The sequence below is a fragment of the Nuphar pumila genome, chromosome 7 (assembly GCF_984573655.1).
Source record: "Nuphar pumila chromosome 7, dmNupPumi1.hap1.1, whole genome shotgun sequence".
Classification (NCBI taxonomy): Eukaryota; Viridiplantae; Streptophyta; class Magnoliopsida; order Nymphaeales; family Nymphaeaceae; genus Nuphar; species Nuphar pumila.
The window spans coordinates 98,179,836-98,324,014 of NC_143255.1; the positions used below are offsets into that span (position 1 = coordinate 98,179,836).

Below are 144,179 nucleotides of genomic sequence, written 5' to 3' on the forward strand. Positions count from 1 at the left end.
GAATGACACATGGCGCAGGATGGATAGGGTGACACATGGCATATAAATGGGATGACATGTGGCGGCTTCTGAAGGTAGCCCCACACTAACACTTGGCGTGGAAATGGGAGGAGAGAGAAAGGACAAGTGGCACCAATCCGGGGGACAAGGCTCCTATATTTTTGGGTTTTTCAAAATTCAATTTTTCAAAAGGAAAGCTTGTGTGACACCACCTCAGTGTGGGTCCCACATTGCTTCTTTATTGAAATAAGGATAAAACCACAACTTCTTTTTGAAATTTTCATAAAATCTGGACTAATGGGCAAAACAGGAATTTTGGAAAGAGTTGGCCCTTGTAGGGCGATTTTGTAAAAGGAAGATATTTGAAATTTGTCAAAAGGGCAAAATCTGAGGTGAAGTGACTGAAATCCACATTAAGAACTATCCAGATCGTTTTCCTGAGAAAAAAATATTTTGACATTCAGAGTCCTGGGGGTAAAATGAGAAGAATTGATAATTTTGAAGACCCAGGGTTTTGAAATCAATTTTGAGAAGAGTTGAAATTCTAATCTTGATTGAAAATTTTAAAATCAAGAGTTCTGGACCTCGAAATGACATGCTTTGCAATGCAGTAATTTGAAATGCTCGTGCAATGATATGCAATGTCATGTCTTATGCAATGTAACCTTGAACCAAGACTCTGGAGATGTCTGTCTCCTGTCAAGAGTAAAATCTTGAACATCTGAGATAAAAATAGAGAAAATTTGAGAGTTGCAGATGAAATTTAGACTTTTGCAAGGTCCGGGCTCAGAAAATGACCATTTTGCCCTCCAGCGATTTCAGAGGCTGGATGATGATGCTTGGTGGAAATGTTTGAGGAGGTGAGTGAAAATTTGGGGTGTTTACAGATGCCCCTCTTCGCTACTAAGCCGGCTCATGGCCGAGCTTAGTGGCAAAGAAAAACACACCAAATTTGGGCTATATATATAAAAATGCCCCAGTTAGAAGGATCTGACTGGTTATGGAGAAATTAGCCCGAGGAAGATGGTAGATATGAAATGGAGAATGAAGAGGAAAGATTTGCTCTATGAGAGCGAAGTTCAGGTTTATGCCCTTGACCTGGATGGGACAAAAATACCTCGCATGGAACGAAGCTCAGGTTTTGACCCTTGACCTGATTGGGGAATGGAATATCTCATCGAAATGAGACTCAGGTTTGTACCCTTAACCTGATCGGGCGGAAGACGAAATACCTCTTTGATTGAGGCTCAGGTTTGTACCCTTATCCTGATCGGGCGGAAGACGAAATACCTCTTTGAGTGAGGCTCAGGTTTATACCCTTATCCTGATCGGGCGGAAAATGAAATACCTCTTTGGATGAGGCTCAGGTTTGTACCCTTATCCTGATCGGGCGGAAAATGAAATACCTCTTTGGATGAGGCTCAGGTTTGTACCCTTATCCTGATCGGGCGGAAAATGAAATACCTCTTTGGATGGAGGCTCAGGTTTGTACCCTTAACCTGATCGGGCGGAAAATGAAATACCTCTTTGATTGAGGCTCAGGTTTGTACCCTTATCCTGATCGGGCGAAAAATGGAATACCTCTTTGATTGAGGTTCAGGTTTGTACCCTTATCCTGATCGGGCGGAAAATGGATGGAATCCTCGAAGGAAGAGACCATGATGGAACCTTCGGATCTTGCACAATAAATCCGATAGGGTTTTTCGCAAAAGGAAGGAGAATGGGGTCCCTAAAGCTTGAAAAGGGATTGATTTTGGGCGTCTCATTGCTGAGACTAAAATCAGCTTTTGAAATTGCCTTTTGCTGGAATTGGTGGCTTAACCTCAAGCCGAAATGGGACTGTCTATGGTGGGACAGTGGGGACACAGGGAAGTGTGCAATCTGAGAGTTCATGCTCTCAAAGAAGGGAAAGAATCAAGTCCTTAGGAGGGATTTAAAATTGGTGTCAGGATGCATCGAAAGTGGACATCAAGCTCTCACTTTGCGTCAAGATAGCTAGAAAATATTGTCAAAATGTTGGAAATTTTGCTGTTGATTCAAAATATTTGAAAATGTTGCACATTTTTACAAAGATATTCCTTCTTTTCTACCTAAAGCATTACCTCCAAACAAGGTTCACTTTGTAGAATCGAGACTTGAAATCCAAATTGCTCGCAATTGACCTTCTTCAAGGAAGCTATCAATTTCCTTGATATGAGCAGGAAAGAGAATTTGATATTACGAAAGCAGTTGATGAAAGAGTATTGATAATAGAATTTCACAAATTTAAAGATGATTCTTGATAAATTTGGCAGTTTGATATCCTGAGGGCTTCTCTCTTGATAATCTTTCTGCACTCTTTTGGCTCTCTGGGTTTTTGCTACATTCTCCTTTATTTTGGAGATGTTCTGACTCTTTCTCTCTTTCTTTTTCCTCTCTTTCTCTCTTTTGGGAAGGGTACGTCACAAACTCCTTCAACTTGAAGATGTTTCGATCCTTCTTGGCTGATAGGTTTGGAGATCTTTGGATGACAGCTGAAATTAAATATCTTTTAGGGATTGTCGAGAGGGGTTCATCGCATCTGCCTTCATCTTGACAGTGCTTTGGACCTTCCCTGGAAGGATCCGTCACAAACTCCGTCATCTTGGAGATGTTTCGAATCTTCTTTGGCCCCGGGGGTCTACTCGCCTAATTCGCCTTCATCTTGACGACAGGTGAGAGATCCCTTTTGCGGATATTTAATTGTAGCTTAGGTGATTCTGAGGAATCAGGGTTTGGGTGAATTCTCTCTTTTCTAGCACTCAGGATATTTCCACTGTCTCGTCCTTACAAGAATAGCCTTTAACGATGCGCCATTGACTGCGATCAATATCGATCATCTACGGCTTTTCAATAACCTTGAATCTTCTTTTCTGGCCATATCGAGGATTTATCCTTCATCCTTTTGGTTGGCCAATAGAAAGAATTTGAATTTTGAATCCCTTTTTGCAAAAGCTTCGCTCTTTTGGAAGTAATGCTGAAGGTAAACTGATTAGTGCAATAAAGATCCTGAAATCAACAAATAATTTGACAAATTGACAAAATTTTCTTGAAATCCTTGGTGAAAATGAGTATTTAAAATCCGGCTCAACACATCCGTGACGAAAATTCTCCTCTCTTTTTCCCCAAAAAGAGAGACTCAGGCTTAGCCCTTACCTGAATGGGAAATGGGAAATACTCCTCTCTTCCCTAAAGAGGAGGTGTTTGCAAAACGAACTTTCGAAGAGAAATTGGGCTTTCGTCAAAGCTCCCTAATATTAGGCTTCTCTTATGGAAAGGGGGCCGATAATAGTGAGGTCTGAAAATTGGGCCATGAAAGGAACGAGTCCATCACACTCTCCCTGCAAAGAGGGTCTTTCATGACGAAAAATGGCCTAGTATGAAATTGGGGGGTCACAAGAAAAGCGAGTCTCCGTCGAGCCTCTCCCTTAAAAAGGGTTTCTTGTGTGAAATTGGAAATTGTTTTGCAAACGGTTCACAAAGACGCGAGTCCCTTCAAACTCTCCCTGAAAAGGGGCTAAGTGAACGAGTTGGATAGCATGTGAAAAGAACGAGCTCCCTCGTGCTCTCCCTAGAAAGGGTCTCTCGCAAGAGAAAATGATTTGAAATTGGATATTGAGATTGATTGACCCAAAGGTCGAAATTAGAAATTGGAAAATTGGTTGTTGAGAATTGAATGACCCAAAGGTCGAAATTGGATGACCTGACGGTCGAAATTGAGAATTGATTTGACCAAAAGGTCGAAATTGAGAATTGGTTGATCGAAAGGTCGAAATTGTGTGACCCGAAGGTCGAAATTGAGAATTGATTTGACCAGAAGTCGAAATTTGGAAATTGATTGACCCGAAGGTCGAAAATTGGAAGTTGGTTGACCCGCAGGTCGAGAATTGGAAATTGATTGACCCGAAGGTCGAGAATTGGAAATTGATTGACCCGAAGGTCGAGAATTGGAAATTGGTAATTGAAATTGAGAATTGGAAATTGGTAATTGAAATTGAGAATTGGAAATTGGTAATTGAAATTGAGAATTGGAAATTGGTAATTGAAATTGAGAATTGAAAATCGGGTGACCCAGAGGTCGAAATTTAGAGAATTACCTGATTTGAGGATTTAAATTAAAATTTGGAGGGCAAAATATCAAATTTGAGCAATTGATAGACCCTGAGGTTAAAATGACTTGGATCATCAAAGGAGAATGATGAGCTCGAGTCAGAGCTCGAATAAGATACAGAGATCATGAGTCAGAACCCGGATCAACAGAAGAAAATGGAAGGCTCGAATCAGAGCTCAAATAAGATAATGAGATCACGAGTCGGAACCTGGATTAATAAAAAAAATGAAGAGCTCGTATCTGAGCTCGAATGGATAAAGAGATCTCGAGTCGGAACCCGGATCAACAAATAAAAATGAAGAGTTCGAGTCAAGGCTCGAATAAAGTAGAGAGATCACGAGTCAGAACCTGGATCAACAAAGGCAAATAAAGAAATCGAGTCAAGGCTCGAATAAAGTAGAGAGATCACGAGTCGGAACCCGGATCAACAAATGAAAATGATTTGAATAAAAACCCGAGTCGGAACTCGGTTTTCCAAAAATCGAAAATGTGCCAGCTTGAATGCTGGATTTTGAAATAAAACCAGTTCGAGTGCTGGGTTTTGGTTCAGTATTGGTGATGATCTTTGGATCATTAGGAATTGTGATGGGACGGTTTGTTGAGATCCCAATACCGACCGGATTGTTATTAATGCAATTGAATGCAAATGAATATAAGTTGCTGAATGCATAAGTGCATGAAATGAGGAATTTGTTTATCCTGCCTGTATATAGAACAAAATTTTAAAATGCCCCAGTGTAACTGGGAAAGAAAGTTGGATCATTATTTGAAGAAAACAGGAAGGATTACAAGAGAAGGATAAATGTTTCAAGTATAAAACTTTTTCAAGTGTCGAGCATTAATAGGATCTGGCAATTCTACTCCATCGGCATTGATGAGCCGATATGAGTTGCGGGGTAATGCTTCTTTGACAACATAGGGACCTTCCCAATTTGGCGACCATTTGCCGTCAGGACGATGCTTGAGGTAAGTTGTGGATCGAAGTACTAAATCATTGACTTTGAATCTTCTTTCGATGATAGATTTCGCATATTGCCTGGCTACTCTCTGGCGATAGGATTGAGCATGCTCTGCTGCTTTTAGCCTTCTCTCGTCGAGTAAGTCTAGCTGCACTAGTCGCTGCTGCTGGTATTGATCAAGAGGTAATTGCAGAAGTGAAGCAAATTTCAAAGCGGGCTTTTGAACATGTAGCGGCAATACTACTTCTGTTCCATAGACCAGTTCTGATGGAGTAGCATTCGTTGGCGTACGAATGGTGGTCCGATAGGCCCATAGTGCATCATGGATCTTCTCATGCCAATCACGACCTGTTTCCACAGTTCGCTCCAAAATACGAATTAAAATCTTGTTGGTGGCCTCTGCCTGACCATTCCCTTGAGGATAATATGGAGCGGAAAAATGGTGATAGATCTTGAATTTTGAGCAGAATGTCTTCATCTTTTCATTCTTGAAATGACTGCCGTTGTCTGACACAATGTCATGTGGGATGCCGAAACGGCAAATGATGTTCTTGTGAATAAAAGAGACCATATGTCGGCCTTCTATTGTGCGAAGAGTGATGGCTTCTACCCACTTAGTGAAATATTCTGTTGCGGCAAGGAAGTATTTGTGGCCATTTGAAGCTGAAGGAGTGATGGGACCTACGACATCGAAGGCCCACATGGAGAACGGCCATGGAGAAACAACGGATTGTAAATAAGTTGCTGGAGCATGGATGGAAGGTGCATGTATCTGACATTGTACACATTTCTTCACATAATGATAACAGTCTTGTTGCATAGTCTTCCAATAGTACCCTGCTCTTATGATTTGCTTGACAAGGGTTTGGTAGCCGACGTGGCCGCCACAAATGCCTTCATGTGCTTCTCGCACGACTTCTTTGGCTTCGTCTTCATCTAAACATCTGGAATACTCTGAACTGAATCCACGACGATAGAGGACATTGGCCAAAATGAAGTATCGAGTAGACATACGCTGGATTGCTCGTTGCTCTTTCTTTGAGAGTTCTAGAGGAAATTCGCCAGTTTCTATGAAAGTTTTGATGTTGTAATACCAAGGCTTCTTCCTTTGCTCAGCCTGGTTTACCTGTTCCGCTGGAATGAAGGCAGGTTGGTCAAGTCTGCCAATTTCAAAAGAGCGACAAGATTCTCCATTCTTGAACGCCATAATGGAGCCTAAACTGGCTAGGCTATCAGCCACTTGATTAAAATCTCTCTTGATATGGAAGAGCTGGAATTCTTCAAACTTGCTGATAAGAGCTGAAACAATTTTCTGATAGGGAAATAGCTTCTGATCTTTGACCTGCCATTCAGCTCGAACTTGATTGACAACAAGTAATGAGTCGCCCTAGGCATGCACTCTCTTGACATTGAAGTCTAGTAGAATCCTTAGACCTTGAATCAGGGCTTCGTATTCAGCCATGTTGTGAGTGCATTGAAAGTCTAGCTTGAGAGAAAATGGAATCATTTCCTTTTCTGGAGTGATTAATAAAATTCCAATGCCTATTCCAGCCATATTCTTTGAACCATCGAAAAATAAATTCCAGACTGGAAATTGCTGGGTATTGCAAATTTGCTCATCAGGGAAGTCATCTTCGGCTTTCACTTCTTCGGCCAGGGGAAAATCCGCCAATTGATCTGCAATTGCTTGGCCTTTGATTGATTGCTGCGAGACATATTCTAAGTCATACTGCATCAGTAAGACTTGCCATTTTGCGTCTCGTCCGCTGAGGAAAGACTGTTCTAAGATATACTTGAGAGGATTGAGTTTGGACAAAATTTTGACCTCTGATGCCAACAGGTAGTGTCTTAGCTTCTGACACATCCATACCAGAGCTAGGCAGGTCTTCTCTATTTGAGAGTATCTCTTTTCATAATCTATGAAAGTCTTGCTCACGTAATAAATGGCGTGTTCTATCAGGCTGCCTTCTTTGTATTGCGCCAAGAATCCGCCGCATGCGACTTGATTGACTGAGATGTATAACAAAAGAGGTTTTCCCAATTCTGGCGGCTTTAGGATGGGAGGATTAAGAAGATACTTCTTGATTCGATCGAACGATTGCTGGCACTCTGGTCCCCATTCGAACTTAACTCCTTTTCTGAGTAAGTGGTTGAAGGGCTCACATCTCATCGCCAAATTGGAAATGAATGGCCGGATTGACTGCATACGTCCTTGAAGGCTACGCAGTTCTTTGAGATTCTTCGGGGGTGGCATATCAATAATAGCCTTTGCTTTGGCTGGGTCAACTTCAATTCCCTTTTTGCTGACCAGAAAACCCAACAGTTTGCCTGATTCGACTCCAAAGACACACTTTTGCGGGTTAAGCCTTAACTTGTAAAGAATAAGTCTTTTAAAGACTTGATCAAGTGCTTCGAGGTGATCTTCTTCCTCTTTAGATTTCACGAGAATATCATCAACATACGCATCCATGATTTTGCGCATCTGATCGTGAAAGATGACAGCCATTGCCCGTTGATACGTTGCTCCAGCATTCTTGAGCCCAAAAGGCATAACTGTATAGCAGAAAGTGCCCCAAGGCATAGTGAAGGAAGTTTTTGATTGGTCGCGGGCGGCCAACTTAATCTGATTGTAGCCGGAATATCCGTCCATGAAAGAGAACATGGCATGTCCTGCCGTGCTATCGACTAGAAGATCGATGCTTGGAAGTGGATAGTCATCCTTCAGAGTTGCCTTATTGAGGTCTCTGAAGTCTATGCAGATCCTTACTTTGCCACTTTTCTTTGGGACTACGATGATATTGGCTAACCAATCTGGGTAGTCAATAGCTCGAATAAATCCTGCTTTGAGCAGATCTTCAAGTCCTTCCTTGACTTGTTGTTCTATTCTGGGATCCATTTTTCTCAGCTTCTGCTTGACTGGCTTAGCATCCGGCTTCAAGACGAGTCGGTGTTCGACCAATTTGGGGTCTAAGCCCGGCATGTCTTCATATGTCCATGCGAACACTTCTTCATGCCGCTTGAGAAAATCTGTAAGTCTTTTCTTTTCTTCCGAATTCAGACTGGTTCCGATCTGGAGAATTTTGGGATCTTCCTCTGAACCGATATTGACACCTTCAGTTGGATCTTGTACTAGAGGAGATGGTTCGTCCTGCTTCTGAACTGCGGCGAACTCCGGTAATTCCTAAAGAGACTGATCATATTCTGCACAATCATCAGACTGCTTTGCACTCTTGTCATTTCCGGTGCTTGCTTTGATTCTGTGAATTGCTGTCGACTTTTGAGAGGCCTTGGGATTGAGAACGAGCTTCTTGATTGTCCGAGAGGTCATTCTGAAATTTTGGATAAGAAATCTGGTTCAAAAAAATCGGCCTACAGTAAGACAAGCAATCATTTGAAGGGAACCATGCATAAAATGGCATTGAATGATAAAATGATGAGATAGACAGAAAGGGAGTAGATGGCATCCGGATAGACAAAGAAACTTGGAATTTTATTGACTGAATTAATCAGTGACATTGGTAAAATGAGACATTTATTTGGAAAAGAATAGAAAGAAAGTAACAAATGGTCTTCATTGTGCCCCTTTGACAAAAACAGTCTTCCTTGATGAGCTTCCTCCGGAGAACCCCAATCCTGCCCTGTGGGGACGATGTTTCTGGATCATTGGATCGATGCGACCATCTTCATTCTTGCCGAGTCCCTTGAAGGGTTGATAGCCATGCTTCAGGAGTAAATCAAATCCCTTTCTTGACTTCATGAATTGAGGAAACAAGGGATGATCCTTAATGGTGCTGTAGTCGATTCGACCTCCAACCTTGAAAAATTGAGGACCTTTCCATCGTGTCGTGGCTACTGTGTGCAGAAATGACTCTAATGGTGCCTGAAGTATTTCTCGATTCTCCCCGAGATTGATCTCTTCACTCTCCCTGATGCTGGGAATATCTGCATTGAATGATGGCCGGGGAATCATGGGCTGCGAGAGCCTTTCTTCTGGGTCTTTTCCCAGTATTGTGGTTATCATTCCACCCTTTGACCACTTCACACATTGATGGAGGGTGGAAGGCACTGCATTAGCATTGTGAATCCACGTCCTACCGAGCAGCAAGTTGTAGGTTGGTGGTACATTAACCACATGGAAAAGGACGGAGTGCACCGAATAGTTGATAAATACTTCCAGAAATATCTTGCCCTTGGCCGTTTGACCATGATTGTCAAACCCATAGATAGTGATGGGATCTGGAATGTATTCCTCGTCCTTGATCCCTAATGCCTTTGCGGTCATTTCGGGACATATGTTGAGGCTACTGCCTCCATCGACCAACACATGGGGAACCGTCATTCCTCTGACTCGAACGACAATGTACAAGGCATTATTATGAAAGGAATGAGGCTTTGGAAGGTCCTCATCCGAAAAAGTGATTGGTGCATTGGTCATGGCGGAGTTCACAATCTGTGCCATGTCTTCAGGAGTAGTGCTGGGCTTAACTTTGATTTTTCTGAGTAAATCCTCCAGTACTTGCTGGTGCTTGCTAGAATTCTTGGCCAAGTCAAGGATGGAGACATTGGATAGAGCGGTCAGAGGCTTTTGACTTGAATTCTCCAGCCTAGGTTTGACACTTTGCTTGAAGAAGGCAGGAGTTCCCTTTGACTTGGGAACTGTCTTCACAGGTGCTTCCGTAACTTTCATTTTATCGAATGCTGAAATTAAGTCCATCTTCTTAGAATCTGGAGCTGCTTGTCGTAGTACCAACACCTGATGTTGAACTTGGAGATCTTGCGCAGAACATGGCTTGATATGTTCATGCGGTAGAAAGGGTTGTGCAGACACTACTGCTGTGGTGTGCGAAGGGAAGGGGTGGTTGAGAATGCCCATTTTCTCTTCTTCTTCTCCTTCTACCAATAGATTCTTTTCAATGAGATCTTGTACGATATTTTTGAGAACAAAACAGTTCTCGGTGTTGTGTCCCATTGTCCTGTGGAACTTGCAGAATTGATCTTTCCATTTCCCCATGGGCACAGGGGGATCGGCCAATCTGGGCAATTTGACCATCTCTTTTGATAGCATGTACTCGAGCACGTCCTCGAGTGATTGGTCAAGGGGAGTAAACTTTCTGTCGTAGCTCCATCCTTCATGTTTAGCTTTCTCGCGCAGCTTCGGCCCTTGATCCTGCTGAGGAGGCTTGCTGAACTGAGGAGCAGGCTTTGCTTTCTGATCTTTGTGGTTCGAACTGCCTGAGCTGTAGCAGTAATCTTTCTTCTGCCCTTTGTGCTGATTTCGGCCTTTGCTGTTGTTGTTGGCAGAATAAGTGAAGTGAGCTTTCTTCTTCTGCTCACCATGGGAGTTGTTCTTGGAAAAGGTGAAGCCTTCATAGACTCCATTTTCCACACTTAGCTCGAGCCATTCGGCTCGTTCAGTCAGCTCAATGAAGGTCCTGGATGGCGCTGTGGAGATTAATCCTCTTAACGGCTGCGAGAAATTGTTGAGGATTAAGGACAATGCATGCCTTTCCGAGATAGGATCTCTCATCTTATTACAGGCTGATCTCCACCTGTGAATGAAGTCCCGTGCTTTTTCATTCTCGTTCTGTCTCAAATTGCAGAGATGACTTAATGTAGGCAGCGCTTCTGTGTTGAACAAGAAGCGTTCAATGAATAGATTTACAACTTTGTCGAACTCCTTGAGCTCGATGGGGTTGATATGCTCAGCATACCACTTGGCTGCAACTCCTTCCAAGCTGCGGGGGAAGCATAGAAACAATGCTCGGTTATCCTTTCTGAACCTCGAGCATTCTGCGAAGAAGGTGGCGAGATGAGCTTTTGGGTCGCCAGAACCATCGAATTTGATGAATTTTCGGGGGAGATTTTCCAGATCATCATCCCCTTCTAAGCCGTCATAGAAGTCCTCACTGGTGAAGACTTTCTTGCCCTTGTTGCGGGCTTACAGATCTTTGACAACTCGGGCCATTTCTTTAAATTGCGCTTGCAAAGGCTCTTCTTTATCTCTGCTCTTTGATCTGCGGCTTTTACTTTGGCCCCGCTTCTGAAATGCCGGAGGCACCTCATATTCTTCATCTGTATCTTCAGTGGAATCTGATTCATCTGAAATCTCTTCTGGCTGGATCTGTTTCTTGGGAGCCTTCTTACCCCTGCGACCATGGAACTTTTCTCTGAATGGATTCCTTTCTAAGCTGGTCCCGGGCTGCTCATTCATCATTTTGTTCATCATTTTTCTGAACATGGCATACATTTGAGGGTCTATACCATCGTCTTCTTGCTACTGCTCTCGACTCTTCTCAGATCGAGGGGAACTCATCTCTTCTTCCGAGGCTGACGAGTACTGTGATGCCGTGGTTCTTTTGCCTGATCTTGTCTCAACCATCAAATGATATGGATGCTCTCTGCAGGGCAAAGACCTGATTAGATTATAAGGGAATTAGCTTTTGGAAGAAATATTTGCTGAAAATATGGTAGACAATTTGGAAAAGATGTCCCATTACTAGGGACTGAGTCATCATGGGAATCACGACAATTGTGTTGTCATTACTTCTGCAAAAGAAATAAACAACGAAAATATGCCTTGTTACCTAGGCGAGGTCGTCAAACCACAATGGAAGGAAATAGAATTTTATTAAAATGAGAAGAATAAGATTTTATTGATCTTGACAAAGAGGTGGGGGACAAACAATTTGCCACCATTCACGATAGTCGGCAGACACTCTAGGACCTGGAAAGATTTTGAGAGAGACAAAGGAATCCCAGCCGTAGCGGGCAGAATGATATGCCCCGGACCATTGTGCGGAAGTGAGATCAAACTCTGCCATAACTCCTGATAACAGTCGGGCTTCGACATACTGCTGCCTCTGGGAGAACTGTCGAACACATCTCTCTGATTGGTAGTAAGTGCAGAAGAATGGTCCCAGCAACTTGAACCGCTTGCCATAAGCGTACGTATATCTGGGAGGAGATTTTTGCCGATCAAAATAGTCCCAAACAACGTCATCCTCTTGAATGTTGTTGATCATAGACCGGTACTGCGCCACTGGAAGGAGTTCTTGACCATTGTATCTGAAAGAGCTTGCTCGGGCTGGCACGTGTTGGAAAAACCAGGACTGAAGTGCGTAGATGCATCCTTCAACTAAAATGGACTCTCCAAGTGAGAATCGAGTCAGACCTCGATAAAGGAAGGCGAGCGCTGCCATGGCTATGGAGAGGCGATTGGTTTGCCGACTTCCCCATCTTCTCATAAGTTGGATTATCCTGATGTCCATGTAGTTCTGTCCATCTGGGAAAAGGGACAGTCCTATAGTGCATAGAACCATTGCATTCTGAATCTTTTCTTTGGCTGTTCTTGATAGCGAGCTGACTTCGACGAAGGTCCCGTACTGGCGGTACAACTCAAGTAGGTCAACATATTCATCTCCTTCTAACTGGATCAGGGGCCAAGATCGGCGGCCTGTCATACGAGCTAAGGAGTCTCGGGGGTCCAAACCCTTGACATTGATAAGGAATTGATGCTCTAAGGGGTCTCCTGGTTGACCGGCTGGTTCTGGCAACCCCATGATTTCTGAAAATTCATCCATTAAAACAGTCATTTCTCCCCACGGGAACCAGAAGGTACACGTTCGAGGATTTCATCGCTCCGCCATTGCATGGATCAGGTTGCCATTGATGGTCTGCTTTTCGACTGCTGATGCCAGCTCTAATCCGCACTTGCTCAAATGGTCCGGGAACATTCGGGAAAAGCTCTTTAGCCAGGAATAATACCACCGGGGAATGAAAGTTCCGGTGCTAAGGGCTCGATGTTCAGGACGACCTTGTCGCACCTCGAAAGAGATGTGACCTTCAGGAAAGATAGGATCGACTTGACTGGATGCCATCAAACTGAAAGCAGAGAAAGACTCAGAATGAGACTTAGGAAAATGTGAGAAATTTTGAAAAATTTTGCAGGCAGGATAAAAATGCAGCTAGAAATTCGAGATCCAGTAGAAAGGAAGAAGGAAAAATCACCTGGAGTTTTGAAAGAAATTGGATATTTGGGAAAATCTTCCAGGGTTTTAGAAAACATCTTGTGGAAAATAAGGATGTTTTGAAAAAGGCCTAATGAGTTAAAAAAAAAACATTGGGAAATATAAAGAATGGAGAAAATCATACATACAATCACATCATGCACAAACATTTATGCACATTCAGCATTCCCTAAAAGGCTGACTCTAGATGCATCAATTTTGAAAACAGCTGTAGGACCTAAATCCTAACTCTAGGTTCAGATCATCTTTGTCCAATCCAGTTACGCCGATATACCCGAATCGAAATCCGAGGTACGTGGCATAGAATTTCAACTTCGGTTCTAAGGTAAGGTTTTCCAACATCCTTGAGCGCCTACCAATATACTTCGGACTGTGGCCCGCGGTACGTGGTAGGGGGGTGTTAACCCAAATAGTTGGCCCAGTTGTGGGGCTCTGTCCCAAACTATGGTTCTGGAAGAGAGCCCAGCAACGTGAAGACCGGGTAATGATAGGTAATTGAGGGTTTTGAAAAATGATCACATGCAAGAAATAGAGGGCTCTAAATCTTAGAGAGATAGACTTTTGAAAATCTTTGAAGAAGCATACATTGTTTGCATTCAGATCCTAAATTAAGGAGAGTTGTGTTTAGACCTAAGTCTATGTGAGCATGAAAATTTCTCCTCAATCTAGTCCTACCAAACCATGCCTAAGCTACATGCAGTCAATGTCAGTTAGGTCAGAATCTAGGCTCCTAGGCTCACATGATATTGAAAGTAAAAGAGCTGACATTTTGTGAACATAATTTTGATAATTAAACTAAGTCAAGCATAATTTAGGTCAGACAAGGACAAATTCCATCACGGTCGCCAAACCTGTTATCGTCGCGAAATTTTTCCCCCGTCTTTCCTTCCTTGAGGAAGAGAGAAAGAGGAAACGCTTTCGCGATTCAAACTTTGACCGGATTTTGGAAATTGTTTTGAAATACTCGCCTCCGTTTTGAAAATTGCGGGAAAATCCATGGGATGGGGCTCGACCTGTCGGTACGAGGTTCGACCGTTCCTGCCGCCTTTAACAGGGGTAATCGAACCAAGGACCAAAACTATGCTTGACTTAGTTAAATTATCAAAGTTATGTTCTATCCTAAATGCACAGAGAATTCAGGCATGTGCTATGAGATTTTGGAAAATGCAGCTTGGGAAAACATGATGTATGCTTGGAAAATATTTGGAGTTGAAAAGATTCTCTCAGGAAAAAGCTGAAAGTCAATTTCTCAGGAAACTCTGATGAAAAGACTTGAAATCTCGAGAAAGTTTATAAAGGGAAAATCATGAATGATTGGAAGTCCTGGGAAAATAGAAGTGATTCTTGAGAAAAGGGTGAACATTTGAAAAGGGAAACACTTCTTAGGAAAACTTGGACTTTGAGAATTTTCTTAGGAAAATGATGGAAATTCATTGGAAATCCCTTGTGAAAAAGGAAAATTGAAGCTTGGGAAATTGAAATCCTGAGAATCTTAATCTTGGAATATTTGGAAAATCGATTTTGACTTTGAAAAAGGTAAGACACTTCTCTTGAAAATCTTGGAAAAATGACTTTTTCCAGGGAAAACTGTGGAGAAACTTGTCTTTGGAAAACCGATTTTGAAAAATCCTTAGAATTTCTTGAGAAATCGATTTCTTGAGAATGAAGTTTTCTTGAGAAAATCTTGAGAAAATCAATGATTTCATGATGCAAATGACATGAGTGAATGAATGCACTTTGAGAAGATTTTCTGTGCATTAAGTCAAGATAAATCCTTCACCTATCCTGACTGTGGCCATGAATATGTTCAGAATTTAGTTGATTTGATGCACATGATTTTGAAAACTTTGGAAATATGATGTGCATTTTAAGATAGCCTAAGAGTGTAGGCTCAATGTGACTAGTAGAAAGATGATGGATCTGGGTCTCGTCCATATTCCGACTAGGGCCGTAAATATGTATCCCACCGAGTCCATCAACTCCCTAAGAGTTGGTGCACGTGCCATTCGTGAACATCCATAGTGCTTTTGAAATAAGATGTATGCATCACATAAGCAGGATATTTGCATAAATTCAAACTATATGACATGCATCCTAGTCTAAGCAGGAAATTAACTCTCTTATTCCAAAATTTACATTATTACATCACTAAATAAGGAAAGTAAAAGAAATTTGCAGACTTCAGCTCCTTCTTTTGAATGTCCCTGCCAAACTTGAAATAAGGTTAGCTCAAATATGTGGGTTTTTCCAAAATTTTCCAATAATATTATGAAATTATTGGATTTAATTGGATATAAACCCTATTCTCATGCTTCCTTGATATTTTGAAATGATGAAAATGCTAGAAATTCAGTGAAAAACAATGTGAAATTCGGAATTGAAGTTAAAATGACCAAAATACCCCTAAAATTAAAGTTACACCTTTAAAATCAGGGTTTTTTGAAGGAAAACTTGGTAAAATTGAGATTTTGAAGTTCAAATTGAATCAAATGATGATGAAATGCAGTAAGAGATATGATGACATGCTGCTAGACACATTAAGACTGTAAAATCAGAATTTGGTATTTTGCAATTTATCAAAAATAACGATTTTCGCTTGTTTTTCGCTTGGATCCGGGTCCTGCGGGACCCTGTTTTGATATTATGGCTAATCCGAACCTCAAATGGATTCCAAATTGCACCAAATTCGGTATGAAGCATTTACTTACTCTGATAAACAACCTAGAATGCTAAAAATCACAAAATGATATGATTTAAATGCTAAAATTCAAAGAAAGTCCTAAAATGATGGATTTTGCCTATGGATCCGAACCAAATGCAATGCTTAATATGCTAATTCAAGATTTACACCATGAAAACTTCTGATATTTTTCATACTGCTAAAAGACTCAAAATGGAACATTTTTGGTTTTTATAGCCTCGGGATTTGAGCCATGGTGAGTTCAATAACAGAGATTTAGTTCTGACATAGGTAAAAATCACACTAATCTGATGAAAAATGCTAAAGAAATACAAAAAGGCCATGGAAATTTATGAAATTAATCAGAGTTATGCAAGATACCTACATGAACAACTTTCATGTTTACGACTTCGGCATTTGATCAACGGAAACACAGATAAAAATATAACTATTTCTGCCTAAACTAACAGAACAGACAAATGTAGCAAAACAGGGGACTAACAAGAAAAATCCGCAGCAGGGGTCAACACTGTTTTAAAAATTACAGGATTTCAGATTCAAACAGAAGACATCTTGGACACCACTTTCACTTTTTACAGTTTTGGATTTGGAGCAACACACAAAGATAAACCATAGCTTTAAGTCGATCCAAGATCTCAGAGGACCAAATTAGGCTCTGACACGTGTCCCAAACTCTCGGATTTTTTTCAGACATACAAAAAATCAGGAAAATCTTTAAAAATCATATTAAAAACTAGATATTCTCCCGAGTTCATAACAGCTTTCGGATCGAAAATCAGATCTCCCATGAGGGATATCTCGATTTTACAAGTCGGCAAATGATTTTCAAAACGTATCCCGGGTAACAAAACCCAACTTGCCATTTTGAATGTTTACCACAGTAAACAAATTTAAATGCCTCCGAATTTTTGGCAAAATTTTAGGGACACCTAAGGGCGCATTCCCTGATTTTTTTGGGTTTTTTAATAAAAAAAAAATGCATGAAATGACGTGTGGACTGACTGACAAAAACAGAGACCTACTAAAAATAAGCAGAATTGAAATAAAGGCTAAATTAATCCTAATTAATTCATGAAATATGCTAAATGAATGAAATAAAATGCAAATTAAACCTAGCTAACTATATGAATGTTAAAAATCATCAAGGAAGCATAACAAAACATTTTTATATATGTCGTTTTATGAGAATAGCTCAATCCATCCCTCGGATGAGCTCTTTCTTCAAACGACTCCCGATTCGGATTATAGAATCACATCAAGGGGAAAAGAAGTGCACCTTGCTTCGTTACGCAGCGTAGGAGCTCTTGAAAGGGGCAGCTATCACGAGCTTCCTTCGTTCTTTGCTCCGGGCTTCGGATGGTCCACCAAAATCGAGCTCTGTTGGAATCGGATTGGCCACGGCACGAACTTTACTCCACCTTCTTCAATGCGCCAAAGGGGGCACGATTTCCAAGGTTCAAAATCAGATGTTAGGAAGGCTGGGTCGGATTTTCCAAGTTCACAAGAGCTAAAAAAAAATGATCTCCTTAGGCTGGGCGTGAACCCTTGTTTTTATAAATTTTCTGAAATTTTTTTGAAATTCAAACAGGCTGGATCTGAGCCCTCCATGTGGCGCCATCTCAGGGGGTGTCATCTGAGGGGTTTGAAATTCGAATTTGTCTTCTGCAGGGAGCCCTCAGGTGGCGCCACCTCAAAAGGCTATTTTGATTTTTTGAAAAAAATAAAAAAATGGAAATTTTGTGGGTGAGACACCTCAGCAGGGGGAATTTGGAATTTTTCAAAAGTTTGCTTGATTCTCTCTGCAGGGAACTCCCAGGAGGCGCCACCTCAGAGGGTGCTCTCTTGGAGTTTGAATTTCAAATTCACTTTTTGTAGGGAGTCTTCAGGTGGCGCCACCTCATGGTGGGCTACCTTTAAAAAATAAAATAAAAAATAAAAATGGAGCCAAGTGGATTCCTGGAATGGCGCCACCTCAAAAGGTGTCTGACACATGTCAGAAGGACAAAGCAATGGGCTCAGAGGGTGCCACCTCAGAGGAATTTGAATTCTACCTTTTCTGGAGAAAGGAGATCTGGACATGTGGCGGACAAGTGTCAGCTGTCTGGAGAGGCTTTCTCAAATGGCGCCACCTCAGGGGGAAGTTTGAAATTCAAATGGAGGTTGGCCTTGGAGGAATGGAGGGTGGACATGTGGCGCCACCTCAGGGTGGCTCCTACAATGCCATGTGGCAAGAGGGAGGAAAAGGAGGGAAAGGGACATGTGGCGCCATCTCAGGCCATCTGGAAAAATCAGAGCTCAGGATTTTTGCCACCTAGTGCCTTGTTTGAATTTTGAATGGTTTGCTTTTTCTGAAGAAAGCCAGAAGTGACATGTGTCTCCTACTTTTCTGAAAGAAGTAGGGAGAAGACATGTGTCATCTACTTTTTCTGAAAGAAGCAGAGAATGACACGTGGCAGAGGGGAGAGAAGGTGGGCCAAGCCATGTGGCGCCATCTCAGACAGGATGAAAAAGGTAGGAGTTCTTGATTTTCGCCACCTATGGGGATTTTTGAATATTTGAATTCTAGCTTTTCTGAAGAAAGCAGAAAATGACACATGGCACTTGCTTTTTCTGAGGAAATGAGAGCTTGCCATGTGTCCTCTGCAGAAGACACTCCAGATGGCGCCACCTCAGAGGAGACAAGCCTACCTTTTTTGTAGGAATTTAGGAGTGACACATGTCTCCTACTTTTCTGAGAAAAGTAGGGAGAGGACATGTGTCAGGCTACTTTTCTAGAAGGAAGGAGGGGTTGACACGTGTCCCCTTCAGGAGACACACTTCAAGTGGCGCCACCTCAGGGGAGACAAGCTCCACTTTTCTAGACAGGACAACCTATGACACTTGGCATCTCCTGGCAATCTTGGAATGACACATGGCGCAGGATGGATAGGGTGACACATGGCATATAAATGGGATGACATGTGGCGGCTTCTGAAGGTAGCCCCACACTAACACTTGGCGTGGAAATGGGAGGAGAGAGAAAGGACAAGTGGCACCAATCCGGGGGACAAGGCTCCTATATTTTTGGGTTTTTCAAAATTCAAATTTTCAAAAGGAAAGCTTGTGTGACACCACCTCAGTGTGGGTCCCACATTGCTTCTTTATTGAAATAAGGATAAAACCACAACTTCTTTTTGAAATTTTCATAAAATTTGGACTAATGGGCAAAACAGGAATTTTGGAAAGAGTTGGCCCTTGTAGGGCGATTTTGTAAAAGGAAGATATTTGAAATTTGTCAAAAGGGCAAAATCTGAGGTGAAGTGACTGAAATCCACATTAAGAACTATCCAGATCGTTTTCCTGAGAAAAAAATATTTTGACATTCAGAGTCCTGGGGGTAAAATGAGAAGAATTGATAATTTTGAAGACCCAGGGTTTTGAAATCAATTTTGAGAAGAGTTGAAATTCTAATCTTGATTGAAAATTTTAAAATCAAGAGTTCTGGACCTCGAAATGACATGCTTTGCAATGCAGTGATTTGAAATGCTCGTGCAATGATATGCAATGTCATGTCTTATGCAATGTAACCTTGAACCAAGACTCTGGAGATGTCTGTCTCCTGTCAGGAGTAAAATCTTGAACATCTGAGATAAAAATAGAGAAAATTTGAGAGTTGCAGATGAAATTTAGACTTTTGCAAGGTCCGGGCTCAGAAAATGACCATTTTGCCCTCCAACGATTTCAGAGGCTGGATGATGATGCTTGGTGGAAATGTTTGGAGAGGTGAGTGAAAATTTGGGGTGTTTACATATCCCTATCTTAGACAGATCAAATTTTTCTGATTGGAAAGAAATCGTGTTATTCACTTTGGGCTATATGGATTTAGATCTGACCCTTAGAATAGACGAACCTCCCGCTCTTAATGAGCAGAGCACAGCCGATCAGAAGGCTGTCTCTGAGAAGTGGGAGCGCTCGAATAGACTTAGTCTGTTGCTTTTGCAATCTCGGGTGGCTAAGAGCATTCGAGGCGCAATTCCTCACTGTAGGACTGTGAAGGAATTTCTGGGAGCCATTGAGGCTCAGTTCGTCACTTCTAATAAGGCAAGGGCCAGTACCCTCATGTCCAAATTAGTGTCTATGAAATATGCTGGTGACAGTCACATCCGACAACACATTTTGGAAATGAGGAATATTGCAACTCAACTGAATGACATGAAGTTTGCCATCTCTGACTCGTTTTTAGTCCATCTGATCTTAACCTCGTTACCTACTGAGTATGGACCCTTTAAAATCTCCTACAACACACATAATGATGAGTGGTCTTTTAATGACCTCTTGAGTAAGTGTGTTGAGGAAGAGGAGAGGTTGAAGGGTGAGAGGGTGCCAAGTGCACATATGGCCTCTCATAAGGATAAACAGAGGTTGAGGCCAAAGAAAAGCTCCTTAAAAAAGAAGAATTAGAAGAGAGCCACTGGGGAGAGTTCAAACTCTCAGCCGAAAGCCAAATCCCAGTTTGGTGGCCCTTCTATAAAGTGTTTCTTCTGCAAAAAGAAAGGGCATAAGAAGGTGGACTGTTTGAAGTTCAAGAAGTGGCTCGAAAATAAAGGTAATAAGTCATTCGTTTCTCATGAGTGCAATTTAATTCATGTTCCATTGCATAGTTGGTGGATTGATTCTGGTGCCACGGTGCACATTGCCAACTTTTTGCAGGCATTGCTAAACAAAAGGGAACCAACGGAGCATGAAAGAAGCATCTTCTCAGGAAATAAGATGCGTTCGCATGTCAAGAGCGTTGGGACCTGCAGAATTGTGTTGGAGTCGGAATTCATGTTGGATTTGGTCGATACATTTTATGTTCCATCTTATAGTCGGAGCCTAATTTCAATTTCAAAACTTGATAAGTTTGATTTTGTGTTTAAATTTGAAAAATCTGAACTTATTATTATGAAAAATTCAATGAATATAGGTTCTGCATATATGTGTGATGATTTGTATCGATTAAGAACCAAACTCCAAATTCAGGAATCTCACTCCATTGAGAACACAATGATTGACAATAAATGTGGTCTAAAGGATGATCAATCCTATTTGCTTTGGCATCGGAGATTAGGACATATCTCGAAAGAGAGAGTCCAAAGACTCGTGAAAGAAGGAATCCTTGGATCCCTTGATTTTACGGATATAGAGCCATGTGTTGACTGCATAAAGGCTAAGCAGTCTAACACATATAAGAAAGATGCCAAACGCAGCAATGGAAAGTTAGAAATAGTGCATACGGATGTCTGCGACCCTTTTTCACCGTGTTATACGGGTGAAAAGTATTTTGTCACCTTTATAGACGATTACTCACGGTATATGTATCTCTACTTATTATCTGAAAAATCAGAAGTCTTTCAGGTTTTTAAGGACTTCAAGAAAGAAGTAGAGAAACAAACCGGTGAAGTTATTAAGGTTGTCAGGTCAGATAGAGGTGGCGAATATTATGGTCGTTTCACTGAGATGGGACAAAAGGAAGGTCCATTAGCGCGGTTTCTAAAAGTGGAAGGCATTGTACCTCAGTATACCATGCCTGGTAGTGCTTACCAGAATGGTGTAGCTGAAATGAGAAACCGTACGCTTAAAGAAATGGTTCGAGCGATGTTGAATCACTCAAACCTTCCTTTAACCTTGTGGGGTGAAGCTCTTAGGACTGCAGTGCATATTCTGAATAAGGTTCCTACGAAGGCTGTTCAAAAGACTCCTTACGAGTTATGGACAGGTAGAAAACCTTCTTTGTCATATATGCACATATGGGGATGTCCAACAGAAGCTAAATTGTATAACCCACATATAAAAGCTTTTGATCCTAGGACAACTAGTGGTTTCTTCATTGGTTATCCAGAAAGATCGAAAGGCTTTAGGTTTTATTGTCCATCTCATACACCACAGATAGTGGAAACAGATAAAGCAAGATTTCTTGAAAATGGTTCTGTTGGAATAGATGCATCTCAAAATATTAATTTTGAGGAAATGCAGGATTCAGGTTTCTCACCTGCTAAGGATAATGACCTGACTTTCTCTATCATTGTTCCTTCGAGTAATGTAAGAGAAAGTCCAGTCAATGAACATCAATCCCAACTAGATCCGGTTGTTGATGAGGATATACAACAACAACAGGATACAAAGGTTCATTTTGACCCACCTGTAGCACCTGTATGGAGGTCCACCAGAATTAGGAAATCTGCTATCCATCCGGACTATGTGGTGTATTTACAAGAGTCAAATGATTTCATAGACATTGATGAAGATCCCTTCACATTTGCAGAAGCCATTGAAAGTGAAAGATCAACACATTGGATTAATGCCATGAAAGAAGAGTTTGACTCTATGGCAAAGAACCAAGTGTGGGATCTTGTACCTCGACCTGATGGAGTTAGACCTGTTGGTTGTAAATGGGTTTACAAAACCAAAACAGACTCTAAAGGTCATGTGGAGAGGTACAAGGCTAGGCTTGTTGCAAAAGGTTTCACACAGATAGAGGGCATTGATTATAATGAGACTTTTTCTCCTGTCTCAACTAAAGATTCATTAAGAATAATCATGGCCCTCGTAGCTCATTTTGATTTAGAGCTGCATCAGATGGATGTGAAAACCGCCTTCCTGAATGGGGATCTGGATAAGGAGGTATACATGCAACAACCTCCTGGTTTCAGTATAGATGACTCAAATAACTTAGTTTGCAAATTGAATAAGTCAATTTATGGACTTAAACAGGCCTCCCGCCAGTGGTATAAGAAGTTCAATCAGGTAATTATGAACTTTGGATTCACTGAAAACATTGTTGATCAGTGTATTTACATTAAGACTAGTGGGAGTAAGTTCATAATTTTGGTTTTATATGTTGATGATATTCTTCTTGCAACTGATGATTTGAGTCTTTTACATGAAACAAATTTTTTTTTCCTCATTTCGATATGAAAGACATGGGTGAGACCACTTATGTCCTTGGAATTGAGATCCGTCGTAACAGAACTAAAGGTGTCCTTGGCCTATCTCAGAAATCCTATATCCTTAAGGTTCTTAAAAGATATGGGATGGAGAATTGTTCTCCTAGTTCGGCACCTATAGTGAAAGGGGATAAATTGAGCTTGAAGGACTGTCCTCAGGATGATATTGCGAAGGCTCAGATGGATGCTGTCCCATATGCTTCAGCAGTTGGGAGTTTACAGTATGCGCAGACCTGCACTCGACCTGATATAGCATTTGCTGTGGGAATGCTTGGTAGATATCAGTCAAATCCAGGCATTGCGCACTGGAAGGCAGCGAAGAAGGTCATGCGTTATTTACAAGGAACGAAAGACTATATGTTGACCTACAGGAAAGCTGACCACCTAGAGGTCGTTGGATACTCTGATGCAGACTTAGGAGGGTGTATTGACAGTAGAAAATCCACTACTGGATACATTTTCCTTCTAGCGGGTGGTGCTGTCTCATGGAGAAGCGGAAAGCAGTCTACCACTGCTGCTCATACCATGGAGGCAGAATTTATTGCTCTATACGAGACTTCGTCACAGGCCATTTGGATAAGGAACTTCATTATGGGTCTTGGTATAGTGGACTCTATTGAGAGACCACTAAAGATCTTTTGTGATAATGAAGCAGCCGTGTCCTTTTCAAATAACAACAAGAGCTCAACATCGTGTCGACACATGGAATTAAAATATTTGTTGTTAAAGAAAGGACTGAGAATCATCTGGTATGTATTGATACAATTGGGACGAAGGAAATGACTGCGGATCCCCTTACTAAAGGGCTAGCACCAGGATTGTATTCCCAACATGTAAAGGGGATGGGTCTTTTTGATTTCTTCTGATGTATGACAATACATTATGTAATCACATTTATGATTATGTTTTGATTCTCTAAAGTTTTGTGTTATTGTTGATTTTGCATAAAGAATCTCTCATATGGGTTAGAGAGAATAGCAGAATAACAATATTAAAGGACCAATAGAATAGGTGAGAGACCAACCTATTCATAAAGGTAATTTCTTTACATGCCTAAGCACTGAAGGTGAATTGTAGTGTAGTACAAGAAAATATGACATTTCATAAAGGGGTGTTCATATCCTTGACTCATACGATTCATCCTTGTGATAAAGGGTGGCATGTGAACCCACATGAAGAATTAAATCGAGATAACGGTATACACCTCGATTTAGTACACTTTTGGTGTCAATGGGTCAAGTGGGAGAATGTTGGACATTATGGGTTACGGGTCCAACCCGCAGTCTGACCCGGTTTGACACCATGTTAGTGGGTCACGTAAGTGACTGGATGATGGAGGTAGTGGGTGGGAGTTACGTGAATGTGGAGAGACCACATTCACGTAACTGCCCAATTCTCCATTATATGAAGTGGTTTTGGGGTTACGAAAATGATGAGATTTCGTAACATTTCCATACCAAAATATTGTTCTGCATACAAGAGCAGCAGAACGGGTCCTGCTCACCGTCGACATTAGGCCTGGGCTCATTGTGGGCGTCGACCGGCTGAGGAGAACGCCGAATCACCTACACAATCAATGGCGAATCCAGGTATGCTCCCTGTCTATTTGTTTTCACTGGGTTTTCGCCCAACAAGGACATGATCACTGGGTGAGTGAGGGTTCCAAAGCACCCCACACGGCTGATTCAGCTAGAGAATTTCACGAGAGGCTTGGCTTAGGATTTCTTACCACCACCATCACCACCACCCCCTGGTGATGACAATCTGATAGAGCCTGAAAGCTCCACCACCCCCCCCCCTCCGCTCATTTTTTTCACATTTTCTGACTGTGTTTCTTATTCTACACAAACAAGCGAAAAGTTTTCTTTTTAGTAAACTTCTCATATAAAAAATCTTTTCCCATGAGAGTTTTTCTCGCTTTCTAAACGTGCCCTAAATAAAAAAGGTTGAGAATGGCAAGATTTGGCTCGTAAAAAAAAATCATAAAAAAAATCGTCCAAGCAAAACTGTTGAAATTGATATAGGAACAGAAAGAAAGTTGAGAGCAAACGAGTCATTTTGTTGCAAGGACTCTTTTAAGTCATATTTGCCTACATTATCCCACCACAAGAACACTAAAGAAAAACGACTCGCCACAATCGAAGTTTCAAACAGACGAGATTCCAATGCCTCCACCAATGTATCCAAACAATGGGGCTTTTATTATTTCCCAATAGTTGCAATCTTCCAAAGGGTGATCATAAAAAAAGAAGATAAAATAACACTTTTCATTATTGCCTTTTGTTCATCATAGAAACAGTGTAAGTACAATCTTCAGGGAGTAAAAATCACAGATGGTATTTTATTATCTAAAGGAGACTGCAAGGTAAGCGTGGTGTTGGTATAGCCTCAAGCTGCTTTGCCCTTGGTGCAGTCAAGCCAAAAAAGTCACTCATGTCTAGCTCACCAGCCTTCATTCTATCAGGCAGAGCCCAATTGAAAGAATGAGCCATCTGAGCCACTGCCAACTCTAGTGTATACAAACCAAGCTGCATCCCGGGGCAAGACCTGCGACCCAATCCGAAGGGAATCAGCTCAAAATGGCTCCCTTTGAAGTCAGGGACGCCTTCGCCGGCGAACTGGTCCGGCACAATCTTGTCGGTGTCGGTCCATGCTTTCTCATTCCGACCTATCGCATAGGCATTCACCACGACCCTGCACCTTGCAGGCACCCTGTACCCCAGTAGCTCTGTTTCTTCTACAGTTTCATGCATAAGAACAGGTATGGGGGGGTGTAGCCGCAGGGTCTCCTCGAGCACCCTCTTTAGATGCACCAACCTCTTCACATCACTCTCTTGCACTTGGCGTTCTAAGCCCACTTCCCTCCTGAGTTCATCTTGCACCTTCTGCATCTCCTTGGGGTTGTTCATTTAGTTCAGCCATGACCCACTCTATTGCAGAGGCAACTGTTTCTGTTCCACCAAACATCACATCCTGATACCAAAAGCACAAAACTGAATCAGGTGAGACACCATTGTTGTCCCTGATTATTATAACAATAGAATAGCAATACCCACAAAGAAAAACTCTCTTTTTTTTACAGACTTTTTATTCTGTTTGGTGGCCAAAGAAATAATCCAAGATCCTCATCTAATAAATTCAACCTTTTGTTGGTGTACATATCCAGCAGGGAATAAGAGTTTTAAGGCGGCAAATCTAGAGGTCTATTAAAGTTTTTTTTTGTCACCCAATATTAAACTCTCGATTGTCAATAAGAACATATTGTCAAAAAGCATAAAGTAACAATAAACTTTTGGATCAAGTTTAGCATATTTTATTTACTACTTCCATGCGTTAAAAGATTGACAATGACCTGATGTTTGGAGCTATTTTTAATCCATCCTTACCTTCCTGAATTGTAAGTGTTTTTTTACAATTTTAAATCTCGACCTACTAGAGATGATTAAATCTGCTAACATAATGTATAGGATGATGTTAAACACATCTGAATGGTTAGATCCAACATTTGGTGGCTAAATTCATAGCAGGCAAGCTCGTGTACCATTATACTTAAAAAGAGTTCAGAACCACATTCAATATGACCTGATCTCCTCTCTCTACACAGTGCTTCTCATGCTGGGCCCAGAAACCAAAAACATGACCCTGGGATGCAAAGTTCCTACTTCCTAGTCTACAAAGTTTACCACTACATACCAATGAAAAGGAATGATCTCTCCAATCTCTGTAAATAGCACAAGCCAACCGCCTCAGTTTTGCTTATTTTATATATATTTCCCCTTAGGCATTTGCTCAGATTTTAAAATTTCACAATAATGTGCAAAGGACAGAACAGGTGATTTTGCCAAATCACAGCTCGAACACGTTCTCACATCCTTACCGTCCATTGATTTCATGGCCGCCGTCCCTTGTGCAAGTGGTGAGACATCAAAAAAGCACTGAAGTCGACCATGGTGATGGTGGCGGTAGTGGGTTGCCACGATGGACGACGAACATGCCAAATTACTGACGATGGGTGATTTGGCGGATCACTTGATCTGCTGTCATCATTGTATTGTCGCGATGAGTATGACGTGGTTCTCACGAGAGGTTTAGTAATTAATCTTACTTTTAACTTGGTGTTTTAAACTTTTTTTTTTTTTTTTGATATTTACACAGAGAAAACACTCTAAGAACAGAGACTGCGTAACTGTCTTGACATCATAAAACTCCATGGGCTTACCTTTGCCCCCCACTGAGTTGTGTCATTTCAGGGTGATGCTTATGAGATTTGAATCTAAACCACCTGCCTAGCGGCCTAGGCTTCATCCCACTAGGCCAAACCCCTTTGAGACTGGTGATGGAGATGGTGTTGGGTTTCCTCTTGCAAGGCACAACAAAAGGGGGTGAAAAGAGTACCTGATGCTGTCATAGGTGAACCGATCCCGATGGAAGGCAGTGCCGTCCAGTGCAGGGAAAGCCGTTGGTGGCTGAAATAGGGTGAGCTTCGCTCCTCAACCGAACTGCAACCCTCCGATGAGCGCAGGCTCCTTCATTTGTTGGTGAGCAGGATCCCTCTTCCCTCTCTTTATGAAAAATGATCAAAAAAAGGTAATTTATGCCTTAACCCTTCTTCTGTGTTTTTCTCTTGATTTTCCTACATTAAAGGTCGCTCATGGATACTTTTTTGTAGCTGTAGCAAGGGAACTGTTAGTGTAACTGTTCCCTCCCTGATCTTCTGTATGTTTATCGAAAGGAATACAAAAAAAGGAAAGTTACCTTATTGTGGGTAACTGCCACGATGCGTAGCTTATCCCAACATTCTCTCACTTATTTTGAGGATAAACCAGCAAACTTTATGGTAATTGCTTGATGAATATATTGGCCTTTAAAAATCTATTCTACAGATCCTTAGTTAAATCTCTAATCCTTATGAGATTAACAACAACCACAATGAGAATCAATAAATTGTATGTGATCACTTTATTCATATGCATATGTCAAAAAGAGTTTAACAAGTCCATCCTCAATACATGTTCAGAATATAATCCCGGTGCTAGCCCTTTAGTAAGAGGATCAACAATCATCTCTTTGGTACCAATATTAACAATATGCACTAGATGATTCTTTGTTCTTTCTTTAACAACAAAATACTTCAGCTCCATATGCTTGCATGATGTAGTACTTTTGTTGTTGTTCAAAAAAGACACTGCAGCTTTATTAACACAGTAGACCTTCAGTGGCTTCTCGATGGAATCGACCACCTTTAACTGTGATATGAAGTTCTTCAACCATATGGCCTGCAAAGTAGTCTTGTACAATGCTATAAACTCTGCCTCCATGGTGTGAGCAACAATGGTTGTCTGCTTCCCACTCCTCCAAGAGATTGCTCCTCCAGCAAGTAACAAGACATACCCAGTAGTAGACTTTCTACTATCAAGGCATTCTCCTAAGTCCGCATCTGAGTAGCCAATGACCTCAACGTGATCAACTTTATAATATGTTAACATATAATCTTTTGTCCATTGCAAATACCGCAAGACTTTAAGCAACCTCACCCATATCTTTATATAAAAATATAATGCAAGAAACTGTTTTGTCTCTGAAAGTAACTTTATATCGTTGGTTGCCAGCAAAATATCATCCACATATAACATTAATATAATAAACTTACTCCCACTTTTCTTAAGGTATATACATTGATCAATAATATTTTTTGTAAACCCGAAAGTTACAATGACTTGAGAAAATTTAATATACCACTGTCGAGAGGCCTGTTTAAGTCCATATATTGATTTGTTAAGCCTGTAAACCAAACGTTCATTTTCACAGAATCCAAGACGTTGTTCCATGTATACTTCTTCATTTAGATCCCCGTTGAGGAACACTATTTTCACACCCATCTGATGTAGCTCTAAGTTATAATGAGCTACGAGAGCCAAAATTATCCTCATTGACTCCTAAGTTGAGACAAGAGAAAATGTCTCATTATAGTCAATGCCCTCCATCTAGGTGAACCCTTTAGAAACCAATCTTACATTATGTCTCTTTATGTTACCTTTGGTATCTTTTTTGGTCTTAAAGACCGATTTACACCCTACGGATTTTACTCACTTATGTAACTCGACAAGATTTCACACTTGATTCTTAGCCATAGAGTTCAACTATTCTTTTATGGCTTTTATCTAGTGCGAAGATTATTTACTTTCAACAACTTCCATAAAAATCAATGGGTCATCATCTATATCTATGAAATCATCAGGCTTCTGAAGGTACACTACATAATCATGATGTATGGCAATTTTTTAACTCTTGTGGATCTCTAAACAGGTCATTCTTCAGGTTCAGACTGAACCTGTTCATCATGTTCGTGCTCTTCTGCATTGTCCACAATAGGTTCACTTTGTATTTGTGCATCAACAACCGGGTGATCAACCACATCATCATTAGGGATAACAATGTGGTATCTTTCGGTATTTTTCTTAACAGGTAATGAAACTGAATCTTGTATTTCTTTAAAACCAAGATTTTGAAGTACACTTAATCCAACTAAACCATCTTCAAGGAATTTCACCTTATCCGTTTCAACAATTTATAGTGAATGAGATGGACAGTAAAACCTGTATTCTTTTGATCTATCTGGATAACCAATGAAATATCCACTGGTTGTTCTTAGATCAAAGGCTTTAATGTGGGGGTTATACAACTTAGCCTCCGTAGGACATCCTCATATGTGCATATAAGACAGTGATGGTTTTCTACCTGTCCACAACTCGTAGAGAGTTTTAGACGCAAATTTCGTAGAAACCTTATTCAAAATATGCATAGCAGTCCTTAAGGCTTCACCACACAACTTCATGAGAAGTGTTGAATAATTCAACATGGCCCTGACCATTTATTTAAGCGTACAATTTCTCCTTTCAGCTACACTATTCTGGTAGGCAGTACCAGGCATGGTATACTGAGGCACAATGCCTTCCTCTTTTAAAAATTGTGCTAATAGTCCTTCCCTTTGCCCCATCTCAGTAAACCTACCATAATATTCGCCACCTCTATCAGACCTGACTATTTTAATAACTTTATCGGTTTGTTTCTCTACTTCTTTCTTAAATTTATTAAACATCTAAAAAATATCAGATTTTTCGAAAATCAAGTAGAGATACATATACCGTGAATAGTCATCAATAAATGTGACAAAATATTTCTTGCCTATTTAACAAGGGGTAAACGGTCCACATACATCCGTATGAACTATCTCCAATATCTTACTACTACGTTTGGCACTCTCTTTATATGTATTTGTATGCTTAGCTCTTATGCAATCAACACATGGGTCATTATCGGTAAAATCTAGATATTTCAAGATTTCTTCATTTATGAGTCTTTTTATTCTCTTTTCAGAGATATGACCCAACCTTCGATGCTAAAGATATAGGATTTATCATTAATCATACTACATTTATTCCCAACCAATGCGTATTCAGAAGTTAAAGACTCCTGGGTTTGAATCCTCACATTCTATTTATACAAACCATCATAAACTGATGCAAAACCAATTTCAATAGAATTTATGTATATGAATAACTTGGAATTTTCAAATTTAAAGCAATATCCAAATCAATCCAATCTTGAAATTGAAATTAAGTTTATACTATATGATAGAACATAAAATGCACCATGAAGATCCAAATCTAGGCCTGTATCTAAAGTGATCCTGCAGGTCCCAACACCATTCACATGAGAACATATCTTGTTCCCTGAATAGATGCTCTTCTCATGCATTATTGGTTCCCTTCTATTCAGGAACAACTGTAGACAGTTGAAAATATGAATAGTAGCACCAGAGTCAATCCACCAACTATTTTCAAGAATTTGTAATAAATTATATTCATGAGAAACAAATGACATATTACCTTTCTTTTCCAACCACTTCTTATACTTTATGCAATCTGCCTTCCTGTATCCCTTCTTATTGTAAAAGAAGCACTTTATGGTAGTTAAGTCTGATTGCTTTCCTTGGGATGTCTTATCCTCTGCTGGCTTCTTCCTAGCATTTTTCTTGAATGCATTCTTCTTTGGTCCTACCTTAGAGCCATGAGAAGCCATATATGGACTTTGCACCTTCTTTCCTTTCAATTTCTCTTCCTCTTTAACACACTTAGACATAAGTTCATTGAATGTCCATTCATCATTATGTGTGTTGTAAGGGATTTTGAAAGGTCCATACTCCAAAGGTAAGGACGTCAGAATCAAATGCACTAGGAAAAAATCAGAAATGGCCAGCTTCATGTCATTCAGCTAAGATGCTATGTTCCTCATTTCCAAAATGTGTTGGCGAATATTACTCCCTCTAGAATATTTCATAGTTATAAGCTTTGACATTAGGGTACTGGCTCTGGCCTTATTTGAACTCACAAATTGTGCCTCAACAGTACTCAAAAATTCCCTCACTGTCCTGCATTGTGGGGTAGCACTGTGAATATTCTTAGCCACTTTAGATTACAAAAGCAACAGACTAAGATTATTTGAGTGCTCCCACCTCTTAAAAGTAATCTTTTGATCAACAGTACTTTGATCAGTCAGGACAGCAGGTTCATCTATCCTTAGGGTCAGATCTAAATCCATATACCCTAATGTAAATAGAATAATTTCTTTTCAATCACTAAAGTTAGATCCACCAAGAAAAGGTATAGAACTTGAGCCATCTAAAATCACAAAACTAAAATTGTATGACAAAAGACACATATCAAAAGAAAGCATATACGAGACAAGATTGATGGAAAAAGCAATAAATAAAAGGCCCTGAATATACTTATTTTCAGGCGAGTGTAGGGGGTCATCAGAGTCCTACTTTGGTAAGAGTTCTGATATGCGTAATCATTACGCCTACCAACTATAGTTGGTAAAATTGAAGCTCATGTGAAGCTAGACCATCAACACATGGTACCGTTGGATACACATGTGCAATGTATCTCAACACATTTGCCTCATTTTATCCGACCTAATTTCTAAACACGATAAAACTACCTTTGGGTAGTTTATCATTTCATGAATCTAAGTACAATAGTAATATTGGCTAAATCCATATGATAGTATAAAATTTTGACAACATACGTGTATTTAGTCACTTTGGTGACATTAATACACTAAGTCATCTAGCTATCCTTAATGCCAATGTTATACATTCATTTATGCATACATAATTACATATAAATGCATGAACAATAACAAAATTCAAGCTTAAATGGGTAAAACCCTAGGTCCATAAGTAGGAACTGGTCGGAAAGCATTCTGAACCGGTCTGAAACAGCCCTGAACCGGTTATCCAAGGGTTCAAACCGTTTCTGAACCTAATGAACTGGTGTCAAGTATGAACAAAAGTTTATAAAACCCTATAATCGTATGCCAAAATCCCTGTATCTTCTTATATTTATGAAAACAGGGTCTTAGCAGCTCAGAACCGGTGAGAAACTAGAAAGAACTGATAAAAAATGGCTCTCAACCGGTCCCAAAAGGGACTGAATCAGTCCCTGATCCGGTTCAGGCTAAATAGTGCTGGACCCTTACTGGATTTGGGTTTGATCCAATTATAACTTGATCCGGGTCAGACCCGATATTAACCGGATCCAGGTCAGACCCGATATTAATCGGATCCGAGTAAGACCCGGTGTTAACCGGATCTAGGTCAGATCCGGTACTAATCAGATCTGAGTCAGACCCCGTACTAACCGAATCTGGGTCAGACCCGATATTAACTAGATCCAGGTCAGACTCGATATTAACCGAATCCGGTACTAATCGGATCCGGGTAAGACCCGGTATTAACCAAATCTGGGTCAGACCCGATATTAACTAGATCCGGGTCTGACCCCAAAAATACTGGATTCGAGCCAGACCCAATACTTAACCGGATCTCAGTCCGACCCAGTTTTAATCAAATTCGGGTCTGACCCGATTTTAACCGAATCAGACCCATACCCGGACTCAATTCGGTTCCACCGATAAAGAAAAAATCAAAAAACAGAAACCCGAGGATTTTTATTTACAGAAATTGGTGAAACCGGAAAGGGGGTTTCACCCTTTCGGCTTGATGTGATCATCGCAAAATTTTTCCTCTTTCGGTTTTCTTTCTCTTCCTTTCCTTTTTCCTTTCCGATCTCTATTTCCTCATTTTTGAAGGAAGAAAATAAAAGATAGAAAAGAAGAGAGAAGAGAAAAGAAAAGAAAAAGAAAGAGGAACTCTTTTGCGAAGGTCTCACTTGACCTCGATTTGAAAATATTTAAGAAAATAACTTGCCTCCGTTTTGAAAATATTTGCGGAAAAATTGGGAGACGAGATTCGATCATCGGTACGAGGATCGACCATTCCTGGTGCCTTTACCAGGGGTAATCAAAGCAATGATTAAATTTTATGCCTTTTTGCTTTGCTAAAAGATTATCTAAGAATTTATTCTAAGTCTAAATGCACACAGAATCATGCTTGTGCAATGCAAGGATGTATGCTCTTTTGAAAAGAATGATTTTGAAAATCTGAGATTTTTTAAGTGAAAATGTGACGATAGAATGAAGAAATGATTCTTGAATAGTTGATTTTAACTTAGAGCTTTGAGAGATTTGAAGTTCTAAGTCTTTGAACTAATCAGAGTTTGGGAGGATAAATCTAGACTTTGAAAAGAATGGTTTTGAAGTTTTGAGATAAAAGGAAAAGAAAGGAAGTTTCAAAGTCAAAATTTGGACTCTGAATCTGGATTTAGGAGGGGAAATAAAGCTTGAAAATGGAGTTGAATTCTAGATTAGAAATATGAAATCAGAATGAGATTCGAGAACTCCAAATTGAGTTTGAAAAATAGAATTGGGTTTGATAGATCAATATGGGATATGAGAATTGGTTTTTGGATTTGAAGATAGAATTTTGAATCCAAAATCCGAATCCTAAAAATGGAATTGGATCCGAAGTCTAAGATCTAATGATGAAGTTGAATTCTGGATCCTAAATGGAATTGGATTCATGATCTGGAATCCAAGATGAAATTTGGATCTGAAGTCTGCGATCCAGGATGGAATTGAATTCTGGATCCTAAATGGAATTTGGATATGAAGTCTGAGATCCAAGATGAAATTGGACTCTGGATCCTATAATGGATTTTGGATCTGAAATCTGAGATCCAAGATGAAGTTAGATTCTAACTTTGGATTTAGATTTTGAAAGTCCAAATGGGACTTTTGAAGATGGGTCTGGGTTTTGAAAACCTAGATTGAATTTAAGAAGAGTCAAACTCTAAGATTTAGAATCAATCTCAAACTTTGATTTTGATTTTGAAGATAAGAAAATAAACTTGATTTTGAATCAGAAGATGAATCAGAAACTTCAAAGTTAATTTCGAAATTTTGAATTTTGATTTGGAAATTGAAGTTTTGAATATAACATGAATTAGAAATTTCAAAGTCAATTTAGACTTTGAAATCAAATTTTGAATCTTGAAAATGAGATAGAATTTGAATTTGAAATAGAAACTCGAAGAAAGATATTCAAAATCACTTGGGTTTTTGAAAAAGAATTTTGAAAATATGATGCAATTCTATCCTAAAATGATGAATGAATTTAAATAATTTTGAAATTGCATTTGAAAATGATATTTCATTCTTTGAATGAATGTAAATAAGATTGAGGATATAATACACCCTTGACTATGGTCATTGAATGTATTATATAATAATCATATTTAAATTCAAGCGAAGAATAAAATACATTTTTGGTGCTTTTATAGAGTTTAAAATAAAATTAACTCTCAATATATCCTGACTATGACCATTGATATATGTATTGAATTAATTTTAAACTAAACTCTGATAAAAGAGGAAAATATTTAAAGAAAATATGATGAATTTTGAAAAGGATCCAGTGTGGATCTAGTGTTATTTCATAAAAGATAAGAATCCTAAGCATTGCCCACATTTTGAGTATGGCCATCAATGTGAGTCATTCGCTTAGGATTAATTACCTCTCATTAGAATGATGCACGTGACATTCGTGTTTCCCATCCGTGAATTTTTGAGATAAAAGAGAGAAATGACATGAAACAAGCACTTCTAACAGATATACATGCTCCTACATTCTAATCTAAGCTGAAAATATAAATTTTGATATCTGGCTATTACAACATTGGGATTTAAAAATATCAGAAAAAATTTAATCTAAGAAAGAGGTTCAAGCTTTTCACATATTCCTACAAAACCCAAGTTAATCCCAGCAAAAATAAGTGTCATGTTGAGGAATATACAAGTATATGCTTAAAACTGAAAAAAAGAAAAGTACATAACAAATGTATGTCGTGTATTTATGATAATGAGAAATCATGACATAGTAAACTGTTAAGAAGAATGAAGATAAAACATACATACACAAAGTCCTAAGCAAACGGTAAGAATAGACATTAAATGGCATTTAATGAAAAGAACAAATGTATGATGTAGATATCACTATGGTAGGATATATCCCTAACCAACAAAACATAAGGTATTTAGTAACTAAAAAATGTGCATGCATTGCTTAATACATGAGCTGAAAAATATTCTGAGATTTTAAACATGTAAATGTATTATAAAGGTTGGAGGATTCAGTGTTTAGAGGCTACAGATATATTGTTAATATACAAGCTTGTTAGCAGATAGAAACCCCTAAAACTGGAAGATTTTCTGTCAGCAAAATGACCAAGAAAAAGATATACAACAATGAGTATATGCTGAAAGGTTGTTGCAGACTTATGAAAGATGCCCATTCGCAAGTGGGTGCAAAAATATAGGGATGCCTAAGTGAATGTACAACAGGGACTATGCAAGAAGGTGAGATAGTGCTATATAAGCTGTCATGATGAAAAGTACAGATGTTTGGCAGTAAAAGTCATGTACCGCAAGTGCAGGAAAACGCGAGTAACAGGGGTGAATAGATTGGTATGAAGGTTGGGAATGAACATGATTGCAGGTGTGCTGGAAATGTTGTAGCATGTGAAGCAGCATGGCGAGGTGACTACAACAGTGAGACACATGCAATAGGGTTGAGGCAACAAAGAAGGTGGCAGCGTAATGAAGTGATAGGTGAAATGGTGAATTGAATCAGATAAGTGATAAAGAACCTGGTGCTGGTAGTAAAGAATCTAAAATGATGCTACGGAAGTGAGGAGGTGAGATGGTGCATCTCAAATGGTGGATATGATATGCTGTAAACACAACACTAGCAGGATGTTGTGACCACTGGTGCCCCATGGCAAAATGTCATGAAGGGAAGGTGCTAACTATGCTGATGGTGGAAAGAAACTGAAATGAAAGAGGACATAAATACCACCAATGCTATTCCTCTATGCTGGAAATAGGGTACCAGTGTTGGGTGAAGAAGAGGGGAGGCGATAGTGACATCAATGTGACATATGATGATAGCATGATGTTAATGCTGCTGTGTGGGGTAGATGGGGTTGGATGTTATATGATGGAGATACGCAGAGAAAGTGAACAGTACAAGTTACAGTAAATGGGTGAAGCATGAAAGTGCTGGCTATGTTGCATGTGATCCCCTTTATATGGGAGGTATTGTGGCTGCTGACAGGTTGGGAAGTATGAGTTTGCAAAAGATGGATAACAATGAACATATGCAAGTGCTTGAAAAGCATCAATAAAAGAAAGTTATCCTATGCACAGGTTGGGAAGTGTGTTCTATAGGATCTTTGTGATTTCCTAAAATCATGACAATAGATCTTATAGAACACACTTGTTGCTAAAACAAAGGGATGCATGTACTTACACCAGACTAAGGAGACCTTGAACCAACATGAATAATGTTGCAGCTAAATCAACTAACTGTTTCAAAGTTATCAAGAGAAATGTCCTAAGATTAATATAAATTAAAATTTTCATAGCATTTCTAGGTCATGATATCAGTAATAAAAGAATGAGGATGATGATGCATGAAAAAGAAAAAATGATAGAATGCTGGAGATGGGTATTTAATGCAATATGAATATTGTAATCTGTAGGTGGAATTATACTGTAGTAATACAACAGGTGTGTGTTTGATGGTGGCATATTGGTGGAGCTGGAAATGTTAGCAGGTACATGTGCTGCAGGGGATGGTGTAACAGGGCTGTGATAAAAGGACTATACTAAAAAGGCTATAACATGTGTAAAAAAAAATGAGGTAGAATTGCTTACTACAGTACACCAGTTCGTGGAGAGTTTCCTTGCTAAGACGCTTGAAAATATTGCTTTTAATATCTTGTAAAGTTATTTGAGACTAGCAGTGCCAGTAGTGCATTATTGTGTGAAACAATGCAGGTACATAAAGTTATTGCCTGAGCTAATAAGATAAACGAGTGCAGAATGAATGCAACCACTGATATTGTTTGGTCCAAAACGAATCTCATAAGCTCAAACGCCACATTTTCTGGTGAATAACTTGCAACCCTTTCAGCAGAACTAAACAACACTTACGCAACATCCCCATCAAATGATTGTCAGAGTTTGCCAAATATCTCTAGAACATTATACACCACACATAGCTTAAGAGTACCTTGGCCCCGAATTATATGATATATTGTTACGACAATGAAGCTATACATGATACTTCAAGTACAAGGTTTTGATGATGAGCAAGTAGAATCAACTGCATTTCAGCTAAGGCTATGAAGAAATTGAAGAATTCGGTGAAGAATCCTTGAAGACTAGTGTGCAAATGTTTAATTCATTAAAAGTCTTAGATTCTTGTAAGAGCCTTACTTAGAGTGCATATTTAGGTTGCATTTCACCTTAAAAGTCTTTAGAAAAACTTTTCTAAAAGAAACTCTTTTGAAAATCTTTTTAGAAAACTCTTTTCTTAAATTTTCATGTTTATTAGTCGACCAATAGACTTATCAGTCGACTAATCCTTTCGCGCCATATTTTCTAAAAAGTCATTTTTGTCAAATTAGTCGACCGAAGGTTTTATCAGTGTACTGGACAGAATGTCTGTTTTCTGGAAAATTAGCAGCAGTCGACTAATGGTTTTATCAGTCGACTGAACAGAACATGTGTTTTCTGAAAATTTAGCAGCAGTCGACTAATGCTTTTTATCAGTCGACCGAACAGAATGTTTGTTTTTCAGAAGATTTTAGCAGCAGTCGACTAAAAGGTTTTTCAGTCTACTGATGATATTATCAGTCGACTAACTTTTCTCCAATCGACTAAGTTTCAAAAGTTCAGATTTTCAAATGGCTCGATTAACAGATCAGTCGACCGACGATAACTGTGAGTCTACTAATAACTAAGTATTAGTCGACTAACTGATGTTTCAGTCGACTAATTTTGCCGTTTTCCTGAAACTTCAAAAAAGCGTGTCTTTTTATTTTTCAAACATTTTGATTGTTCAAAATGGACAGTTTTGACACCCTTTCATACTCTCAACGTATGGAATCTTTTAACTATAAATATGAGTGCATTTTACACTAAAAAACAACAAGAATTCAATCGATTTGAATCATTTACTTCTTGCTTTTCACTCCTATTCATTCAAGTATTTGTTTTCTCACTCACGTGATATTTTCACTTCAGTTTTTCACTCAAATCACTTTGAGAGATAGTGAATTTGTGAGTAGAGTGTTTCAACAACCTCAAAAGCCAATTACATCTCATTTGCATTCAAAAGGAAGGCTCATAGGTTGTATTGTAAGTTGTTATTTCTTTTGTGTAAAAAGAAGGACTCCTTGGTGTAAAGGAGTTGTTTGCTTTCAGTAGGATTGTTACTGAAAGTGGGACCGGTTATGGTCTGTGTGATCTTGTAGTTTACAAGATTGATAGTGGAAAATCTCAAGCGGGTTTTGCTTGGGGACTGGATGTAGGTCAGGTTTGACCGAACCAGGATAAAATTTTGTGTTCTTTGTGTGTTTGCTTTGAGATTTGCAAAATCATTCAATATTCCGCAGAAATTTTTAAAAGCACTATTCACCCCCCCCCTCTAGTGCTCGTTGCCTCGATCCTAGTGCACTTTCATTTGGTATCAGAGCGCAGGTTTGCTATTACTTTGATTTGACCATCATCTAGCATGGCAACTACAACATCTCAGCACAAAGAAGGAAGTTTCTCTGTTCGTCCTCCTCTCTTCGACGGAACAAACTATGGATACTGGAAAGTAAGAATGACAATATTCCTGCAATCCATGGATCTCGATATCTGAAGAGTTGTTTCAGAAAAGTACCAAACTCCATCAACTGATTTCAGCCGATGGTCCGATGATGAAAAGAAGACTGCTTCACTTAATGCCAAGGCAATGAATGCCTTATATTGTGGCGTTGACAAGGTAGAGTTCAATCGCATCTCTCAATGCTCTACCGCTAATGAAATCTGGCATACTCTTCTCGTAACACACGAAGGTACGTCAAAGGTAAAGGAATCTAAAATTGCTTCTTTAGTTCATAAATTTGAATTGTTCAAAATGAAGCAAAATGAATCTATATCGGACATGGTAACTAGAATGACCGATATAACTAACACTTTGAAATCCCTTGGAAAAGAATATTCACAAGTGGATTTAGTCAAAAAAATTCTAAGGTGTTTAACTCCTGAATGGGAGAGAAAAACCACTGCTATTGAAGAAGCAAATGATCTCAATACTCTCACTCTTGAAGACTTAGTTGGTAACCTAATGGCATATGAGGTCCAACTTCAAGACAGACAAGAAGAAGAGCCTAAAAAGAAATCTCTTGCTTTTAAGGCTACTTCTGACTCAGAAGATTCTGAAGAAGATGAAGATGAAGATATTGCCCTCATCACAAGGCAATTCAGAAGATTCATCAAAAAGGGAAGATTTCAAAAAAAGGCAAAGAAAGCAGATTCTTCTATTCCCAATGAAGTAAAGTGCTTTAACTGCAAAAAGGCAGGACATATCAAGAAAGATTGTCCTCTTCTCAAATTCAAACCCAAGGACCAATTCAAGAAGAAAAAGGCATTTCAAGCCTGTTGGGATGATAGTGACTCCTCTTCCGATGATGAATCAAATGAAGAAGTCGCCAACATGTGTTTTGTAGCACAAGAAGATTCGGTAAGTCAATTTGACTATAATGAGTTATTTGAAGCATTTAATGATTTATATGCTAAATTTAAGAGTCTTAGTTCTAAAAATAAAGAGTTAAAAACTGAAAATTTAACTCTTGACTCTCAAAATAAAGTGTTACTTCAAGAAATAGAAGATCTCAAGAAGGAAAATTCTTGCCAAGCACTTGAGATAAAAGAAATTGGAGTTAGAACCAATCTCTTACAAAAGGAAATATCTAGTCTTAAAGAAAAGTCAAATGATCTTCTTTCTAGAGTGACCAAATTCACAAATGGTCAAGAGAATCTAGAAAAACTTTTTGGTTCTCAAAGATGCTCGGTTAATAAAACCGAATTGGGATATAGCTTCTTTGATACTCTAAATAGACCAAACTATGTGGTGAAAAATCAAAGACATTATTCTCAACCTTTTGTTCATAAAACTAAACTTTCTAGTTCTAATAGAAATGCATCTAGAAATGATTATTCTAGAAAGAATATTTATTATCAAAGGAAACCAAAATCCAAATGGATATGGGTTCCTAAGACTAACTCTCATGGACCCAAAAATAGAAAGGGGTCAAATGCTCTGTTTTCTGATTTTGTTGTAGGTACACAACATAAGGAGAAAATGGATATTGAACAGCGGCTGTTCCAAACATATGACTGGAAGGCCAGAGTTATTTTTCACCCTCCAAAATAAGGATGGAGGAACCGTCACCTTTGGTGACAATAACAAGGGAAAAGTGATAGGTATTGGTAATCCAAAATTTTCCTTGATAGAAAATGTTCTTTTAGTGGATGGTTTAATGCATAATTTAATATCTATTAGTCAATTATGTGATAAAGGTTTTCATGTTTCTTTTGAAAATGATTTATGCTTAATTTCTGATTTTCAATCTAAAAAGATCATTTTTAAAGGTAAAAGAAGAAACAATGTGTATGAACTATATCTAGATGAATTACCCTCTTTTAATGAAAAATGTCTTATTGTTTTAAATGAAATTCAATGGTTATGGCACAAGAGACTTGGACATGTTAACTTTAAAATTATTTCAAAATTATCCAAGAATGATCTTGTAAGAGGCCTACCTAGAATACCATATAAAAAGGATCACTTATGTGATGCTTGTCAAAGGGGTAAACAAATCAAGAGTTCTTTTAAAGCTAAAGATATAGTTTCAACAAAACGTCCTCTTGAACTTTTACATTTAGATCTATTTGGACCATCTAGAATTCAAAGTTTGAATGGTAGCAAGTATGCTTTTGTTATAGTAGATGATTATTCTCGGTTTACATGGGTGATTTTTCTAAAAAGCAAAAATGATGCTTTTTCAGAATTTTCTAAACTTTGTAGAAGAATTACAAATGAAAAATCTACATCTATTATTAAAATTCGTAGTGATCATGGTGGTGAATTTGAAAATGAATCTTTTCTAAAGTTTTGTGATTTACATGGTATATCTCTCAACTTTGCTTTTCCTAGAGCGGCTCCACAAAATGGAGTTGTTGAAAGAAAGAATAGAACTTTGCAAGAATGTGCTAAAACCATGCTTCAATATAAAAATTTACCAAAATATTTTTGGGCTGAAGCAATTAATACAGCATGTTATGTCTTAAATCGTGTTCTTATTCGACCAATTTTACATAAAACATGTTTTGAATTGTATTATGATCGTATACCAAAGATCTCATATTTCAAAATTTTTGGTAGTAAATGTTTCTTGTTAAATACCAAAGATAATCTTGATAAGTTTGATTCAAAATCAGATGAATCAATATTTCTTGGATATTCTTCTAGAAGTAAAACATATCGTATTTTCAATAAAAGAACATCTTGTATTGAAGAATCTCTACATGTTGCATTTGATGAGAATTGTGAGCGGGTTATTCCTCTAAGCGAAGAAGAAGAAGCAATACTTCAAGAAGAACCCTTGATAGAGAGTACTTCTCAAGAAAATATTCCTCTTCAACCAGTTTGGAAATAAGTTCCTAATCATCCACATGAACAAGTTATTGGTGAAATAAAGAGTGGTGTCCAAACTAGAAGGCAGTTAGAAAAATATATTGCAAATGTTGCTTTCATATCTAAATTAGAACCAAAGAATATCAATGAGGCATGTGATGATGAATTTTGGCTTTTAGCCATGTCTGAAGAACTTAACCAATTTACTAGGAATGATGTTTGGGATCTAGTTGATAGACCGAAGGATCGTCCAGTAATTGGAACAAGATGGGTCTTCCGAAATAAGCTGGATGAAAATGGTGAAGTCATTCATAACAAAGCAAGGCTAGTGGCACAAGGCTATAATCAAGAAGAAGACATAGATTTTGATGAAACCTATGCACCAGTGGCTCGATTAGAGTCAATTCGTATGATGCTTGCTTTTGCTAGTTACATGAACTTCAAGTTATATCAAATTGATGTTAAGAGTGCATTCTTAAATGGACACATCAATGAAGAAGTTTATGTAGAGCAACCTCCAGGCTTTTAAAATGAGAAATATCCAGAAAAGGTCTACAAATTGAAAAGAGCTCTGTATGGACTCAAACAAGCACCAAGAGCGTGGTATGAAAGACTACGAAATTTTCTAGAACAATCTGGTTTTTCCATTGGTCGGGTAGACTCCACTTTATTTATTAAACATTTTAATTCAGATATTCTTATTGTGAAAATTTATGTTGATGACATAATATTTGGTTCTACTAATGATTCTCTTTGTAAAGAATTTGCTAAGGCTATGCAGGAAGAGTTTGAAATGAGCTTGATGGGCGAATTAAACTACTTCCTTGGACTTCAAATAAAGCAAACTGAAGAAGGAATCTTCATCAATCAGGCTAAGTATACAAAAGAACTTCTCAAGAGATTTGGGATGGACTCATCGAAATCAAGAAGGAATCCTATGAGTATAACTACTTCTCTTGATAAAGATGAAAATGGTAAAAGTGTAGATACTAAGCTTTACTGAGGTATGATCGGATCTCTATTATACTTAACTGCTAGTCGACCTGATATTATGTTTAGTGTTTGTATGTGTGCAAGATTTCAAGCTTATCCAAAGGAATCTCATTTAACTGCAGTAAAACAAATTCTTCGTTATTTGAAAGATACTTCAGATTTCAGTTTGTTTTACCCAAAATCATCTTCCTTTGATTTAGTTTCATATAGTGATGCAGATTTTGCAGGAAGTAAATCTGATCGCAAGAGTACTAGTGGAACTTGTCATTTCTTGGGAAATCCCTTAGTCTCTTGGTTTAGTAAAAAGCAAAATTCAGTATCACTCTCAACAACTGAAGCTGAATATATAGCGGCTAGTTTAGCATGTTCACAAGTACTTTGGATGAAACAGACCTTAAAAGATTTTGGTTTGAATTACTCCACAACAACTATTTATTGTGATAACACTAGTGCTATAAATCTTTCGAAAAATCCTATTCAGCACTCAAGAACTAAGCATATTGAAGTCAGACATCATTTTTTAAGAGATCATGTGTTAAAAGGAGATATTTCGTTAAATTTTATTTTCACTAAAAACAATATGCTGATATCTTCACTAAACCTCTTAAAAATGAAGATTTTATGAGAATTAGGAGAGAACTAGGTATTTGCTCATTTTTGGATTTATAAAAATGTTGATTTTTGAACAAAATCTCAAAATCACACTATATTAGTCGACCGATAAAATTATAGTCGACTGGTGTTTTATATTTTGGAATGTATCGCATCATATTAGTTGACCGATATATTTCTAGTCGACTGATGATATTTTTAGAATAAGTCACACTTTTTAGTCGACCGATAAAGTTTTAGTCGACTAATTTTTTTAAAAAAAAAATTTTAAATGAAGGGACCCGACACCCCTTAGGTTTGTTTTAAAACCCGTTTTTTTAAAAGAGGCATTGTTTCACTTCGTACCTTTTCGTTTTTCTTAAAACAAAAACGAAACCCTTAAAAACGAAAACCCCTCTTTCTCTCTTGCCTCTCTCTCTTTCGAAAAACCCTCGGAGTGTCGTCCGACTCCATCATCGCCGGGATTTTCTTACCATAACAGGGAGAAGCCGGAATCTTCTGGCCGTGATATTGAAACGTCAGAATCCTCTTGCAGTGACTGGCGCATCTTCAAAACACGCCGGAACTCTCTTGCCATGTTTTAAAATAGAGATACGAGTTAAAAGTCTATTTTGCTTATGCTATTTTTGCCCTTACTCTTTTTGATTCTGACAAAGGGAGAGAAAAAGATAAAGATAGCATTACATTGAAATTGCAGGAGATCTTGAGAAAAAGATGATAGCAATTACATTACAGGAGATCTTGCATGAGAAATGCAAAATTAAGAGAAAAAGAAAGCTTTGAATGAATGTATTTCTAAATACATGAAGAAATGATGAATGCAAATGCAAACCAATCAATATGTGATATATGTGCTTTAAATGTGTTAACTTTTAATGTTTTGCAGCATATTGATAGGGGGAGTAAAATCTCCATCTATGCATCTAAATGCTTCATCTTTGATTAAGTTTGTCATCATAAAAAAGGGGGAGATTGTTACGACAATGAAGCCATACATGATACTTCAAGTACAAGGTTTTGATGATGAGCAAGTAGAATCAACTGCATTTCAGCTAAGGCTACGAAGAAATTGAAGAATTCGGTGAAGAATCCTTGAAGACTAGTGTGCAAATGTTTAATTCATTAAAAGCCTTAGATTCTTGTAAGAGCCTTACTTAGAGTGCATATTTAGGTTGCATTTCACCTTAAAAATCTTTAGAAAAACTTTTCTAAAAGAAACTCTTTTTAGAAAACTCTTTTCTTAAATTTTCATGTTTATTAGTCGACCAATAGACTTATCAGTCGACTAATCCTTTCGCGCCATATTTTCTAAAAAGTCATTTTTGTCAAATTAGTCGACCGAACGTTTTATCAGTCGACTGGACAGAATGTCTGTTTTCTGGAAAATTAGCAGCAGTCGACTAATGGTTTTATCAGTCGACTGAACAGAACATGTGTTTTCTGAAAATTTAGCAGCAGTCGACTAATGCTTTTTATCAGTCGACCGAACAGAATGTTTGTTTTTCAGAAGATTTTAGCAGCAGTCGACTAAAAGGTTTTTCAGTCTACTGATGATATTATAAGTCGACTAAGTTTCAAAAGTTCAGATTTTCAAACGGCTCGATTAACTAATCAGTCGACCGACGATAACTGTCAGTCTACTAATAACTAACTATTAGTCGACTAACTGATGTTTCAGTCGACTAATTTTGCCGTTTTCCTGAAACTTCAAAAAAGCGTGTCTTTTCATTTTTCAAACGTTTTGATCGTTCAAAATGGACAGTTTTGACACCCTTTCATACTCTCAACGTATAGAATCTTTTAACTATAAATATGAGTGCATTTTACACTAAAAAACAACAAGAATTCAATCGATTTGAATCATTTACTTCTTGCTTTTCACTCCTATTCATTCAAGTATTTATTTTCTCACTCACGTGATATTTTCACTTCAGTTTTTCACTCAAATCACTTTGAGAGATAGTGAATTTGTGAGTAGAGTGTTTCAACAACCTCAAAAGCCAATTACATCTCATTTGCATTCAAAAGGAAGGCTCATAGGTTGTATTGTAAGTTGTTATTTCTTTTGTGTAAAAAGAAGGACTCCTTGGTGTAAAGGAGTTGTTTGCTTTCAGTAGGATTGTTACTGAAAGTGGGACCGGTTATGGTCTGTGTGATCTTGTAGTTTACAAGGTTGATAGTGGAAAATCTCAAGCGGGTTTTGCATGGGGACTGGATGTAGGTCGGGTTTGACCGAACCAGGATAAAATCTTGTGTTCTTTGTGTGTTTGCTTTGAGATTTGCAAAATCATTCAATATTCCGCAGAAAATTTTAAAAGCACTATTCACCCCCCCTTGTTATCATCGCAAAATTTTTCCCCTCCCTTGCGAGAGAGAAATGAATTTCGCGAGTCAAACTCGACCAAAGTTTTGAAAATGGTTTTGAAAATTACTCGCCTCCGTTTTGAAAATTTGTGGAAAAATTCCGTGGAATGGGATCCGCCTGTCGATACGAGGTTCAACCGTTCCTGGCGCCTTTACCAGGGGTAATTGAACCAAGGATCAATTATGTGCTTTAACTCGACTCAAATAGCTAAATTATGCTCTATTTTTCCTAGAATGCACAAAGAATCAAGCTTGTGCTATGGAATTTTGAAAATAATGCAAGTTTGAGAAAATATGATGTTTGCTTTGGAAAATTGAAATGTGCTTGAAAATTGATTGAAAAAGTACTTGAAATTGGGATTCCTGGGAAAATCATTGAAGTTCATTGAAAATCAGAAATTGGATTGAAAATGAATTCTTAGGAAAATTTGAACTTTGGAAAATCGATTTTGAAATTTGGAATTGCTTTTCTGAGAAAATGGATTTGAGAATTCTTAAGAAATCTAAGAAATTCATTGGAAAATGACTTTTGAAATGACAAATGGATTCTCAAGAAACGGAGAAATCTGAGAAAATCGATCTTTTTGAAAACTTGAGACTTTGAAATCTGAGAATTTTAAAACATTGGAAAATCTTGGTTTGAACTTGGGAAATGCTTTGAAATCTCTTTTCAAAACTTAGGATTTTGAGAAAATTAGATCCTGAGAAAGACTTGGAAATTCTTGAGAAAGCTGAATTTTCTGAAATTGAAATTGGAAAATGAATTTGAGAATAATGCAATTTGAATAATATGAATGAATGAATATGAATTTGAAAAGGGAATTTCATTGAGGAATTGAGAAATCCTTTAGAAACTTTGAAAAATGCAGTGCATTTTTGAAGTTAGCCTAAGAGTGTAGGCTGAATGTGGCTGATATAAAGATCATAAATCTTGGTTTTCTTCGTATTCTGACTATGGCCATAAATACGAATCCCACCGAGTTTATAAACTCCATAAAAGCTTGTGCACGTGCCATTCGTGTAAACCATAGTGGATTTGAAATAAATGCACATGAATCATACATCAAATATTGAAATTTGCATAAATTAAACTATATGCAATGCAGCCCTATTCTAAACATAAAAGTAACTCTTATTCCAAATTATTACATTTGAGACTACATTGAATTGAAATAAAGAAAATAAAATCTAAGTCTTCTTCTTGAATGTTTCTGCAAAACTAGAAAACAAGGTTAGCACAAAAATGTAGGTTTTTCTGAATTTATCCGAAAATATGGGAAATTATCGGATATTATTCAGATATAAACCCAAAATCATACCCCCTTTGATATAAACATGATGAATAATGAATAAATTTCGAAAATAAACTTGAAAATTCGAAATTGGGGTCAAAATGACCAAAATACCCCTGATGACCTTGAAATCAGGGTTTTCTGAAAGATTTTTTGTAAATTTTGGAAATTTGAAAATCAAATGAAATAAATCAAACATAATATGATGAAATATGATGATATGCATGAAATTTTGGGAGAATTAGAAATTGAAATTTCGAAATTTAGGTCAAAATGACCAAAATACCCCCAATAACAAGACTATGGCCTTGAAACCAGGGTTTTCTGAAATAAATTTTGCAAAATTGAAAAATATGAAATGCAAAGGAGATTAAAATTAACCCTAATATGATTCTACATGCTTATGTACATGATAAAAACCCTAAAATGGCGAAAATATCATAAAATATCGAATTTAACCTGATTTTCGCTTGATTTTCGCTTCTGAATTTAAAGATAAACTAACACATGGAGCAAATGAACTTGGAATTAAACCAAATTTGGCATGGACACCTAAAATAACCCTAAAAATAGAATGGAGCTCGAAAATCTAATTTTTTTGTATTTTTAAATATGGAAATTCAAATAAAAACCCTAAATTTCATGATTTTTGCCTAAAATATTGATTCTAAAGGGGATTTAGGATATCAAACTTCCATAAAAATTTCCCAAATTTTATGGGATGACAGATGACAGTAAGGCAAAGATTTTTTCCTTTTACACTTTCTGGTTTTGACCTATGGTCGGAGCTGTACCACTCCGGCAAGTCGGATCGGAATCCGGCGACTCTAGTAAATGAAGGAAACAGACAGGTTTCGGTAGAAAATGTGGTAAAAATGGTAGACAGATGGGAAAATGGCTGCAATTGTGGGAAAATGTCCCTGACAAACAGAGGAAGATTTGATATTTTGACACTATTGGGATTCGGGTTACGGTTTGGAAAAGGCCATACTGTTATCAGAGACCTAAATCTCTGAGATTTCTGAACATTGGAATCTGTTAGACAGAAATAGAAAATCCGGGAAAAATACTGGAACAGATCTAAAAATTCCCAAATTTTGGGAAATGACAGGAAATTATGTTATGAACAACTTTCGTGTTGAAAGTTTTTGCAGAAGGGTTATATATTGGATGGACTTGGTGTATTAGGGTATGTCTGTACCCTGACACAGGAAAATCAAAATTTTCCCAGGGGTCTGGAAAATCCGATTTTTGACAGAGGTCAAAACTTATTGGAAAAAGCTCAAAATTTCCAGATCATTAGTAGATTCAATCATGAATCCACTGTGATTTTTGTAGAGCAATCCGAATCTTCCACAAGGGTGGTGTCGGAGGTTCTTTTCTGCTAAAGCAGAAATTGGAAATTCGGGAGGGTTCAAAAACCCGATCCAGTGTTTTATTTTTTTTTATGGGGTTATAAAACCCGAATTGACTCAGGATTTTGGCAAAATATTGGTAACTAGCATCTCTATTTAACATAAAAATTTCGGAATTTAAAGGTTAAAAATCATGCATGAAATAACAATTGTGAAGGATGCTTAGAACTAAACTTGCAAAATAACTATTGACAAATTGATAAAGCCAACTTAGATAAATGAAGTGAATGTAAGATATATAAAAATAAAAAAAAAAACTCTAACAAAATAAAAATAATCAGGGGATATCAACTATGCTATATTTTGGCTACTAACATGAGAGATTCGATCCATCTTCCGGATGGATCATCTCACGTACCTAGCATTGATATATAATATACATGCTTATAAAGGAAATTCAATGGGATTTTTAGAGAAAAATTAATAAAGTAGGAGGGATGCAGACTTACCTTGGATTAGCTGCAGTGTTTGGAGATGGCTAGGGGAGTTGAAGTAGGTGATTCGGAGGTGGCTGCTACTGTCACCAAAGGGAAAGCTTCACCAAAGCTGCTGGCTGGACCAAGAAGTGGCTGCAACGATGGGGCTGGAGCTTGAAGGGATGGAGGCTTCAAAGGGCCGCCGGCTGGAGCTTGAAAGAATGGAGGCTTCAAAGGGGAAGCTGCCTTGGAGAGCACAAAGGTTGAAGGTTGATGGTGGCTGTCAAAGCTGGTGGCTGTGTTGCTGCAATGAGAGAGAGAGAGAGAGAGAGAGAGAGAGAGAGAGAGATGGGTTAGGAGGCAGCCGTATGGCTTTTTTTCCTTCTTTTTTTTTTTGGTCTCTTTTAACTTAGGTCTTTATTCAGCCTCAACTTAGGGTTTTTAGGGGTTAATGAAAAGAGAGGGAAAGAGTGTACGTGAATGGGCTGGAGAAGGGAAAGGAAGGAAGGGAAGGGAAGAAGAAAAGAAAGGGAAGAAGAAGAAAAAGAAAGAAAAGGGAAAAAGAAAGGAAAGAAAGAAAAGGAGGGAAAAAGGAAAAGGGAAAGAAAAAAAATGAGAAAATGGAAAGTGGGGCTGGAGGCTTGGGTGACCACCTTGTGGGTCCCACCTCCTCTCTAAAAAAATAAAAATAAAAAAAAATAAAAATCAATAAAAACAAAAATAAACAAATAAAAAGAAGCATTTTTTTTATATAAAATAGAAAAGTAAATGAATGGGCCATCTCAGAGCGGGTCCAAATTCCACATTTGAAATTCATTTTGATGATTAGAGGGGTAAAATAGTCTTTTTAGAAAGTTTCTAGACGAAACGAGCTATTTTTGGCAGTTTTGAAAACGAGCTCGGATTTTGAAGTTCAATACCCCGTTGCGAAGCAAATCCAATGTAGAATTTAAAAATATAATTTTGAAAGAAATCCAGATTGTTTTTCTTGAGAAAATGCTTCCAAATCTATTTTTAGACAAAACGAGCTATTTTTGGTAGTTTTTGAAATGAGCTCGGATTTTGAAGTTCAATACCCCGTTGCGAAGCAAATCCAATGTAGAATTTAAAAATATAATTTTGAAAGAAATCCAGATTGTTTTTCTTGAGAAAATGCTTCCAAATCTATTTTTAGACAAAACGAGCTATTTTTGGTAGTTTTTGAAATGAGCTCGGATTTTGAAGTTCAATACCCCGTTGCGAAGCAAATCCAGTGTAAAATTTGAAAATTTGATTTTGAAAGAAATCCAGATTATTTTTCTTGAGAAAATATTTCCAAATTTAGACTCCTGGGGTGAAAATGTCAATTTTGGAAACCTGAGGTTTGAAATTGATTTCTGAAAACTTTTAAAACTCAATCTGGATTGAAATTTATAAAGCTGGAGTTCTGGACTTCGAAAATGAAATGAAATGTGATGAAATGTTATGAAATGCTGAGAAATGATATGAAATGATGAGAAATGACATGAAATGCTATGCAAAATGCTAACCCTGAATGAAGAATTTTGGATGTTAGACCCCGATTGACACTTGTACCACTTCAAAAAGTGTTAAAATTGACAAAATTTGCAAAAATGGTTGAAGAAATGATTTTCGAGCTCTGCCAAGCTAGAGTAACGTTGAAAATTAGGGTTTGAGCTGTATTCAACTGAAATGAACTGGATTGAGCTGGGTTTTAGAGTTTCAGAACTCAAATGAACTCAACAAACACTGACTCAACTGACCTTTCCAACTGAATTTTCAAGAAAAGCTGCCATTTTTAGAGAAATGGTATGGAATGGTCATTGGAATGAAGTGAATTACGAACCTGAACTGGGTTTGAGCTAAAACAAAAGTCAGTAATACTGAGATGAACTAAAATCAAGTCTCAAACACTAACTCAACTGACTGAACTCGGCTCAATTTCAGCTGAAAGATCTGAAATGGACTAAAATGGGCTCCTAGACACTTGGAAATGGTTTTGAACTGAAATTGGAGCACTTGAACTTCTGGTGAGCTCAAGTTAGACTTTGAGGAACATGACTGACTGGGAATGACTGACTTTGAGACAATTGGCTTGGATTCGAGTGAGAAATGAGCTCATTTTTGAAGAAATGATCTCATTTTGGCAGGAATGGTCAGAAATGAAAATGGTCTGTTCATTGTGAGCTCAGATGAGCTTGAGATGACTGATATTCTAACTGTCTTGAACTGACCAATGAGCTTGGTTGACTCCGACTGACTGGGGTCCGGGATGACCTAGGGGTAAAATGGTAATTTTCCTAATGAAAATGGGTAAAATGGTGCTTTTCTGAAACTGACTCGGGGTTTGACTCCTACACTGACCTAACAGGGTTGGCACTGAACAAGGAGGATTGTTTGAGAATGAGTGAGGAAAATTTGGGGTGTTTACAGATGCCCCTCTTTGCTACTAAGCCGGCTTGAAGACGAGCTTAGTGGCAAAGAAAAACACACCAAATTTGGGCTATAAAAATGCCCCAGTTAGAAGGATCTGACTGGATATGAAGAGATTTAGCCCTGATGAAAAATGGTAGATATGAAATGGAGAATGAAGAGGAAAGAATTTACTTCAAAAGAAGTGATATTCAGGTTTTGCCCTTAATCTGGATGGGACAGAAAATACCTCGTGTAGAAACGAAGCTCAGGTTTGACCCTTAACCTGACCGGGAAATGAAATACCTCATCAAAGGAGGCTCAGGTTTGTACCCTTATCCTGATTGGGCAGAAAATGAAATACCTCATCAAAGGAGGCTCAGGTTTATACCCTTATCCTGATTGGGCAGAAAATGAAATACCTCATCAAAGGAGGCTCAGGTTTGTACCCTTATCCTGATTGGGAAGAAAATGAAATACCTCATCAAAGGAGGCTCAGGTTTGTACCCTTATCCTGATTGGGCGAAAAATGAAATACCTCATCAAAGGAGGCTCAGGTTTGTACCCTTATCCTGATTGGGCGGAAAATGAAATACCTCATCAAAGGAGGCTCAGGTTTGTACCCTTATCCTGATTGGGCGGAAAATGAAATACCTCATTAAAGGAGGCTCAGGTTTGTACCCTTATCCTAATTGGGCGGAAAATGAAATACCTCATCAAAGGAGGCTCAGGTTTGTACCCTTATCCTGATTGGGCGAAAAATGAAATACCTCATCAAAGGAGGCTCAGGTTTGTACCCTTATCCTGATTGGGCGGAAAATGAAATACCTCATCAAAGGAGGCTCAGGTTTGTACCCTTATCCTGATTGGGTAGAAAATGAAATACCTCATCAAAGGAGGCTCAGGTTTGTACCCTTATCCTGATTGGGTAGAAAATGAAATACCTCATCAAAGGAGGCTCAGGTTTGTACCCTTATCCTGATTGGGTAGAAAATGAATGGAATCCTCGAAGGAAGAAACCATGATGGAACCTTCGGATTTCCGCACAATGAATCCGATAGGGGTTTTGCAAAAGGATGAAATTGGGGTCCCTAAAGCTTGAAAAGGGGTTTGATTTTGGGCGCCTCATTACTGAGACTAAATAACTTTTGAAATTGGTGACCTTTTGCGAGAAAATGATTGGTGGCTTAACCTCAAGCCGAAATTGGACTGTCTATGGTGGGACAGTGGGGACACAGGGAAGTGTGCGAATCTGAGAGCCCATGCGCTCAGATTATACCAAAGAAGGGAAGGAATCTTGACAACTCCCGTTATCAAGTCCTAAAAGGGATAACAACTGATGTCAGGATGTGCCAAAGATGAACCTCAAGCTCTCGCTTCACGCCAGGATAGCTAGAAAATATTGTCAAAATGTTGAAAATTGTTGTTGATTCAAAATAATTGAAAATGATGCACATTGTTTTGAAAGTATTCCCTCTTTTCTACCTGAAGTATTATCTCCGATTGGACTTAACTTCGTAAAATCAAGATTCGAATTCAAATTGCTTGCAATTGGCTTTCTTTCAAGGAAGCTATCAATTTCCCTGATATGAGCAGAAAAGAGAGTATTCTTGATATTGTGAGAGCAATTGGTGAAAGAATATTGATAATAGAATTTCACAAAATTAAAGAAGATTCTTTGGCAAATTTGGCAGTCTGATATCCTGGGATTCTTTTCTCATGATGATCTTTCTGCCCACTTTTTTTCTTTATTGGCAGAATTAGAGCTCTCTTGGGTTTTTGAAGATTACATCATCCTTCATTTTGGAGATGTCTTGACTTTTCTCTCTCTTTTTTTTTTTTTTTAGAAGGGTACGTCACAAACTCCTTCATCTCAGAGATGCTCCGATCCTTCTTTTTTCTCTCAGGGATTATATCGACGGTTATTGGCTCATTGGTTGGAAATCTCTTGATGATAGCAGAAATTAAATATCCTTTAGGGTTTGTCGGGAGGCTCATCGCAGTCGCCTTCATCTTGACGGTGCTCTGAACTTTCCCTGAAAGGATCCGTCACAAACTCCTTCATCTTGGAGATGATCCAAATCTTCTTTGGCCCCGGGGGTCTACTCGCCTAATTCGCCTTCATCTTGACGACAGTTGAGAGATCCATTTTGCAGATATTTAATTGCAGCTTTAGGTGATTGAGGAGATATAGAGATTGAATGGATTTTTCTGTATCACCCAAGATATTTCGACTGCTTTATTTTCCAAGAATGATCTTTAAAAATGTGCCATTGACTGCGATCAATACCAATCACTTATGGCTTTGCAACAATATTGAATTTCCTTTGCTGGCCATATCGGGGATTTATTCTTCATCCTTTTGGTTGGCCAATAGAAAGAATTTGAATTTTGAATCCTTCTTCGCGAAAGCTTTGTCCTTTCGAAAGTAATACTGAAGGTATTCTGAAGTAATGTTTTTATACAATAAAAATTTTGAAATCAACAAATATTTAATGACAAATTGGCAAAATGTTCTTGAAATCCTTGGTGAGAGCGAGCATCTAAAGTACAACGCAACGCACCCATGACAAACATTTTCTTCTCCTTTCCCCAAAGGAGAAGATTCAGAAATTGGAAATAGGAATTACTCCTCTCTTCCCTGAAGAGGAGGTGTTTGCAAAACGAACTTTCAAAGAGAAATTAAGCTTTCGTCAAAACTTCCTAACATTAGGCTTCTCTTATGGAAAGGGGGCCGGTAATGATGAGGTCGGTGAATTAGTCATGAAGGAACGAGTCCATCACACTCTCCCTGAAAAGGGGGTCCTTCATGATGAAATGGCCTAGTTTGAAATTGCGGTCACAAGGAAAGCGAGCTTCCGTCGAAGCTCTCCCTGAATTAAGGGTTCCTTGTATGAAATTGGAAATTTGTTTTGCAAACGGTTCACATAGACACGAGTCCCTTCAAACTCTCCCTGAAAAGGGGCTAGGTGAACAAAGGATAGCATGCGAAAAGAACGAGCTCCCTTGAACTCTCCCTGTACAAAGGGTCTCTCGCAAGAGGAAATGATTGGAATTGGTATAAAATTGGAATTTGGAAAATTTGAAATTTTGAAATTTGAAATTTGAAATTGGAAATTGGAAATTGGAAATTGGAAATTGGAAATTGGAAATTGATTGGCTAAAAAGGTCAAAATTGTGAATTGGTTTACTGAGAATGACATGGGTTCTATAGGGATTCCTCCTAAGAACGACATTGGTTCTATTGAGAACGGCATTGGTTTCGCAGGGGTTCGACCTGGGTTCAATAGGGATTCAGCCTAAGAACGACATTGGTTCAATTGAGAACGACATTGGTTCACTAGGAACGACATGGGTTCGATAGGGATTCAGCCTAAGAACGACATTGGTTCAATTGAGAACGACATTGGTTCACTAGGAACAACATGGGTTCGATAGGTATTCAGCCTACGAACGACATTGGTTCAATTAAGAACGACATTGGTTCACTAGGAACAACATGGGTTCGATAGGTATTCAGCCTACGAACGACATTGGTTCAATTAAGAACGACATTGGTTCACTAGGAACAACATGGGTTCGATAGGTATTCAGCCTACGAACGACATTGGTTCAATTAAGAACGACATTGGTTCACTAGGAACGACATGGGTTCGATAGGTATTCAGCCTACGAACGACATTGGTTCATTTGGAACACTATCAGTTCAATGAAGAACGACTATCAGTTCACTTGGAACACTATCCGTTCAATGAAGAACGACTATCAGTTTGCTTGGAATATTATCAGTTCAATGAAGAACGACTATCAGTTCGCTTGGAACACTATCAGTTCGATGAAGAACGACTATCTGTTCACTCGGAACACTATCAGTTCAATAAAGAACGAGGACTATTATATAGACTTGGATTGCTTCTATAAACGGTTTCAGGATTATCCCCTTATCCTGAACGGGGATAGAAATTGGATGACTTGGCGGTCGAAATTGAGAATTTTGGTAATTTGAAAATTGGAAATTGGATGACCCGGAGGTCGAAATTAAAGAATTATGGAAAATGATTCAGGTTTATCCCTTAACCTGAAGGGGAAGTTCAGGTTTATCCCTTAACCTGAAAGGGAAATTCAGGTTTATCCCTTAACCTGAAGGGGAAGTGAATTTGATGCAAATGAATGTAAATGGATGCAAATGAATGCATGTAAATGTAAATGAATGCAAATGTATGCAAAATGATGTAAAATGATGTAAAAGGATGCACATGCATGCAAAATGAAAGATTTGTTTGATCCTGCCTTCATACAAGATGTTTTGAAAACAATTTTCAAAATAATGCCCCAGTGTAACTGGGAAAGAAGAATTTGACCATTGTTGAAGAAAGTATATTGAGGGATTACAAAGGATGGAATAGAGGTTTTAAGTATAGAAAATTTTCAAATGTTGAGCATTGATGGGGTCTGATAATTCCACACCATCGGCATTGATGAGCAGATATGAATTGTGAGGTAATGCTTCCTCGACAATATAGGGCCCTTCCCAATTCGATGACCATTTGCCACCCGGGCGGTGCTTGAGATAGGTCGTTGATCTGATCACTAGATCATTGACTCAGAATTTCCTTTGAATGACAAATTTTGCATATTGCCTGGCTATCTTCTGACGATATGATTGAGCATGCTCTACTGCTCTGAGTCTTCTTTCATTGAGCAAATCAAGTTGTACCAGCCGTTGTTGTTGATATTGATCAAGCGATAACTCCAGCAGTGATGCGAACTTCAAGGCAAGTTTCTGAACATGTAGAGGCAATACTACTTCAGTTCCGTAGACAAGTTCTGACGGAGTAGCATTAGTTGGAGTACAAATGGTGGTTCTGTATGCCCATAATGCATCATGGATCTTCTCATGCCAATTATGGTCTGTTTCCATGGTTCGCTCCAGGATTCGAATCAGAATCTTATTGGTGGCCTCTGCCTGACCATTCCTTTGAGGATAATAAGAAGCGGAGAAACGATGCTGAATTCTGAACTTTAAATCAAATGTCCTCATTCTCTTATTCTTGAAATGACTCTCATTGTCTGACACGATATCGTGCGGTATGCCGAAACAACAATATTCTTGTGGATGAATAAGACCATGTGTCGACCTTCTATTATACGCAAAGTGATAGCTTCGACCCATTTAGTGAAATATTCTGTTGCGGCAAGAAAATATTTGTAGTTGTTTAAAGCTGGAGTGATGGGGCCCACAACATCAAAGGTCCACATAGAAAATGGCCATGGAAAGATGACAAATTGCAAATATGTCGTTGGCGCATGAATAGAAGGTGCATGCATCTGACATTGAACGCACTTCTTCACAAAACGATAGCAATTTTGTTGCAGAGTTCTCCAGTAATATCCTGCTCGGATGATTTGCTTGATAAGAGTTTGGTAGCCGATGTGACTACTGCAAATGCCTCTGTGTATCTCCTGCACAACTTCTTTGGCTTCATCTTCGTCTAGGCATTTGGAATATTCAGAACTGAATCAACGACAATAGAGGACGTCGGCAAGAATAAAATATCGGCCTGACATGCACTGAATCGCTCGTTGCTCTTACCAATGATACTCTGAGAGAAGGAGACTAATGTCTTCTCCTTGATGGGAGCCTTTCTGAAACAGTCCTCAGCTTGCTCAGACATCATCCTAATCATCATTTTCTTAAACATCTGATATGTAGCAGGATCAATGTCATCCCTATCATTCAGACTCTGTCTTCTGGCAGATCTTGGAGAATCCATTTCTTCTTGTCTGCTTCTAAAATCACTGATGCCCTGATACAGTGGTGTCTTCTTGCTTGATCTGATCTGAACCACTTGGGAATACTGATGCTCTTTGTAGAATGGATGATTAAATTTCGATGATGAAGATTCAAGATAGAAATGAATATAGTAAAAATATTTGATGAGAATTTGGTAGATAATTGAAAGAGTATCCCATTACTAGGGATTGGGTCACCGCTGGGGTCACGACAATTATGTTGTCGTTCTCTGCAAGGAGAACGAACAACTGCAAATATGCCTTGTCACCTAGGCGAGGTCATCAAACCATGATAGAATGAAAATTGAAGGATTTTTTTTTTATTGAAGGGAAAATATGATTGTATCAATAGTGGACTTGAGAAAGAGGGAACATATAAACAGTCTGCCACTACTCTCAATGATCAGCAGAGACACGTGGACCGAGGAAAAGAGTGAGAATGATGAAAGAATCCCAATCATATCTGGCAGAATGATATATTTTGGACCACTGCGTTGATGCAAGGTTGAACTTTGGCATAACCTCTGATAGTAGCCGAGCTTCCATGTGCTTTTATCTCTGAGAAAACTGTCGAACAAACCGCTCTGGATGATAGTAGGTGCAGAAGAATGGACCAAGCAGCTAGAATCTCTTGCCATATGCATAGGTGTATCTGGGAGGCGATAGTTCTCGATCAAAATAGTCCCACACCACTTCTTCTTCTTGCAGATAATCGATCAGGAATCGGTACCGCGCAACTGGAAGGAGCTCCTTACCGTTGTATCTGAATGAACTAGCTCTGGTTGGTACATGCTGAAGGAACCAAGATTGAAGAGCATAAGTACATCCCTCGACTAAGATGGACTCTCCAAGTGTGAAGCGGGTCAGTCCTCTGTATAGAAAAGCAAGCGCGGCCATGGCTATCGAGAGACGGCTGGTCTGTCGACTTCCTCATCTTCTCAAAAGCTGAACTATTCTGACATCCACTTAATTCTGTCCATCTGGAAAGAAAGCAAGTCCCACAGTACATAGAACCATCGCATGTTGAATTCTCTCTTGAGCTGTTCTGGACAGCGAGTTGACTTCTGCAAATTTTCCATGCTGTCGGTAGATCTCGATCAGGCTCACGTACTCATTCTCGTTTTCTTCAATCAGTGGCAAAGACTTGCCCCCCGTCATGCGAGCTACGACATCTTTGGGGTCCAGACCCTTGACATTGATCAGAAATTGCTGCTCTAATGGATCTCCAGGCTGATCGACTGGCTCGGGCAGTCCCATAATCTCTGAAAATTCATCCATCAGTATTGTCATCTCGCCCCACGGGAACCAGAACGTGCAAGTGCGCGGATTCCACCGCTCCGCCAGTGCATGAATCAGATTGCCGTTGACTGTCAACTTTCCCACTGCAGATGCCAATTCCAACCCACAATCGCTCAAGTGGTCCGGAAACATACGAGAGAAATTTTTGAACCAGACATAATACCACCGGGGGAAGAAGGGTCCGGTGCTAAGAGATCGATGCTCAGGAAGACTTTGTCGCACCTCATAGGAGATGTGACCCTTAGGAAAAACAGAATCGAGCTGACTGGATGCCATTGGACTGAAAGACAAGAAGACTGGAATTAGACTTTGGAAAAATATAAGAAATTTGAAAATTGCAGGCAGGATAAAATGAAAGCTGGAAATTCGAAGTCCAGAGGAACGAAAGAATGGAAAATTTCTTGGAGTTTTGAAGGAAAAGGTGGATAATTTAGAAAAATCGTCCAGGGTTTTTGAGAAAAAGGAGATATTTCATAAAAGATGAAAAATGAGGTATTTTGGAAAATTGTTTGGTATTTTGGAAAATTTGGGAAAAATATGAGAAAATAAGGCGAAAATGAATATCATATATACAATTACAAACAATTATGCACATACAGCAATCCCTAGGAAGCCAACTCTAAATGCATTGATTTTGAAAGAGCTTTAGGACCCTAATCCTGACTCTAGGCTTAGATCAACTGTGTCCAATCATGCTATGCCGATATACTCGAGCCGAGGCTCGATGTACGTGGCATAAAACTCATCTCCGGGTCTAGGCTTGTGTTTTCCCAACATCCTTGAGCGCCTGCCGATATACGTTGGACTATGGCCCTTGGTACGTGGCAGGGGGGCGTTAGCCCAAATAAGTGGCCCAGTTGTGAGGCTCTGTCCCGAACTATGGTTCTGGAAGAGAGCCCAGCAACGTGAAGACCGGGTAGACATAGGTGGGGTGGTTTTTGAAATATGATCACATGCAGGCAAACAGAGGGCTCTAAGTCCTAAAGAGATAGAATTTTGAAAACTTTTGAAGAAGCAAACATTGTTTTCATACCAGGCCTAGATTGAGGAGTGTTGTATTTCAGACCTAAGTCTATGTGAGCATGCATAATTCTCCTCAATATGGTCCTACCAAACCATGCCTAGTCTACATGCAATCCATGTCAGCTGGGTTCAAGTCTAGGCTCCTAGGTTCACATGATATCAGGAATTAAAGCTGACATTCCATAGAACATAATTTTGACAATTGGGCTAAGTTAAAGCACATAATTGATCAGGCGAGGACAGGTCCCATCACGGTCGCCAAACCTGTTATCATCGCAAAATTTTTCCCCTCCCTTGCGAGAGAGAAATGAATTTCGCGAGTCAAACTCGACCAAAGTTTTGAAAATGGTTTTGAAAATTACTCGCCTCCGTTTTGAAAATTTGCGGGAAAATTCCGTGGAATGGGATCCGCCTGTCGATACGAGGTTCAACCGTTCCTGGCGCCTTTACCAGGGGTAATTGAACCAAGGATCAATTATGTGCTTTAACTCGACTCAAATAGCTAAATTATGCTCTATTTTTCCTAGAATGCACAAAGAATCAAGCTTGTGCTATGGAATTTTGAAAATAATGCAAGTTTGAGAAAATATGATGTTTGCTTTGGAAAATTGAAATGTGCTTGAAAATTGATTGAAAAAGTACTTGAAATTGGGATTCCTGGGAAAATCATTGAAGTTCATTGAAAATCAGAAATTGGATTGAAAATGAATTCTTAGGAAAATTTGAACTTTGGAAAATCGATTTTGAAATTTGGAATTGCTTTTCTGAGAAAATGGATTTGAGAATTCTTAAGAAATCTAAGAAATTCATTGGAAAATGACTTTTGAAATGACAAATGGATTCTCAAGAAACGGAGAAATCTGAGAAAATCGATCTTTTTGAAAACTTGAGACTTTGAAATCTGAGAATTTTAAAACATTGGAAAATCTTGGTTTGAACTTGGGAAATGCTTTGAAATCTCTTTTCAAAACTTAGGATTTTGAGAAAATTAGATCCTGAGAAAGACTTGGAAATTCTTGAGAAAGCTGAATTTTCTGAAATTGAAATTGGAAAATGAATTTGAGAATAATGCAATTTGAATAATATGAATGAATGAATATGAATTTGAAAAGGGAATTTCATTGAGGAATTGAGAAATCCTTTAGAAACTTTGAAAAATGCAGTGCATTTTTGAAGTTAGCCTAAGAGTGTAGGCTGAATGTGGCTGATATAAAGATCATAAATCTTGGTTTTCTTCGTATTCTGACTATGGCCATAAATACGAATCCCACCGAGTTTATAAACTCCATAAAAGCTTGTGCACGTGCCATTCGTGTAAACCATAGTGGATTTGAAATAAATGCACATGAATCATACATCAAATATTGAAATTTGCATAAATTAAACTATATGCAATGCAGCCCTATTCTAAACATAAAAGTAACTCTTATTCCAAATTATTACATTTGAGACTACATTGAATTGAAATAAAGAAAATAAAATCTAAGTCTTCTTCTTGAATGTTTCTGCAAAACTAGAAAACAAGGTTAGCACAAAAATGTAGGTTTTTCTGAATTTATCCGAAAATATGGGAAATTATCGGATATTATTCAGATATAAACCCAAAATCATACCCCCTTTGATATAAACATGATGAATAATGAATAAATTTCGAAAATAAACTTGAAAATTCGAAATTGGGGTCAAAATGACCAAAATACCCCTGATGACCTTGAAATCAGGGTTTTCTGAAAGATTTTTTGTAAATTTTGGAAATTTGAAAATCAAATGAAATAAATCAAACATAATATGATGAAATATGATGATATGCATGAAATTTTGGGAGAATTAGAAATTGAAATTTCGAAATTTAGGTCAAAATGACCAAAATACCCCCAATAACAAGACTATGGCCTTGAAACCAGGGTTTTCTGAAATAAATTTTGCAAAATTGAAAAATATGAAATGCAAAGGAGATTAAAATTAACCCTAATATGATTCTACATGCTTATGTACATGATAAAAACCCTAAAATGGCGAAAATATCATAAAATATCGAATTTAACCTGATTTTCGCTTGATTTTCGCTTCTGAATTTAAAGATAAACTAACACATGGAGCAAATGAACTTGGAATTAAACCAAATTTGGCATGGACACCTAAAATAACCCTAAAAATAGAATGGAGCTCGAAAATCTAATTTTTTTGTATTTTTAAATATGGAAATTCAAATAAAAACCCTAAATTTCATGATTTTTGCCTAAAATATTGATTCTAAAGGGGATTTAGGATATCAAACTTCCATAAAAATTTCCCAAATTTTATGGGATGACAGATGACAGTAAGGCAAAGATTTTTTCCTTTTACACTTTCTGGTTTTGACCTATGGTCGGAGCTGTACCACTCCGGCAAGTCGGATCGGAATCCGGCGACTCTAGTAAATGAAGGAAACAGACAGGTTTCGGTAGAAAATGTGGTAAAAATGGTAGACAGATGGGAAAATGGCTGCAATTGTGGGAAAATGTCCCTGACAAACAGAGGAAGATTTGATATTTTGACACTATTGGGATTCGGGTTACGGTTTGGAAAAGGCCATACTGTTATCAGAGACCTAAATCTCTGAGATTTCTGAACATTGGAATCTGTTAGACAGAAATAGAAAATCCGGGAAAAATACTGGAACAGATCTAAAAATTCCCAAATTTTGGGAAATGACAGGAAATTATGTTATGAACAACTTTCGTGTTGAAAGTTTTTGCAGAAGGGTTATATATTGGATGGACTTGGTGTATTAGGGTATGTCTGTACCCTGACACAGGAAAATCAAAATTTTCCCAGGGGTCTGGAAAATCCGATTTTTGACAGAGGTCAAAACTTATTGGAAAAAGCTCAAAATTTCCAGATCATTAGTAGATTCAATCATGAATCCACTGTGATTTTTGTAGAGCAATCCGAATCTTCCACAAGGGTGGTGTCGGAGGTTCTTTTCTGCTAAAGCAGAAATTGGAAATTCGGGAGGGTTCAAAAACCCGATCCAGTGTTTTATTTTTTTTATGGGGTTATAAAACCCGAATTGACTCAGGATTTTGGCAAAATATTGGTAACTAGCATCTCTATTTAACATAAAAATTTCGGAATTTAAAGGTTAAAAATCATGCATGAAATAACAATTGTGAAGGATGCTTAGAACTAAACTTGCAAAATAACTATTGACAAATTGATAAAGCCAACTTAGATAAATGAAGTGAATGTAAGATATATAAAAATAAAAAAAAAAACTCTAACAAAATAAAAATAATCAGGGGATATCAACTATGCTATATTTTGGCTACTAACATGAGAGATTCGATCCATCTTCCGGATGGATCATCTCACGTACCTAGCATTGATATATAATATACATGCTTATAAAGGAAATTCAATGGGATTTTTAGAGAAAAATTAATAAAGTAGGAGGGATGCAGACTTACCTTGGATTAGCTGCAGTGTTTGGAGATGGCTAGGGGAGTTGAAGTAGGTGATTCGGAGGTGGCTGCTACTGTCACCAAAGGGAAAGCTTCACCAAAGCTGCTGGCTGGACCAAGAAGTGGCTGCAACGATGGGGCTGGAGCTTGAAGGGATGGAGGCTTCAAAGGGCCGCCGGCTGGAGCTTGAAAGAATGGAGGCTTCAAAGGGGAAGCTGCCTTGGAGAGCACAAAGGTTGAAGGTTGATGGTGGCTGTCAAAGCTGGTGGCTGTGTTGCTGCAATGAGAGAGAGAGAGAGAGAGAGAGAGAGAGAGAGAGAGAGAGAGAGAGAGAGATGGGTTAGGAGGCAGCCGTATGGCTTTTTTTCCTTTTTTTTTTTTTGGTCTCTTTTAACTTAGGTCTTTATTCAGCCTCAACTTAGGGTTTTTAGGGGTTAATGAAAAGAGAGGGAAAGAGTGTACGTGAATGGGCTGGAGAAGGGAAAGGAAGGAAGGGAAGGGAAGAAGAAAAGAAAGGGAAGAAGAAGAAAAAGAAAGAAAAGGGAAAAAGAAAGGAAAGAAAGAAAAGGAGGGAAAAAGGAAAAGGGAAAGAAAAAAAATGAGAAAATGGAAAGTGGGGCTGGAGGCTTGGGTGACCACCTTGTGGGTCCCACCTCCTCTCTAAAAAAATAAAAAATAAAAAAAAATAAAAATCAATAAAAACAAAAATAAACAAATAAAAAGAAGCATTTTTTTTATATAAAATAGAAAAGTAAATGAATGGGCCATCTCAGAGCGGGTCCAAATTCCACATTTGAAATTCATTTTGATGATTAGAGGGGTAAAATAGTCTTTTTAGAAAGTTTCTAGACGAAACGAGCTATTTTTGGCAGTTTTGAAAACGAGCTCGGATTTTGAAGTTCAATACCCCGTTGCGAAGCAAATCCAATGTAGAATTTAAAAATATAATTTTGAAAGAAATCCAGATTGTTTTTCTTGAGAAAATGCTTCCAAATCTATTTTTAGACAAAACGAGCTATTTTTGGTAGTTTTTGAAATGAGCTCGGATTTTGAAGTTCAATACCCCGTTGCGAAGCAAATCCAATGTAGAATTTAAAAATATAATTTTGAAAGAAATCCAGATTGTTTTTCTTGAGAAAATGCTTCCAAATCTATTTTTAGACAAAACGAGCTATTTTTGGTAGTTTTTGAAATGAGCTCGGATTTTGAAGTTCAATACCCCGTTGCGAAGCAAATCCAGTGTAAAATTTGAAAATTTGATTTTGAAAGAAATCCAGATTATTTTTCTTGAGAAAATATTTCCAAATTTAGACTCCTGGGGTGAAAATGTCAATTTTGGAAACCTGAGGTTTGAAATTGATTTCTGAAAACTTTTAAAACTCAATCTGGATTGAAATTTATAAAGCTGGAGTTCTAGACTTCGAAAATGAAATGAAATGTGATGAAATGTTATGAAATGCTGAGAAATGATATGAAATGATGAGAAATGACATGAAATGCTATGCAAAATGCTAACCCTGAATGAAGAATTTTGGATGTTAGACCCCGATTGACACTTGTACCACTTCAAAAAGTGTTAAAATTGACAAAATTTGCAAAAATGGTTGAAGAAATGATTTTCGAGCTCTGCCAAGCTAGAGTAACGTTGAAAATTAGGGTTTGAGCTGTATTCAACTGAAATGAACTGGATTGAGCTGGGTTTTAGAGTTTCAGAACTCAAATGAACTCAACAAACACTGACTCAACTGACCTTTCCAACTGAATTTTCAAGAAAAGCTGCCATTTTTAGAGAAATGGTATGGAATGGTCATTGGAATGAAGTGAATTACGAACCTGAACTGGGTTTGAGCTAAAACAAAAGTCAGTAATACTGAGATGAACTAAAATCAAGTCTCAAACACTAACTCAACTGACTGAACTCGGCTCAATTTCAGCTGAAAGATCTGAAATGGACTAAAATGGGCTCCTAGACACTTGGAAATGGTTTTGAACTGAAATTGGAGCACTTGAACTTCTGGTGAGCTCAAGTTAGACTCTGGGGAACATGACTGACTGGGAATGACTGACTTTGAGACAATTGGCTTGGATTCGAGTGAGAAATGAGCTCATTTTTGAAGAAATGATCCCATTTTGGCAGGAATGGTCAGAAATGAAAATGGTCTGTTCATTGTGAGCTCAGATGAGCTTGAGATGACTGATATTCTAACTGTCTTGAACTGACCAATGAGCTTGGTTGACTCCGACTGACTGGGGTCCGGGATGACCTAGGGGTAAAATGGTAATTTTCCTAATGAAAATGGGTAAAATGGTGCTTTTCTGAAACTGACTCGGGGTTTGACTCCTACACTGACCTAACAGGGTTGGCACTGAACAAGGAGGATTGTTTGAGAATGAGTGAGAAAAATTTGGGGTGTTTACACCCCTCTAGTGCTCGTTGCCTCGATCCTAGTGCACTTTCATATATAAGGCTGATATGTTTATTACAAGAACAATTGTTGCCTGTGTAACTCCACAAAGCAACCGAAATCATATAATTCTACTGCATTTGGCCTCTGAAATTGCCTCATGTTTGAAGAATCTCCAGTAGATCAAGAGGATCTGGACTGGCATAAGCGTCAACAATGAAAGAAAAGAATCAAGACAGACAAAGAACCCAACATCGATTAGCTGCACAGGGTTGAAGATATCAGAGACTAATATAGAACATATGAACAAAAACAGAATTATAAATTAAGAGCAAGATCAAGGGTTTACATATTTAATCATAGAGTCAACATCTTCATTAGTGTGTGGATGCACACAGACACACACTCACACTCATACACTTTAAACTGAAATATTTCACAATTCATTTCTAATGAACCATTACTACAAAACCCAAAAACAAATATATGAAAGTGGAAGAAAATTTTTAAAAAAAAATCAATGGGTTGATGCAGCTGTTAGTACTATCCAAGAACATTCATTAGTTCAATTCAGGAGCAACACAAAAATAGTTCATCTATTAGCCGGCTAATTCAACAAAATGACTTAGCTTCTCCATATGTCACAAGTCAAACTATTTCTCTTTGAGAACCATGAAGATCTCAACAGCAAGACCAATAAAGGACAAAGATTAATCCACGTGTGGGTTAATAACTGTAGAAGAAGATACACCTTGCCAAAGCATGAGAATGAAGTAAATTCAAATTAAGATAACACGGAACAGTGGCATCAGCAGTTCACATCTCCATGGCACATGAAACATTGTATTATAAACCCTTTGTCTCTTCTTCTCATTTCCAACTGATGCAGTTACCTCTAAAGAACTTCCACCTTGTATCTCTCCCCAAAGATACTTTTGCAGAGGTTTTCGCTGGTGAACCAGGAGACTTTCCAGAAGGCCTTTCGCAACCTACTCGATGGCTCCCTTTCTGTAGTCAAAGTATCCTTTGTAGCATAAGGAAATTCCAGAATCCCAATGGTTTAGCAACAACGTCTCTGCCACTCAAGTGAACACTTAAAAACATTAGTGACATATGGCTTTATTGCAAACACAACTATCATTATACCACCGTTTAATGCTCCAAGCACACACACATCTGACACAGCTGAATATTCTGTTCCAATTTCAGACCCTATCTTGTTTTAAAGAGGATTTCCTTCTATGACCAATTCCACAAACTCTTTCAGCATATAACTCTAAGTAATGCTATGATCTTCCAGGATTTGTAGAGAAAACTTTCATCAAATGATATGCCACTATCAGGAATTCCCAAAATGTAGGCCTCATCATCTTCCTCAAAGTTAAATTTTCCTTAATTATCCCCTTTATATGTGTGTAAATGTCTGTCTTCTCTGAAACCTTGAGACATGCTCATTCACATCAGAAGCAGGCCATACGCAACAGAATCAGACCCTATCTTGAAGGCAGCGTAGATGCACATTGGATGGGTCAGATTTGATGTTGATAAAAAAAATAAAAGGGCAAAAGTACATAATGCGATATGGAATAACGGATGGAAGGAAATTGAAGGCAAAATATGATATGTATACAAAAGAAAATGGGGACGAATTGCTGAATCAAAAAAAAGGCAAGCGATGTGATCGTAGCTTAAAGTTCTCTGAACGAAGATGAGATCAGCTTCCTTTAGTTCAATCCTGTTGAGGAGTCCACTACCCCGAATCAACCTGACTTATGCTCTCAAGAAACAGAGAGCATTGTGGTATTTAAAATGCACCAATGCATGAAAAATCAATAGAACGCAAAAACATTGTGATGGACATCCTATAGGTCGAATGAAACTAAACAACAATATAGCAGACGATACTGAATGCTATGTTGAAAGGAAAATACCGCTGCAACAAACTTGACATCGGGAGATCAATCAAACGAAATATGTTACAAAAAAAAAGGAAAAAAAGAAAATGACGACACTAGCATTATATCAAAACAGGAAATTAGTTATGCAGAGACTAAAACCACATTAAAAGGAATGGAGGAGAATCCAAAAGGAAGTTCAAAACAAATTGCAGAAAAAAAAAGAAATGATTGTCGGAATAAAAATTTCGTTAATGTCGCTCCGTATGAGTTGAGGCTGCTATATGCAGACCGACGCCATACATGAGATCTATTATTAAACTATGAAAGAAGCTAAAAACTCAAAACAAAACAAATAAAGGAAAACAAGGGAGGAGGGGAGCAGATTTTTGCCTTGTTGGGTGTTTGTGGAGCTTCCAAGCTTGAAGAAGGAGAAGGCAAATGGGGGATCAGATCATGCCTTTTCCGCTGAGATTTTCCTGAGGAGAGCTAGAGCCGATTGAACTCCTGCAGATAAGAACCAGAGAGAGGGACGGTGGATTGAGAAAAGGGAAGATCCAAGAAGGAGGAGGGGATGAGGAAGGCTTTTGTTGCAGGGTCGATCTTCCTTCAGACACAGGCGTGTTTGACCTTGGCTTGAGAGGAAGATGAAAAAAATTACATGCGTAGAAGGGTGGAGGGGTGAAGACGATGGGTTGAGGGTTCCCCGGCGTATCCCTTTTAAGGGTGGAGGAGAAGGGTCTGAAGGATCACAATTTGTTAGAGATGAGTGGAAGAGGAAGGAAAAGGCGTGATGGAGGATCGAGAGGGTGCGATGGAGGCGGGTTTCCAAGAGAAATCGGGAGAGAGAGAGAAATCAGGAGAGAGAGAGAGAGGGCTGCCCATTTTAGGGTTTCTCTCTCTCTTCCTTTTCAAATACCCCCTTTGATTTTATCGAAATTTCTAAAATAAGGCTTTTTTTTTCAAAAGGATGATTTTTTTTTCAAAAAGGTGGTTTTTAAGAGTTTTATTTTTTCTTTTTGATTTTCCTATTTTTTTTGTTCTTTTCTTGAAATCTCCTACATTTTTTGTATTTTTGAGAATAAAAAAAACTCTAGAATTAGGGAAAATGAGAAATTAAACTATTTTCGGATTTTTTTGAGAAATATTTACAAAAGAGGGGTTTTCTAAGAATTTTAACATTGCTCCTCGAAAAATCCTTCAAAAAATGCGTTAGGAATAAAAAAAAGAGTTTGGATCCCAGCGAATCCGAGAAATGAATGGAAATTTTTGTCAAAAATTGACCCGATTATTTAGAAAAGGTGAGTCAGGGGTGAAAAAGGAATTTTTGGATTTTTGGGAAAATTTGGGGTGTTCACAGATGCCCCTCTTTGTTGCTAAGCCGGTTGTAAGCCGAGCTTAGCGGCAAAGACGACACGCCAAATTTTCTTTAAAAATGCCCCAGTCAAAATGTCTGAACTGGGTGTGGAAGGATTTGTTTTGAAAAGCTTTATTTTTCAGGTTTTATACCTTATCCTGAAAGGTTTTGGTAGGAACGAAATCCTCGAGAATGAAAGTAATTTGGACAGAAAAAAATGAGGAGATCGTGATGGGATTTTGGGATGATTATCTCGAAATGATAAAATGAGAGATTTTGAAAAAGTCTTACAGCTGAGACAAAAATAAGAATTTTTTGAAAAGACACAGGCTTAGCCCTTAACCTGGATGGGACTTTTTTGAAAAATACCTCGTGAGACGAGGTTCAGATAAAAATCTTTATTTTGATTGGATATACAAAGCACAAATTCTTTGATGGGGAAAACCATGATGGGACTAAGAGAAATAACCTCACCAAAATGAGGCAACTCTCTTTAAAAAATATAAACAATGCTAGGTTGCATCAAAAATAGATATTGAGCATTTATTTCATTTTTGGATAACCAGAAAATTTTGCCAATAAGATGAAATTGCAATTGATTCAAATGTTTGAAAGTGTGCGCATATGTGCGAAAGATATTCCATCTTTTTACCTAGAGTATTTTCTCCAATCGAGGTTAACTCCCTGGATTCCAAAGTTAGATTCAAATTTTAAAGCTGTTGAGTTTCTTCAAGGAAGTTATCCATTTCTTTGACATGAATAGAGAAAAGATACTCTTAGTTTCATAAAAGCAAGCAGTGATAAGACATTGATGAAAGAATTTTGCATAAGAAAAGATGATTTTTGACAATTTTGGCAGTTTGATATATTGGGACTTTTCCATAATGATCTTTTTGGCACTCTTTTTGAGACATTAAGCTTTCTTGGGTTTTCGAGGAAGTTCATTACATCATCCTTCATTTTGGAGATGTCCTGGCTTTTCTTTTTTCTTTGGGAAAGGGTACGTCACAAACTCCTTCATCTTGGAGATGCTCCGATCCTTCTTTTTCTCAGGAATTATATTGGCTTAGTGGTAAAAATCTCTAGATGATAGCGACAATCAAATATCTTTTAGGGTTTGTCGGGAGGCTCAGCGCAGTCGCCTTCATCTTGACGGTGATCTGAACGCTCCCTGGAAGGATCCGTCACAAACTCCTTCATCTCGGAGATGATCCAATTTTTCTTTGGCCCCGGGGGTCTAGCTCGCATATTCGCCTTCAACTTGACGACAATTGAGAGATCCCCTTTGCGGATATTTGATTGTAGCTTAAATAAATGAGGAGATATGGATTGAGTGAATTCTTTTTATCGCTCAGGATATTTCCACTGCCTAATTGCCAGAAAATCAACTTTAAACATATGTCATAGCTATGATCAATATCGATTTGCTTCTAGCTTTTCAACATCATTGAATATTTCTTTCGCTAATCACACCAAGGATATTTCTTACATCCTCTTGGTTGATCAACAAAGAGAAGATATGAATTTTACTCTTTTTCGCAAAAAGTTTCACCTTTTTGAAAAGAATACAAGAGGTAACCTGAGGTGATTCTTTTGTGCAGTAAAATATTGGAATCAACACATTTTTAGCAGATTGGCAAGATTTTTTAGAATCCTTGGTGAAATAACCACTCAATATGGATTGTGATAAGACCTTGGGCTGAAATTTTTTATTTTGACAATTTTGATCAGTAAGACTGGATTTTACAGAGTCAACATAAAAATGAGGTTAAGTTAAAGAATTTTGGTAAAGGACCTTGGTAAAAGAATTTTGGTAAAGGACCAGTGTTAAACTAGAATTCGAGAAGGATTTTGATAAAGGAATTTTTTGACAAAAAGATATTGATAAAGATCTTGGTAAAGGACCACTGTTAAATTGGAATTTGAGAAGGAACAATTTGTGAAAATTGGAATTTTGGAGGATGAATTTGAAGATTTGAAGGATCTGGTGTAAAACTAGAATTTGAAGGACCAATTCATGAAAATTGGAATTTGGAAGGACCAATGTAAGCATTGGAATTTTAAAGGACCAATTTGAGAAAATTGGAATTTTGAAGGACCAATGTAAACATTGGAATTTTGAAGGACCAGTGTAAAACTAGAATTTTGAAGGACCAATTTGAGAAATTGGAATTTGGAAGGACCAATGTAAACATTGGAATTTTGAAGGACCAGTGTAAACTGGGATTTTGAAGGACCAATTTGAGAAAATTGGGATTTTGAAGGACCAATGTAAACATTGGAATTTTAAAGGACCAGTGTAAAACTGAAATTTTGAATGACTAATTTATGAATTTGGAATTTGGAATTTGGAAGGACCAATGTAAAAATTGGAATTTTGAAGGACCAGTGTAAAACTGGAATTTTGAAGGACCAATTTGAGAAAATTGGAATTTTGAAGGATCAATGTAAACATTGGAATTTTTGAAGGACCAGTGTAAAACTGAAATTTGATGAAGGATTTTGATGGAGGACCAGTGTTGGGCTGGATTTCGAAGGATTGGGAAAAACCAATGTGAGAATTGGATTTGATGAAGGACCAGGGTTAGACTGAATTTGGAAGGACCAATGTGAGAATTGGATTTTGAAGGACCATTATAGAAGGCCGCGCCGCTTCTATGAATGGTTTCAGGATTATCCCTTATCCTGAACGGGAAACTCAGGTTTATCCCTTAACCTGAAGGGGAAAGAAGGAATTTTAAAGAGAATAAACCTGAATTCGGATATTCAAGAAGATAGAACATATAAAGGGGAAAACCCGAGTCGGAACCCGGATCTTCAAGATATAAGATAAAAGAGAAAATTGAGTTTGAAAACTCGAATTTTTGATGCAACGATTGGTTCCAACACGAGCATTGGATCCAAAAGGAAGTCCGAGTTGGAACCCGAAACTTCAAATGAAAAAAGGAAGACTCGAGTCGGAACCCGAATCTTAAAAGGAAAAGGTAAAAGAAAACCCGAGTTTTTAGAACTCGAATTTTTTAAAGAAAACGATTGGTCTAATGCGAGCATTTAGAACCAAAGGGAAGCTCGAGTTGGAACTCAAAACTTCAAAAGAAAAGATAAGAAGAAAGACCCGAATCAGAACCCAAATCTTTAAAAGATAAAAGAAAGCGATTGGTCCAATGCGAGCATTAGAACCAAAGGGAAGCCCGAGTCGGAACTTAAATTTCAAAAGAAAAGATAAAAGGAAGACCCGAGTCGAAACCCGAATCTTTAAAAGGAAAAGATAAAAAGAAAAACAATTGGTCCAATGCGAGCATTAGAACCAAAGGGAAGCTCGAGTCGAAACTCGAAACTTCAAAAGAAAAGATAAAAAGGAAGACCCAAGTCAGAACCCAAATCTTTAAAAAGAAAAGATAAAAGATAAAAGAAAACAATTGGTTCAATTAGAACAAAAGGGAAGCCCGAGTCGAAACTCGAAACTTCAAAAGAAAAGATAAAAAAGAGGAAGACCCGAGTCAGAACCTGAATCTTAAAAGGAAAAGATAGAAAGAAAATTAAGAATTGATGAAAATTAAAGACATTATGGAAGATGATTCAGGTTTATCCCTTATCCTGAAAGGGAAAAAAAAGAATAAAATTGACAAATTTGACAAGATTTGATAAAAGATTGATAAAGAATTAATAACAAAAGAATCAATAAAATTGATAAAATTGATAAAGAATAAGGATTAATAAAGAATTGACAAAGATTGACGAATATCTTAGTAAAAATTGGTAAAATTTGGTGGAAAAATTAAGGATACTTTGGAAGATGATGAAAGACTTCAGGTTTATCCCTTAACTGGAAGGAAGAAGGACCTCGTGGGACGAGGTTTAGGTTTATCCCTTAACCTGAGAGGGAAAAAGAAGGAAAAAAAATACCTCATGGGAAAGAGGCATCAAGTTTATCCCTTATCTTGAAAGGGTAATTGAGATAAAAATTGACAAGAAAAATTAATAAAATCAATGAAGGATCGATAAAATTGAAAAAAATTGATAAAGATGAATAAAATTAATAAGACTGATAAAAATTGACAAATGAAAAGAGTGGATTGAGAAAAATAATTGGTTTGATCCTGCCTGCATGTGGGATCTTTAAAATGAGATGAGAATGTTTATGAGAAAATTATTTTTGGAAAGAGGATCAACCGTGAGGTTGATTTTGAAGAATGATCAATACGAGAGCTAATCTTTTTGGAGAAGGATCAATACGAGGATTGATTTTGGAGAGAGATCATCATGAGGGCTGATCTTTTGAAGACAGTGGTTTTAAAGTCGATTTTGAAAAGGATATCAACACAAGAGCTGATTTTCGAAGGTAATGGTTCGAAACTGATTTTGACAAGAGAAGATCAACATAAGGGTTGATTTTTTGAAGATGTCGGTTCAAAACTAATTTTGAAAAGAAAGATCAACACCAGGGTTGATTTAAGATGGTGGTTCAAAACCATTTTTAGAAAAGGATATCAACACAAGGGTTGATTTTTTGGAAGATGACAGTTCAAAACTAATTTTGAAAAGAAAGATCAACACCAGGGTTGATTTAAGATGGTGGTTCAAAACCATTTTTAGAAAAGGATATCAACACAAGGGTTGATTTTTGGAAGATGATGGTTTTAAAAATAGAAGATCAACACACTGGTTGATTTGGAAGAAGATTGGGTTAAATTTTGAATTTTTGGTGATTATGATGAAAATTTTGCAGAATTTTTTTTTCCAGATTTTTATGATTTTGAAAAACCCTCATAGGCAATATCATTTCTCTCATGGATGATGTCGGGATTTTGCCCTCATCCTGAAAAGCATAGGAATCTGATGGCAAAAAAGAATATTTTGAAGCGTAAATGTAATTTTAACAATAAAAGATGCCCCAATATGGCGAAAGAAATAAGAATTGAACATCACAAATAGGAAGGAAATTGCCATTTCATTGATAAGTAATGACTGAAAACAAAACTTGGATATTTACAAGTGATAAAAAGAGATCACAAAAGACTCGGGCTGACTTGACCCTACAAGATGATTGCTAAGAAAAGGAGAAAAAACAAAGAAACTTCAGCATCTCTAGTTCTTGGAGTGGTCCGGGAAAGGCTTGGTTAGGACAGCGGGCTGCTCTTCATCTTCATCCTCTATCAGAAGGTTTTTATTGATGCAGTCCTGTATAATGTTCTTTAGGACGAAGCAGTGCTCTGTGTCGTGCCCTACTGCTCGGTGAAACTTGCAGAACTTGTCCTTTCATTTTCCTAGGGAGACCGAGGGATCATCAACTCTCGGAAGTTTAATCATATCTTTGCTCAACATATACTCCAGAACTTGCTCGAGGGACTGTTCCAGAGCAGTGAATTGGCGGTCATAACCCCACCCTTCACGTTTTATTTTCTCCTTCTGTTTGGCTGGAACTGGCTTGTCATTCTTTTTGAAGGGTTTCTCTCGCTGCCCCATCTGCTTGTTTGTGCTATCCTTATTGCTACTGCCCCCAGAGTTAGCTGAGAATGTATAATTCACCTTCTTTTTGAGGTCTTGACTGCTCTTGACGAGAGTGATGCCCTCGTAATTTCCATTGTCTATCCCCATCTCGAGCCACTCAGCTCGTTCAATAAGCTCTATGAATGATTTTGATGGGTAAGTGGAAATAAGGCTTCTGAGAGGCTGAGAAAAATTGTTCAAGATAACTTGTAGCACATGCTCTTCTGAAATGGGGGTTCTCATCTTGTTGTAGGTATCTCTCCATCTCCAAATGAAATCCATGACCTTTTCCTTATCTTCTTGTTTCAGGTTGTATAAGTGATTGAGGGTTGGCAGTGCCTCAGTGTTGAACATGAATCTTTCCACGAACAGATTAACAACTTTGTCAAAATTTTGCAGTTCGACGGGGTTGATATGCTCTGCATACCATTTTGCTGCTACGCCTTCTAAGTTGCGAGGAAAGCATAAGAAGAGGGCCCGATTGTCTTCACTGAATCTGGCACATTCGACAAAGAACATCGCGAGATGGGCCTTTGGATTGCCGGACCCATCGAACTTAATAAATTTTTGGGGGAGATCTTCCAAGCTATTGTCCCCATCTAAACCAAGGTAGAAGTCCTGTCTGGTATATACCCTCTTTCCCTTATCTCGGATCTGTAGGTCTTTGACCATCTTCGTCAATATTTGAACTAAGTCTTCCACCGAGACCCCATCTTTAGGTTTGTTGACTGATTCAGGTTCCTCTGCCACCTTCTTGAGCTGTCGCAGATGTTTTGGGACGAATACGAATTGCTCTTCTTCGGAATCCTCTCCTGCTGATTCTGAACCCTCTGAGGTACTGTCTTGCTGAATTTTCTTTTTGTTGATCCTGACATGCTTCTTTACTGGCTTCCTTTTGACCTTGTTTTTAGAGGATGCCTTCTTTGAACTTGCCCCAGCTTGCTCAGACATCATTTTTGCCATCATCTTTTGAAAGATCTTATACATTGCTGGATCAACATCATCCTCATCTGAATCATGTTTCCGGGATAGTCTGAGAGAGTTTACTTCCTCCACTTCACTGTCATTGTGCCGCTGAATTGCCCTTCTTCCTGCTCTCGTTTGAACCATGGTGAAATGACGATGTTTTCTGTAGAATAAAGGAAGGATTAAAACTCGAGGAGTTTTTTTTTGGGAAAAAGAGACAATGAATGAGATACTTAAAAGGTTCTGATAAGAGATCTCTTTGATAAAAAGGGATCTTGGATGGGAAGATAGAAATTTAAAGACATATATTTGAAGATGAATGACAAGACCCGAATATTTTGGAAAATTGCAGGCAGGATCAAAAGAAATTAAATAAATTAGAAGAAAAGAACAAAATACGCCTGGACTTTTTTAAAAGATAGGAAAAACTTAAAAGACATGTCTAGGGTTTTTAAGAAATTTATGAAAGAATAAAGGAATGATAAATATACAATCCTGGATTTTGAAAATAGAAGAATTTTTTAAAACAGATATCCAGGGTTTTATAATAAGATTTTATAAAATAATATCTACAAAAGAATCAATTTATACAAGCAATGATGCACAAAATTGCACTCCCTAGAAGCTGACTCTAAATGCAATATTTGAAATGACTCGTAGGACCTTAATCCTAACTCTAAGGTTCAGATCATCTGATTTCAATCAAGATACACCGATATACTCAAGCCGAAGCTCGAAGTACGTGGCATAAAAATATTTCTCCGGTTCTAAGGTAATGGTTTCCCAACATCCTTGAGCACCTACCGATATACCTCGGACTATGGCCCTTAGGTACGTGGTAGGGGGGCGTGGACCCAAATATGTGGTCCAGTTGTGACGCTCTCTCCCGAACTATGGTTCAGTGAGACAGCCCAGCAACGTGAAGACCGGGACAATATAGGTAGGGATGTTTTCAAAAATATGTCCAACATGCAAGAAATCAGATGGCTCTAATGCAAGTCCTAAAGGGATAGATTTAAAATAAATAGAAGCACACACTTGCATACATTGTTTTGCATTCAATCCCTAGAATTGAGGAGAGTTGTATTTCAGACCTAAGTCTAAATGTGAGGATGGAATAATCTTCTCAATATGGTCCTACCAAACCATACTTAAATCCTATATGCAATGAAGTCAGCTTAGGACAGAGTCTAGGCTCCTAAAGTTTGCATGAAAATGAAGCTGACATTTGAAGAATAAAGACTTAGATAATATCAAAGCAAATCAAAGGCATAGATTCAACCGGACAGAGACGAGTCCCATCACGGTCGCCAAAACTGTGATCATCGCAAAATTTTTCCTCTTTCGGTTTTCTTTCTCTTCCTTCCCTTTTTCCTTTCTGATCTCTATTTCCTCCTTTTTGAAGGGAGAAAATAAAAGACAGAAAAGAAGAGAGAAGAGAAAAAAAAAGAAAAAGAAAGAGGAACTCTTTTGCAAAGGTCTCACTTGACCTTGATTTGAAAATATTTAAGAAAATAACTCACCTCCGTTTTGAAAATATTTGCGGAAAAATTGGGAGACGGGATTCGCTCGTCGGTACGAGGTTCGACCGTTCCTGGCGCCTTTATTAGGGGTAATCAAACCAAGGAACGAATTTTATGCCTTTTTGCTTTGCTAAAAGATTATCTAAGAATTTATTCTAAGTCTAAATGCACACAGAATCATGCTTGTGCGATGCAAGAATATATGCTCTTTTGAAACAAATGATTTTGAAAATATGAGATTTACCAAGTGAAAATGTGACGTTAGAATGAAGAAATGATTCTTGAATAGTTGATTTTAACTTAGAGCTTTGAGAGATTTGAAGTTCTAAGTCTTTGAACTAATTAGAGTTTGGGAGGATAAATCTAGACTTTGAAAATAATGGTTTTGAAGTTTTGAGATAAAGGGAAAAAAAAGGAAGTTTTAAAGTCAGAATTTGGACTCTGAATCTGGATTTAGGAGGGGAAATAAAGCTTGAAAATGGAGTTGAATTCTAGATTAGAAATTTGAAATCAGAATGAGATTCGAGAACTCCAAATTGAGTTTGAAAAATAGAATTGGTTTGATAGATGAATATGGGATATGAGAATTGGTTTTTGGATTTGAAGTTAGAATTTTGAATCCAAAATCTGAATCCTAAAAATGGAATTGGATCCGAAGTCTAAGATCTAATGATGAAGTTGAATTCTGGATCCTAAATGGAATTGGATTCAAGATCTAGAATCCAAGATGGAATTTGGATCTGAAGTCTGCGATACAGGATGAAATTGAATTCTGGATTCTAAATGGAATTTAGATCTGAAGTCTGAGATCCAAGATGAAATTGGATTCTGGATCCTAAAATGGATTTTGGATCTGAAATCTGAGATCCAAGATGAAGTTAGATTCTAACTTTGGATTTGGATTTTGAAAGTCCAAATGGGACTTTTGAAGATGGGTCTGGGTTTTGAAAACCCAGATTGAATTTAAGAAGAGTCAAATTCTGAGATTCAGAATCAATCTCAAACTTTGATTTTGAAGATAAGAAAATAAACTTGATTTTGAATCAGAAGATGAATAAAAAACTTCAAAGTTAATTTTGAATTTTGATTTGGAAATTGAAGTTTTGAATATAACATGAATTGGAAATTTCAAAGTCAATTTAGACTTTGAAATCGAATTTTGAATCTTGAAAATGAGATAAAATTTGGATTTAAAATAGAAACTTGAAGAAAGATATTCAAAATCACTTGGGTTTTAGAATTTTTTTTTTGAAAATATGATGCAATTCTATCCTAAAATGATGAATGAATTTAAATAATTTTGAAATTGCATTTGAAAATGATATTTCATTCTTTGAATGAATCTAAATAAGATTGAGGATATAATACACCCCTGACTATGGTCATTGAATGTATTATATAATAATCATATTTAAATTCAAGCGAAGAATAAAATATATTTTTGGTGCTTTTATAGAGTTTAAAATAAAATTAACTCTCAATATATCCTGACTATGGCCATTGATATATGTATTGAATTAATTTTAAACTAAACTCTGATAAAAACGGAAAATATTTAAAGAAAATATGATGAATTTTCAAAAGGATTCAATGTGGATCCAGTGTTATTTCATAAAAGATAAGAATCCTAAGCATTGCCCACATTTTGACTATGACCATCAATGTGAGTCATTCGCTTAGGATTAATTACCTCTCATTAGAATGATACATGTGACATTTGTGTTTTCCATCCATGATTTTTTGAGATAAAAGAGAGAAATGACATGAAACAAGCACTTCTAACAGATATACATGCTCCTACATTCTAATCTAAGCTGAAAATATAAATTTTGATATCTGGCTATTACAACATTGGGATTTGAAAATATCAAAAAATTTCTAATCTAAGAAAGAGGTTCAAGCTTTTCACATATTCCTGCAAAACCCAAGTTAATCCCAGCAAAAATAAGTGTCATGTTGAGGAATATACAAGTATATGCTTAAAACTGAAAAAAAGAAAAGTACATAACAAATGTATGTCGTGTATTTATGATAATGAGAAATCATGACATAGTAAACTATTAAGAAGAATGAAGATAAAACATACATACACAAAGTCCTAAGCTAATAGTAAGAATAGACATTAAATGACATTTAATGAAAGGAACAAATGTATGATGTAGATATCACTATGGTAGGATATATCCCTAACCAACAAAACATAAGGTATTTAGTAACTAACAAATGTGCATGCATTGCTTAATACATGAGCTGGAAAATACTCTGAGATTTTAAACATGTAAATGTATTATAAAGGTTGAAGGATTCAGTGTTTAGAGGCTGCAGATATATTGTTAATATACAAGTTTGTTGGTAGATAGAAACCCCAAAAACTGGAAGATTTTCAGTCAGCAAAATGACCAAGAAAAAGATATACAACAATGAGTATATGCTGAAAGGTTGCTACAGACTTATGAAAGATGCCCTTTAGCAGGTGGGTGCAAAAATATAGGGATGCCTAAGTGAATGTACAACAGGGACTTAGCAAGAAGGTGATATAGTGCTATACAAGCTGTCATGATGAAAAGTACAGATGTTTGGCAGCAAAAGTCATGTACCACAAGTGCAGGAAAACACGGGTAACAGGGGTGAATAGATTGGTATGAAGGCTGGGAATGAACATGATTGCAGGTGTGCTGCAAATGTTGTGGCATGTGAAGCAGCATGGCGAGGTGACTACGGCAGTGAGACACATGCAATAGGGTTGAGGCAACAAAGAAGGTGGCGGCGTAATGAAGTGATAGGTGAAATGGTGAATTGAATCAGATAAGTGATGAAGAACCTGGTGCTGGTAGTAAAGAATCTAAAAATGATGCTAGGGAAGTGAGGAGGTGAGATGGTGCATCTCAAATGGTGGATATGATATGCTGTAAACACAACACTAGCAGGATGCTGTGACCACTGGTGCCCCATGGCAAAATGTCATGAAGGGAAGGTGCTAACTATGCAGATGCTGGAAAGAAACTGAAATGAAAGAGGACAAAAATACCACCAATGCTATTCCTCTATGCTAGAAATAGGGTACCAGTGTTGGGTGAAGAAGAGGGGAGGCTATAGTGACATCAATGTGACGTATGATGACAGCATGATGTTAATGCTGCTGTGTGGGGTAGATGCGGTTGGATGTTATATGATGGAGATACACAGAAAAAGTGAACAATATAAGTTACAGTAAATGGGTGAAGCATGGAAGTGCTGGCTATGCTGCATGTGATCCCCTTTATATGGGAGGTACTGTGGCTGCTGACAGGTTGGGAAGTATGAGTTTGCAAAAGATGGATAACAATGAACATATGCAGGTGCTTGAAAAACATCAATAAAAGAAAGTTATCCTATGCACAGGTTGGGAAGTGTGTTCTATAGGATCTTTGTGATTTCCTAAAATCATGACAATAGATCTTATAGAACACACTTGTTGCTAAAACAAAGAGATGCATATACTTACACCAGACTAAGGAGTCATTGAACCAACATGAATAATGTTGCAGCTAAATCAACTAACTGTTTCAAATTTATCAAGAGAAATGTCCTAAGATTAATATAAATTAAAATTTTCATAGCATTTCTAGGTCATGATATCAGTAATAAAAGAATGAGGATGCTGCTGCATGAAAAAGAAAAAATGATAGGATGCTGGAGATGGGTATTTAATGCAATATGAATAGTGCAATCTGTAGGTGGAATTATACTGCAGAAATGCAGCAGGTGTGTGTTTGATGGTGGCATATTGGTGGAGCTGGAAATGTTAGCAAGTACATGTGTTGCAAGGGGATGGTGTAACAGAGCTGTGCTAAAAAGACTATACTAAAAAGGCTATAACATGTTTAAAAAAAATGAGGAAGAATTGCTTACTACAGTACACCAGTTCGTGGAGAGTTTCCTTGCTAAGACGCTTGAAAATATTGCTTTTAATATCTTGCAAAGTTATTTGAGACTAGCAGTGCCAGTAGTGCATTATTGTGTGAAACAATGCAGGTACATAAAGTTATTGCCTGAGCTAATAAGATAAACGAGTGCACAATGAATGCAACCACTAATATTGTTTGGTCCAAAACGAATCTCATAAGCACAAACATCACATTTTCTGGTGAACAACTTGCAACCCTTTCAGCAGAACTAAACAACACTTACGCAACATCCCCATCAAATGATTGACAGAGTTTGCCAAATATCTCTAGAACATTATACACCACACACAACTTAAGAGTACCTTGGCCCCGAATTATATGATATATAAGGCTGATATCTTTATTACAAAAACACCTGTTTCCTGTGTAACTCCACAAAGCAACCAAAATCTGATAATTCTGCTGCATTTGGCCTCTGAAATTGCCTCATGTTTGAAGAATCTCCAGCAAATCAAGAGGATCTGGGCTGGCATAAGCGTCAACAATGAAAGAAAAGAATCAAGATAGACAAAGAACCCAACATCGATTAGCTGCACAGGGTTGAAGATATCAGAGACTAATATAGAACATATGAACAAAAACAGAATTATAAATTAAGAGCAAGATCAATGGTTTACATATTCAGTCATAGAGTCGGCATCTTCATTAGTGTGTGGATGCACACAGACACACACTCACACTCACACTCACACACTTTAAACTGAAATATTTCATAATTCATTTCTAATAAACCATTACTACAAAACACAAAAACAAATATATCAAAGTGGAAGAAAATTAAAAAAAAAACAAATTGCAGTGGGTTGATGCAGCTGACTATCCAAGAACATTCATTAGTTCAATTCAGGAGCAACACAAAAATAGTTCATCTATTAGCCGGCTAATTCAACAAAATGACTTAGCTTCTCCACATGTCACAAGTCAAACTATTTCTCTTTGAGAACCATGAAGATCCCAACAACAAGACCAATAAAGGACAAAGATTAATCCACATCATGTCAATCCACGTGTGGGTTAATAACTGCAGAAGAAGATACACCTTGCCAAAGCATGAGAATAAAGTAAATTCAAATTAAGATAACACGGAACAGTGGCATCAACAGTTCACATCTCCATGGCACATGAAACATTGTATTATAAACCCTTTGTCTCTTCTTCTCATTTCCAACTGATGCAGTTACCTCTAAAGAACTTCCACCTTGTATCTCTCCCCAAAGATACTTTTGCAGAGGTTTTCGCTGGTGAACCAGGAGACTTTCCAGAAGGCCTTTCGCAACCTACTCGATGGCTCCCTTTCTGTAGTCAAAGTATCCCTTGTAGCATAAGGAAATTCCAGAATCCCAATGGTTTAGCAACAACGTCTCTGCCACTCAAGTGAACACTTAAAAACATTAGTGACAGATGGCTTTATTGCAAACACAACTATGATTATACCACCGTTTAATGCTCCAAGCACATACACATCTGACATAGCTGAATATTTTGTTCCAATTTCAGACCCTAGCTTGTTTTAAAGAGGATTTCCTTCTATGGCCAATTCCACAAACTCTTTCAGCATATAACTCTAAGTAATGCTATGATCTTCCAGGATTTGTAGAGAAAACTTTCATCAAATGATATGCCACTATCAGGAATTCCCAAAATGTAGGCCTCGTCATCTTCCTCAAAGTTAAATTTTCCTTAAATATCCCCTTTATATGTGTGTAAATGTCTGTCTTCTCTGAAACCTTGAGACATGCTCATTCATATCAAAAGCAGGCCATACGCAACAGAATCAGACCCTATCTTGAAGGCAGCGTAGATGCATAGGGGATAGGTTGGATTTGATGTTGATAAAATAAAAAAAATAAAAGGGCAAAAGTACATGATGCGATATGGAATAACAGATGGAAGGAAATTGAAGGCAAAATACGATATGTATACAAAAGAAAATGGGGACGAATTGCTGAATAAAAAAAAGGCAAGCGATGTGATCGTAGCTTAAAGTTCTTTGAACGAAGATGAGATCAGCTTCCTTTAGTTCAATCCTGTTGACACGTCCCCTGTCCCGAATCAACTTGACTTATGCTCTTAAGAAATTGAGAGCATTGTGGTATTTAAAATGCACCAATGCATGAAAAATCAATATAACACAAGAACTTTGTGATGGACATCCTATATGTCGAATGAAACTAAACAACAATATAACAGACGATATTGAATGCTATGTTGAAAGGAAAATACCGCTGCAACAAACTTGACATCGGGAGATCAATCAAACGAAATATGTTACAAAAAAAAAAGAAAAAAAAGAAAATGACGACACTAGCATTATATCAAAACAGGAAATTAGTTATGCAGAGACTAAAAACACATTAAAAGGAATGACGGAGAATCCAAAAGTTCAAAAAAAATTGCAGAAAAAAAAAAGAAATGATTGTCGGAATAAAAATTCTGTTAATGTCGCCCCGTATGAGTCGAGGCTGCTATATGCAGACCGACGCCATACATGAGATCTATTATTAAACTATGCAAAGAAGCTAAAAACTCAAAACAAAACAAATAATGGAAAACAAGGGAGGAGGAGAGCAGATTCTTGCCTTGTTGGGTGTTTGTGGAGCTTCCAAGCTTGAAGAAGGAGAAGGCAAATGGGGGATCAGATCATGCCTTTTCCGCTGAGATTTTCCTGAGGAGAGCTAGAGCCGATTGAACTCCTGCAGATGAGAACCAGAGAGAGGGAGGGTGGATTGAGAAAAGGGAAGATCCAAGAAGGAGAAGGGGATGAAGAAGGTTTTTGTTGCAGGGCCGATCTTCCTTCAGACACCGGCGTGTTTGACCTTGGCTTGAGAGGAAGATGAAAAAAATTACATGCGTAGAAGGGTGGAGGGGTGAAGACGATGGGTTGAGGGTTCCCCGGCGTATACCTTTTAAAGGTGGAGAAGAAGGGTCTGGAGAATCACCGTTTGTTAGAGATGAGTGGAGGAGGAAGGAGAAGGCGTGATGGAGGATCGAGAGGGTGCGATGGAGGCGGGTTTCCGAGAGAAATCGGGAGAGAGAGAGAAATCGGAAGAGAGAGAGAGAGAAATCGGGAGAGAGAGAGGGCTGCCCATTTTAGGGTTTCTCTATCTCTTCCTTTTCAAATACCCCCTTTGATTTTATCAAAATTTCTAAAATAAGGCTTTTTTTTCAAAAGGATGATTTTTTTTTCAAAAAGGTGGTTTTTAAGAGTTTTTTTTTCTTTTTGATTTTCCTATTTTTTTTGTTCTTTTCTTGAAATCTCCTACATTTTTTGTATTTTTGAGAATAAAAAAAACTCTAGAATTAGGGAAAATGAGAGATTAAACTATTTTTAGAATTTTTTGTGAAATATTTACAAAAGAGGGGTTTTCTGAGAATTTTAACATTGCTCCTCGAAAAATCCTTCAGAAAATGGGTTAGGAATAAAAAAAAATGAGTTTGAATCCCAACGAATCCAAGAAATGAATGGAATTTTTTGTCAAAAATTGACCTGATTATTCAGAGAAGGTGAGTCAGGGGAAAAAAGGGAATTTTTGGATTTTTGGGAAAATTTGGGGTGTTCACACTTGACGATGACTAATGTCGCCTGCTGGCGACCCACATCGCTTGTCGGCTCATGGCTGAGAAATGGCACCAGCCCGACGGCCTTCGACGATGTATTCACCCACCTCGCTCGATGATAGAGGGGAAGTCATGAAGGAGATTTTGCCGCCCTGAATGTCACGTGATGCCGGACGGACCACGACAGTGGTGAAGCGGTCGACGAAGGCCGCCTCTTCTTGACGATGCACCCATCGACATTCTGCAGACGACGGTGAGAAAGCTTCACTGGAAACAAGGAAAAAAGGGGTTTTAAAACTCTATGTTGCATGTCGTTGGACATATGCCGGTGATCTGACAAAAATAACCCCCCTCCTTTTCGGCGACGATCTGTGGCAAAACCCCCAACACCGGCTGAAGCTCCTGCAACCCAACGACCATAGGTAAAAAACCTCGATGATTTTTTTTTACTCTATCGCTTCACGACGATAGTCGCCGACTACCGGTGACATGGGCGACCTGCTGTCGACTGCCATCACCTCAACGTCGCCCCATGGCGATGTCGCTCTGCCAGAAAATCTTTGTCGCCTCATGGCGACAGTCGCCAAAAAATGCCATCGAGCCCGCAGCGGATGCGGGATGTGGGCCCTTAACCCAATGTTGGGTTTCCTCCTGCAAGGCACAACAAAAGAGATAAAAAGCGTACCTGATGCCGCCATCGGTGAACCGGGATCGATAGAAGGTGGTAGCATCCAGTGCCGAAAAAACTGTTGGTGGCTGGAATAGGGTGAGCTTTGCTCCTCAGCCGCACTGCAACCCTCCGATGAGCGCAGGCTTCTTCAGCAGTCAGTGAGCAGGATCCCTCTTCCATCTTTTTATGAAAAATGCTCAGAAAAAAGGTAATTTATGATTTAACCCTTCTTCTATGTTTTTCTCTTGATTTTCCTACATTCAGAGTCGCTCATGGATACCCTTTTGTAGTTGTAGCAAGGGAACGGTTAGCGTAACCGTTTCCTCGTGATCTTCCATGTGTTTATCAGAAGGAACACAAAAAAAGAAAAGTTACCTTATTGTGGGTAACTGCCACGATACGTGGCTTATCCCAACAGATGGCAGTAGATGAGGGCGGGGACAAGGTCACCACCGTAACCCGCCTCAAAATTCTGCCCTCCATATTTGCCTTCATTTCTGCACTGGTTTTGATTTTAACCTTCATCCATGCCTTCATCTTTATTTCATGTCCTTCATTCCTAGTCCAAATGGGATGAGGCGGGGTGAGGCCCCATTTTTTTCTGGTCTACTGCCATCCCTAGAGGCATTTTAGTTATTTTATTAATGAGGTTGGAGGACAAGAACAAGGCGGAGGTGGGGTAGAAAGCGCAAGTCCATCCCCCCCTCCATCTCCATACCGGTTTTGATTTTAACCTTCATCCCCATACAGGTTTTGATTTTAACTTTCATCCCCGCCTCCGTCCCCATTTCACATCCTCCATCCCTTGTTCAAATGGGGTGGGGCAAGATGAGGCAGGGTCCCATTTTTCCCTGGCCCACTGCCATCCCTAGTCGGTGATTAAATAGTTCAATCTCAGTATATAGAAAAATTAATGCAATAAAAAGATGAAGAGCAAAGGAAGGAGAAAGATAATTACCATGATGATGGCCTTAATGTTATCTCTGGTGAGCTTCATGGAAGGGGAAGCTTCATCAGCAACGTCTGAAGCTTCTGTAGTGGTCTCATCTCCAAGGAAGGCAAGGAGGTCATCCACCATATTAGAGTTGTCACCACCTTTGCTCACAGCTCGTGCCATATGGTCGTCTATGATCCGGTTGATGAAGTGGTCCAGCAAGCTATGAGCCTTCTCGAGCCTTTTGTTCAGGCCTTGCAGGTCGAGTTGTTCCAGCCATGACACAAAGTCAGTGATGTTGAAGGCGCCAAACAGTTTGGAGAACTCCTGAAGGATCAATATGAACACATTCTGACTTCGAACTTGGACCCAAACACAACCTTGAATGTGATGTTCCTTGTGAAGCCGAACACAAGCTCGCCAAGGTTTACCTTGGTCCCAGCCTCGGTTGTGAGCTGACAGGAAGAGTAAGGGTAGGAGGATATCCACAACCATGGTTAGAGCTTATGGGGCTCCCCTACTGATTGGAACATATGAGAACCCTATATATATATATATATATATATATATATATATATATATATATATATATATATATATATATATAGAGAGAGAGAGAGAGAGAGAGAGAGAGAGAGAGAGAGAGAGAGAGAGAGAGAGAGAGAGAGAGAGAGAGAATCCACCCACTTTTGGGCAGCCACAATTATCACGTTTTCACCGAAGCAGGTTATATGCCCCCCCCCCCCCAAAACAGGGGAGTTAGTTACATCTCATGTTCGGGGGTCCCAAAGAGCACCACGTATGTAAGCATGTGTGTCTCGTATCCCCATGTTTGTCAGCATTAATTAGTGTTGAAGTTTGATGCGATTGCAAAGACTTAAGTACCCTCTCCTCCATTGGTGCGAAAAAAAATGACTATTCTTAAAAAGGAGTGGTTGTAAAGACTTAAGTGCCCCAAAGATGATTATTTAAGACCCAATCTCTGCACTGCAGGATTATCCGAGAAAGAAATCTTCCCTCGATGAGGCCATGAACATCAACCCTTTCAATCTCTCTCTCCCTTCTCTTTCTGCTTTTGTGCACATCCAACGGAAGATCCTACATTGCTCCATCAAGCACCGACTGACCTGCACATTGACTGTTGTGGAGCCTGATTCAGAGTTTTTACCCTTACAGGAGGAGGGTTTAGGGGCTACTCCCAGCGTGGGTAGCATCATTCAACTAAATGAGTTGTAGATCCTAATTCAAAGTTTTTACCCTTACAAGAGAGGGGTCTGGGGGCTCCTCCCAGCGTGGGTAGCATCATTCAACTTGAAGAGTTGTGGAGTCTGATTCAAAGTTTTTACCCTTACAAAAAGGGGGGTCTGAGGGCTCCTCCCAGCGTGGGTAGCATCATTCAACTTGAAGAGTTGTGGAGTCTGATTCAAAGTTTTTACCCTTACAGAAGGGGGGTCTGAGGGCTCCTCCCAGCGTGGGTAGCATCATTCAACTTGATGAGTTATGGAGCTTGATTTAGAGTTTTTGCACTTATAGGAGGAGGGTTTGGGGGATCCTCACACTGTGGATGGCATCGTTCAACTTGATTCATTGTGGAGCCTGATTCAGAGTTTTTGCCCTTACAGGAGACGGGTTTGGGGGCTCCTCCCAGCGTGAGTAGCATCATTCAACTTGATTCGTTGTGGAGCCTGATTTAGAGTTTTTGCCCTTATAGGAGGGGGGTCCGGGGGCTCCCCCCGGCACGGGTCCCGGGTGTCGTGGTCAAAAAATGCACAGGGTGTCGTGATGAAAAAGACATATGTTTGTTCCAAGCAAGGTTGGAAGAAATCAATGAAAAATCCAACAAGGAGCATGCCAGAATCAAGATGTGGATGTCAAGCGAGAATGGTGTTGTGCAACTCAAATAACACAGAATAATATGGGTCTGGTTTTTAGTTAAAATGGGGAATGAAATGACAATAGAAATCACTAAAAATTTACAGGAATAAACTAGACTCAGTAAAAAAGACACCACTTTTTACGAATTTGGAATATGACCTTTGGTTAGGGAGATATAGCCCTGACAAGTTGGCCCTAATTCGAGTAGCGATTAACAGCGATTTGCTTACTGAATAACACTACAAATCACTATAGTGATTTGCGGAAGACACTACAAATCGCTATAGTGAGATCCAACAACACTATAAATCGTTGTGGGGCTCGTTGGAGACTCCAAAACACTATAAATCGCTATAGTGATTTGCGGAAGACACTAAAAATCGCTGTTGAAAAGCCGGATAACACTATAAATCACTGTGGGGCTCGTTGGAGACCCAAAAATACTATAAATCACTATAGTGATTTGCGGAAGACACTACAAATCGCTGTTGAAAAGCCGAATAACACTATAAATCATTGTGGAGCTCGTTGGAGACCCAAAAACACCATAAATCGCTATAGTAATTTGCGGAAGACACTACAAATCGTTGTTGAAAAGCCAAATAACACTATAAATCGTTGTGGGGCTCGTTGGAGACCCAAAAACACTATAAATCGCTATAGTGATTTGCGAAAGACACTACAAATCGTTGTTGAAAAGCCAGATAACACTATAAATCGTTGTGGGGCTCGTTGGAGACCCAAAAACACTATAAATCGCTATAGTGATTTACGAAAGACACTACAAACCGCTGTTGAAAAGCCAAATAACACTATAAATCGTTGTGAGGCTCATTGGAGACCCGAAAATACTACAAATCGATGTTGGAAGGCCCCAAAAAAATTTGGTCCGGAGGGCGCTGCCCCCCCGAGCCTCTCGCCAAAGGCGGCCCCCCTGGACCCCTGCCCGCTGACCGCGCAGGGGGGAAGCCCTCGGACCCTCCTTCTGTAAGGGCAAAAACTCTAAATCAGGCTCCACAACTCATCAAGTTGAATGATGTTACCCACGCTGGGAGGAGCCCCCAAACCCCCTCCTGTAAGGGCAAAAACTATGAATCAGGCTCCATAACTCATCAAGTTGAACAATGCTACAGTCAGTGTGCAGGTCAGTCGGTGTTTGATGGAGCAATGTAGGATCGTCTATTGGATGTGCACAGAAGTAGAGAGAGAAGGGAGAGAGAGTGAGAGGGTTGATGTTCATGGCCTTCTCCAGAGAGAACTCTTTGCCTTCAATGATTTCTTCTCTAGAGAGAGAGAGAGAGAGTTTTACAGTGTTTTACGGAGAAAGAAGAAGACTTTGAAGAGTCAACATCATCCTCGACTTTCTGGATGGAGGACATGTTTATCCTTTTTTTGAACTGTTTGTTTTTTCTTTTTTGAATGAAAGACATTTTTGTCATTTTCTCAAACCATCGCTTTATGAGAAAAATAGCAAGAAAGGGTACTGAAGTCTTTGCAACAACACCAGAGTCCGATGCAAAGTTATGTCAACATACACGGGAATACGAGCCCCATGTGCTTGTATACGTGGTGCTCATTCAGACCCCCAAACACAGACGTGGGATTTAGTATCAGGGGAGAACATACACCACCCTTCCCGTTTTCACACACCATATTTGAGACTTCAATGCCAATAGACCAAACCGAATCCCTGTATCAAGTGTACTTGTGATGTGATGACCACTTGGTAAATAGGTGGGACTTGGTTCAGATCTAAGCATAACTGATTTCACCTAATCAAAACCTTTTTTTTTAATCGGATTGGTATTCGGATTTAATGTTTAATAAGCAAAAATTACTGAACTTGGATCCGATTAGCTAATCTGTGTAATTAGGTTGCATTGCCCATTGGATTTAGATTCAGTTCGGATTTGGATGCAAAAAGCTGCTACTGAATACACATCCAATTGTCAATCGGAACGTATCTGCTTTACCGAATGCAACTAATGGGATTTGGATTTAGTTAAAATATCCAACACAAACTCGACGCGTGTGCAACCTTAATTATATGATGTGACCTAAAACACAAATAGGAGTGTGCCAAGTGTCTGTTTTTATATTTTTGACGGCATGGCTTTGGTGAAACAGTTTCGCACACAAATATGATGATGTATGGCATCCAAGGTAAAGTCCCTTGGACCTGATCTACTCTCTAAAGAAACCACAACCCGGGACCAGAGACCTGGTTACACTTGTCCTAATCTAGCCTGATGGAATCACCCATCTCACGCTTAGGTCACACCTAAGCATAACAGTCTCCACCAACCACGTATTCTTTGGTTATAAAATATTCAGATTATCTGATTTTAGCTGAGGGCATTAGGCCTCAGTGTGATATGGATATGGACATTTTTAAGGAATAGGTTCAGTTCATATCCAGATTAAACTCGTATCTCTTTTTTTTTCGAGGAGAAGATTAAACTCGTATCTCACAGTACAATCCTGGATCTCATTGTGATACGAGTCTTTCCAGCACTGTAGATCCATATTGAAAATACGTAAAATCTATCTGTTCTTATGGAAGGGAAGGTAGAACATGATACCAACGGGGTGCTCAGCTTGTCTGGCAGGTGCACGTTACCTTGTGTTGGGATGTTGCAAGTTCGTACCCCCAAATGGTATGTTGTATAACTGGTAGGACCCCAGCTTTCTTTGTCGAAAAAAAAGGTAGAACAGGATGCATTAAATCTGATTCTAGTCTCAATTCAACCATACCTTTTATCCGATTCCAACCTCGATCCAAGTAGACATAACCAAATCTCTTTAGAGTCCAAATGGGATTTATGTATACTAGTTACTACCTAGATCTGAATATGGGTTGGATCTGGTTTGAATCCAAGTTGAAACTCAAACATATTTTTCATAACCCTGATTGTACCTAATATAGAAAATCACAAGAACATTTGCAGGTTTGGTCACAGACCAGGATGAATTGGGTTATATGAGTGAAAAAGTATGTCAATGTAGCTTGACCAGCCTGGAGGATCTGGACCAATAATAGGCAGGTTAAAAAGGGCATGAGCCAAACTGACCTGACACTTGTCCGATCAAATTCTGGCTACGGCTGCAAATGGATTGAATATGGTCAGATATCTGATCCGAGTTTGACATGTTATTGCAGGATATGAATCCTTTAAGTAAAATCTGAATGTACATTATGATCACATTCAGATTTGGGTCAGATTCAAATCAGCATTTTAAGTCAGATAACCTAATCAAAATCTCACCTGATTGCATTTTGTTGACACGTAAATAGCTTGTTTTTTTTTTTTTCATGTTCAGTATTACCACATGTATTTCTTATTCAAACTCAACCTTACCTCCCTGGATCTGATTCAGATATCTACTGCATTTGGATTCAAGCCTCGCAAGATCCAACCCATTTGCACTCCTAACTGCTGCAGACCTCAATCTAACAAGAGGGTGAGACAAGTTGGGTTTTTGGCAGGTCAGCTATGGGATCGTTTCTGTTAGGCCTTAACCAGCATGTAAGGCCAGGCCGATCGAGTCCAATGTCTACATCTCCCTTAGCCCCTCCAGGGAACAGGGAGGACAAGACAGTGTGGACAACACCAAAAAAAGGAAGTTCAAACCATCCTTACGAATTGTGAGACTGATTTTTTGCTCTTCTAACATGGTGGCGATGATTATAGACACACTAGCAAAACAAAGCATACCAAATACATGTCCTGTTAGATCTAACTTTGACAACTAAATCTATGCAAATAAGGCATGATTATGTGATTGATGGAACCAAATACAAAGTCGGGCCACACATCGCTGCCAATTTGTGTAAAATAAAAACATAGAAAATCACTATGGGAGCAGTGATTTTTTTCGTGTAAAAAAACACATAAAATTACTATGAGTCCAACAATTTTGTGTGTTTTGTGTGGCTCAAGCACTTTTACACGGTGAAAAGATTAGATACAATATGATTGCATAGATATTTGTGCATTAAGAACCTGATCACCCTCTATCTTTTAGAGCGGCTTGTCACTTGGGCCCAAGGCCTAATCAGGAGATTAATGCACAAATATTTGTGCAATCATATTGCACCCGATCCAGGTTGCATCTGCAGTACCATGGCGGCAACCAACTCCAGACTTTGGCGCGCACTCTCTCTCTCTCTTTTTCTTTTCAAATGGAGATCAAGTTTTCTTTTTACAGTAGGCACACAGGGGCCCATGGAATTTGAACTTGAGACCCCTCCATTATGATAGTGTGATGTCAACCTAACCATCCAATAATTCAATTACGGGGAACTCTAAAATAATATCGATTGGACATCACTCCTTACTCAAGCAGATGCGTGACGACTCCTTCGAAGCACGGGACAAAGCCCATGAAGTTTTACGCTACTAGGACAGTGATCTTAAGTACGGCAGACAAAGCCAACATAGCAAGGACTTTGATCCTAAGAGAAGTTTCTCACTGCAAATATAAAAAAAAAAATTTAATTTTTATACTTTTTCATATTTAGACGGTATCAGGTCAGAAGCACCTCTGATGATGCTTTGGATGTCGTTCATCCATGAGATGAGCCTCTACCCAAACATCACCATTTTTTTTTTCAGCCATTCAATTTTTGTTCTGTAGCCTGTAGATGTCGTTAATTTTCCTTTTTTTTGGAAAGGCAAGATGGGGTTAGGCCGACACCACCAATTACTATTCAATGTATCAGTGGGGTTTGAACCTGCAACGGGACGTGTACTGACAGCTCCTACCAGCCATGCAGAGCCTCCCCCGTTTGTACTGTAGATGCCGTTAATGTACAAGATGTAAAATTTTTGTAGGACTCATATGAAAGGTAAACTATCCAACCATGGTATTTGGGTTGCCGTCCATCACATGGATCAACGACATCCAAAGCACTTTTGACGGTTGTGCGTCTGACTTGATTCTGTCTATTGAGTCTACTCGGCCCAATCCTGTTGAGACAAATTGAGTAATCAAGTCTCCATACCAGTGGTTGTGATCAGGTCTCACTAGTCTTAATCAGAAAAAATAGCTAACACTAAAAATAATACAACAAAAAATAATCAGATCGGAAGAACTCAAAAAACAAGTGTTTGAAATGCATTTAAATTCTCCTAAAAAATCCATCGGGGCTCCACTTGTCTGGCAGGAGCAGTTAGTGCACACCACCTTGTGCTGAGGGGTTGCGAGTTCGAATCTCAATGTTTTATGGTTGTATAACTGGTAGGGTTTTGCCTAGCCCCAACCACAACTTTGTCTGTGGAAAAAAAATTCTCCTAAAAAAAGAAAAAAAGAAATGCATTCAAACAAGAAGGCGGTTAAATGTAATAACATAAACATGGGGGCTTTTTTTAGAAAGTATTGTACTCCATGTTCAAGAATCTTGAGTTTCTTATTTATATTTTTTATTTTTTAAATATTATCGCTACATTCCCTTTCAAAATTTGGGCAAGAACAGAGCCAAAGATAACCACGTGTCATGTCTATTTCAGTCACCCATTAACTTGGTTGACTTGGACCAATTTCTTGCAGTCTATGAGTGTGCCACCAACCACGGTCATAAATCCAGTTATCAAGATTTTCTCGACGCAAATCTAAAAATAAATTGAGAAAAAATATCAATATATTTAAATTTTAAGAATATATAATAAAATAATTAAAAATATAAAAATATAAAAATATATTGCATTAACACAATGATGATATCATGATATTTTAAAACTAGATGACATTTTAAAAAATATCATAGTTTTATTTTTAGATTCTCTTGATTTCACTGACTTTCAGGTTTGTGTTGAGTGTATAAAAGAGAAACGAACAAACATAAGAAAATTATATGCCCAAAATAGAACAGACGTCTTAGAACTAATCCATACAGATATTTGTAGATACTTTCTTACGATTTTTTGGAATGGTCAATAATATTTTATTATGTTCATAGACGACTATTCTCGTTATGGGTATCTATATTTGATTCATGAAAAGTCTCAGTCCCTCGATGTGTTCTAATCGTTTAAGGTCGATGTTGAAAACCAACTTGAAAAAAAAATTAAGGTTGTCATATCTGACCATGATGGTGAGTACTATGGAAGATATGATCGATCAGGTAAGCAACATCCAAGGCATTTTGCTAAATTCCTAGAGGAATGCAGGATCGTCCCTCATTATACCATGTCAGACACCCATAGCATGAATGATATTGCTGAAAGATGAAACATGACTCTTAAGGATATGGTAATGAGTATGATTTCTCATTCTACCTTATTAGAGTCCCTCTGGAGAGAAACATTAAAGACTGCAACCTATGTTTTGAATATGGTACCCTCTAGAGTAGTAATCAAGACCCCATATGAATTGTGGATAGGCCGAAAGCCTAGTATGAAATATTTTCATATTTAGGAATGTCCAGCTGAGGCTAGGCCATATGAAAAAAAGCTGGATTCTAGAACTGTAAGCTGCTATTTTGTTGGGTATTCTGAAAGGTCTAGGGGCTATAAGTTTTATAACCCTGTGAATAAGTTTTTTTTCGAAATGGGAAACACTTGTTTATTTGAGGGTGCTGAGTTTGAGAGGAATGATAAAGTAAAAGACATTGCTTTTGAAGAAGAGTCTCTTTCTCTTCCTACAGTTGTAGATGACAATGATCAAATTTTCATTTCTGATATTGTTTTCACAAATTCGGATAAAGGTAATGCTTTAGATCTTCTTATCCAAAATCAAGCTTTTACTCATAGAGTTCAAACTCAACAACTTCAAGAAACACCTCAAGAACCAGTGCCATTAAAAAATCTACTAGAGAGAGAAGAAGAGCAATTTCAAATGATTATATTGTCTTTCTATAATAACATGAGGGTGATACTAGCCTAATGGAAGCTGATCTAATCAACCTTCATCAAGCCACACAAAGTTCTAACTCTCAAAAGTGGATTGAAGTAATGCATAAGGAGATTAAATCTATAAGTGACAATGACATGTGGGATCTTGTCCCATTACCTGAATGTGTAAAATTCATTGGTTACAAATGAATATTTAAAACCAAAAGGGATTTAAATGGTAATATGGAAAGATATAAGGCTCGTCTTGTTGCAAAAGAGTTTACCCAAAGGGAAGTCATCGACTACATAGAGACTTTCTCTTCGGTTTTCACAAAAGACTCTTTTAGGATTATGATGACACTTATGATTCATTATGACTTGAGCTACATCAGATGAATGTTAAGACTACATTCCTTAATAGGGACATCAATGAGATACTATAAATGGCCCAACTAGAATTTTTTGTCTCAAACAATGCCAAGAAAATGGTTTGCAAACTAAAGAATTCCATCTATAGACTTAATCAAACTTCCCGTCAGTGGTATCATAAATTTCATCAAGTTGTCTTCTCGTTTGATTTTGAGATGAATGTGGTTGATGAATATATATACCATAAGTTCAGTGAGAGTAAATTCATTTTCTTGGTTTTGTATATGAATGACATATTGCTTGGTAGTAATGATATAGGTATACTGCATAAAACCAAAAGATTTTTGACAAAGAAATTTAAAATGAAAGATCTTGGGGATGTCTCTTTTGTATTAGGAATCCAGATACATCGAGACTGTTCTCGGGGTATTCTTCGATTATCACAAAAAAACTATATCGAAAGGATTCTAGAAAGGTATGGCATGAAGGACTGCAAACCAGGGGATACTCTTGTTGCTAAAGAAGACAAGTTTAGTCTCGCTCAGTGCCCTAAACACCAGTCTGAAATTAAGGTTATAGAACAAATTCTTTATGCATCTGCTGTGAGGGGTCTTATGTATGCTCAGGTATGTACGCGTCCGAATTTAGCATACATTGTTGAGATGTTAGGCAAATATCTTAGTAACCTAGGTATAGATCATTGGAAAGCAGCCAGACGGGTTATGCGGTATTTATAAAGAACAAAAGGTTACATGCTTACATACAAGAAGTCAGATTAGTTGGAGATCATTGAGTATTCTGATTCTAACTTTGCAGGATGCCAAGACAGTCGCAAATCCATGTCAGGCTATGTTTTTCTACTGACTGGGGGAGCTATTTCCTAGAGGAGTGCCAAGCAGACACTCATTGCTTTTTCCACCATGACAGTAGAATTCGTGGCTTGTTATGAGGCATCCAATCATGGGATATGGCTACGTAATTTTGTCACAGGGTTATAAATTTTGAATAATATTGAAAGATCGTTAAAATTATTTTGTGACAATAATTCAGTAGTGTTGTATTCCAATAACAACAGGAGCTCATCGAAGTCAAAGCATATTGACATTAAATTCCTTGTTATTAAAGAAAGAGTGCAGAATGGTTATATATCAATAGAACATATTAGCACAAACTCCATAATTACGAATCCGCTTACTAATGGTTTGCCACCCAAGGTCTTTCACGAGCATATTACGCGCATGGGTATTTTATCATTTTATGATATGCTAGTTTAGTGAGAGTTTGTATTTGGATATTTTATGATATAATAAAGTAGCTTTTACCTCTTTGGTATAAAGTTAAAGCTTCAGTTTCATTCTGGCGTGAGTTTTATGAAAACACTTTTTAAAACAATATTTTTAATGAAAATCAAGTGAAAGCCATACACCAAAATTATAATAACCGGCTCGCACGAGTGGTGGAGTCCGGGTCGATCTCAGGGAATGGGAGATACTTGTATTCAATCACATAGTCTATACTACTCTTTATTGCCAAAAATAAAAGAATTAATTAAATAAAGAACTAAGAGAGTACTGCCCTACACAGACGGCTTAAGTGAAATAATAAAATGACTTATTACAGACCCCAAATGAATTGAATTGAATGAAATAAAGCCTATTTTAAAAATAAATGAAAAGGTATTCAGTGCTCTGAGTCCTTAGCAGTTCCTTTGTATTGCTTTGCTTCCCTTTAACCTTCCCTCTGTGTACCCTTTAGCTACTCAGGTTGAACACTTTTGTATGGTTTGATTAAGGGCCTTCTAAGGGCTCCCTGTGGGCACTTTTGAGGGCTTGAGGGAACCTCAGAGGGTACTTTTAGGGCACAAAAATAGCTCTACCGAATGTTCCGATGCTTTCCTGCAAAAATCAAAAGATAAAACACGAAAAATGAGAAAATGAACTACACAAAAATTGAAAGTCAATATAAACACAAATCACAAAAGCATGAATTAAACTAACATGAAATAAAGGCCACTACAAGACAGAATAGTGAAACTAACTATCTAACCAACTGAGTAACAAGCCATGTAACAACTAACTACTTAATCTTGAAAAATATAAATGTGAACTAATCAAATAATGAACTAATTATGAAGTAAATAAAACATGACTACATTAACTGCATACAATCTAACTAAACGTGAATTAAACTAAAACAAAATGATTAATGCTAAACCAAGAAGAAAAACGTGAACTAAAATTGAGGATTTAACAATGAAATCAAATGCAACTACTAAAGCAACTTCTAGGGAAATATCTGTGAAGACACGTGAATGTAAAACCACTTAAGAAAAATTATATTAACTTAATCATTCTAAACTTGACATGAACAACTAAATAAAGCTGAATGCATTAATTCATGAATAGCCGAACCTATATGTCAAAATCAAGTAAAATACTTTCCAACTAAACTATTAAATAAGTTAGCATACTGAAATGAATAAATTACTAATCACTACTAAACACTTGAAAACAACCTAATGACACACCATACGCTGGACTACATTAACTAATGTAAAAAATGAGAAGAAGACATTAACTACTACAGGCTAGCGAACAATCACTAGAAAACAAAAGAAAAAGAACGTTAACCACAAGCAACAATATATGCAATAAACAATTACTAACATAGTAACCTATGAAATGATCGGCTAATACAATGTGCTATGGAGGCTAATGTAAAACAAATCAGATGCAACTAGTGCACGAAAGACTACAAGAACGACGACTAATGGAAACTCATTTGGTTAATGAAATAAAGAACTAATAAAAACCAAGAAACTAAAAAAAATGTTGCATGCAAGACCGACTAATAAAATAAAGAAAACTAAACGTTGCTGACACACTATACTAATCAACCTATCAGCACAGGAATTAAGCTCCATATAAAAATAAACACAAGCATCATTAACTATTCACACAAAATTAAATGATTGATGCAAACAGCCAAAATCAGCTACAGTAAAAATGATAATCCAAAAGAATAAAATGAAACGATAATGATGAGATAAAATGAAATAAACTAAGTATTTACTGACCAAAGAACTTATCTAACTTCAATGTAAACGATGCTATCAAAGAACAATAATGATTATACAGGCTAATGAAGAAAACATTATTTATTTAATCTAAAGAATATCGACCCCAACCAAAACATGAAACACATCAATTTATGCTAGATATGACTTAACCCTAATAAAAAAAACTAATCACGAAACATGAAAATATATGAAACCCCTATTCTAAATCTAACAATCTATCTATAAAACGCGATTATTCAACACTTAGATAAAAAATGGCTACACTATCAAATCAACATATATATTTTTTGTTTATTTTCAGATGCAAACATGAAATAACCTAAATGAATGTGCAGAGGTTATGATCTACTCAAAATATATGCTATGCGATGCTTAATGCAATGAAAAACCTAAATCTACGGTGAAAAAGATAGAGAAAGAAATAAACCATAATTTGCTTTCAATGGAGGGGTTGAGAAGAGAAGGTGGTCAATCCAGCTGCATCCACGCTGCCTCGACGAAGAGGAAGAGGTTGTCGATGACAAAATGGTTCAAAGCTTGAAGAAAAAGAGTAAGAAAAAGAAGAAGAGGAGAACAAGGAGAGAAAGAAATTGACAAAAGAGAGAGGAGAAGCAAGGGAGAGAGAAGAGGGAGGCAAGAAGGAAGGGAGGCAACGGGCTGTTAGAAAAACATATTTTCAGCCCTTGACATAACTATTTATATTAAAATATTAGGTTAAAACACATTTTTTCAAAACAAGTCTGATAATTTTTCAATAATTTCCAAAAAGGGTCTTTTGAAAAACATGTTTCATAAAACCAAACTTCCTAAACTAAATAGGACTCCTACTTGAACTCTTCTAAACTAATTAAAAATTTTTAAATTAAATAAAATACTGAAAAATGCAGGGCAAGCTTTGAAATACGCAATTTTTTGATAAATTCGATTTCAATACAGTTTCTCAAATCTAATAATAAACATGAGTTTTTAAAGCAATTTTAATACAATTCATGCATAAATAACGATGAATAAAATGCCAAATATATGCATGATCACATTTTGTACTCATTATGTTGTGATCTCACTAAAGTTTCAGAAAGAACCAATTGAAAATAGGCATGTTTGATGACATTGCATGTAATTTTCATGCTTCACATACTTGATCCATGTCATTTGGTTGTGTCAATATACGTGATCATTGATGGGTCCAATTATGTTATTTGTAATGAAGACCGCTTTGGTTCTATGTTGATATGATCAATGGACCAGATTGATAGAAATATCAATTGACAAGACAATATTTTTGAGCTCATAAGGTTACAATGTGTGATTATAAGGTTACGTATGTAGCCCAAGTAGGAGATTGTTAGAAAATTGTGTGGGCCTACATACGTTGAACCACACATTGTAAGGTCGTCTTAGGTCCAGGTCTGGTTCATGTGATCTAGTCCAGATGAGCCTTATGGTATCTCATATGGTATGATACATTATGTGGAGAAATCGATCTTGTCTACAATCACTACAAGAAAAATGTTAATTAGCGACGAAAATTTGCGACGGATTTTTTTCATCGCAAATTTGCGACAAATTAGCTAGAGAAAACTTTCTTCATGAATCCGTCGCTAAGTAGCAACGGATTAGCGATGAAAATCTTTCATCGCTAAACAATTGCTACTTAGCGATGGATTAGCGACACAAATTTTTTTGTCGATAATTCTCAATACAAGAAAAACATTTTAGCGACGGATTTAGCGAGAGAATTTTTCCGTCGCTAATCCGTCACTAATTAGCGATGGATTAGCGACACAAAATTTCCCTCACTAAATCTATCGCTAATTTTCGATTTAATCAAGCACGAAATTTTCCCTCTCCCCATTCGAAATTTTAACCGACCTTGCTCGATTTAAACTGACTTCTTCGGAGGACGGCGATGTCGGAGAGCGGTTCACGGAGGACGGCGACGCCAGAGAGCATGCATGCAGGTTCACGGAGGACGGCGACGCCGGAGAGCATGCTGGTTCACGGAGGATGGCGACGCCGGAGAGCATGCATGCCGGTTCACGGAGGACGGCGACGCCAGAGAGCATGCATGCCGGTTCACGGAGGACGGCGATGCCAGAGAGCATGCATGCTGGTTCACGGAGGACGGCGACGCTGGAAAGCATGCGGGTTCACGGAGGACGACGACGAGGCATAGCGATCGTTGGAGGACGCCGACACCGAAGAGCACGCCTGTTCACGGAGGACGCCGACGCCGGAGAGCACGCCAAAGAGCACCGGTTCACGGAGGATGGTACAAGTCTGGCGATGAGGCAGAGTTGCCGTTCTATGCAATGCCTATCGGGTGCGGTACAAGTCTGGCTTATTGCTGCCGGAATACCGCCCGACAGGGATCACTTTTTTTTATTTTGTTTTTAAAATTTAGCGACGGATAATGTCCGTCACTAATCTATCGCAAATTAGCGACGAAAGTAACGACAAATAAATTTTTTCGCTAATTAGCGAGCAAAAATTTGTGATGGGCGCTATCCATCGCTAATTCGTCGCTAAACAGTTTAGCAACGGATTAACGATGGATATAGTCTGTCGCTAATCCACAATTTTCTTGTAGTGAATTCTGTAATGGACTGAATTGACAGACTCCTAAATACATTAGGTTATGGTTCCCAAACCTTATATAAAAGCCCTCTCTATCAGACTTTTTATTGTCAAAAAGAGATTTAGTCTCTCTCGTTAGGTTTAGAGAAAGAAAAAGGGCCAGATATACAGGTTCGGAAAGATCATACCTATCAACGATCAACCAGAGCACTATGGATTCAGTTATCGCTTCCGCATTAAGTTTTATTTAAGATTTGATTAACATGGATTCAATCATCTTTTAGTTTTCGATGAATTAATAAATCCAACATGTTATCCCAAAACCTCCTTCGGTTATCATATCATGTCATTCATAGAATATATAAAGTAGGGGTGGGTCTGGCCCACTTGATCCGAGGCCCGTTAGGTAGGGCACCAAGAGGCCAGCCCAATATGTGCTGGAATTTTTTACCCTAGGTCAGCCCGACCTACCCATGGAAACCGATTCTATCATTTTAAATAGGACGAGTTTCATCATATATTCAATCCTAATCATCCAACAGAACTATTTAGTCATTGATTGGATGGCCAGGATTGAATGTGTGATGGAACCCATCCAATTTCAAATGATGGGATCCATTTCCCCTACCCACATAGATTATTAGATAAAAAGCATTTTGGGTGCTTTTTTGGCAAAACTACCGTATAGGGTCATGGTTTTGTGATAAAAAAGGAACTTCCGTTAGAATCCGAGTCATACTCAAAGGGTCCGGTTGGTATATGGAGCCAGTTATGGTTTATAAAATTTCATGCCAGACCTGAGGCCGACCCGAGTTCCGACAAAGATTCATAAATTTTCAATGTAAAAAGCTACAAAATATGATTTTGCCCGGTATGGTTGGGTCTGGTTTATGTAATCTTTATAGGATTCGGGTATGATTTCTCTTGTGATGGGTTCGATTATACTGGGTCCAGACCCAGTACCAGCATCTCAAGTAAGATATGGGTTTGGTCTCACCTAAGTTTGAACCAAACCCGACCTGTTTCACTCCCCTATACACGTCTCCCCGCCTTCCACCATCGAATTTGTGGATTGCTTGATAATTTTCCCGTGAAAAGCATCTGTGAATGCGTGTAACTTTGGATGAAAATGGGCCATATTAGATTTGGATGTGGGCATAATTGAATCTGAACATTCTTAATCAGATTTGGATTTAGACGGAGAACTAATCAAATATAGCTTTTACATGCATTTGAGATTTGGGATATGTGTTGGATTTAGATTTGGATTTGGCTTGAATTTGGTTTCAAAATTCAAGCTTAATATTCTATACTGAATCCAAAGCTAATTCCACCGTCAAAATTCATCTCCATTGGCAGAAGCTGGTTATTTCAGCTTAGTGTAAATAAACTAGAATATCTTTAATAAATGATTTTGGTGAAGTGCAATGTCAAACATAGGTTGATATACTTTGAGACAGCCTTGCTAACATATGGTTTGCCAAAGAAAATGTGAGTAGCTTTATGTTGGTAGATGTATTGGATCAAATATGAACTTAGAACAATCCCACAAGGGCTCCACTCATTTGGTAGGGCCGACTTGTGAATGTCTCCATGTTGATGGGATGACATAAGTTCAAAACCTACAGGAGGCATCCTTTGCCACAAGATAGAAGCAGGGTGTGCTTCCTGGCAAACAGGAGGCGTCCATCCTGGGCTTATTTGATGACTTGTTCAGGATTGGACAAAATGTAACAATTGCACCAAGTTCAACGTTTATTTAGATCATACACCGACGTTGTGTTCCAAAGTGCAACGTTTGTTACATCCGTTGTGTGAAGAGCGAGGACACACATGGATAATGGGTTGGATAACTTCATTTTGGATTGTATGACTCGATCCGCCTAACCATATGAGTGTTTTAACATGTTTATTATGGATTTTAACTTCAGATATGAATCTTAGATTGGATCGAAATATCATTTTTTAATTTGAATAATTTGAGAAAAAAATAATATTTGATATTTTTTTATATATAAATGCTTTAATCAATGTCATATTAGATCTAATTATGAAATTTTATAAAAAAAAATGGATTTTAGCCTCGAATATGAATCTCAAACTGAATCCAAATACCAAAAAATATTTAAATTTTGGGTAATTTGAGAAAAAATAAGAATTCATAGTTTTTTATATGTAAATGTAAAAACCATAAATAAATCATAAAACCTTAAAATAAAAGAAAATAAATCATAAAAAAACTAAACTACAAGAAAATAAACAATAAACTTAAATAAAAATCCCTAATTCAAATCATAATCAAAGAAAATAAAAAATGTCCCTAATCAAATACAAAAAAAAGCCCTAATCAAATTAACTATAAAAAGCTATAATTACAAAAAATTTGATTCAAAGCCATAATCAAATAAAATCAAAGAAAAAACTCTAATAAAAAAATCCTAATCAAATTAATTATAAAATCTCCAAATTTTAAAAATTTGATTCAAAGCTCTAATTAAATAAAATCAAATAAAAAGTCTTAATCAATCAACTATAAAAAATCTTAATTTAAGAAATTTGATTCAAAGCCCTAATTAAATAAAATCAAAGAAAAAAACCTTGATGAAATCAAAGAAAAGCCCTAATCAAAGGGGGAGAGAGAGAGAGAGAGAGAGAGAGAGAGAGACCTCTCTCCCCAACTTTTTTTTTCGACCATTCCCCGTTCATGTTCTTTTCGCAATAAGGGGGTGGAACGGTGTTTAGACCCTATTATGGACGGGACGGATGTCGTTCGCCGCATCCAACGTTTGTTAGAAAACATGTTCCAAGTGGTTTTTTTGTCCAGCGTGACATGCGGGATGTGCCATCAAACAAACCCTAAAAGTATCAATTGAAGGCAAGCCAATACACGGCTGGTGATTGGGGGTTTTTGTTGGCCTAACAAACAAAAAACACTATGAACTTAGAACCTGCCTACTACGGCTCCGAAGTGGTAGGCATGAGGAAGGAGAGCAGCTGAGGGTTTTTTAACTATCTGGAGGTCATATGGAAGGGTGTCATTAATCTCTCCTTAGACATACCCCCTCCCCCCCCCCCCCCCCCCCCCCCACACACACACACACACACACACACATATATATATATATATATATATATATATATATATATATATATATATATATATATATATATAGAGAGAGAGAGAGAGAGAGAGAGAGAGAGAGAGAGAGAGAACTATATATTACCTTAGAAGCTACATTGAGAGAGAGCTATATAAGACCTTAGACCTACATTACTAGATAGAGGCCTCAAAATGCAAAGGAAATTAATTCTCTTATTGTACATTCTCTATTGGGCAGATGTTCCAGGTGGTTCGATGCACTTCTATCAAGCATGTCCGTTTCAAGATGTTGAATCATTGTCAATGAAAATTGAAAATAGAAAAGCTATGGAAACTAAATTGGAAGTTAAAAATTTAGAACTTGAACAGAAATTTGGTGCAATTCCGGAAGTTGAAATATATGCTTCCATTTTCACCTGTTACAGAAAAAAAAAAGCAAGCTGGGTGATAAGCTAGGGCTGGTAAACGAGCTGCTCATTCTTGTTGTGAGCTGAACCAAGTTTAAGCTCATTATGAGTCTAAGCTAAATGAGCCAAGCTGAAGATAACTTATTTGCAAAAAATATACATTGGTTTAGAGAGGAGAGTAATTAATAGACTGAAAAAAAATTACTTCAAAACTAATTAAAAGCAGTAATATTTTATATTTAAACCTATTGCTGCAAGCCAAATACATCATTCATTTGCTTATATGATCTGAAATATATCTAAAATATATTCCTTATTACTTAAGAATCATATACAAGCCAAGCACCAATTATTCATGTTTGGCTTGGCATCGGGCCAAAGCTACATATGGGCAGGGGGGTAAGTATCAAGCAGGGGCAAAGCTACATATGGGCTAGGGGGGCAAGTATCAAACATGACCCAAAAATCCCCAATAAGGGGGTTTGGGTCTGGGTGGGCAGTGTCCACCCTAACCCAGATGTGCCCCACTTAAACTCACCCATACATCCTCTCTCTCTCTCTCTCTCTCTCTCTCTCTCTCTCTCTCTCTAAGCACAAATACAAAAAGTGTGGTGGTTCATATGGATGGCCAGAAACGATGCTACTTTTCGGGATGTCCCGTTCAACCTTAACTGTTTGACTCATAAGGTCTTGGCTGATGTGTATGCTATCTTACGCATATATCTCAAAGACCTGTCTCTGCCTACAACCGATCCTCATCTAGATATCTGTGGTCCTTGATGAGTTTTTTGTTTTGTGTTCGGATTTTTCTGTTTTTGTGTAAATGGTGTTTTCATGTAGTCATGTAGTGCTGTTGTATTTGTGCTTGTGGGACTCAACGCTTTGTTGAGTTTCACTTTTAAGTAATGTTGATCTCTCTCTCTCTCTCTCTCTCTCTATATATATATATATATATATATATATATATATATATATATATATATACAATATCGATGATTGCGTATAGGGAACAAACACAACCAAAAAGTCAATTCACACTTGAAGAAATCACAAAACACAAGTTCACATAAGGGAACATGTTTGTTGAGACCTACGTCCACGATGTTTGTTGAGACCTATGTCCACAATGTCTCTGTCTCTCACATTTAACGTGAGATAGAGGCTTTATTATTTATAATAGAAGAGTTTATCCTGATTTATAAGCAGTAATATTATTTAATTGCACAATCTCTCACACTAAATTTAGATCTCTTTGAAAGTCGCTCAACCTGAAAGAGTTTATCTTGATTTGGACTTCTTTAATTGAATTATCCTTATGCAAGTCTTCATGAGGTTCGACCAACCTGGAGGAGTCTTTACACATCAGGACTGTCAGGAGTGGGATTTCGATGAGAGTTGACAAACAACCTTGACCTTGATCTTGGAACTTGACCCAAATATAAACCTTGATCCAAACTCTGGAATCTTTTCTACCATGATCTTGATTATGGTTATGGATCAGGACCACTTGCCTTAACATCCCTCTGCAAGCGAAATGGCTCGTGCCAAATGTTGAGCCTGTACCGAAGAGAACTGAATTTGGGAGCCAAAAGTGGTTTGGTGAGAACATCAGCCAACTAGTCTTCAGAAGAAATATGAAGAATTTTGAGAGCACAAGAGACCATTTTGTCTCGTACAAAGTGGATGTCAAACTCAATATGCTAAATGCGATTGTGAAAAGTCGAGCGAGCAGCAAGATACGTGGCAGAGACATTATCACAAAAGATTATTGAGGTGGCCGATGACAGGTGCCCAAGTTCACCAAGTAGATATTGAAGTCGCATGCACTTTGCAGCAGCATTAACAACTATTTGATACTTAGCTTCTGTGCTTGAACAAGAGACAACTGATTGCTTTTTAGCGAAGCAGGTTATATGTTCCCCCCCCGAACAGGGCAGTTAGCTACATCTCATGATCGGGGGTCCCAAAGAGCACCACGTATGTAAGCATGTGCGTCTCGTATCCCCATGTTTGTCAGCATTAATTAGCGTTGGAGTTTGATAAGATTGCAAAGACTTAAGTACCCTCTCCTCCATTGGTGCAAAAAAAAATGACGGTTCTTGAAAAGGAGTGGTTGTAAAGACTTAAGTGCCCCGAAGATGATTATTTAAGACCCAGACTCTGCACTGCAGGATTATCCGAGAAAGAAATCTCCCCTGGAGGAGGCCATGAACATCAACCCTCTCACTCTCTCTCTCCCTTCTATTTCTGCTTCTGTGCACATCCATTAGAAGATCATACATTGCTCCATCAAGCACCGACTGACCTATACATTGACTCTTGTGAAGCCTGATTCAGAGTTTTTACCCTTACAGGAGGAGGGTTTGGGGGCTCCTCCCAGCGTGGGTATCATCATTCAACTAAATGAGTTGTAGAACCTGATTCAGAGTTTTTACCCTTACAAGAGAGGGGTAAAACCTCATCTCACTCTCTCTCCCTTCTCTCTCTACTTTTGTGCACATCCAACAAACGATCCAACATTTCTCCATCAAACACCGACTGACCTGCACACTAACTGTAGCATCGTTCAACATGATGAGTTGTAGATCCTGATTCAGAGTTTTTACCCTTATAGGAGAGGGGTCTGGGGGCTCCTCCCAACGTGGGTAGCATCATTCAACTTGAAGAGTTGTGGAGTCTGATTCAAAGTTTTTACCCATTCATATTTTAAGGCATTAGATCTCATGTTTGAACATCCACGCATGTGTAGTTCGCTTTCATCATGTTCAGTTGCTTTCTAGATTATACTTTGAATTCTTGTGCATTTTAGATCTATCAATTTGTATGTAACCAGAGCTCATTTTAATTTTAAATTTTTACTGCAACTTCATGCATATGTCTTCATGCTCTCCACCAAAAATCAGATCATTCTGAGTTTGTTTGACCTACTTTAAAAATCGAGATTCAAAACCTGTTATTTTGCACCGTCAGGATTTTAGCAGAATCAGGACCAACTTGCGGAAGTGATTTCTCCCTAACTAGAGATGATCTTTCCGATTCGTAAAAAGGGTTGTTTTTTAAATTGAATCTAGTTTGTTCATACCAAATTTTAGTGATTTCTATGGTGTTTTCGTACCAGTTTCGGGTCAAAAACCATAACTCTGTCACCCTGTGTCATTTTAAGGGCTCAGATTTTGATCCATTTTGTTTGAATTTTATTTTCCTAATGGAAGATCATTTTTCAATTATGTAAAACGAGTTCTTTTCGTTTATGTGTCTAGTTTATCCTTGTAAATTTTCAGAATTTTTCATGGTCAATTACTATTTTATTTTGATTAAATACCAGAACCTTGTATCCAGATTTTTTAAATGTTCTGATTTTGGCCCCCATATCATGACTGTTGTAGCACTTCTTCAACAAATCGTTATTTGATTGACAATATTCTTCAGCAAATTATTGTCATGATTCTTTTGAGTCTCTAATGAGTCTCTACTATGATTTGTAGTATTTTTGGGTCTCCAACGAGCCTCACAATGATTTATAGTGTTGTTCGATCTTTTAACTATGATTTATAGTGCTTTGGGGTCTCCAACGAGCCCCACAATGATTTGTAGTGTTTTTCGGTCTTGTAACTATGATTTATAGTGTTTTCGAGTCTCTAACGAGACCCACAGCAATTTATAGTGTTGTTGGACCTCGCTATAGCGATTTGTAGTGTTTATCGCTAAACACTACAGCGATTTGTGATACAAATCGCTATCCGAATCAAGACCAACTTGTCAGGGTCATATCTCCCTAACCAGAGATCGGATTTCAAATCCGTAAAAAATGGTGTCTTCGTTATGAAATCTAGTTTATTCCTGTAAATTTTCAGAGATTTCTATGGTAATTTGATACCTCATTTAGATCTAAAACCAGACCCCTATCAGTCTGCCTTATTTGAGTGACATAGGTTTTTATTTCATTTTGTAAGAGTCATATCTCCCCAACGGAAGATCATTTTTCAAATCCGTAAAAAGGGTTTTCTTTCTCTATGTGTCTAGCTTATATCTAGAAAGTTTTATAACTTTTTATGCTCATTTGATATTTCGAACCTGTTAAAAACCGAGACATGTTATAAAATGTTATAAAACTTAAAAAGTTTGAAACTTCCTCTATGTGTCTCGATTTTTAACAGGTTTAAAATATCAAATGAGCATAAAAAGTTATAAAACTTTCCAGATAAAAATTAAACACATAGAGGAAGAAAACCCTTTTTACGGATTTGGAAAATGATCTTCCGTTGGGGAGATATGACTCTTACAAAATGAAATAAAAACCTATGTCACTCAAATAAGACAGACTGATAGTGGTCTGGTTTTAGATCCAAATGGGGTATCAAATGACCATAGAAATCACTGAAAATTTACAGGAATAAACTAGACTTCATAACAAAGATATCACTTTTTACGGATTTGAAATCCGATCTCTGGTTAGGGAGATATGACCCTGACAAGTTGGTCCTGATTCGGATAGCGATTTGTATCACAAATCGCTGTAGTGTTTAGCGATTTGTGACACAAATCGGTATCCGAATCAGGACCAACTTGTCAGGGTCATATCTCCCTAACCAGAGATCGGATTTCAAATCCGTAAAAAGTAGTGTCTTCGTTATAAAGTCTAGTTTATTCCTGTAAATTTTCACCGATTTCCATGGTCATTTGATACCCCATTTGTATCTAAAACCAGACCCCTATCAGTCTGCCTTATTTGAGTGACATAGGTTTTTATTTCATTTTCTAAGAGTCATATCTCCCCAACGGAAGATCATTTTTCAAATCCGTAAAAAGGGTTTTCTTCCTCTATGTGTCTAGTTTATATCTGAAAAGTTTTATAACTTTTTATGCTCATTTGATATTTAGAACCTATTAAAAACCGAGACATGTTATAAAATGTTATAAAACTTAAAAAGTTTGAAACTTCCTCTATGTGTCTCGATTTTTAACAGGTTTAAAATATCAAATGAGCATAAAAAGTTATAAAACTTTCCAGATATAAGCTAGACACATAGAGGAAGAAAACCCTTTTTACGGATTTGAAAAATGATCGTCCGTTGGGGAGATATGACTTTTACAAAATGAAATAAAAACCTATGTCACTCAAATAAGACAGACTGATAGGGGTCTGGTTTTAGATTCAAATGGGGTATCAAGTGACCATAAAAATCACTGAAAATTTATAGGAATAAACTAAACTTCATAACAAAGATACCACTTTTTACGGATTTGAAATCTGATCTCTGGTTAGGGAGATATGGCCCTGACAAGTTGGTCTTGATTCGGATAGCGATTTGTATAACAAATCGCTGTAGTGTTTAGCAATTTGTAGTGTTTCTCGCTAAACACTACAGCGATTTGTGATACAAATCGCTATCCGAATCAGGACCAACTTGTCAGGGTCATATCTCCCTAACCAGAGATCGGATTTCAAATCTGTAAAAAGTGGTGTCTTCGTTATGAAGTCTAGTTTATTCCTGTAAATTTTCAGCGATTTCTATGGTCATTTGATACCTCATTTGGATCTAAAACCAGACCCCTATCAGTCTGCCTTATTTGAGTGACATAGATTTTTATTTCATTTTGTAAGAGTCATATCTCCCCAACGGAAGATCATTTTTCAAATCCGTAAAAAGGGTTTTCTTCCTCTATGTATCTAGTTTATATCTGGAAAGTTTTATAACTTTTTATGCTCATTTGATATTTCAAACATGTTAAAAATTGAGACACATAGAGGAAGTTTCAAACTTTTTAAGTTTTATAACATTTTATAACATGTCTCGGTTTTTAACAGGTTCGAAATATCAAATGAGCATGAAAAGTTATAAAACTTTCTATATATAAACTAAACACATAGAGGAAGAAAACCCTTTTTACGGATTTAAAAAATGATCTTCTGTTGCGGAGATATGACTCTTACAAAATGAAATAAAAACCTATGTCACTCAAATAAGGCAGACTGATAGGGGTCTGGTTTTAGATCCAAGTGAGGTAACAAATGACCATATAAATCGCTGAAAAATTACAAGAATAAACTAGACTTTATAACGAAGCCACCACTTTTTACGGATTTGAAATCCGATCTCTGGTTAGGGAGATATGACCCTGACAAGTTGGTCCTGAATCTGATAGCGATTTGTATCATAAATCGCTGTAGTGTTTAGCGAGAAATACTACAAATCGCTATAGCGAGGTCCAACAACACTATAAATTGTTGTGGGTCTTGTTAGAGACCCGAAAATACTATAAATCATAGTTAAAAGACCGAAAAACACTAAAAATCATTGTGGGGCTCGTTGGAGACCCCAAAGCACTATAAATCATAGTTACAAGATTTAAAACACTATAAATCATTGTGAGGCTCGTTGAAGACCCAAAAATACTACAAATCATAGTAGAGACTCATTAGAGACTCAAAAAAATCATAACAATAATTTGCTGAAGAATATTGCCAATCAAATAACGATTTGTTGAAGAAGTGCTACAACAGTCATGATATGGGGGCCAAAATCAGAACATTTATAAAATCTAGATACAAGGTTCTGGTATTTAATCAAAATAAAATAATAATTGACCATGAAAAATTCTGAAAATTTACAGAAATGAATTAGACACATAAACAAAGAGAACCCGTTTTACAGAATTGAAAAATAATCTTTCATTAGGAAAATAAAATTCAAACAAAATGGATCAAAATCTGAGCCATTAAAATGACACAGGGTGACAGGGTTATGGTTTTTGACCCAAAACTAGTACGAAAACACCATAGAAATCGCTGAAATTTGGTATGAACAAACTAAATTCAATTTAAAAAACAACCCTTTTTACGGATCGGAAAGATCATCTTTGGTTAGGGAGAAATCACTTCCGCAAGTTGGTCCTGATTCTGCTAAAATCCTGACAGTGCAAAATAACAGGTTTTGAATCTCGATTTTTAAAGTGGGTCAAACAAACTCAGAATGATCTGATTTTTGGTGGAGAGCATGAAGACATATGCATGAAGTTGCAGTAAAAAATTAAAATTAAAATGAGCTCTGGTTACATACAAATCGATAGATCTAAAATGCACAAGAATTCAAAGTATAATCTAGAAAGCAACTGAACATGATGAAAACAAACTGAACATGCGTGGATGTTCAAACATGAGATCTAATGCCTTAAAATACGAATGAGTAAAAACTTTGAATCAGACTCCACAACTCTTCAAGTTGAATGATGCTACCCACATTGGGAGGAGCCCCCAGACCCCTCTCCTATAAGGGTAAAAACTCTGAATCAGGATCTACAACTCATTTAGTTGAATGATGCTACCCACGCTGAGATGAACCCCCGGACCCCCCTCCTGTAAGGGCAAAAACTCTAAATCAGGCACATAAGTAGAGAGAGAAGGGAGAGAGAGTGAGAGGGTTGGTGTTCATGGCCTTCTCCAGGAGGAACCCTTTACCTCCCTTGATTTCTTCTCTAGAGAGAGAGGGTTTTACAGTGTTTTACGAAGAAGCAAGAAGAAGAAGATGACAATGGAGCAATGTAGGATCGTCTGTTGGATGTGCACAGAAGTAGAGAGAGAAGAGAGAGAGTGAGAGGGTTGTTGTTCATGGCCTTCTCCAGGAAGAACTTTTTGTTTTCCTTGATTTCTTCTCTAGAGAGAGAGAGGGTTTTACAGTGTTTTATGGAGAAAGAAGAAGAAGACATGTTTGTCATTTTTTTGAACAGAAAAAAAAGAAGACTTTGAAGAGTCAACATCATCCTCGACTTTCTGGATGGAGGACATGTTTGTCCTTTTTTTGAACTGTTTGTTTTTTCTTTTATGAATGAAGGGCATTTTTGTCATTTTCTCAAACCATCACTTTATGAGAAGAATAGCAAGAAAGGGTACTTAAGTCTTTGCAACAACACCAGAGTCCGATGCAAAGTTATGTCAACATACACGGGAATACGAGCCCCATGTGCTTGTATACGTGGTGCTCATTCAAAGCCCCGAACACAGACGTGGGATTCAGTGAATCATCGGGGGCGAACATACACAACCCTCTCGCTTTTTAGAGCTCCAAAAAATAAGATTGCCCTCAAGATAGGCCACGTCAGTTGAGGTGGGTTTTTTTATCATCTAGAGATCGAGCCCAATCTATGCCAGCATAAGCATAAAGCTGGCGAGAACGACTTGGTGTGAGACATAGTTCGTGTTGAATAATAAACTTGAGGTAGCAAGGGATCCACTTGACGACATCACAGTGCTCAGTAGTAGGTGCATGCATAAATTGGCACACATGATTGGCTGCAAATGACAGATCCAAGTGTGTAAAAGTAACATACTGCAGTGCACCAACCACACTTCGGTAAAGCGTCGACATTGGGCTTAGCATTAAGCACATTTGTTCAAAGAAATAGATCAAAAATATATTTTTATTGAGATAAGTGTAGTCCTTTTGAGGACTGAACTACCTAAATTCTCAAAAAAATAGTGAAGATCACCAAGATCCTTTAGAGCAAACTTGTACTCAAGATAAGGTATACAAGATTGGACCGTGCTAGAAGAGTTGCTTGTAACAATAATATCATCAACATAAATCAAAACATAAAAAGTGAGACCATTTCTCCTGAGTATGAACAATGAGGGATCCGTGCAAAAACTATGAAATCCATGTTCCTTAAGAGCTTATCTAAGCTTGTGAAACCAGGCACAAACAAAAACCGTATAAATCCTTATGAAGTTTAACTACATAGTCGGGATGCAAAGCATCTGTAAAAGTAGGAGGTTGAGCCATATAGACCGACTCTTAAAGGTTACCATTGAAAAAAGTATTATTTAGATCAAGTTGTTGGATTAGCCCGTTGCTGCTAATGGCAATAGCAAGAACAATGCAAATCATGGGTGACGTAACCACATGACTAAAAGTTTCAAAAAAATTAACACTCTTCTCTTGATGAAACCCTTTAGTCACAAGATGAGCTTTATAGCATTCAAGAGATCTATAAGCATGATGCCTGATTCAATAAACTCATTTGCAACAAACAACATTATGACTATGATGAAGAGGTATCAGAGTCCAAGTCTGATTATACAAGAGGGGCTGATATTCAGGCTGCATAGCATGTTGCCCCATAGGAACATCAGATGCTTCTTTATATGTAGTTGGTTCATGGTCAGTAAATACAGCAACTATAAAAGCAACTGGGAGAGTGAGTGATTGTGGAAAAAACATGGGGCTTCAAGGTACCATTCATACCACGGGTAATCATGTGATGGGTGCAGAATGATATAGTAGGAGGTGATGGTGTAGCCGGGTCGGGACTGGTAGTCAAAGCTAGAGGTGGAGATAAGAGAACATGTTCAACAGTTTTAGATACAAGAGGAGGTGGGTGTGGTGTAGGGAGCTGGTGCTGCTATGAACAGGCATGGTGGCGTAGAGAGTAAAATAGACGAAATGACAGGTTGTCTGGAAGAGGCTAGTGCAGTGTTTTGGGACTATTGCATGAGAAACCTATCTTCATCGAACACTACATGGTGGAAGATGACCGTTTTATTTATGTGGGGTCCAAACAAATATAACCATGATGAGTAAGACTATAACCAAGAAAGACATGAAGCTTAGACCAGAACTCAAGTTTATGGGATCAATATGGTCTTAAGTTTAGATAATATGTACACCCAAAAGTTTTTAAGAAAGAATAATTAGGTTTCTTTTTTAACAACACTTCACTAAGAGATTTACTATTGAAGACAAAAGTTGGAAGCCAATCTATAAGATAAACAATTGTATAAAAGGCATAGGTCCAAAACTGTGTAGAAGCCCCTGCATGTGCCAAGAGAGACAAACTAGTCTCAATAATATCTTCATGTTTGCATTCTGCACTGCCATTCTATTCGTGTGTGTACGGGGACAAGAAATTTAGTGTTTGATCCCACAATGACTTAAATATGGTTCTAAGGCTTTAAACTCACGACCGCCATCTGATTGAAAATTTTTTATCTTCTTGCTTGTAGTATTTTCAACAAGGTTTTTAAACTTTTGAAAGACTTTTATCCCATCAGATTCATGAGTCACTAAATATATCCAAGAATAATTAGAAAAACTATCAACAAACACCACATAATATCTCACACAATTACTGCCAAGAACTAAGGCAACATAAAAAAAAGCTTAAGAGGCCTAGTGGCAAAGTTAACTAAACAAAAAATGACAACTGATGTGATTTACCCATTTAACATGTTAGACAGATACTATTTTTTTTTATTTAAAAGTGGTAGTCCAAAGCACTCACAATATACTTATCAATCTTAAGAGAGGGATGGCCTAGGCAACTCTGCCACTTATCAATCGTGGCACATTCACCTATATTGGCCTCTTTATTAAAATCATCAAACTTAATTGAATATAAGCCATTTTTGCTAATTCCCTGAAATAACTCTTGTCCAGTCTTGGTGTCCTTCACACAACAGAAATCAAGATGAAACTCAAACATTGTTTCATTGTTCTGTGTAAATCTTTGAATAGAAAGTAGTCGTTTAATAATTTCAGCACATGTAATATATCATTTAACTGAAACTTTGACTAATGAAAGGAAACATAATTGTTGTCAGGCTTAAGAATATGCATACCCTTATATTAATTGAAAAACTTTTAGAGGAAACTGGTATCAATAAACTTGTTTGTCCACCAAAAAGCTTTGAACATTAAATAGGGAATGACCAGCACATGGGAAATGCATGGACCTTTCACCTGTTATCCTAGTAGCTTAACAGAATCAGAGATTCAGGACGTACAGCAGAGGTTGATTCCAGAATAATTGAATCAGTTACAGGATTTAACTCCAAAAGTAATGGAACCAGAATGTTTTTTTGGATAGGCAATGGAACCAAGAATGTTTGCCTCTAAAACCTCCAGAGTCAAGATCCAGTCCTTTGGCCCATCCCGACGAAGCATCTGAATGGCTAGGATTAGTCCATATTCAGGTGAAATGTGGACCAATCCTAACCATTGATTGGACGGCTAGGATTGAATATAGGATTAAACCCATTCTATGTCAGAGGACTTGATCCTTAGGGTTCCTAAAATTCTGCTCTAGATCTCAAAGTGAATATAGAGAGTTGTTAGCTTTTATGGCCATATGTGGATATTGACAAGTTTTCTCACAAATCTTTACACCTGATGAATTTTTTAAAATGAATGCTATGTTTATTATTTATACTTTGGAAATGCATAATGTCTTCTAATATTTTTCATTCTTAAATTACTAAATTGCCCATGCTGGTGACATATAGCAACTATTAACGGCATAAATTTCTGGTGAAATCAACTTGTGGCAATGGAAGTTAGCAGCTCCCATGCCTACTTAACAATATGAAATAAAAAAAAGGATGGAAAGTTGAAAGAACTTTATAAGACAAAAAGTTCAGAAAACTATTTGAGCAAAACAAATTTTAACAAATATTAAAAGTATTAATTTTCTTTAAAAAAGATTTCTTGCCACATTAAATTGTCAATACACCATTGGTTATACTTCCTCATCACATGTTTATCTAGCTCTTAATAGTTGCATATAGTAAACTGAGATAAGCTAAAGTCCTTTTCAGATAATGTGTTTTTTTCCCCGAAAACTAGCGACTTATTTTGAAAAAAAAAATAAAAAATGGTTCCCACGAAGATGTAGATGACACTAAATTTTGGTGCCATTCCGTGTTTTGGCCGTGACTGAGAAAATATGACAAACATGACCAATTACTTTTCTCTTGATGGGTTTACCCTTTTGTTGCCTGAAAAATTATGCGCCTTGGTCTAAGTTCTCGTCTGAAAAATTCATGATCCTTGATTGGAAAAACCAGATGCCATGTAAGTTGTTGCATGAAAAAATCAGGTGACTGATTTTTCGAGAAAAAAAAGGTAAAACTGTCGATAAAAAGTAAATAGGTCATATTTGTCATAATTTTTAGTTCACTACCAGTGCATTGCACCAAAAATTAGTTGGTTTTACCAAAACTCAGTATTGAGGATGGAGTTGGAAAAAACGTACTCTTGTGAATGGTGTTGAAATGTGGTGTTGAGGCTGCCAACTCCATTTCTAATGCAGTGTTTGGCAACAGCATTGCTCTCAAACGGGCGGAGAGCATGATCCCAATGTGGGAAGTCAAAACACACCTCCGGTTCAAGGCCCCCAAACAGAGGCTTAGAATTCAATGCTCCCTTTAGCTAAAATGTGAACCTTAGATCTTTATTTTGGGGAGGACTCTGCATGGGCTCACATTTGACTCAATAGGATTGAATATCCAAGGTGTTCAAGTAAAGCATCTCTTTCAAAGTAAATCAGGGAGCAGACCCGGTCAGTTTGACTCCCTCGCTCCGGTTCTTGCCCGCGTCCACAACAAAAAAAATCCTATCCTTTGACATATGATATAAAAGTTATCCTATGTCAATCTTAACCATCCAACTTATGCATCTGGACAACAACAACTATGCCTTCATCCCAAAACAATTGGGGTCGGCGATATGAACCAACAAAGAAAATCATTATGGGTCTTCCACGTGAATCCTTCTCCTCCAATCATTTATATCCAATGTCATGTTCTCGGTGAGGTTCAAAGCATTGATATCCTTTCTTATCATCTCCATCCAAGTCTTCTTAGGCCTACCTCGACCTCTTTTAACTAATATATTTTTCCATTTCTCCTTCCTTCTAACTTATGCATATGGACGGCTAGGATTAATTCACATTCAGGCGAAAATGTGAACCCTACCTTGCTGTTTCTTGAACCGCTAGGATTGAACGTAGGACGTACCCCATAATATGTCAAAAGATGGGATCCCTACTCTACCCACAAGCAAGATTGGGTTTGGTTAGACATCTTATTCGAATCTGGCACTTTTATTTTCTATTCTTAAGATAAAAGATCGAGAAACGCGTTCAGATTTGCATATTCAGTGTATTTTTCGATTTGGATCCATGTTTTGGGTCAGATTTACATTGGGATTCAGATCTAATCACATCCGTTTGCAGTTTTTACGTGTAAAAACTTTATTTTTTGGTAGTTCTAGCACGATTAGTATATTACATATGTTTCCGATCCAGATTCAACACTATATTATTCTGATCCGTACACGAATCTGGATCCAGTACAAAATTCGGAACCCATTTAGATCAGGTATGATCCGGATTTTATTCGATCCGTTTGCACTCTGTGGAGGTGTAATCAAGCTCTCGACGCCTCCGCAGCAGAAGGCGCGGGATAGTTAGTCGGGGATGCTGTGGGCGGGGAAATTTCCGGTCGTAGTCTCGGCGGGGAAGCGGCCGTCCGGCGACTCTCCGTCGCCCCACAATCCCATCCCTCAGTTTCCGCCTTTCCGTCTCTCGAAGCCCTCTTGGGTCATCAAATCGGAGGTACATATCCTCTCCTCCTCCTTTCTTTCTTTTGTCGTCCATTTGGTTTGAAGAAGGGATTCGTTGTTCTTCGATTGGTTCTGTTTGATGATTGGAATAGTTCGTCTCTCTCTCTCTCTTAGAATTCTTGCTTTTAAGTTTTAACAAGGAAAGGTGAGAGGGGTTTTTGATGCAAGGGGAGGGGTAACGTCTTCTCTTTTTGTGTCAGTCAAATGTTTGGAAAGAGAAGGTAAAGAAGCCCCACCCGCCCTGCGTGGTCTGTCACGGCACCGGACGAGTTGATTGCCAACGATGCCAAGGAAGAGGTCTCTCTCTCTCTCTCTCTCTCTCTCTCTCTCTCTCTCTCTGTCTCTCTCTGTGTGTGTGTGTGTGTGTGTGTGTGTGTGTGTGAGGTTTAAGAATGGACCTGGTCTTCCCATTGATCAACACTGCAATTGAGGCCGTTGAGGTTGCTTCCTTCAGCATCCAGCATTCCGTTTTTGATCCGTAACTTACAAAATCTGAGAAATCCTAGGTAATGGAATCGAAGTCCTCCTCCAAGTTCACATTCGGTAAAAGGTCCGTATTCTTGTTGCTGTGAATAGAATGTGTTGCTTTGTTAGCAATAACGAATCACTCAGGAACCTGCCTACCTAGGATAATGGCTGCCTATTTTTTACTGAAGATGAAATATTTATTGAAGATAGTTTATTGAAAGTCATGGGGTGTGTGTAACGTTGGTACTGCAAAATGCCCAACATACAATGTCAATACTGATACTTTAGGGTGCTGGTACTGGGTATTTTTTGGGTGCTTCCCTCCCATATGATATATATTTCTCTGTTTTACATTTTGTCTATATTTTTTATTTTTATTGAAGCTCTCTCTCTCTCTCTCTCACACACACACACACACACAAACACGTAGTTGCACCCTCACGCCTTTTCACAAGACACACGTCGTACCAGCTGTATCTCTGCCACACCATGTACCCATATCTGTATCCATGTCAATAGCTTGATGTACTCAGACTTTTCTTTCAAAAAATGAAAAGTTTGAGCTGCTCAGAAATTGTGGTTGCTTTGGTTATGATTAGTTTGGAAAAGACTTCTTCATTAAAGGCTTTCAGGTTTAATCGTCAGCTTTATATCAATTCTGATGACATTATCTAAAAGTTTCATCTACAAGGTGTATGCAAATCTAACTTTGAACTCTTAAACGGGGTCTGTCCAATCATCATTAGACAAAGACATGGGCCTTTTTGCAACTTCATATAGTGCCCTATGCAAGCCCTATTAATCAGTCCAGGACAGAGTTACCGGAAGCGCCTAGGTGTATGGGGAAGCACGCTTCCCCGCGCTTCGGAAGCGCGAAACGTTGCGCTTCCGAAACGCGTGGGAGAAGTGTCCCCCTTTTTTGGGAAGTGCACTTCCCTTTTATGGGAAGCATGTTTCCCTTTTATGGGAAACACACTTCCCATTTATGGGAAGCACGCTTACCCCTCGCTTCCCCATTTTTTTCATTTTTTCGCTTCCCCCTCGCTTCCGGTTCTTCCGAGACGATTCATAATTTTCTTCTAAGTGGTCCCACGCTTCCCCGCTTCCTAAATTTTTGAAAGTGCCTCGCTTCCCGCTTCCTCGACTGGTAACTCTGGTCCAGGATCATACTTCGTAAGCCAAATTGCTTTTCCGTCAAACTTCTCTGCCTCAAATTTGATTTTTGAAAAATTTTAGGCCAATATTAATCCAAAGTTCATAGTTTCATAATACTTGCAAAGTTTGTTGAATGATCAAATTGAATCACAATTTAAAAAGAAAAATGGAAAATAATGATCTTATCATAAATTGGCAAAGAAAGATCGCATCGAGATGCTCAAACACCAAACAACATCCCACAAGGTCACAACCCTTGATTGTTTTTTTTAGGAGCATTTGTTAGACATCAAAACCCTGGCCTTCAAATTCTGAATTATATAAAAGCTCAGAAGACCCAAAACTCTGAAGGATCTTCAAAATTTATGCAATTGAAAGCATGTGATCAGTGGCTTCTATGTGTATGCCTTTTTTCTTTTCTTTTTAAAATTTTTTGATGATATCCTGCAGAATGTAGTTCTTATAAATATAAGCACTTAAAACACATTCCAAATAGAGGGATTATGCGTAACAGATTTCATGTAGAATTTGTTGCTGAATTGGCAGGTAGGACGAATATGGTGCATCTTTCCATGCTTCCTAAAGGAGAATGGCCCAAATGGTGAGGTATCAGATTTTTAGGCTTTTCTCATTAGTATTCTCCCTGCAGTTGTTTTTCTATTTCTTAGCTCATAAAGAATTGGCTGATTATGGCCAGGTGCAGAACCTGTGGAGGAAGTGGTCTGGGTTACTGCTCTCGCTGTCTTGGAACAGGTGAATACAGGGATATTATGGGGTTTCATTTCATGAAGGTGCGTGGGAACCCAGTGCAAATACAACATGAAAACAACCATCCTCAGTAGGCAAGCTCTTCCTTTGGGGACTAAAATCACTCTTTGATGATTAAAATCAAACTTCACTACCACTGTTAGTGATCTGTATAAAATTTCTAAATTCTATGTTCTGTAGTTACAACATGATTCCTTTGAAATTTTCAATTTTCTATTACATAAATCAACCACTATCATTGTTCTTTGATACCTTCCATGGACTAGAAAATTTGCATCCTTCTAGATCATCGAAACATGTATACTTATTCAAAATCAACAACCAAAAAAGTAAAAAACCCAAGAAAATCAACAAACAAGACTCATACACTTTTTGCCAAACTTCTCAACTACTAAAAAAAATCAAGCTAAAATTAAAAAAGAAAATAAAATAAAATCAAGAACAGCTCCTACCCATCATAAAAACACATATACCCAACTACTAACCACCCAAAAAACTTAAAGATATCAACTAATAACTACCAAAATACCCACTTACTTATTTCTCACACTAATCCATACAAACCCATTTCAGAAAAAAAAAAATCAATCATCACCCATGAAACAGAGTAACCCAGACACCCAAAAATCAAAGAGAGAGAGAGAGAGAGAGAGAGAGAGAGAGAGAGAGAGAGAGAGAGAGAGAGAGCCCAACAATTTACCTGCTGAAACAGAGAAAAAGAAGATGGGTCACTCACAATTGGGGTATTCTTGATGCTGAGGCGAGGCAGAGGGTCAGCGGTGCAGACACAACATGAAAATAACCATCCTCAGTAGGCAAGCTCTTCCTTTGGGGACTAAAATCACTCTTTGATGATTAAAATCAAACTCCACTACCACTGTTTGTTAGTGATCTGTATAAAATTTCTAAATTCTATGTTCTGTAGTTACAACATGATTCCTTTGAAATTTTGAATTTTCTATTACATAAATCAACCACAATCATTGTTCTTTGATACCTTCCATGGACTAGAAAACTTGCATCCTTCTAGATCATCGAAACATGTGTACTTATTCAGATTCTGGTTGTTGGGGAAATTGGGGCTTCTATTATGTTGATCAAACATTTTCTCAAGGTAATTGGCGTGCTCTTCAATTCTCATCTGCAGGTTTCTCTGAATCTGCACTATACCATATTTAGCATGTTATTGATTATTGCTTGTTAGAAATAATCAAACTCTTTAAATTTGATAAATAAACCTGCTTGAGTGAAAATATTGTAACATGACAAAGTTTTATGCAAAATTTACAAACAATGTTTTTAAAGATCATTTTTCTTACATCCTACAAGAAAGGAGGCTGTATCTAATTTATTTGTGGTTTCAATCAATTTGGAGAAAACAATAATTGTTATGAAATTTATGGAGTGTGCCTTAGGGATTTCAGACCTTCCACTAAATTGTTGTTTAATAAAGAAAAAATTCTATTAATTTTGAATTGATGTACTGAAGATCAGTATGTTACTATTTTCCAAACATTAATAGATATTTTCAGGCCAGCATGTTAAAAGAGAAAAAAAAAGAGTTACTCCCTTTTTTCTATGTAAAGAAAGAACAATGGATGGAACAACCGGGACCAAGCATACCTCTAACTGTTCATGTAAACTCTTTTGGACATCCATTTGCAAGCGCAGAGCTTCAGTAATATGCATCTCACTGTGGTTTGATGATGAAAGGAATAATTTATATATAACGATATCATATAATTGATATTATCATTCACAATACAAAACTGTCTGAAATATGAAGGTTGGAAGCATTTATAAATAAACCAAAAACTTACTTTTTTAAGTCAACTGATAGGGTTTCTTCTGTTCCATTTCTCTGATTCTTGCCTGCCACATGCAGTAAGTTTTCAAATTATTGGTGAACATTACCAGCCAATTTTCTGAATTGACACATACTTTGTTGACTGCTTTCCACTACTAGGAGCTTACTCTGCAAATATCAAGGTTGCACATGTACTGGGTTTAATGGTTTATGTTGCATGTAGCATATTATGAACTGCTAAAAATGGAAATTCTCATTGATCTTATAGTTGTTTTATTGTGTGTCATACAATAAGCTGGGATATATTAAATGTCTCCTATGGTTTCATATGGCTTTTAACTTTTAAGTGGTTTCAAAAGGCATAAGTTTGTGACTTCTATCCTCATGTTCGTCCTATCTGGCTGTTATGATGAACTAAATTAACTAAATTCCGATTATCTTTCTATGAAAGAGATGAGTCTGATCTTAATTTATGGAAGCGTGATCCAAACCTTGACTACTGCATGATTATTTCATTTAGAATGCATGAATGGTCGTCATGGGATCAAGCCTCAAACCCTTCTCAAATGAGGGTTGGCCGTGGGCCTTTGGCCTTGCCACAAAAATATGGCTCCAGTGGCCAATGATAGTATCCACTTGTAACAACAACTTAGAAAGGACTCATACATCTAAGCTTCTAGCAGACTTTATTTTAAGAATAACATTTGTACACCCATCACAGCTATTGTTTTTTACCCATTTTTTAAAGATTTTTGAGGGCCAATATGGCCAAACATTGGCATGGGTCACATTATGTGTTTATGATCTAGGCTACCCAAATGTTAACACATCCATCCCTATGCCAGAATTGTGAGTTTAAGCTACTGCAGTCTGCAGCTCACCCAAGGTTGCCAAACTAGGAAGCGGAAGCGGGAAACGATATGGAAAGCGGAAGCGAGAAGTGAGGTATTTTGAAATTTATAGGAAGCAGGAAGCGAACTATCAATTTGAAAGCGAAATATAAATAAAACATAAAGCAATATGGTAACTGAATAAGAATCAAACAAGAAGCAAATAAAACCTAAAATAAAATTGATTATTCTTATATTTCATGATTTTTTAGTAAAAGAGTTGAATTTTTATTAAAATCTAACAATGATGGTTATCAATTTAGATAAAGTATATGGAAAGTGAGTGAAAGCATAAGAAAAAATGCATGAAAAACGTGAAAAGAAACATGAGAAAAGCATATAGGAAGCATATACCATGTGTGTGGAAAGCATAGAAGCGTGGGAGAATCGAGATTCTCATAAAGTTTCGGAAGCGAGGAGTATCACGCTTCCGAAGCGAGTTTCTGGAAAGCGTGCTTCCCACCTACCTAAGACGCTTCCGGTAACTCTGCTCACCCCATGGTCCTTAATGTCTTTACCTTATGTATTCCTGGCCCTTCAAGTCTTTATCGGTTTACCCATTTTTCCTAGTTCCATTAGCATGTGTGGTGCCACTCTTTCATTTTGCTTTGGTTTTAGGTCTCCAAGTGACATACTATGCCTCTCATGAGCTTAAGGTTAAGAAGATGGGTCACCCAATAGTTAACCTTATATACCCTTGGTTGCCAAAGTCCAGTAACCTAGCATCTCTCTTTTACTGGAGGAGTTCACATGATAGTTTGAGATTACTGGGAGTAAGGATCATTTTTTTCTATGTTAAATGATTCAATAAAAACATGTTCTGACATTATCCTTACGCTACAGATAATTGCATAATAGTACTGGGAAATTTTCTGGAATTGGTGCCAAAATCATCTTGAGACATTTAATGCGAGAATGAGATACTTGGTGTAATGTTTAACCTAATAATGGATGTTGCTATCAACATGTGAAAGTATTCAGGCATAAACTGCGGCAATAAAAAATTTCTTGCATCCGATGCCTTCAATCTCCTATAGCAGAGTCCAGTTACTATTTATTTTCACATTAATTAACTGATAGTTGGCAGAAATCAAGCTTCTTGCAGATCTTTAAAGGTCCTGATCAACCTCGGAAATTAGAACTGTCTGAACGAATATCTTGCCATAATTAATGCAATGATGACCATGCAACACTCTTAATCTTCAACAGCCTAACCTGGTCGGGATAAGGGACTGCTGACGAGATAAATACCTCTGGTCATCTTCTAATAGAAAGCTCTTTTTGGACCTTTTCATTTTATTTCCATGCTACTGTATTTAGCTGAGCATTACTTTGGATCCAGTGTCTGGTATCATCTATAATTATCTAGGTTTTTGCTGGTAGCTATTATGAACTCTGGCTTTATTTCTATCCTGATAGTCCTTGTTTTGAAGCCTTACCAATTTCCCTGCTCCCATCAATGGTGCAGGTTTATGCCTAAAGATCCTCCAAGTCATCTCCAGTGAATGCCATCCAAGACACAACTTAGGAGACAAATTCATGATACCGCCATCTATAAGATACCTCAACCAACTGATGTATAAGTGTGTGTTTGGACCAGTATGAGGTTGTAACTGGTTGCATCTCTGTGTGATGCTTATAGAGGGTAAACTTAATGTGGTAGTTATTTTTTCTTTTGTTTTTTCAGTTTCTCTAGCTGTTTATAGTTAGAAGATTGTTGTGGCTGAAGACCTTTTTTGTTCCTTTTGAAAGGCAGATAATGGAAGTTGTTCAATTAAATAACTTTTTATCTTTTTTGATTCCTATACATATTATTATACAGAGTGCCATGTTCCAATCTTTTTTTATTGTGTTCATGAACGTGACCATGGAGCTCAAAATAGACTAGATGGCGTATCAAATGTGAAACTATTACCTTGTAAAGCCTCATCTTAATCAACGGAACAAGGAAAAAAAAAGGCCGTAGAAAATAAAATGATAGCATCAAAACATGCAAAAGACAGAAATTATCAAGTTCAGAGGAATCATAAGATGTATAGTAGCATGGCACACTAGAAGTTACCTTCAATGAAACTTGGAGCATGCTTCGCTGTGCGGTATTTCTGGAAAGTGCATAGTAAGTCAGTTCTTTTTCAAACGATCACAACAATGAAGTCAAATTAAATCAGAAAAGGCAAATGAACCTGTAAATGACTTTTGATGTGGAATATTGTCAACCCTTCTAAATTCATTAGTTTTAGTATCTCTTTTGGAGTTGCTTCTGCAGTGAAAGGCTCATACAAGTTTTATGCAGATTTTTATAGCTGAAAACTTGTCAGGTTAGATCTGGTAGTATGATGGTATTACTCACTCTCTGCACCACCAAGATGATTGACTGCTTTGACGAATTCCTCATGCAGTGCTTGTGTCCACCGGATGCGAATTTTGTTTGTCAATCCATTACCAGATGGTACAGGATTAGATCGAGATGCTGATACATCTAGTGGTTCCCTTGACTGCTCATGCCAAAGTTGGTTAGTCAGCTCTTTTAGTTGAGACTTGGAAGAGTGATGGCTAACCTGTAACATCCACATAGCAGAACTATTTTTAGATGAGCAATTTTTTCTTTTCGAAAAACAAAGTAAAAAGGTTTTAGCAGAACGACTTGAATAAAATGCTAATTGGTTGAATTCTAAATTCAAGGACCCACCCCACATTCACTATCTTTAGCTTCAACATGTTGCTTCCAAGTCATGTTTACATTTTCTCCCATATTAGTCTTCCCTAAATATGATTCTAGGTCACTTTGTTTCACATGCGACTCTCCACCATTTCCGTCAGTAACAACACCTGAGAAGCAATAGTTGCCAAATGGGTGACAGTGCGGACCTGCTTGAAGCTTGTCCAGTGATACCAGGTTGGGGTGGTTCATCTTGCTTGAATGATAAGGATAGCAGCAGTCAAGGGGAAGGCCTGATTCGGAAGCCATAGCAGATCTTTTGCGTGATCTAACCACTGAATGCAGTTGTTCAATTTGACAAAACCCCTGTGGATATATAAGCCGTGGATGATCAATGTTTGTACAGAAATTAGAGAGGAAAATTTTATGTGATTGTAAGCTTACTGCAGTGGAAGGGATGATATCTGACTGCCATGGTTCCTCCTCTGGGAAGGCAAATGGATTGGTGAAGAATGAATTACCATGCTCCAAATCCTCTGTTGAAAGGTTACCACCATGTGATGCACGCTGATGTGTGATATTTGTATTAAATGGCTCCTTACTGCAAGCTGTCCAACTGTGGGGAAAAGACTGAGGACTAAGGCTTTCAATGTTCTCAGTCTTGCATACTGCAGTGTCTACCTTCTGAATGTTCATTCTCCTTCAACGCCCAACTCTAGGAACCCTCTTCTATATTGCTGAAGTTTTCAGGCCCCTGTTATTGAATAGGTTCGAGAGGAACTCTTTTTTATTGGCTTCAGAGGAACAAACCTGGCACATAAAAATGAACTCACTTCTACTAGTCTGTTGGCTTTTAAATACAACTTTCTGCAGAAATTTTTCCTTGCTGCCTGTAATTTATCTTGTAGACCCATGTTATTTATTGCATCCTTTCTACATAATTCGGGCATATACACATGTTTTTACACATCTAATGTAGCATTAGTTGTGTAGATATTTACAAATAAACTTGGGAAAAACAATTTAGAAGAAAATACAAAAAAGTCTCTTTATATAAAGACTGATTATTAATTTGACAAAAGTTCTGGTAAAGTCAACATCCCTGTCTAAATATCTCATTCTTGATGCTCTATAACATTCTTATAGAGCAATGTTTTGATAGGCATAAATTGATTACTTATGTCATAACCATCATTATAACTTGTGCTATCAGATGTTTAGATTGGTTTTTGCATAGTTTCACATCCGGCCATGTATCCGAACAAAGAGTCTACTGGCAAGCTCCATAGAAATGGTTCACATCTAGTTCAATCTAGTAAAAATTCAATCACTCACATCATACCGGGAATAAATTCTGCACTTCTATGGACTGTGACAGCCATAAAAATTGTCTAGCATGTAGGGGAATCTAGAAAAGGAAAACGTGATAACAAAAAGGAATTTTTCTTCTCCATTCCGATGATAGAGGGTGTTTCATGTCATCTCATGAAGATGCTGGCAAATGGATGCCTTTCTAATTATTCAAATATCGTTTGGTAGAGGAGCAAGCAAGCAAATACAATTATGAGAATTTTTTCTTAGTGGTATCTCTAAAGTGTAAATTGTTTCTTTAATTATTCCAAGAGCATTAGCTTTATATCAGGTCTTATTGAGCATGCAAACAATCGAACATTAAGACTTCGTTGGCACTATAGAGGACCACAAACATTTGAAAGGAAAACATCGAACCTGCCAAAAAAGAAGGGTGATGAAAGAATAACTTGTGTTTTTTTGTCTTTGGACTATATGTTAATAATGACACTCTGCCTTAGAATGCTCTTCTGCTATGCCATTTGAAACGAAATCATGACTAAAAACAATATAAACTATTGATCACAGGGTGGTGTTCGAGAAAGAAGTGTTGTGTCAGAGGGCTAATAAATGAAATGAGCAGCTCATGGCTCAACTCATTCGTGATCTTTGAGTTGGCTTTGTGTGAACACCCCAAATTTTTCAAAATTTTAAAAATTTCCTTTTTTCTCTTAGCCCTCAACTTCTGAGCAATTGGGTCAATTTCTAGTCAATTCTTGGATTCAGTTACTGGTCGAAAATCCGAAATCCAAATTCAGTTTCCATATCTGACCCAATCTTGGATACCAGATCCGATATCTGAATTCAGTTCCGAGCCCATATCTTCTATTTTCAAAAAAATCAAAAAATCAATTATCTGTATTGGCTCAGATATTTTATCCAGATCCAATCTCATCATTCGAGATCCAAACTCGGTATTTTTCTCAAAACCTCGGATCTAGATCCGTTTTTGAAACCCATTTTTAAAATCAATTCCGCTATTTCACAGAAATATCTATTTTTATAAAAATCCTCAAAATTTCAAAATTTAATATTTTTTCGTAAAGATTTCAAAAACCTCATCTGGATCCAATTTTTTTGAAAACTCTCTTAAATCCCTCATAGTTTTAGGTTTTTCTTTCAAAAACGTAAAAAGAAAGATTTCAGAAAAGTAGCTTTTACCCTCTTTTGAAAAACCCTGTAAAGAAGCTCTCTTTTTGAAAATTTTGAAAACTCATGGGACCCATTTTGAAAGTTTTCTAACGGCTCCCCCTTATAAAAACGGTCATCGGGGGTCGATCATCACATCCGTCTTCACCCTTCCACCTCTCTCTGATCCGTTTTTCACCTCTCCACCCATCCACGATCGCCCCTTCCCCTTGCTCTTCTCTCCTTTCCCTCTTCCCTTCCTCTTGCTCTTCTCTCCTTTCCCCCTTTTCTTCCTCTTTTCCTCTAGTTTTCCCTTGGGATCTATTGAAGGAGCTCATCCTCAACTCCCAGAGGAAGCACACAACCACCACTCAATTGAATCAACCGTGAGTAAATCTCTCTGTGTCTCTTTTCTCTATCTTTCTTTTCTTTTTCACTTACGTATTTTCTTCTTTCTTTTCTGTTTTCACAAATCTCTGAGTTGTTCTTCATTATTTAACAGCAAGCCTTCTTTGTAGTGTTGATCTGCGTATAGCAGTATCGACCTACATATGGCAATATAATTGGAATTCTCATGTTCCAACATTTTTTCTATTGTTTTTGCAATTTATTGTTGAATTTCTTTGGCCTACGTCTGTTGAAATATCTATACCATTAAAATCAATGCTCCCCTGTTGCTTCATCGCATATCATGTTCTTAGGTATATCTGAGCATCTTCATTTTTCTTTTATTCTGCATATTAATCATATGTGTCAGTTTTGGATTACATTTTCTGCATTTTATCCCTCAGTTAACTCATCTGCACCCTCCTCATATATCAACATCTTGTTCATTTCATAGCGTTGTTCACTTCTGACCAACATCATCGTCATCATCCTTGGCATACCACATCATTCCTGCTCATCGGTTTATCTACTACATCATATCATCTGCATCAATAAAACAATCACCATATCATCCTCTGTAAATTGCTGAAGCAATGTTGTGGTAAATTTCATATAACGTCAATTCATTACAACATCCTACCTTAATCATATTGCATTTCCAAATTATGTTTCATTCTGTAATTTCGGATAGGCATTATATCATTTTAATATTTTCGTGATTTGCTGTCTAAGGTTTAGTATCATTTCATCTCATCCGATCTAATCCTCATTCAGTAAATTTCAACTTCAGCAGCAACATCTGCATTGTTCCGATTCAGTGATCACCTTCACCACTACATTATATTCCTTTTTAGTTCTGAATCGCATCATTCCATCTGCATTTTGCATCTTTAGTGATATTTTGCACCCAACAACACACCCCAGCATCTGCAACGCATCTGCGTTTGTTGTGTTTTGGACGCCCATTTTCATTCACATTTCATTGCATACCATAATTTCCCTATATCTCATCATCTATGCACATCATCGGATCATCGTGTCCATTTTGCATTGTATTATCATGTTTTCACTCCATCCATATAAATCGGGTTGGGCATACCCTACTCAAGACAAAACCACAACAACCACTGTCATTCCATTGATTGTATATCGGTTGGTAGAAAACTATGTTGCTGTCAGGTTACATAAAACCATTGATTTGGGCAACAACGAAGGAGGGGTGTCCATCTCTTGGCATGTTGCTCACTTCCTCCCTAGCGTTGCTTTTCTGTCCTAATTTTTTTTTCCTGTGGAGCAACCATAGCTCTGGAGCCATTTTGGACTTGTACACTTCAAAGGATTGGCAAACTTGAAAGATTAGATAACTTGAGTCAATAGCCCTTGGAACATCACTGTACATAAATTTGAGTAATGCCTCTCTTGTTTTCATATATGTGACAATTGGCTACAATGGGTACATCTGCATCCCTAGTATTTCTTCTCTTGTTTATTGTCGCATTCAAGTTAGAAGTTCTAAGTTTTAAACCTTTGGGCATCATATTCACAATCTCGCCTGCAATACAGAGGAAATATAATTTGTCATCACTGTGAAGCTCTATTTCACAACAACTTGTTGTGAACTTTTTTGCATACCTTCTAAAATCGATGTAGTTCTTTCCCCTTTGCACTTATTTAATCAGGTGGGATTTAGGTTCATAATATGTCATTTTAATAGGTACAACACCTGCTTGTCTATAAGTTCTGTGGAAAAGGGATTTTTCATGGTATGTTATGTTTCATTGAGGATAGCATTGTTTAATATGGAATGCATGTGTCAGGATTACTCTTGGCACAGCCAGAGCATCTGAATGTTTGCATGAAATGTGTCTGCCATCTGTTGTTCCTAGGAACTTCAAATTAGTAAATATATTACTTGATGAAGATTTGAATCCTCACTTGTTTTACGGTGGCCTGGATTCACTAATACCCAACGTCGAGAGATAGGTTTCAATACAGATGCTTGACTCGTTTGGTTATAGTACTCCTGAATTTGCCATGTCTGGAAATTACACTGTAAAGAGTGGTGCTTACTTTTTGAAAGGTATACCTAAGCTTTCATTGTTAAAATATGGGCCGATGTCCAATAACTACAGCATGCTTGGAGATAATTTCAAGATTTGTCGAGCTATCAAATTTGAATGTTTAGAAAAAAAATGCAATCTATCTGATGTTGGCTGTGATAAGTTCGCAGGACTTTTGCGTTTGAAAGTGTTGAATTTAGGCTTTGATAATATCATGGATGCAAGTTTGAGAAATCTGCAAGGTTTAGCAAATTTGGAGAGCTTGAGCCTAGATTCATGTGTTTGCATATCTCCTATGTATATCGCCATTTCCTACAGGTTGCTTTATTCCCTATACAGCACACCAATTAATATCTCTACATCCCAAGTATTCACAGTGTGTTACTTAATATTCTCATAAGTATGTTATTGGATGTGTTCACATTACATCCTCTGATGTTTTTGCAGTATATTAATGGACATTACTATAGTATATTGCTTAAATATTCTCACAGTATATTGCTACCCATCTCTACAGTACTCTTACAAGTTGTTGTAGCTTCATTCTAGGCACTCACGTTGTCATTTGCACGCAACACATCTATCACCTGTTGCACTTACATTGTCACCTATTGCACTTACAACAACACCTACACCCTTACCTAAGCAGCCACCTGCACAGCGCATCCCTTGCCACTTTCACAGCACATCACCTATCTCACTGAACTCAGGTCTTCATAAACATCAGAACCCATGTTAGAAATAGGTCCTAGAGGTTGATTTTGTAACAGGAGAAGAAAAGACCAAGTTGAAAAGTATCATATACCCAATTGAGGATCTTCTTGTCCAACCATGTCCAGGTGATCCAGATTTTATGGATCGCCCTGATCCACCAACAGATTTTGATGTACCAATGCATTGCGTAGGAAATCTTCTCATGGTGTGGGATTTTTGCTCTTCATTCAGCAGAATGTTGCACTCGTGGTCATTCTCTTTGGAAGATTTTAAGAATGTAGTTATTCACAAGGGAAATACTGTGAATCCCATCATCCCAATGCAACTATCATCTGTTGTTACATTTGTTGTAAGCTCTATCACATACCTACTTTCTTCATTAGTGTAAACACTACCTATGCACTCACAGCTGCTCATGAGCTGTTGGATATTCATATCATAAACACTCATGGCAGCTCATGAGCTGCTGTAGTCTCCTAGCAACCCATGAGCTGCTAGATCTCCACTTCATATACATTCTCACATGCATACTTTCACTAGCATAATGCGTTGCATATGCATATACATTTTCTCATTAATGCATTGAATATGCCTTTTCTCATATATTTTCTCATTAACATAATGCACTGTACATGCATTCTCATATATATTTTTTCCCATTAGGATCTGCATTTGCACTTAGGCATTGCATATGCATTTCTTCATTAGCATATGCATTGCACTCAGGCATTGCATATGCATTTTTTCATTAGCATAAGCATTGCATTTAGGCACTTGCATATGCATTTCATTCATGTATTAGACATTGCATCTTCATTAATATGTGCATTTCCATTATAGCTTAGGCATCATTATATGCACATTAGCTTTAACATGATATTTTTAATTTTTTATATATATATATTTGCATTTCTTTTGCCTTGTGCTAACTCATATTTGCAGGAAAAATATAAGAGGTGCTGATTTCTTTTCCTAGATTAGAAATTTTGATATTCCAATTTCAATTAAAGACTGTAATAATTCCAGATTAATGCGAATTTCTATTTTTCTATTTAGAATAGAATGTATGAGCATATAGTTGCAATGTTAAATTCTCATAAATGCTTGTAGCATTTCAGTTTCCTTTATTCTTCAAAAAGCATTGTGGTATGACACGAACTGCACGTGCACCTTTCTAATAAGAGGTAAATAACCCTAAGTAAATGATTCACATTTATGGCCATAGTCAAAATGTGAACAATACTTAAGATTTTTATCTTTTATAGAATATCATTTGATTTCTATCATATTTTTCTAAATATCATTTTTTTCCTCTATCAGAATTTAAGATATAAATTAACTTGAGATATATTTGTGGCCATAGTCATGGGTATATTAAAGGTTAATTTTATTTTAAACTCTATAAAGGCACAAAAAATTATTTTATTCTTTATTAAAATTTAAATATAGATTAGATTATAATATGTTTGTGACCATAGTCATGAATGTATTATGATTTAATCTTATTTGAGTTCTATTAAAGAATAAAATTTGCTTTTTAAATTCCAATCTTTAAATAAATTTCAAAGCATTCATCATTCAGGATAAAATTGCATTATTTTTCAAATTATTTCAAATCATCTTCAAAATTCCAAGTGATTTTTGAAATAAATCTTCAAAAACACAATTTTCACTTCTAAAATTCAAAATCATTTTAAACATCCATTCATAAATTCAGATTTATCCTTTTATTCTCAAATCCATCCAGTTTTAAATTTTATTTCCAACTTTCAATTCTTATTTCTGAATATCAGCTTTCTTAATTTCATATTTTAAAACTTTGAATTTCATTTCAAATTCAAATGTTAAGTTTAAATTCTTTATTTCTTTTCAAAATTTCTAATTTCTAATTCTATTTTTATTATAAATTCAAATTTTAAATTCTGAACTTTATTTCAATTCTCAATTCAAATTCAATTTCTAAATTTTCAAATTCATTTCCCATTTCAAAGTTAAATTTCAACTTTCAAAATCAATTCAGAGTTCCAACTTGAATTTCCAATCCCATTTCCAAGGTCAATTATGATTTCAAACATCAAATCGAATTTCAAAATCAATTTCAAAATCCCAATTTGAATCTAATTTTCATTTTATTTTTCAAATTCTAACTTCAAAATTTAGTCTCTTATTTTCCAATTTCCCTCTCTTCCAATTCCATTTTCGATTTTCATTTTTCAAACTCAAAAACTCTCAAAATCTGAATTCTATTTCAACTTATTTCAGTTGCAATTTCAACTTCCAAAATTCAAATTTTCTTTTCAAAATCTCAAATTCACTTCAAATTCCAAGTTCATATTCAAATTTTAGTTTTTCAAATCAAGTTCAATTTCTAAACCACTTCTTCAAGGATATTTCCAAACTTGTTTCAAAATCACTTGAAAAATCCAAATCTCTGAAATATTTCAAAAAATATGCATCATATCTCAAATCATCATTTTTTAAGTTCATTGCACGAGTATGATTCAATGTGCATTTAGGATTTTAGAATAATCATTTAAAAAAATTTAGGCAAAGCAAAAGGCATAAATTCGATCCTTGATTTAATTACCCTTGGTAAAGGCGTCAGGAACGGTTGAACCTCGTACCGATGAGCGAATCTCGTCTCTTCATTTTTTCTGCAAATTTTTAAAATGGAGGTGAGTAATTTCAAAATCTTTTTCAAATAAAGGTCCAGTGAGACCTTGAAAAGAGTTTCATTTCTTCTTTCTTTCTCTCTTCTCTTCTTTTTTTTTTTCCCTCAAAAGGGAAAAGCAAAAGAAGGAAAGCAGAAAAGGAAAAAAAATTACAACGATCACAGAAGTGGCGACCGAGATGGGACTCGTCTTTGTCTGATTGAATTAATGCCTTTGCCTTGCTTAAAATTGTCTAAGTCATTATTCTACGAATGTCAGCTTCTTTTTTTCATGCAAACCTTAAGAGCCTAGACTTTGACCCGGCTGACATGATGCATATAGGAATAAGCATGGGTTGGTATGACCATATTGAGGAAATTTGTACATGTTCACTTAGACTTAGGTCTGAAATACAACACTTCTCAATCTAGGGATTGAATGCAAACAATGTATGCAAGTCTGTGCTTCTTTATGATTTTCAAAATTCTATCTCTTTAGGACTTTACATTAGAGCCATCTGATTTCCTGCATGTTGAGCATATTTTCAAAACGTCCCTACCTATATTGTCTCGGTCTTCACGTTGCTGGGTTGTCTCACTGAACCGTAGTTTGGAAAAGAGCCTCACAACTGGACCACTTATTTGGGTTAACACCCCTTGCCACGTACTAAGGGCCATAGTCCAAAGTATATCGGCAGGCGCTCAAGGATGTTGGGAAAACCATTACCCTAGAACCGAAGAAATTTTTATGCCACGTACTTTGAGCTTTGGCTTGAGTATATCGGCATACCATGATTGAAATCAGATGAGTTAAAACCTTAGAGTTAGGATTAAGGTCCTACAAGCTCTTTCAAAGTGTGCATATTAGAGTCAGCTTCTAGGGAGTGTTGTTCTGTGCATAATTGCTTATATAGCTTTGCTTCTTTTGTGGATATTATCTTGCGATCCTCATTTACCTCACCTTTTCCAAACCCTGGATATTTGTTTCAAAACTCCTCTCTATTTTTCAAAATCCAGGTGTATATTTCTCTTTCTTCAAAATAATTTTCTTAAACCCTGGATATTTTTCAAGATTTCCCTATATTTCTTAAAATCCAGGTTGTATATTTCTCTTTCTTTATTTCTTTAGAATAGTTTTCTTAAACCCTGGATATTTTTAAGATCTCCCTATATTCCTCAAAATCTAGGTGTATATTTCTCTATCTCTTCAGAATTATTTTTTAAAAATCCTAGATATTTATTTCAAAATCCTTTGCTATTTTTCGAAATCCAGATGCACATTTTCTCCTCCCTTACTAGATCTCGATTCCTCTGATCCTGCCTTCAATTTTTCAAATCTTAACATTCATTTTTTAACTTTTAAAAACTTTCCTCATATCTTCCAGTATATCTCTTGATTCTATTCCAAAAATTCTTGTTTTCCTTTTCACAATAAAATCTCTTTTCAAGAGATATCATTTTAAAAAATAACATTTTCATATTCTAGTTGTTTATTCCCTCTCACAGAGTAACAACACAATTGTCATAATTTTTGTAATAACCCAATCCCTCGTAATGGGATATCATTTTTCAAAATTGTCAATCTGATTCATTCTTTTGTCAAAATTTCTTTCAATTGTCTTGCAAGGTGTCTTTGGTGATAGGTGTTTTTTCTCAAAAAATTTTCTTTTTTGACTTATTACCAATTCTAACTTTCTCCTATGATTGTTATATTTTCTCAAAGAACCTTCTTCAAATATTATTCTTCCTTCCCCATTATACTGAGGCATTTTTTTATTATTTTATGAAAATTCATTTTTCATAAAACCTATATGCAGGCAAGATCAAATAAAATCTTTTCATCATTCATATTTTCCCTTCCCTCTCAAGTTAAGGGATAAACCTGACTCATTTTCCATGATTTCCTCAAAATTCTTCAATTTCCTTCCTTCCCATTCAGGATAAGAGATAATCCTGAGACCATTCATAGAAGTAGCACAGTTCTCTATAATGGTTCATTCAAATTGTGAATCTTTCTAAGCTCAGAATTTTCACAAAAATATCACCACTTTTCATCAATTCTCCTCAATTTTATTCATTTCCATTCAGGATAAGGGATAATCTTGAGACCATTCATAGGAGTGACAAGGCTACCTATAGGGGTTCATTCACAAACATTAACTTTATTTGCAAAAGTGTTCATCGTTAATTCTCCTCAATTTTTATCAATTCTCATTCAGGATAAGGGATAATCTTGAGACGAATCATATGAGCAATAAGGCTACCTATGAGAATTCTTTTACAAGACAATTTTCATCAATTTCTATAAATCTTTTATCAATTTTTATTCATTTTCATCAATTCTCTTCAATTTTATTCATTCCCATTCAGAATAAGGGATAATCCTGAGACCATTCATAGGAGCAACAAGGCTACCTATAAAGGTTTATATTCACAATCATGAACTTTGTTTGCAAAAGTGTTCATCGTTAATTCTCCTCAATTTTTATCAATACCCATTCAGGACAAGGGGATAATCCTAAAAGCAGGTCACATACAGTTAACTATGATGGTCTATTCAAATTCAGAATTTTCATCAAGAATCTTTATTTTCTAAAATAAGCTTGCAAATTGAATCCTTTGCAAAACCCAGTCCTCGAACTGGTCATTTTCAAAACTTTTGATCCTAGATCAAACCATCTTCTGAACCCAGTCCTTGCACTGACAATTTTCAAAATTCAATCTTTTGATTAAAGCTTTCTTTTAAATACCCAAGTTCCGACTCAGATTTTCTTCTTTTCAAAACTCAACTTTCGAGTTGGTGTATTTTTTTTTGAATACCCGAGTTCCGACTCGAATTTCCTTCTTTTCAAAACCAAACTTTGGAGTTGATCTATTTTCTTTTGAATATCCGAGTTCCGACTTAGATTTCCTTCTTTTCAAAACCCAACTTTCGAGTTGGTCTATTTTCTTTTGAATACCCGAGTTTCGACTCAGATTTCCTTCTTTTTAAAACCCAACTTTCGAGTTGGTCTATTTTCTTTTGAATACCCGAGTTCCAACTTGGATTTTCTTCTTTTCAAAACCCAACTTTCGAGTTGGTCTATTTTCTTTTGAATACTCGAGTTTCGACTCGGATTTTCTTCTTTTCAAAACCCAACTTTCAAGTTGGTCTATTTTCTTTTGAATACTCGAGTTCCAACTCAGATTTTCTTCTTTTCAAAACCAAACTTTCAAGTTGGTCTATTTTCTTTTGAATACTCGAGTTCCGACTCAGATTTTCTTCTTTTCAAAACCCAACTTTCAAGTTGGTCTATTTTCTTTTGAATACCCGAGTTTCGACTCAGATTTCTTTCTTTTCAAAAACCCAACTTTCAGTTGGGCCTATTTTCTTTTATCTGAGTTTCGACTCAGACTTTCTTTTAAAAATGAGTTTTTGACTCAGACCTTTCTTTCAAAATTCCAACTTCGGGAAGAATCTCTTTTATCAGAAATCGATCTTTTGGATTGGTCTCATTTTCTTTATAGTTCTTAGGTTGAATCCCTTATGGACTATGTGATCATCGCAAAATTTTTCCTCTCGTAATATTCTCTCTCTTCTTTCTCTTTTCCTTTCCAACCTCTATTTCCTCCTTTTTGAAGGGAGAAAATAAAAGACGGAAAGAAAGAGAGAAGAAAAAAGAAAATGAGGAACTCTTTCGCGGGGTCTCACTTGACCTTAATTTTGAAAATATTTGAGAAAATAATTTGCCTCCATTTTGAAATATTTACGGAAAAACTGGGAAACAGGATTCGCTCGTCGGTACGAGGTTCGACCATTTCTGGCGCCTTTACCAGGGGTAATCGAACCAAGGGTCGAATTCATGCCTTTTGTTTTGCTAAGAAATTATCTAAGAATTTATTCTAAGTCTAAATGCACAAAGAATCATACTTGTGCAATGCGAAAATGTATGCTCTTTTTGAAAATGATTTAAAAATTTTCCCAAGTGTTTCTGAGATGAATCTGATAAGGGAGTGAAGAAATGGTTTCTAATTTAGAACTTAAGATTTAAAGTTCTAAGTTTTTGGGATAATCAGAGTTTGGAAAAATGAATATGGATTTTGAAAGAGATGATTTTGAAGTTTGAGATAAAAGAAGAAGAAAGGAAAATTCAAAGTCATTAATGGGTTTTGAATTAGGATTTTGAATCAGGATGAATATTTGGAATGGAATTTGAATTCTAACTTTGAAGTTTGAAATCAGAAGGAGATTTGGGAAATCTAAATAGAATTGAGAAATGGGATTGATTTGAAAGTTGGAACTCAAGATGGAATTTGAATCCAAAAGTTTGGATTTTAAGTTGAGATAAGAATTGAATTCTGGATTTAAAATCCGAAATGGGAATTGGATTTGAAATCTGGGATGAAATGGAATTGGTTTTAAGAATTGGAATCTAAGATGGAATTTGGATCTAAAGTTTGAGATCCAAAGCAGAATTGGGTTTGAAATTTTTAAATAGAATTGGATCCAAGATGGAATTGGATCTGAAGTCTGAGATCCAAAGTGAGGTTGGATTTTGAATCCTAAAATGGATTTGGATATGAAGTTCGAGATCCAAAGTAGAGATTGTACTTGGAAATTTGGATCCAAGTTGGGATTAGGATCTAACTTTGGATTTGGGATTTTGAAAGCCCAAATGGGGCTTTTGAAGATGGATCTGGGTTTTGGAAACCAAGATTGAATTTTAAAATTTAAGAAGAGTCAAGTTTTGAGATTCGAAATCAATCTCAAACTTTGATTTTTGATTTTTGAAGATGAACTTGATTTCGAATGTGAAATCAGAAGATAACTCAAAAGTTTCAAAGTTAAATTGAACTTTGAAAATGAAATTGAATTGAATTGAATTTGAATTTTGAATTTGGATCTTGAAAATGAATTTGGAATTTCAAAGTTGATTTGAGAATTTAAATTTCGAATATACAAATGAATTTCGAAGTCAAGTTGGACTTTGAATTCGAAGCTTGAATTTTGGAATTTAGAAAATGACTCAAGTTGAATTAATTTTGAATTTTGATTTCAAAGTCAGAATTTTGAAATTGTATTTGAAAATCATATTTCATTCTTTAAATGAATTTAAATAAGATTAGTGATATAATACACTCCTGACTATGGTCGTTGAATGTATTATATAATAATCATATCTAAATTCAAATGAAAGAATAAAATACCTTTTGGTGCTTTTATAGGATTTAAAATAAAATTAACTCTCAATATACCCTCACTATGGCCATTGGTATATATATATTGAATTAATTTTAGATTAAATTATGATAAAAGAAAAAAATATTTAAAGAAAATATGATGATTTTTGAAAAGGATCCAATGTGGATCCAATGTTATTTTATAAAAGATAAAAATACTAAGTCTTGTTTACATCCTGACTATGGCCATTGATGTAAATCATCAACTTAGGATTAATTACCTCTTACGAAATGGTGCACGTGCAATTTGTGTTTCACCATTGTGAGATTTTGAGAAATAAAGGCAAAAGCATGAAAATAAGCAACTCATGATATTACTATGCTCATTCATTCTACCTAAGAGCTGGAAATATAAATTCTCATTAAGGCCTACATATTACAACACATGAAATTACAAATACTACTCTCCGAGTGATGTCATTCTTTTACATATTCCCTGCAAAACAACTGGATTAATATGATAATAGAAGAAAAATGGCATATATCACATGGATATTAAAAATGTTCATATGCCAAGATATGAATGATAGGAAGATAGAAGATATGATATATGTGCTTATACATACACATATATATACATGCATATGTCATATATATAGGTGTATATATACATATATATATATATAGATATATATGTATGAGAGAGGAGATGAACTAATGAGTTGTAGGTAGTGGTGATATATATCTCAAAGCGATATATCCTAGCACAATGACGTAGTGAGTTACCTCCAAAATTACTTAAAGAGTTTCCGCAACCCTGTATAATTGTATTTTACATAACAACCCTTAGCTGAAAACTTTAACAACCGATCGATGGATCAAGGTGATCATATACCAAGAATCAAATTTCTTGTGAAATCAGTTCAACAACTCTCCTTTTGCTGACAACAATGGATCAAGAACTTCTTCCTTGACAACAAGACTGCTTTCACCAAGTAGTCACTGTGACAATTGGGAACTTGAACAACAAGTGGTTATGCATGGACAATTTTCAGGAAACAAAAGCATTTACACTCGTAGTGAAATGCTGTGTAATTTGGTGAAAAATGGTCATGATAATATGCAGGAAATGTTATATGGGGTGCCTATGGTATAGTGGACATACACAGGTGAGGCGAGTAAGTGAAAACACAAAGGGCTTTTACAGGGTAATACACGTTACACGAATTTTGCAAAAATAAAGAAAAACAGGTACATGACTCGGGCAAACACTCAAATGTGTGGGATGACCACCTCGTTTTTTAGGATATCTGGATGACCTTCAGGTTACTAATGACAAACTATCTTCACCTGACTTATCAACAGATCATGCGACATTGATATTCATCAATGAGATGAGAAAAACAAAATGGGACTGAAACCTTATGCATATGTGCACCTGCATCTACAAAAGGGAATTAGAAACATCACTGAATGCTGACCAAGTTTATCTAGATGCACAGGAAAACACTTCATCTTATTCGCGGTTCAATGACAAATCCTGTTGGGATTTCTAATGAACTAGACTGAACACACCAATTTATGAGGCTCGTGTATACCAATGAAATATGATTCTTCAGAAAGCTGATCATAAAAGAGATTTTTGCAACAGATCTTGCCATGGGTCATGATGAAATCCAAACAGGCCATATGATATATTCACAGAAAATTGAATTAAGGGATTGACAAAACGGTCTTATGCTAACATTGTCAGTATAATACTATTGACATTATGTGCATAGAACTGATCAACAGGGACAAAGGAAGAAAATAACAACTTCAATACATACCAGTTAACAAAGTGGACTATTAGAAGTGAAGTCAGAGCTAAAATGAAACACTAAATGAGCAAGAGTTTTAATACCTGAATCCAACAAAGAAAAAAAATGACATTAATGTTTATATTCATAAAGGAGGAAAGCATATGGGATATCACAGATGGATATAGGATAGCATTGACTAATCTCACAAAACATTTATGCCTATTCCTACAACGAGATCAGAGCATTTTCATGAATTTTTACAGTAAATGGAATGAAGTTTGGCAGCATTTCGTGATAAATTCTAATGGTAGAGGATAAGAATTCATGGAAAAAGTGAAAGAAATATTTATACTATAACAAACGCATATACCAATCTTTCAAACATAGCCTACTGATTATCAACTCGACTCTAGATGTGAGTTTTGAGATTCAAAACAATAAATTTATCTCTACTACCAGGATGTACAATGAATCAATTTCCTTTTTTTTTAGCGCCTGGTGATTTCAACTTACTGAAGCATGGCTTGAAAAGGGAACATAGATCAATCCAAAACTTACCACTGCGGGAGATCCTGGTTACACATTGGACGTCATCCCACCTTTGATCATCAAATGCCTCATCGAGAAACTCAGTAAGAACTTCAATTAGAGGTTCATTTTTTTTTTTAGCCATATAACAAGTATTGTTATATGCTTAGGCTTATATATGGCAGGCTTTATTGAAGATGAGGTGGTGAAGCAAGATGGACATTTTGCAACATCTTGTCAAGAAGAGTATAAGCAAAAGCTGGAATTAACTGCAGAATTTTAGCTGCAAAAGAACACATACAGGGGACATATGAATCCTAATACTAAGATTTAAGGAAGCAAATGTTTTCACGAAATGCATGAGCTAAAAAAAAAGTTTCTTAGATGCTGAGTGAAGAGACCAAAGGAACAAGATGCATAGCAGAGGTTTGAACCGACATCAGTGAAAAGGGGAAAAGGCTAATGCATAGATGATGTGCAATGGGGTATGATATGGATGCAACAAATGAAACATGTATATGTGACTAAAACTTCAACGAGGCATGTTCTCTGTAGGCTCAAAACACACATTCTACTACTGAGGCTTCAGCATAATCATGCTGTTTGTAAACTGGCGTGGCATTTGCACATCTAGATCACCAATCCTGCTCAACTTACGCACGAGGCTGACATAGGCACCTTTAGCTTACCACCAACACTCACATTCTTGAAATCAGGGCCATGTTTCCCTGGGGATCTATGTGCAAAGAATTGGTGCTGCTTCACAACAGGAGAAACCAATAATTCAAGAACAATATCTTTGGAATGACTCTCAATGGTAGAGGATAAGAATTCATGGCAAAAGTGAAAGAAATATTTATACTATAACAAACGCATACACCAATCTTTCAAACACAGCCTACTGATTATCAACTCGACTCTAGATGTGAGTTTTGAGATTCAAAAAAAAAATTTATCTCTACTACCAGGATGTACAATTAATCAATTTCCTTTTTTTTAGCGCATGGTGATTTCAACTTACTGAAGCACGGCTTGAAAAGGGAACATAGATCAATCCAAAACTTACCACTGCGGGAGATCCTGGTTACACATTGGACGTCATCCCACCTTTGATCATCAAATGCCTCATCGAGAAACTCAGTAAGAACTTCAATCAGAGGTTCATTTTTTTTTAGCCATATAACAAGTATTGTTATATGCTTAGGCTTATATATGGCAGGCTTTATTGGCGACGAGGTGGTGAAGCAAGATGGACATTTCGCAGCATCTTGTCAAGAAGAGTATAAGCAAAATCTGGAATTAACTGCAGAAGAACACATACAGGGGACATATGGATCTTAATACTAAGATTTAAGGAAGCAAATGTTTTCACGAAATGCATGAGCTAAAAAAAAAGTTTCTTAGATGCTGGGTGAAGAGACCAAAGGAACAAGATGCATAGCAGAAGTTTGAACCAACATCAGTGAAAAGGGGAAAAGGCTAATGCATAGATGATGTGCAGTGGGGTATGATATGGATGCAACAAATGAAACATGTATATGCGACTAAAACTTCAACGAGGCATGTTCTCAGTAGGCTCAAAACACACATTCTACTACTGAGGCTTCAACATAATCATGCTGTTTGTAAACTGGCGTGGCATTTGCACATCTAGATCACCAATCCTGCTCAACTTACGCACGAGGCTGACATAGACACCTTTAGCTTACCACCAACACTCACATTCTTGAAATCAGAGCCATGTTTCTATGGGGATCTATGTGCAGAGAATTGGTGCTGCTTCACAACAGGAGAAACCAATAATTCAAGAACAATATCTTTGTAATGACTCTCAATATTTTCAACTGACTTCTGAGTTTTCAGAGTTCTCCATCTCTTGGATGGTGTTAATGTGGTTATGTTGTGTGATGGTGGAGAGGTGATGGCAATGTGTCGTGGGTGCTAAGGTGGAGGTGATTATTTTAGGAATGAAGATGATATAAGCAGTAACAGGTATACTATGGGCAAGGAGGCTGCATTGTGATAGGCATGAAATCACCATAATTTGGCAGACTGTCGTGAATGCCAAAGAATCATAATATTGCTTCAGAAAATATAACGATGCTAGATCATGATATCTCGATGTTACTGTGCAGCAAACCATAAGGTGGCTATTGTGCATTTATGAAATATAAGATGGACAGGATAGGAGATGGATGCAGCCAGCAGTGAGCCACCATGCATAATGTGAAATTTTTTAGTGTTACAGCAACATGTCCAATTATTTTAAACAAATCAACAGAACTAAACTAAAGGGGTTTGAATTATACATACAGTTTTGCTTGGTCCTTCTGGTATCTTGGTTGCACAACGAATTCCTACCAAAGTTGTTGGTATTGTGGAGTATGATTATGCAGAGGATCACAATTCAATGTTAAAACTCTTCAGCAAACTTAGATATCACTGCAGACATTTCAAGTGTCAGCTCGACACCATCATTATCTAAAATGTAGCAAGCAAATTTTTGAATAGGGTAGCCCATAGCAAGAATGGACAGAACAGTGTTTGCAACAACCAATAGGGATCCCTCCATGATACCCACCATACTGATAAAAATATCAGGTACAAGCAAACCTGAAGAATTAGTTGTATAACAGTAACAGGATCATGTTTTTGAGCTTTAATAAAATCTAACTTTACATTTCATTTAAAATGAAAGAAAAGTAAACAACAAAAAGAAAGTAAAGGAGACATGAAAATCAAACCAGATAATTAGGTTGAATGGGGAAGATCCTTTAATTATACTTCCCTTCTGAAATATTTCTTCAAATGTTATGAGGTTAGAATTCTCCTTCAGTAAAATATGACTGCTATTTTCCAGGCCACTCCTCCATCAAAGCCCTCGCACATATTTCCATATGGTCACCAAAGGCGTATTTATGATGGGCATCAGACCCGAATTGCTTCTCTTCCTCATTGAATCCCATAAACTTCTTATGGCTGTGAGGGATGTTAAGTCCACCATTGAATGCACTCTTTTGAGTACCAAATACACGATTCTCAGTAATGGTTTTTGCGAGACTGACACCCAACAAGGCACAAAATGGCCTTGAATTCTCAGCAGGTCATAACAGAGAAGTCCTCCCCAGTGGCCCTCGACTGCATGGTTCATTCATCTAGATATTTCCCAATAATGGCTAAAGCTCAGGTAGTTGCCTCTCAACATGAAGGTTGTCATTAAAGATGGATCAGTGGTTTTAGACAAGCGCTCCATCAATTAAACAAATGAACCCGGCTAATGGATCAAATAAAATGATAGGCAAATGGACTGCTGGAGGGTGGCATCTCCTGGTGATATTAGCCTTTACAGAGACACATGGGTAAGATGATAGAGCTGCTGGATAGTCGTCTCGCTGATCAGGCGTTACCCAATACAGGGGCATTAAAGGGGCCCA

The 144,179-nt window shown here is 37.4% G+C and overlaps 2 protein-coding genes and 1 pseudogene across 2 annotated transcripts; 1 reads left to right on the forward strand and 2 right to left on the reverse strand.

The window, feature by feature from the left end:
• Positions 1-25,129: 25,129 nt before the first annotated feature.
• Positions 25,130-99,691, reverse strand: LOC149832586 (cytochrome P450 84A1 pseudogene; annotated as a pseudogene).
• A 17,322-nt stretch (positions 99,692-117,013) lies between these two features.
• Positions 117,014-124,343, forward strand: LOC149832587 (uncharacterized). The gene is made up of 5 exons (XM_090012511.1): positions 117,014-117,211; positions 117,420-117,516; positions 119,389-119,443; positions 119,540-119,684; positions 123,776-124,343. The coding sequence occupies exons 1-4, from the start codon at positions 117,074-117,076 to the stop codon at positions 119,682-119,684; spliced, it is 435 nt and encodes a 144-aa protein (XP_089868637.1). The 5' UTR covers positions 117,014-117,073; the 3' UTR covers positions 123,776-124,343.
• LOC149832588 (uncharacterized) lies at positions 120,524-125,662 on the reverse strand. The gene is made up of 7 exons (XM_090013271.1): positions 124,997-125,662; positions 124,658-124,865; positions 124,491-124,567; positions 124,370-124,409; positions 121,431-121,482; positions 121,234-121,303; positions 120,524-120,769 (listed from the first exon to the last, which is right to left on the reverse strand). Exons 1-7 carry the CDS (start codon positions 125,660-125,662, stop codon positions 120,581-120,583), a joined length of 1,302 nt encoding a protein of 433 aa, XP_089869397.1. The 3' UTR covers positions 120,524-120,580.
• Between the last annotated feature and the right edge of the window lie 18,517 nt (positions 125,663-144,179).

Coding starts and splice junctions, on each gene's coding strand:
- LOC149832588 (XM_090013271.1), bottom strand. CDS start 125,662: ATGAACATTCAGAAGGTAGACACTGCAGTATGCAAGACTGAGAACATT. Junction 124,568..124,657: donor TCATCTTGGTGGTGCAGAGA/GTGAGTAATACC, acceptor CTTTCACTGCAG/AAGCAACTCCAAAAGAGATA. Junction 121,304..121,430: donor CTATCAGTTGACTTAAAAAA/GTAAGTTTTTGG, acceptor ATCAAACCACAG/TGAGATGCATATTACTGAAG.
- LOC149832587 (XM_090012511.1), top strand. CDS start 117,074: ATGCTGTGGGCGGGGAAATTTCCGGTCGTAGTCTCGGCGGGGAAGCGG. Junction 117,212..117,419: donor CTTGGGTCATCAAATCGGAG/GTACATATCCTC, acceptor TTTTTGTGTCAG/TCAAATGTTTGGAAAGAGAA. Junction 119,444..119,539: donor AAAGGAGAATGGCCCAAATG/GTGAGGTATCAG, acceptor GATTATGGCCAG/GTGCAGAACCTGTGGAGGAA.